Source organism: Dicentrarchus labrax, unplaced genomic scaffold (assembly GCF_905237075.1).
Source record: "Dicentrarchus labrax unplaced genomic scaffold, dlabrax2021, whole genome shotgun sequence".
NCBI classification, from domain to species: domain Eukaryota; kingdom Metazoa; phylum Chordata; class Actinopteri; family Moronidae; genus Dicentrarchus; species Dicentrarchus labrax.
The window spans coordinates 17,967,493-18,089,388 of NW_026136702.1; the positions used below are offsets into that span (position 1 = coordinate 17,967,493).

Below are 121,896 nucleotides of genomic sequence, written 5' to 3' on the forward strand. Positions count from 1 at the left end.
CAAACATGACGGTGTGTTAAAATTCTCTTTACCCTTTTCCCTCCATCTATGGATCCTCTTCTCCAGTCCTTCATACTCCCTCCTCCTCTCCCTGTCGTCTTCCATCACTTCTGTGGAATTAGGGACTCAAAGCATGACGAGGTGTGAAAGGCCACATACACACTACACACACTACACATTACACACACACACACACACACACACACACACACACACACACACACACACACACACACACTGCTTCTTGTCAGCACATATTGTTTCATCAAGACAAATACACACACAGAAAACCTCAATATTTCATCAAAAATGTTTCATGTTTCATTGTGTGCCAAATGAGAACAAGAAGAAAACAAATAATTCCAAGGTATCAGTGAATATGTTACAATTTAACAACACTTTAATTTCATGTCTAAAGCTTTGCCTTTGAGTGTCTTTTGTGTTTCTAATTGTTCAGAACTGCAACTTTTAAATATGGGGAGAATGGCGTACATTTTCAAATGGTCTCTACTGGAAGGCATTTGTTGTGTTGCATTTTTCAAAGAAAATGGCAGAAATAGTTGAGTGAGGAATGAAAATATGGAGTTCAGCTCAAAGGATTATTTCGTTCAAATGGGACAATCCAACAAGAAGTTCTGAGTAAGGCTTCTAAATCACTGACTGTAATCTAATTGTTGTGAGCAGCCACGTTCGTATCTGATATGCATATATATATATATTTATACACACACTTTGTTACAGTTTTCAGCGGCGATCCAGAATTAAAATCTGTGGAATTGAATGTGATAAACCATATTAATTTAAGATAACAAAGATTGATTTTGTGCAAAAAGAAGAACTCATAATTTAATTTACTAAATAGTAAATAAAAATTACCTCAAGCAGGCTGAAAGAAATAGTTGAACATTTGTTTGAAAAGTCAACCAAAATAGCACATAAACACACAAATAAGGTGCTAGACATCAGCTTCACCAAATATCTTTTAGAACGTTGGCAAAGGCGAAAACATCTGCTTACAATGTTCAAGTCTTTGGATTATAGGACAGCAAACTGGAAGAATCACAGCTATATTTTCAGAACTAACTCTCTTTGAAGTAAGAAAGTATTGGTTTGTTGGCACAACTTCATTTTTTTTCTTAAACCACTGATAATTTATTAAGTCCCGATGTGTAATCCTTATTTATACCAAGAAAACAGTGCATGCATGTTGTTATCACACAGTCAGACTGGACAAATATAAAGAAGGAAGGTTAAGAGTGACAAAGTGATCATTAATGTGAATTTAGTGATTTGAAGATTTGCGCCTATCAGGATGAAGACCAAGATATTAGGATATCTAACCAACATATAAAGGTGCTCATGAAGGAAGAATGGACTAAAAAACTAATGAAAAAATTGTATTAATCCTCTCTTGGGGTTGGTGGCAGGCAAGGCAGATTATGAGAAGTGTTCTTAAATTTAGAAAAGAACTAATGGTACTACTAATAGAAGAGAAATTATACCAATACAGACCTTTTTCACAGCAGCCATTTTGAGGGCAATCAAAGGGGTTGATGATTGTTGATAAGGTCCTGTTCCATTTAGTGTAGCAGAGCCTTTCCAGTGAGCCGCACCCTGACTCTGTTTGACCTGAATGGATTATAACTTTCATTAATATCATTGGTAAGACCCATATTTACCCTACTATTTATTTACTAGTCAAAATGGCTGCTGTGAAAAAGGTCTGTTGTCCCCACATGTAATAATTTGTTCGCAGTGAAAATACCAAGGCAGCAGTATTAATCTGACAGCTGTGTTGTCAAGGTTGCTAACTGAATAAGTAATGCGCTCTTTGTTGGCTTGCTCTGGCAGTTCGCCGAAGCTCATTTGAATTGAAACTATATCAGGAAAGAGGGAAAGAAGGAATTAGAGAGGAAGGCAGAGAGAGATGGAGGAATACAAATTGGAGGTTTTAATACTGAGAAGCAGTGACAAAGCGGATGAGAAGACAGAAGGTAGATCAAAAGTAAAATAAAGATTAAAAGAGAAGGAGTAGGGGTTAACAGTTATGTAACAAAGGGACAGATATTTTGGGACAGAAGTAGATTATGTCCTTCCCGCATTTTATGTCCGTCTATTTAAAGATACAGTATCGACTGTTACTAGGAGTAAAAGTAAAAAAAGAACGAAACAGGCCAGATTTGAAAATAAATGTAATTATCCTTTAATGCTGAGTTCCCTGCATATTCAGACATTTCAGCAATATTTCTGTGGATGTTCTCTGGCTGTAAAACACATTCAGTCGTATTTAATTGAATTGAGCTGCAAAGGAGCAGAGAGGACACCAGAGGAGGGGAAAAATCAAAATGATAAATGGTACAGACAGCAAACTTTGACAGGAAGCAGCATCTCACCCTGCAACATTCAACCTCTGTCAGGTCCATTTAAACACACACACACACACACACACACACACACACACACACACACTCAAGGAGAGAGTACAGCTAACAAGGATACTGCCTGGTCATGTTCATCCCACATGAGGCTTAGTGTTGGCTGTTAATTGAGTTCATTAAATCACCATCACATAGTGTGTAATTGTGCATGTGTGTGTGTGTAAATGAATTAATTGTGAATTGAAGAACCACAAAGGGTAGGTGAGCTATAAGTCTGGCAAGCAGTTTAAATGATATTTTAAATGATATTTTTAAAATGAGCAAGAGCAAAAAAATGGTACGATATACAGGCTATTAAACAGCTTTGGATCGTCACTGTATCTAACATGATTATTAGTAAGCTGTGTACGTATACAGTACGCTCCAAAAGCGAGAGACAAATATGTAGCCTGCAAGCCTGTTGTTTATCTGAATCAGTCATTTCAAAACTTAAATGGCTAAACTTGTTGATTTAGACAACAATACAAACATGGTTCAGACTCCATCAGCTCTGCTTTGATTCAGCTTTAATTGATTGTTAGCAGCCAGAACAGGTGCAACTCATCAAGCCAATCAATGCAGCGTCTGTAGAGTCTTCAGCAATGTGCAGCTTTTTTTGTTTTACAATAGAATAAACCAAAGGGATCTACCTTTTACTGAAATATGAATGGTTGCCAGTTTAAAGTCAAACAGAAATCCATATACGTTCCATTATGAAGGAAACTAATAATGCTGTCTCTTGTCTGTAGCAGGCTGCTGTCTGGTACAGTGACATAGCTTCTTTAGGTAAAAATGGCTTAAAATGAGGCCATTGGATTGGCTGTATGGAAACAAGTTATCCATTGACATACCAGCTTTCCGACTGGAAACCAGTTTTAACCATGCATTAAGCCAAAAGTACAAAAATATACATTTGCACAGATGTTTTCTCAAAGGATAGGACATGTGTGCTTGCAGTTGTTTGGTTACTGTTCTTTTTCCCTTCAGCTCTCGTGCTTCATGGACGCCACAATGCCAAACTGCTTCTTGCTTATGACATTGCTTATATAAGTGTTGAAGTTTGACGAAAGTGCTCCTGGCAGAAATTTGCATGTGTGTGAGTGTGTGTGAGTGAGCTATACACTCCATGCTGTAACTCAACTGGGGGGAAAAAATGACCAATCAGCTGATGCAGACCCACAATGCACTGCACTATAATGGAAGGCATGGATAACCATTCCCCGGTGGAAAATTTGATCATGGCCTTTCTCTCTCTTTTGGTCTCTCTGTAGATCTCTCTCTCTTTCTCTCTCTCTTTCTGATCCCAGTAGTGAGTTCAGGCTCTATACTGAATCTCAATTATTGACACACACCATAAAGAAAAGGGGAAAAGATGAAGAAGAAAGGGGGGAAAGGGAGGCAGGTCGTGCATGAGAAACACAGACAGGAATAATGGGATTATAGAGGAACTGGGAGTACATTTTCATTCATGTTTCTGTAATTGATTATATAGGTTGAAACCACAGACACATCTAGATATTAATTTAACAAAAATGTGGATGCCAGAGATGATTTATTTGAATCCTTTATTTCAGTTTAGTTCAGAGATTCACAGTTTTCACTGTCACCAGAAAATAACGTACTGTATATCACAGCTGCGCTAACAATGCTGCTTCACCCAGAACCTAGAATGTTAGATGATAATGGTTTGATTGTGAAGATTTTGAATAAAGAGCTTTATTTATTTCAGCACTGAACTCCAGAGTTTTAAAGAATTGCCAGATGGATGGTGTCATTACACATTAAAATATATGATTCCCACGGTAGTGAATCCATATCAGATGGTACAAATTGACAATTATTTCGGGCTGCTGAAAGGGTTTAAATTTTTAATACAAATGTCTCAAGAGTTTGCTGAAACCTGAGGAGATGACACGTATTATCTGAGTGTCACAAGGAGTTCAGCATCTTTTGTTGAGCTTTTTTTTTTTGATACTGTTCATTTAGAGTTTCTCTTTCTACTCTACTCCTACTCAGCTACTGTCTCTGGTTGGAAACCTTGTAGAGACATTCTGTCTCATTATTACCCAATACCACCACATCAAAATCTCATTGGCCTGCTTTATATGTTTTTAACAGTTTTGGTATTTTATTGTTAGTTATAGATTTATGCACTCTGGACTCCCTCGGAAACTGCATTAATGCTAAAATGAAGTAAAAGTAAGTCTGCAAGGCCTGCTGCCATCTGCTGTTCTAACACTGCTTTTGGTTGTTGTCTTGTGATGTTTTTAGAGGAACAGCAGAAGGAAGAGGAGGAGGAAGAAGAGCCGCTGGCGGGAAAAGATGAAGAGGAGCGGCGTATTGCTGAGATGGGCCGTCCCATGCTGGGAGACCACGTCAAACTGGAGGTCATCATAGAGGAATCATATGAGTTCAAGGTAAGGCATGGGAATGTGTTTCTGTGTGTATGTGGTCAGATAAAAGAAAGTAACAGGTCCGATCGGAGGTTGATCAGTCCAAAGAGGGCAAAAGCGCATCTTATAATGTGAAGTCGTGCTTTGCCTAAGCACTGGCATGTCTGTGTGGGTACTTCTTATTATATTTGAGTCTCCAAAAATATCAGTATTGTAGTGGCACATTTAGTAAATTTACTCCAAAACACTTGGCTCCTTTTTTAACATAGAAAATATTTAAGTGGCAACCTCCGTAACTGGCAAGTGAAGCTAACATTAAAAAAAAAAAAAACTGCAGTTCCTCCAACAGCCACTTGACCCCATTATTACAGCAGAAATAAACATGTTTACAGCCTGGTACAAAATAAATTTTTGGTCTCTACAGCTAAATTCCTCTTTCATGATAACTGAATACATTTTTGTATAATTCACCTGTTTAAATAATAGCAAGGCTCGAAGTTGTTCATAATAAAGGGCACGGCCACTTGGTTGTTTTCAGTAACCTGGCTTCATTCAGCCTGCCTTAGCTCTACGTGCTCTACTTGCCCATTTTTGGATGGAGCCACCACACTGTGAGCTTCACAACTCTACACACATTTTTAGTTAAACAGTCTATGGTTTTATTAAGAAATCCAAAAAATAACCTATTATTAATTAATTAATTAATTAATTAATTAATTAATATTAATTATTTTGCTACACAAAGGTAGTGTGTTTCAATATAGTTGAATCACATCAGTAAACATTATTAATCATTGCTGGGGATGGAAACACTGAGACATCACTAAGATACAGCACACATCAAGGAAGTTCTACAACTGACGAACAGCAATATTGGATTTAATTGCAGTACAATATTAACAATGTATGTTACTAATGAATCAAAAGACACACATACGCAGACACAAACAATGCAAAATCACCTCGCTCACATACTTTACTCACACACTCACAAACCTTTCCAGTACATACAGGAAATAATTCTGAAATCGTGTGTGTGTCCTTCCTCTTCCTCTCCCACACAGACTCTTAAGACAAGCGTGGATGTAATTACCATCCATGTTACATTTTGTATGCTTGTGTGTGTGTGTGTGTGTGTGTGTGTGTGTGTGTGTGTGTGTGTGTGTGTGTGTGCGTGCTAATGCATGTTCCTTGCTGCCACTCCACCTACACACTCACTCTAGATGGACAGTTAATAACACCCAGTAATAGCCTGCCACTTGACAGAATGCTATACTTTGTCAGGTAGTTTTGTACATTAAATTGTGTGTGTGTATGTGTGTGTTTGCAGGCATGGAACAGGATCCTATAGTTATCTGAAGTACTGCCCATCAGCGGATAGTGGAGAGTAACAGTGCGGGAGTGTCTGACATAACAGACTGAAAGAGAAAAAAAAAGTTGCATTAATAGAAAGTTTACTTGGGAGTTCAAAGAGATAAGGGGGAGAAGAGCAGGTATGACATTTTGGGGGGGTTTAATGAAAATATTTTCCCCAATCTTCACTATAGCCAGAACAAAACCCCAAATTGCTGCAATTATTCATTCAATACATGCATTTAACTTTGCAGTATTATTTAAATAAATCCAAAATAAATGCAACAAATGCATTAAAATGTTTATTGAAATGTATTCCTCATCACCATTTTTAAGTTGTTTTTTTTTAAAAGAGAGAGAAAAGACTTGGGAAAAAAATTACAATAATATGAATGAGAAAGAGAGATAGGATGGGGAGAGATGTATCATAGTGCAATGAATTATGGGTCATCTATGGTCATTTGTTGTCCTCAGCTGGGTCATCATTATAGCTCAGCATACTGGTGACATTCACCCACCCTAAAAGTTTCACATGTGTGCGCTTCTGAAAAGACACGTGCACGGAGATACATAAGCACATAATGTATTTCACACTAGTTCAGCTAAAGTCTAAAGTAATGATTTGAGAGAGAACCAAAGCAAAGGAGGTAAAAATAACAGCATTACACAGAATGACAAAGACGGTATTATGAAAACCTAGCTGCGTACGGTTAAATAAACACTCCTCATACAATAGTCAGAGTAACGCTGGTTGTGTGTGTGTGTGCGTGCGTGTCCACAGCAGCAGTGAGGCACTATTTACACCCCTAAGCTCCATTCAACACAATTAGCATCCCAGTTTCCCTCTGAAGTGGAGAGAAAAGCAGAGAGCAATCCCCACCGCTGTGCTAATTAGTGTGTGATGTGTGTGTGCGCATGCATGCATGAGTGTGTTTTCTCAATATGTCATAGTTTCTTCCTTTTGAAGAAAACAACAAAGACATATAAATATCAGGAATGAAGGAGACAAGGAAACAGATGAACAGAACATATAGAAACTGAAGAATGATGGAGGGAGTATGGAAAGAAGTTTGGAATGTGAGAAGGAGAGGAGTGTGCAGAAGCAAAGAAATCTACAGTAGATAGGCAAAAAGTCATTTTAACTGCACAGACCTTAGTAGGGATGTGTGAAAAGTTAAAAGACTGACAAATTAATATTGTGTTCTTAACCTCTAAACATCCTCCTCCGACGAGTATGGCATTACACACTTTGTTCAAACCCACAGAACTGTATTTTCAGTTCTAGTGGAGATCCCAGAGTTTCTAAATAGACCAAATATGAATTTGGAGTAAATGTTATATGAAATGATGCACATGATGTCTAGAATATTTCCAATTGATTGAATGGTTCAGCCATAAACTCATGGAGTCTCGGGTTTAAGCTTCTATGAGGAGCTGGACCAATATTTGGCTCTGAGTGGAATAAGGTGATATTTAGTTTATTTTTTAATATTAATATAACAGCAGGGTAAAGATAATGTCTAATAATGTATCAGTTGTGTAGGTTGTATAAGTAGTGCTAGTTAATATAAAACCATATATTGACCACATATTATCCTGCCCACCTTTCCTAAGCCGTTTGAAAGCAATGTTGCCTCTGACTTCTCCATAAGACTGTCACCCCTTTCAGAAAGAAAAAGAAAGAAAGACAGGACCAGTCTTGATTTTTCTGTACTCAAACATCTGATTTCTTGTGTTGAACAAAGGGTTTGATGCAAATGAATGGTTTGATGAAATTATATGGCATCTTGAACACTCGGCGTCTCCCATCTAACCATCATTATTTCTCTGTCCTTTGGCAGAACACAGTGGACAAGCTGATAAAGAAGACCAACCTGGCTCTGCTGGTAGGAACCAACAGCTGGAGAGACCAGTTCATAGAAGCCATCACTGTGAGCGCAGGTAAGGCCAGTGTGTGTGTGTGTGTGTGTGTGTGTGTGTGTGTGTGTGTGTGTGTGTGTGTGTGTGTGTGTGTGTGTGCTGACTGTGTGTCTGTTATCAATCACTGATGGACTCGGGGGTGAAAAAACACAATGAAAGTGCCCTCTTGGATGCCCCTATGGTAGATCAAACATGATAAAGTACCCTCTAGGGTGCCTTTCCAGTGGAGAAAATGTGATGAAGTGCCCTCAAGGGTTATAATCCAAACCCTGACTAAGCCGTTTCAACATAAATGCATCACAATTTTCTGCGTGCTGGTGCGCTTTTGATCTTTTCCACCCCTGCCCCTAGAACAGCCCACCAGTCTACCCCTGTTATCAATTTGATAATTCAGGCGTTAAACTTTGAATTTTATTGGAGTCAACTGAGGTGGTTTGAAGAAGCACGTGTGTAGCGTATACATTCTTTTTAGTATGAACAGCTGCAGTTTAATATTGTTGAGGTCTATGTGGTCCTCTGCTCTGTGCGCCCAATACGACCAAAAATATCAGAAACCTCTCATGTGAGTGTGTGTGTGTGTTTGATTTTTAATAGTTACTGGAAAGTAGACTGGCCTGGCTTGATGGTTTGGACAAACAAACTCTGACCAGATGGGAGATTATGTTGAGAGAGATTGTGGGAGCGATTGTGTGTGTGTTTCAGCCTCCACAGTGACAGAAGAACATTGACGTGTGTGTGTGTGTGTGTGTGTGTGTGTGTGTGTGTGTGTGTGTGTGTGTGTGTGTGTGTGTGTGTTTATGTAGGATGGAAAGAAAGGAATATTTCACACTAAGATCTTGTCACTGTCGAGATCTGTTGTAAGTCACAATGATGTTGATGTCCCTTGAAGAGAAAGAGAAAGAGAGCACACACTTGAACAGGGAGAGATAAGAGAAGCTGGTGAGAGAGAGAGACAATGTATAATGCAGAGATTGATGTTGAAAGAGAGAGAGAGAACGCATGCAATTTAAAAAAAACATTGAGAAACATACTGTGGGAAAAAGAGAATGCATGCATGAAGAGAAATATAAACCAAGCAATAGAGGTAGACAAAGTAGAAGTAGGAACAGGAGATTGGTTAAAGAGACAGAATAGAGAAAAGGAACAAGATAGAAATGTGAAAGTAGAGAAAAGAGGCAGATTTTTTTTTCTGTTTCACTGCAGAATCTTCACAGTTCATTGTTTAGTAGTGGTAACTTGCCCTCTGGAGGCAGGATTACATCACTGCAGCTCATTAACTGAAAAAGGAGAGAGGAAAGAGTTTATTCCGTACTTTGAATAGCAAGAAGTTGTATTTGCTGTGGTCTTTCTGATTGAGAATTAATCTGTCAATCCATCAGTGATATTTCTTATTTCTGTTGATCTCTCTCCCTCTGAGATTATCTGTTCATCCCATACTCTAACATAACACTTCCTCTGTGGATTTTACCTGCCAAAGAGCTTGACACAAACAGCAAATGTAAGAGTTTGTAACCTTTGCTGTAAAACTCTGTTTAATTTAAAGGAATAGTTATTTTTTGGCTTTCTTGCCATGAGTTAGGTGAGAAGATTAAATAATACCATTTTCATATCTGTATGGTACTAAGGCTACAGCCAGCAGCCGACTGTCCTGTCCTTCTGGGAGAGAACTGGATTCAGTGTTAGAGGCAGGTCTCCATTCTTTCCTATGAATGTTGCTCACTGGCACATGAAGCCCAAACAGCCACTTCCCACTGTAAATAAATTAAATGAATGCATACTGCGGATGCTCTACGGGCCACCAGAGACTTCCGCCAACCGGTCTGACTCCAAGTTTAGCCCTCCACTAAATTAAATGTGGATAAAATGATTTAATCGTGCAGCTCTTATAGACTTTCCAAATGTTATTGATGAATTATTATGTAAGGAAAATAGCTTGTTTATTTCCCACTGCTCAGACTGACTGAGTATATCAAGAATTCAGGATGACACTACAAGGTGATGAACTGCATATACAAGCATAAAAATAAATAGAGTGGAGAAAATCCTGGTTAAAATTAAGCAAAATATTTATTTATTTGACATTTGTTTGGTGTCTATCTTACGTGAAAATAGTGCCGATTATCGTTGTAAATGCATAGTTGGACAAAGAAATCACCCAATTTGCTGCTGCCGTCTTTGAAACTGGATTTCTATTAGAGCATTGTTCGTCCACAGACAGCTCAATCACTTCGTGCCTTCAAATAACTTTATCCTGTGGGTGTGGGTGTATGTGTGTGTGTGTGTGTGTGTGTGTGTGTGTTTGTTTGTGCTTTAGTTAGCCAGCCTGTCAGCCAGCCTTTGTTGGCGAGCTGATGCCATTAATGAAAAGGCCTGTCTTCGCTCTCTTATCTGGGATTAGCTTGTCTAGGCTGACAGTGCTGTGTGTGTGTATTAAGGAAGAGCTGTAAAAAGGCAGTGAGTGCAGTTTCCACTAAAGAACATGCTCTCTCTCTCTCTTACACACACACACCCACACACACACACACACACACACACACACACACACAGACACATAGGGCTTCATTAAATTGTATTTGGACAATGATTGCATATCCAGGCTTTCACCATGATTCAGCATGAATGTGCCTATAAAGTATAACAGGTCAACTGTGGCACACATACAAGCACACACACCCACACACACACACACACACACACACACACACACACACACACACACACACACACACACACAAATGGAGTTGACAAGCAAAACCAGATCAGACTGGAGGCTGATTGGTTTTTCAGTTCCTTTAAAGTTGAAGCTGATTGATATTTGGGGAGTTCAAAGTGTTTGAGAGCTGATTGGATGTTTACAGATAAAACTGGCAGCTGATTGGGTAGACGTCCAGCTGCGAAACAATCGATTAGGGTACAAAGACACTGCTCTTTGTTTATTGAGAATGGGAACAAAAGCGTGGACGGAGAAGGGAGAGAACACAGTAAGATTAAAAAAAAGAAAGATTAGGTGCATGCTGAGAGAGAATGAAAACAAAGGTGGAGAGAGGTGTTGATACAGTCAAGTACATTCATGTTCTTGTATACTCTGAAAATGTGTAGTATTAATATGCAGTACATAACCGGGACTCAACCACAAAGACCCCATGTGGAGAATAGAGTTTGGTTAGGGATATGAGGAGCTGGGATCAGTATGTAATCAATTACATCTGTTATTATTACCACCAGCTCCCATTGTCTGGGTTTTACCACATTGCACCAAGACTCATTCACACCCAGCATGTTTTTAAGTGTTTATTTGAACCCTGCGGTGTTTGCTGTTTTGGCTTAGTTAATTTGGCAAAGTCAGAGCTTAACCAACATGTGTGGCACCAAATAACCTTCTTGCAATGCCTGAAAACACAAGGCAATTTTTTTTCACCCAAAATAAATAATGTCCAAATTAGAAACACTTTAAACAAGCTATATGAATGTTTGAAACTCATATTAAGATGTTTCTTCATGTCTTTTTAATGGTATGTACACCAAACAGGAACTTAAATGATTATTAGACTGCAATCAGCAAAGCTAAAGGTGCATTAAATGGCTTTAGGTGGGTTTATCTTTCACTATAGTCCCAAACTTATTACATTCTATTTCACTTCCTTTTCTCTTTTTCATTTTGCTCCATTTACTGCACTGCCTCTCTTTCCATTACTCCCACACTCTCTCTCTATGCCTCCCCCATAATTCCCAAACATATGAGGAAGGTCAAAGATTAATTATGTCTCCTGTGGAATACAAATGTGTTGAGTCTATGATGGAGGCACTAGGAGAAAATGGGAAGGCCTGGCTATGTGACATGAGGCTAGACCAGGGTCACCTACTCTAGTACTTACCTACTCCCTTCTTCTCTCTCATGGGCAGAGTTCGGAAAGTGACTTCCCATCAATTTCTTTTTTTGATAGATAACTAAACATTGTGCCATAACACAGAAGCAAAATGGGCTAAAATTGTCATGATTACTCTCATTACTAAAGGGGGGATTGACTAAAGGAAAGAAGAAAAGAATGCGATGAAGGACAATTAGTCTCATCACAAAATTGGACAAAAAACTAATAATCTTAGACATCTGTTCAAGGAGACCCTTTGCCATTGTTGTGGACACACCATGTGGACTTGACACACTTTTTTACAAATTGAACACACATAGCCACACAGACAGACACACACACACACTTACACAATAAACCCAAATGGAGACACGCTCTAACTTGGCAGCTAATCCCCTCAAACACACCGTGCTGGTTCAAGGGTTTGAACAAGTCCAGAGCGCCTGTCACTGATACGGTGGTGGATTTAATACACACTGATAAGCTAGCTTTGTCTAATCTCATCTCTCCCTCTCTCTTTCTGGTTCTCATTCTTACTCACTCTCCCTCTAACTCTCTCCTATCTCCCCTCCTAACTCTCTCTCTTATCTCCCTTCAAACGTATTAGATTAAAATCACTTTAAAGGAGCCTAAAATATTCCTTCTTCTTGACCGAAGACATTTAGAGTTTCTTATTGTCTCCATCATCCTTACCCTCCATCTGAAGCGTCAGATTGAGATCTCAATGTTCAGACGCCCCCCAGAAATGATTTGGGCCTCATATAATGGCAGAGAATCTGTTGTTGCTTATCAGTTCAATTAGGAGAAGATTGCAGAATTGGAACAGCTTTCCTGCTAAGATGGCAGCCATGAAATGGCATTAAAATCTGCCAGGGCTTAACCTTCAGGTCACCACATCATAAGACCAAGTTGGCGATTACACTGATGTGCACATATGTACACACACACACACAAAATGCTGCAGAGACCATGACATTCATTCAAAGCAAGAAACCCGCATTTTGCCAGCCATTAAAGCCCTCTGAAATGTCAGTGTGCTTGTGTTGTGTGAGTGTGTGTCTGTGTGTGTCTGACCTGTTTTCCCTTGTGCGTCTTTTGTGTTTGTTGTGTGGCTAATGGAGATTTTCCCCAGATAAGCTAGCACACAGAGACAGGGAAAGATTACGTGTCCGTGTGTGCTGTTGTGCACATACATTATGTGACAAGCCTGCCAAGTTGCCATTTGGTAAACAGCTTGATAGTTTTTGAATCCTTAATGTATTTGTTATCATTTACATGTTCTTCAGGAGTTTATTATATGTTGTGTTTCCTCTTATAATATGTACCTACTGTAGAGTTTTTGGTTGCTGTAATCAGTCCTCCTTCAATCCTTTCTTAAAGTAAATACGCTGTAAGAGACAGGGGAGAAAAAACTCTTTGTTCTGTGCAAGAAATGCGTTCTAAAGTGTTGCTGAAGCTAGTCTAAGTTACCAGTCTGAGTTAGCCAAATCGGGTGGGTCATGTGAATAATGACTGTTGACTGTCAGCAGTGAAGATGGAAGGGGCGTAGCACAAAACATGCCAGGATCAGACTACACAATATACTATAAAGTATTTGTCCTCTGAGAACGTCACTGTGTCACATTAGACGATCATAGTCATAAATTCTTGCCATGACTTGGCAGGGAGACATGGCAGACAACACACTGGACCCTGACCAATCATAGCTTGCTGTCCTTCATGACTTCACTGATGTATGTAGGTGATCATGAAGGAGGTGCAAGGGGCCGACTTCCCGGTACCACTTGACAGCACCAACAAATGTTTACAATCACGGTATATGAATGAAACTTCACCTGAAACCATTCATTGTCACTCAGCCGTGAAGGTGGGCGCTGCATATTTCCTCCCCTGTCGGTAGAAAGAGGGTAAATGTGGGGGCTTACATGTAGTGTGCAGGCGTGATTCATATAGTGTAATGCTCCTGACCAGAGGGTACATGTTTGCAAGTTGAGTGAAATTATTACTAGTGAAAAATCTCCACTGAGCACATCAAGCTGGCCCATTACAAGCTAATATTGTGTGGTCTGATCCTGGCATTAGGGAGGAGGTCCAGGCTGAATGGTTGGGTTAAGAAAGCATGCAACACAGAAGACAGCTGTTCACACTGTTGCTGTTTTAGTTTCTTTAAACCATAACCACAGTTTTTCCCTTATCTTAACCAAGGAGTTTGAGGTGCCTAAACCTAGCTAAACACTGTCAAAGAATGGTTTCCTGCAGTGCCATATCAGAAAACATGCATGAGTTGTTTTAGAGACCAGTGTTAAACAACAATATGGCACCCATAAATGGCATGAAAATTACATTAAGTCTAGTTTTTAGAGTGAGTAACAAGATGCACCAGTTTTCTTTAAAGAACATGTTCGTGTTGGACTTGACTGAGTACAGCCACAAACAAAGGGACAACAAGATGGAGCAAAAATCAATGAGAAGGGAATCAAGGGAGAGAGAGGGAGAAAAGTGAAAGAAAGAGAGAGATTGATGTGCAGCCACTCCACACTCCACTGCCCACTAATTACTAAGTCCACACCAGGCTCTTCATCACCTGCTCCTTTGTGTGTATGTGTTATTTGTGGACACATGTCTGTTTGTGTGTCCACACCCAAGGAAAGTGTAGGTATCCAAGAAAAGAATTTGGAAGAAGTGGAATACAGAGAAAGGGCCTTGTAGCATGGAAGTTATTGTAGTCGTGTTCACTGGAGGATTTCCTGCTACTAAATATCACCTAAATATACTGAAAGACTGAGCATTTTTGCTGTGTGTTCTGTGGACAAGTACAGATCCCTTTAAGCAATAGGGATGGCATTATTATTATTCTTATGCTTATTATTGCAAAGCTTAATTTAACTTTTATAATGAGGTTTTATGTCTCTGGTACTATACACCAGGGAGACCAACAACCTAATTTTGGCCAAATATGACACTGTCTGTCTCACTGCAACAGTTCTGCTATTTGAAATAAAAAATTCAGTTACGTCAGCACCTGTGTGTGCACAAACCGTAATTTGCATCCTTTAGACAGTGAATGACAATGAATGGTTGACTCACTCAGTGACTGTTTATTTAATTGATTTGGTGACTGACTGAATGATTGGCTTGTCAAAAGACAGGCTGACTAGCTCATCCACTGATGGACTGTTTGTGACAAATGCCCTTATAAAACGTCTCACAGAGAAGAGATGAAACAAATTCAGATGTATTTTGTAGGATGTTACATAAGTTTCAGTCCTGGCTAGACAAAATGATGACGCGGTTTTAGACTGGCTCGTCAGCACTTCAGAGGTTTTAATGATAATGATCATGGTGTAGTGTATGTCCTGTCAGGAAGACCGGACCAGTGGAACATGAATATAAATATGTCAGCATGAGTTCTGACAGACAATACACAATATCAGTCACACAGCTGTCACAGTACTGTACAGTTGAAGACAGTTCATTTGGTCAAGGAATGAAGACACATCTTGAGAAAAAATTACATTCAGTGCACAGTGGCGAGAATTACTTTCACACCGACAGGACAGAAAAGATTATTAAGGTTATGAACATAATGCTGGAAGGTTTGTTAAAAATCTGCCGGTTCTCAAAATGTGACTATAGCATCTAATTTATGTGACTGGAATATAATCATCAGCTGTCCTCCCCTGTTGTGTGTGTGATATTTCCCACAATGCACTGGGTGTATGATGTTCCTGCTTCAATTTTGGATTCAGAGTCAGTGTGTATATTGCATTTGTGTGAGTGTGTGTCTTTTTATCTTTATGCATGCCAAGCCTCTGTGCTCATATGGCTACTGTCCTGTTTTCAACAGTGTGCGTAGGTGTGCATGTGTGTGTTTTTGCACAACCCCAGTGGCTAGCTGTGTGAAGCCTGACATGAATTATCCAGTTTCTTTCTCTTCTTCTGTAATAGAAAGTGATTGAAGGGTCTTTTTAGAGTAACTTTGAGGATTTCTGCAAGGGGGCTTGTTTGGCCAGATCAGTTTCAAAATACAGTGTCAAGTCCCCCTAAACTTAGACCATGTCGCTTTAAGAACCTACATACACGCATGTACACACACCTCGCTTGGCTAGCAGCATGTAGAGATGGGATGCAGTCTACATCTGCACTGGCCTGTTTGAAGGCAGCATCTGGGCATGCTCAGTGAGCAGGAAGAGATAACACACATCCAACACTTCTGGAGGGCAGGAGAGAGAGAATGGATGTCTGTGTGTGTGTGTGTGTGTGTGTGTGTGTGTGTGTGTGTGTGTGTGTGTGTGTGTGTGTGTGTGTGTGTGTGTGTGTGTGTGTAGATTAGATATTTCGGGTACATTAGAATGCTAGGAGTGCCTCTCAATAGACAGAGCGAGCAGCCACTAGATTGGAATGATATGCTTACCCATGGTATAGATAGGTATTATCTGTTTGTTCACTGGGACATTATTTCTTCATTTTTGGTTTACCTTTATTGGGCTGTGAATAAATAACACAGATCACTGATCAAATGGAGTGAGGAAGCTGCCAATGGCATTTAGAGAGTTATAGAAGGTTGTAGTGGAATGAGGGAGATTTACAGGGATGAAGCGAGAGAGTGACAGAGAATATTAAATTATATAAGGGCTTAATCAGCAAATGACCAAGGATGAAAATAGTGCGTAAGACGGAGAGGGAGTGACAAAGAAAAATTACTATTGGTTGACCACTTTATAAGTATAATGCCTAACTGAGCATGGAAATAGAGAGACAAGTGTGCAAGTGAGGAATAGAAAGAAATAAAGATGAGAAAAGAAGGAGGGGTGAGGGAATAGAAATATAAGCCAGGAGTGACAGAGAGAGTGTGAGAGAGACGTTCATGTTTCGTGAATATATACGTATCTCAGGCCTACGAAATGCACAAAGATTATTACATCACCTAATAATATTGGGTTGACAAAGAATTACAGTTGACCATAAAGCACATTGGATCCACACTACCAGTGCAGGTTTCTTTCACCACAGGCATCAACTGACTTACGTTGGTGACACTGCAAGTCATTACAGCTTCTACCTGCTGTTTGCGCTTTTTACATTTTATTAAAAATGTATATGTTTTCTATGGTCTGGGGTTGTGCTACTGGTTTAACCATATCTCCTATGAATCATAACATAATACAGATACATTTTTCACTTGTTTTCCCTTGCTAGACTTTCAAAGCACGGTTACAATTAGGGAAAGATTATGGTCTTGCCCATGTGGTCACCCCACATTGAGAATGTATATATATCCCTGTGAGGCTCAATTAAGAGACTAAGACTGTGATACAAGAGCACATATAACATTAGCAGAAAGAGAGAGAAATGGCTCCATTCAGCCATAATAGACTGCGTGGGAGTGAAGGAGAGCTGCTGAAAGTAAAAAGTGACAGGTAGAGAGTCTTGTTTTATAATTCATTACCAAGTGTGTGTGTGTGTGTGTGTGTGTGTGTGTGTGTGTGTGTGTGTGTGTGTGTTCCAAACCATAATAGTGTATGAAGCCATTGCTCTCTGCATTGACCTTCTACTGTTCATTTATAGTTGATGATTTGATTTTGTTCCAAGTGCTAACCCTGAAAAGGAAGCATTTATTTTTAATTAAATTAAGCAAGGTACGTCACCCCTGAGAAAACTATTAGCCCTATCAGAATACATTAATCTCTGTGTTTGGCCATGCTAATGTATAGTGATTGTACAACACACGGGCTAGATCTGGTTCCTGACTTTTGTTTAATGACTTAAATATCAGGCTGTATTGTAATACTATACTTTCAACAGAAGGTCAGGACTTGACAACAGACGCACTACATTTGGGGAAACTGCATGTCTCATTTTGAGATCATCGTGGTTGTAAGTCGAGCTAAAGGCGATTCAAATGGCTTTTTTAGGGGAACACTTAGCTCAGTTTAGAGTTCACACAGTTTTCTTTGGTGTTTTTGAGTATTTGAATGCATCACCAGATCTTAAAAGGTTTATTGTATGCAGTGATTGAATGACGCATGTGAAATCAATAAGAGATCATGGCTTTCACTGGGATTTACCCAGTCAGCGTGTTTCATGGGAACAGCAGGTAATCTCATTTATTCATTCATTTGACTCATTTATAAATGGAGCAGAACAGCCAGCTACAAAGAGAAGTGTGTAGACTGCTAATGGTGTGTGTGTGTGTGTGTGTGTGTGTGTGTGTGTGTGTGTGTGTGTGTATCTCTTTTATCAAGTGAGAAAAGTGATTTAAATGTCATGTTTCAACTATATAGACACACACACACACACACACACACACACACACACACACACACAATGCACAACAAAAGCCTAACAGCAGGTGTAGTTCATATCCTGAGGCAATGATTAGACTTTAATATTGACATCAGACACACACACACCTGCAAGTCAGTGGGTCAGAAATTATGTCTGTTAAATTGAGTCTGTCTTCCGTTTCTGTCACTATAGACTATAGCTTATAATCTTTTTGTCTGTTGGAGTGAAAGAGAGAGACACAGTCCTTTAATCCTTCGGACTTCAGGTGCCTCGAGTCAGTCATGTTGACTCTATATCAGCACTGGTCTTACAAAGTCCAAGTACCTCTTTAATGAGCTTATTTTATGTCCAATCAGTATTTTGCTCAGGAACTCCTTTGCAGGTGAGGACCTTGAGGGAATCAAATCTGGTTCCACAGAACGCCACGCTGCTGCTGCCCTCCTCCGTAACCTCTCTTTCTCTTCCCTCTTTCTCCCTAGGTGAGGATGATGACGATGAGGAGTGCGGTGAGGAAAAGCTGCCTTCATGTTTCGACTACGTAATGCACTTCCTCACTGTCTTCTGGAAGGTTCTGTTCGCCTTCGTCCCACCCACGGATTACTGGAACGGCTGGGCCTGCTTCGTCGTCTCCATCTGTATGATCGGATTGCTCACCGCCGTCATTGGTAACTCACAAGACCAGTTTGAAATGTTAACATAAATGTACATTATCAACGTTTTAAAAGGTTATTAAATGTCTACAACAGGCAAATGATAGCATGTTAAATGACTGGATTCTGGATTGGATTGGATTTTTGTGGTACTGAGTGAACATATTAAAAAATATTATTATAGTGTTACAAACAACCAATATGTTTAGTTTTATCTTCATCAGGTATTTGACCGATGAAGATCAGTATGTAAAGAATATTTAGCATTTTAGTTTTTTTTTTAAGAACGAGTGCTTTAATAGAAGTACTAAATATTATGATGATGATGGTGATGATGATGGGGTTCCTTTCATATTATTACAGGGGACCTGGCTTCTCATTTTGGCTGCACAGTGGGCCTGAAAGACTCAGTCACAGCTGTAGTATTTGTTGCATTGGGAACCTCTGTACCAGGTGAGTGTGTGTATTTGTGTTTATATGTACATATGCATGTACTGTATGTAAGCTCTGTTGTTCCAAAACTGCCGCTGTTTTCATCATCTTAAATACCCTGCAAACTTTAATTAAAGACCTTCCTCCCTCCACATTTGGCATTAAGGCCTTTATTAGCATAAAATACCTCAAGGTCTTCGTTTTAGAAATATATTTGTGTTCATCAATGAGTCCCTTCATGGAGTGTACCTTGACATTTTTAATTCCTTCCTTCAGTTTTTATTACTTGGAGCTTTATAAATCCCATGTATATTCTTTAGTGTGTATACTGCAGAATACAAAAGACAGACCTTTACTGAGTGTTTCCTTGCACTAGTGACTATTCAATAAAATCCTCATTAAGGTTAGTGCTCTTTTAAACAACAATCAAATCAAATCAGCTATAGCTATAATTACCAAGGTAGCTAAGGTTTTTGCACTTGCAGAGAATGGCAGAAATGCACTAAAGATGGGGAGCTTGGAAACTGGAAAGAAGGTTATTTGGTAATAGAAAATGGGTTTTAATTATTATTATTATTCATTAATGGAAAATGATAGTCACAACTATGGCACCATATGCCTTCATATGGAAAAATATGAGAAAAGTTAAAAAGAATGCACAGCTCATGCTTTTCCCTGCTGTCATGCTGAGGGAGTTTTTACTATGAGACCCAGTAGTTCCCAGTCTCTCCAGTGTATCTATATATGTGGGAGTCTGTTAGAGGAAACAGTGCAGTCTGCAGACAGCAGCATTGATCATCCACTAAACGTGAAGAATGACCAACGACTGCAACGGCTCGCTAAATATGTTTTAACCTTGGCCTCAGTCTCCTGCTTCTGCACACACACACACACACACACACACACACACACACACACACACACACACACACACAGATACAGACATGCATGCAGATACACAGCACATGCGTGGACGCTAGATGTATAACATTCAAACACATAAACAGCTGCCCAACTGTACGGTATGTGTGTACACATGCACACATACGGTACACACATACGCACACACCTGTACTGTGACCACCATGTGTTATTAGCATAGGACTATTTGTCATGTCAGGCTCAGGTGGTCTCTGTCCTCCCATTTAGGGAGCTATGGGATAAAAGTGATGTATTACATACTATTTTACACACACATACACACGCACGCACACACACCTAAACATACATATATGTACACATAGAGAAAACATAATATTTGAACATACAAAAAACAGAAATCCATAAACAGTTGCACTTACAGACAAACACATACACACACAGCTGCTTGAAACACAGAAATACACACACACACACACACACACACACACACACACACACACCCAATGGGGAGAGCTGCAGAATGGAAACAAAGTGGTTCAGCCTTTCTGAGGCTCTCAGCCTTATTAACAGTACCTCCCGTGGCCTACACACACACACACACACACACACACAGATACAACCACACACCCACACACTCACAAAGAAACAGACCTCAACTTCTGTGGCTATTACAGTTAATAAAACCCATCCTGTGCTGTGGTTCCATGATGATTAACCTCGTTTATCATAGTTATCCAGGCTAACACACACACACACACACACACACACACACACACACACAAAGACGGAGATAGGAAGAAAACAACAGCAGTGGAGCTTTTGAAAGAGAATCAGAAACGAAATCCAAGAAACTAAAATGTGTTGTTGGTTTGGGGTTCAGGAATGCACTCATCAGTTTACAACTCCAAAGTACATTTAAAGTATACTATGTTTCATTTCATGTCGGCCTCAGAAAGCTAATAAAAGTACTGCAATAAATGTTAGGTCTATAGAGCATTTATTATTATGTTTTATCAGTATGACGGATCAAATAGTAAATCCTTCATTTGTTTGTCTGACTAAGGTAGAAACAGAAGCAAACTGTAGCAGTGTAGATGACATCAGATGAAATCAAATTTGACCTTTTAGAAATTTGTTGTGGCAAAATTGCCCCAAAGCCTTGGGGGCATTGAGGTCATTAAGTGGCATTAAAGTGGCATCAAAGCTTTAAGCTGATCAACAGAGAATTAGAGACCAAGGAAAAGATGACCAGGTTTGAGTCCTGCCCTTTGCTGTGTGTCATCCTTTATTTTTCTCTCTACCCCTGTCCTGTCACTCAGAAATCACATTTTCTGACTTGGGGGGAAAAAACACTGCTGTCAAATTTGGTTTGAGAGAGAAACTTTGTGCGGCAGCATTACAGACTTTTATCCAACTGGTCTCTGGAGGTTGAAGAGAACAATGGTGAGAGGGATATTAGTAAACTTCAGATGGAAGCCAATGGTCATACATTATAATAACCATACCCTATTTAATTTAAGGAAGATATTCAGTTTAAAGGAGGGACTCCCTTTTAGGGACAATTAGTTGATTGAGAAGATTATGTTGACAGATTTTGATCAAACTCTGCTCTGTCAAAAGAAACAAAATCAGAATAAATGTCTTGATTAGTATTTCTCTTCACCAACTCACATAACCAGGAAGAGCCATATCAGTCAGCCAACACTTTGGTCCAGAACAAAATATCTTGCTCAGATTGCCATGAGATTTGTTTTGAATTCTTAAATGTCCAAAGAAAATTATTTGTAACCATTTGTGTGACCCTTTTTGAGACTACTGTCTAGCCTCACTATCTACACAGATTTTCTCCTGTAACAATTTAATCCATGACCAGGTATCACAAGAAAGGGCCAGATTTCCTTGAAATTCCCTGTGGTTATTCATGGTCTTGAAAGGATCGAGTCTAATGTTTTTGATGGCCTCTGATCTTCCCTCTATCACCAGCCCCAGGCAAAAATTTCCACGTGTTGAAAGATTGCCTTGAGCACATCAATGTACCGATGAGTCCTTCCATTTTAAGAGGCAAAATGGGAGCAGAAGAGAAAAAGGAAGGACAGGTGGAGGAGAGGATCTAGAGAGGATGGATGCAGTGGAAAGAGGAGAGTGAGAGAGAGAGAGAGAGAGAGAGAGAGAGTCTGGTTGATTGACAGAGAGGCAAAAGAAAAGGGCAGAACACTCTCCAGGGAGGCATACTCTCACAGAAGGAGCTGCAAAGTGGAACCTGTTTCACACACATACACACACGCCGCTACTGAACATGGAAGCACCCACGCACTCACCCACTCAATCAGCCACACAGGCACTCAAAGACCAATTGATGCACACACAAACACATATACACAGCCCTTTGCCAGCTGGTTGAGGCATGGCATCAGATTGGACCCAGGTGGCATCGTTCACTAACACACAGTGTACATGAATCCAGTGTACACAGAAACACACATACACACACACACATGCAGGCAGATAGGCACACATAAATAAAGTCTTGATATATACACACACACACACAAACACACTTAAGCCCAGCAGGCCTGTCCTTGAAGCTTTAAGGTGTATGGGGAGATTTATGTTTGCTGGACTCTTTCTTTGGCCCATTGCCTCACACTTCCCTGATCCTCTTCCGGTCCTCCCATCATCCTCTTTTCCTTCGCCAGTTTGGCTCTCACTTCAAGAAAGCCCTTCTTCCTCTTTTCCTCCTTCACTTCCTTGATTTTTTCACTCTGTTTTTATCTACTCTCACTATATCTGGCAGAAAAAAGTGACATGATTCACTAACGAAGAGAAGATGGCCAGAAAATTAGCGAGAGAAAAGTGCTAACTGACCATTTGGCTTTTTGCTGAGTCTTTGTGCTCTCAGCGAAGAGCCTATTGTTGTAATTTGGCAAGGTCGCCACTGCTCCTTTTCAGTGCCACAAGGAAGACCATGCCTTCCGAGCTGCTGTAGTTTGGCAAGCATGAAATCAGGGGAAAATTTTGGGACTAAGCAGCACAACGCTGATTAGTTGCCAGTCCAAGATTTGTTTGCCCCTGCAAACTGAGATTTAGCCTTGTAAATTATTGATCTTGGACCAAATCCGGCCTGTGCTGGCTGCCAGCGACAGAACACTATAATAGGATTAAAGATTTGGTTTCTAATTCAAGGTTCCCTGTCTAAATGAGGAGAAAATAATTTGCACAGTGTTCTGTATTAATAATTATAAGTGTTCTGCATTTATCAAGAGTGTCCTTCTCTGTTGTGTAACTGTGTGTAATTCACAAATGGCTGCATGTCGAGGTCGAGTTTAACTCCAAGTTTGTACTGTAGAACATTCAGTCAGTAACAATCAATTTACGCTAAAGAGCACAGCATTTTGTATTATGGAGGGCAGTGCACTGTGACTCTGCCAAGGCCTCATCTCTCTATCACCTTTATTTTCTTAGTCCACACTGTATTGGTTAAATGACAGGACAGTGACCAATGATGGTCAGTTAAGCTGACAGTTAAGCTTGGTCTGATCGTAACAAAAGGTGACTGGCCATGTCCAGAATCAAGTTTTATCCCTCTCTAAGTGGTGAGGAGACATGCACAGTTGTTGGCGTAATGTTGGCTCTACAGAGAAGGTCATAGTTTCACTAAAGTCAATATATTTATTCACATTAGAGGCATTATTGTCCATAGAAATTGCATGCCAACCTGGGCTTTAGTTTTGAAGTTATTCAAAACTGTTCCAACTTAATGTTCCAATAAAAAGGTGTGGTTTCTGACTCCCTTAAAACTAAGAGGAAGTCACTTCCTCCCCCTCAAAGAGCACAGTATTTCTGTGGTTGCTACAGAGTATATGTGTGAGCAGAAACTTAGGGATGGTATATGTGTAAAAGATTCTAAAACATCTTTAAGACCCCATTACAAAACTTTCTACATACATAACATAACATCATTTCTTTTGTAAAATTAAGTTTTACACTACATTATTAAGCAACAGATGTTACTGTATCTTCAACGTTAACGCCCTGATCTATAGACATGTCCTCCAAATTCCTTTCATGCTTTCCAACAAAGCATTTGACTTAATCTACCATAACAGCCTGTTCCTAGAATTAAAAAAAACAGATGTTTAAATATGTTTGTAGTATTAGTCCAACCCCATTTACTCTTCATGTTGAAATACTGCCAAAATCACTAAAACAAGCCCTGTTCTTACAAAGAAGAAATACAAAACAGTGTGAGGGTTGGACAATTTGGTTCCCAGGCCAAAGCACTTTTGATAAGCATCCATTGAGTAAATTGTGTTAATAGAGATGCAAAGCCTAAATTTGATCTGTGTCCTTCCTTTTCTTTCTTTGCACAGATACCTTTGCCAGTAAGGTCGCTGCTATCCAGGATCAGTATGCAGATGCATCCATTGGTAATGTGACAGGATCCAATGCTGTCAATGTTTTCCTGGGCATCGGGGTGAGTTCAGCTCATTTAAAGATTAATTAATTGATTCATAAATTGTGTAAATGCAGTGTTGAGTGTCATACTGCCGAAGTAGTAATTACTTTATTCGGAATAACTGATGTGAGTGCTGTTCTTTCATTCTATTATCTAGTCACGTTATTCAGTTTGATTCTGCTGATGCTTGACAGGTGGCGTGGTCCATCGCTGCCATCTACCACAATAGCAGGGGGGAAGACTTCAAGGTGGATCCAGGCACGCTGGCCTTCTCCGTAACGCTCTTCACCATCTTTGCCTTTATCGCCGTCGGCACACTGATGTACCGACGGCGGCCAGAGATTGGTGGAGAGCTGGGTGGGCCCCGGACTTCGAAGGTCCTGACCACCATGCTGTTCGTCAGCCTGTGGCTCCTCTACATCCTCTTCTCCTCACTGGAGGCCTACTGCCACATCCAGGGCTTCTAAGATAACAGGAGGGAAGGGTGGGACAGAAGGAAAACATGGAGGAAGAAACCAAGGGGAGGTGGATGGATGAATGGATTTGGAAATTAAGGCTGTCTCATTGAGGTATCACTCCCTCCCTTTACGCAATAGATTGAATGACAGATGAATGGATGGATGTACAGATGAAGGAATGGAGGACGCATTAAAAGCATCTAAAAACAGAATGGAATGAAGTATGGATGCATGGAAGGACAACGACAAACAGGAAAATAGGAGCTAGAGAAATGGCTCAGAAGAAAGAAAAATGGCAGAAAAAGGAATAAACTAAGGAATAAATTTTTTGTCTCGACCTATAAATCTAAACCAATCAAGTTGTCTTAAAACCCCCCCCATTTTAAAATTATAAAATTAATCCCCAAATGTGTACCAGCTGGTTCAACCATTCCAAAATAAAATGGACAATGAGTTTTAACAAGACAAGGAGCGAAAGGTTTAAACAGACCATCACACCATCACAGCTCCTAATGTATGTGGCTTCAACAATAGCAATTGCATTAACACCCACCCACTCCCCACCCCACACCCAGTTGGAGCTGTGCTGCTCCCGTGTCAAGCTACAGGCATGAGTGAGACAGAAAAGACAGAATATAACTGTATCAGTGTGTAGATGCATGGCCAAACGATACTGAGAACACAATCAAAAGAAACCGGACATATTGCCACAACTGTTTAATGACAACAAACTGTGTGTGTGCTGGTGTGTGACTGTATGTTTCTGTGCTTGTGTGCTGTGGGAAGATGGTTAAGTACTGTGAAAAAAAAACGCCTCTCGTTTTGCTGTCGCTGCGTGAGACGGAATATGCTTTCGTATTTGAGGTCTTTTTGACTGTCACTCTCCCAGCCTGTAGAAAATATGAGCAAGACTCTTTTTTGGGAGGTCATGTTCAGTGAAGCGAAATGTTTTGAACGGCACTGAGTTTAGAAATGTAAATACAAAGAGCTGAACGTACATTACGGCTCCACTATTTTCCTTCTGAATGTCTTGGTTACGCCATGCGCTCTTGATCGGGCCCTCTCTCTGTTGCTTTATACTGTAGATGTAAATGATTTAAGGTCTAATTTGAATCAAGAAGGGGTTAGTGTGCTTTTACCTTTAATAAGGCCATGTCTGAGAAGACAAAATGGTCACTCTACCGTTTAAAACTGTTAGAGAAACTATTATCATGCATAAATATTTAGGTTAATCTTACCTGTGTTGTTTTTGTTTGTTTGTTTTAACTGTGGAATTCTGTTACCTGGTTTTCCACCAATGAGATTGCCACGATTGCGTGTCAATGGTAACATTGCAATAGACTTTGAAAAAACGTAGATACCGCCCTCTGTGAAACCTCATAGGCTGTCTGTTTCTTAACTGCCTCTGTCATCGTTTTTCTCACTTTGATGCCGCAACAGCTTCGGTCATTATCCCCATGTGTCTTGAGCACCTCCCCCTGGCTGGTCAGTGGACCAATCAAAATCCTCAAGGGCTTTGTAAGAAACAACCACTAATCCCTAACCCTGACGCTTGATTTATAACTTTTCACATAGATTGGTCTTGAGGGGGCTATTTAACAGGGATTTGTATTCCTTAACCTTATACACCAACTTATCAGTTGTTAGGACTTTGCTTCAGTGTGGCTTTAGAAGAAATAAAAACTACATTGCCAGACCAAGTATCCAGAATTACCTAAATATTGGAAAAAGCGTCCAGATGATCCAAAGTTCTCAGTCAGACAAGGCTTCAACCTCTCTTGGAGTCTTTCCCAGCTGATTACAAAGACTGCCTATAAATTGCAGTCCGCCTTATTCCAAATTAAACCATCCATGCAATGTTCACTCCCAGGCCGTCTCCACTCATTATTATGCTTCTTAAATATACTACCCTTCAGGCAGGTGGGTCATGATGGCCTTAACAAAAAGGAAGCGTTGAACGCCGGACGTTATATTGTTTCTTTATTCAAGGGCAAGTGTTTTCCTCGTGAATGAAGAACCATAATGTAATCTGCATGCTTCACCGGTCTCGGAAATCAACTGTTGACCCTTAACTTCAGCAGACAATTTTCAGTCTTAACATAAGAGCCATCAGATGAAATAATAGTTCAACAGTATTTGCAGATGCTAGTGAATACTGTTGTACTACAGTTGCCTTGTAGGGACATGTAGCATAGGATACATCTAATCTCAGACAGCCAAACTAACAAGCTTATAGAGGTTTGGAGACAATTGTTTAACCCCCAGAAACTGCTCCTCTGGGACCTGTATCATAAAGTGAGTTTAGGTTACATTGGTGATTCTGAATAATAATAGTCAGTCTTGGATAACCAAACGACTCTGTTACGGTGGAGTTCATAGGTCAAAACCATAACATGCAACATTAACAGATCAAAAGGAGCATGTTTAATGAGATTATATACTTTATTTGGGATTTTCTATTTACTATTAAATGATTTGAATTAATTCTTTATGCTTCCCTATAGTGGCAGAAATAAAAAGTGTAAAAAAAATAAAAATAATAAATGCATTGGACCACCATTCACTGTTGTGAATCCAACAGTAAACGTTATTTACTATTGAAAGCTATGTGGCACACTAGCTTCCAGCTTTATGTCAAAAAGTCTTGTTATGAAGCCAGAGTAGATGTTTCCTTTCTCTCTGATATGATAATCATAGAAAGCAAAGTGATTCTACTTAACATGTAGCTCTGTGCTCTTAGTAGTCACAAGTGTAAATGACTAAACCACTAATCTCAGTCTATGATACAGGCAAAAATAGATTCTGAAATTAAGTTATCTGTGTTGTTTTTTGAAGTATAGCAACACACATTGCCTCAGCCCTCTTCTAACTGAAGTTGAGCTTGAATTTGACCAAATGTCTGTGTGCGTGAAAGGGCAGGGGTCTGGCTGGACTAGTTTCCATCTAGAAAAGGCAACTGAGGGTTTTGAAAACACTATGTGTGCTGTTTTAGGATACTAGCTACCAAACATGATCTCATGCAAGAGCTAAGCTTCTTTGAAGACCCTTGTCAAGTGCTGGGTGTGAACACTATCACTAGAATACTAAACTTTCAATGAGTAGTCATATGAGCCATGTTAAATTGCAAAAGCAACAGACTGACAAACTGATAACAGACACTAACTGGCTGGGAAGCCTCTTGCATGATTCAGTCATAAACAGATAGAAGAAAATATCCTGAAAACATTTCTATGTGTAATTCTGGCCAAACTAAACACTTAAAACTGGCCCAAAAGTCTGTCCTGAATTATGTGTAGAATATTAATCTTGACTGTCGGAGAGGTTTACACTTCAGACTGTTAACTATTTTACTCGTTCAGCCATATCCACAGAGATCTCAACGTTCACAGGACTTAGTGTATATGTAGGCATTCTAAAAGTCCATAGTTGTTGAATGGCACTATACTATATGCATCTGAATTGGCCAGAATTGTCCTGCTGATGTTGTGTTTTTTTACTTGATGTATAATATAATAAGTGGTATTTTAAATGTCATCTGTAAAGTAAGTAGTCTGGGCTAGATGTAATCCATTTAAAACTTGGCAAAAATCTTGCCACAGACAGCGTTCAACCCCTGTGAGAGAGTAGAGCTGAGCAGAGCCCTAGATTGAATGAGTTTGGCAAATCCACAGTATCTTGAGAATAACCTATATAAATGTTTTCGTTTTTGTAATCTGGGATATATTACTGATTAATCAATGATGCACCTGGAATAGAGAACCCCTCTGACTGAGTCTTCGAGGCCACGCTACATAGAGTTCAAGCAGAAAGGCTTGCGTGCTAAAATCCGTCCAAGCTCGCATCTCTAATAAATTCCCTGTAGCATGCAGACTTTTGTTATTTGCAGCACCAGTGTTGGACACTTTGGGAACAATACACTCCAACTCCAACATCAAATTACCCTTTGACAGCCAAAATTAAGCATAAATAAGATTTTACTTACTTGTATTTGCCAAACTCCGCACCATGCAGCTCTCCATTAGAGTAGCTTCTCTTACGAAGGCCTTGGAGTGGCAGTTTACCCCTGTTTTGCCAAAGGGAAATCTTTCTATCAGAAACTTAATATTTACAGTCCAACCTGTAAAGGGTTTTCTAACCAATGGATCTTTCTTAAAACACCAAATATTATTCATATTTCATTAACACTCTGTAAGGAGACAAAAAAAATGCCTTGATGTTGTTTTAACCTAACCAGAATCTTTCTATTTAAATTTGTATGCATTTGTCTCTTCACTGGCATGGAGCTAAAGGTTTATACACTGTAAAAAGTTATGCTAGCTTGCGCAAAAAAAGAAAAAAAAACATTGTGGGAGCTGTTTGCATCACTTTTTGAGTAACTTCAATAGGGTGTAAATTGTCTTTGATATTTCTAAATCATGTTGAATTTACTTAAAATGTGCCTGCTGCCTAATTTGTCAGAGTGAACTTGTGCAGGAATGAAAAGCTTGCAGTAGTGTAGTTGTTTGCATCAAATTAGTTTGCTGCATAAATTTTCCAAACAAACATATTTCATTGATGAGAAGTTAGTTCTTTTGCTACACTGGCTTTGTTGCACAGCCTCTCTCAGTGTATTTACCTTGACTTTAAAGCTAGTCTGGCGTGACGCTAATGGCAGATTAACAACAGCTGTTCAAGGCCCCACAGGGTTTGGACCAAGGTGGGAAACTAACCGCGGCTAATATGTTAGCCGCTACTTGCAAATTTGCCCGCTTTACCATGATTGTGAGTACCTGACCAAGTTCGAAGGCACTTCTCCAGGCAAAGAATCACAATAACACTTGAATTTAGCTTCCTGCCTTGGTTTGGACTTTTGAGGTTTGAAGGGGTCAAAGGTTAGCCAAGACACCGCTGTAAATAACACTAAGAGCAAGCAGAAAAAGGAGTAGAAAAATGAGCTGTAGACTACAGTAGATTTTTTTTTATTCTTCTGTAGTGGGGATTGAAGAATTGGGCAGGGTTTCAAATGAAGGAAAAGCATTGCACTGGTTCTTGTCGCTTATGTGAAACAGCTACTATGTTGATTCGTTGAAAACATTAACAAAGTTGCTTCTGATGTAAACAACAACAACAGATTTTGTTTTTTTGACTCTGATGTACACAATAATAATGTTGTGACTGATGTAGAAAAAAATACAATGGTGTTGAATCAGTTGTAAACCATTAACGATGTTGCTTCTGATGTAAAGACCGATGATGCGTTTTCTTTGCCACGTTCACTTCTTAACTGACTGTCTGTCTAACAGACTGAGGAATAAATGAACGCAACACCAAGCAGACAGACAAGCAAACGAACGAAAGGAAGGACAAACACCCCTGCTGGTACAAGCTGAGCGATGTCATGCTGAGACGTTGCTACAGCTATTAATGTACTGTTGGAAAAAACATTACCAGAGCTATTCTCTACCCTTAAAGTAACGTTTAACAAGTATGATGTAAGAGGATGATGATAAAGAGAGGAAGGAAGAAGATGAACATTAAAGGAAAAGAAAAAAAAAATATGAAGTTACAGCCATACCTTGATTTCTGGGTCAGTGAGATTAAAATGGACTTCTCCTGCCCAGCATGTGTATTATTATGGTGTCTATCTGTCCCTCTGTGTCTCTTCCCCCTCTTTTTCTCACTTTCTTTCTCAGTCTCTCTGCTGCCAAAGCAACCAAAACAGGCAGCAACCCTTTTGTTCCGTCTTTTCTTCCCTTCTTCCCAAATCCCCTTTTTGCCCTCCGTCTCCCTATGCCATGTTTTCCATATTTTGGAATGTCAATGTGCTACTTGTTGACACTGTGCATGAATGATAACATGTCTGTATATAGTTATAGAGAATCGTATCCCATTCCCCTAGTGTTGACAAAAACTGGTTTGAATGTTGTACAGATTCAGGTTTTCTGTTCATCTTTTATTCTGTTCAGTTACATTTCTTTAAATGTATGTAGAGCTTAAACACAGTATGTTTTTAATTTAAATGAAAACGACAATGTCGTTTGTTTTGGAGTAACTTGCACATTACTGATTAATTAATTAAGGTTTTGTTAAAAAGGCAATATCTGCTGTTATTGAATGAGAGATGAGATCTTAAAAGAGTTATGTATCTTAAATAAATAATCTATACAGGAGTTGCATGGGTTATTTGTACAAAAAAAGACACTGCTTGCTACTTCTTATACCGTGGCTGTATTCTCTGACAGAGGGCGTGGAATACTGTATGTATATCTAAAGGTTATTTTGTCATTAAAGAAATAATAATAATAATAATATTGTGTATATACTGTACAGTGTTATAAGTGAGGTGGACCATATGGCCATCACGCTAACCGTAGAGAATTAATTCTACATATTTATTTAAAGGAAACAAAAACACTCACTACACTCAAGAATGACATATATTGCCTTTTTGGAGAAGTTGTAGTTTGCTTAAAGCTTGTTTCTCTATCTCTGCCTCACTCTTTCTTCTTACTCGTCCTCTTTCTTCTTCTCTGGCTGGTTTATTTTCTCTTTTTTTCCTTCTATCTCTGTCCCTGCTGTCTTTTTCTTTCCTATTGAAGGGGCGTTTCAGATGGGCCTTTGTCAGTATTTCCACTGTTCATTCTGACTCAGACAGTGTCACTTTTGTCTGAGTGGCATATGTCTGGCTGTTTATCCCACTGACTCATGTCTGCTTGTATTTACCTGTTTTCTGTCTGTCTTCTTGTACATTATAGTTATGTCCACATCTGTCTGTCTCTCAAAAGATTATTTGTCTGATACAGAACAGTCATTTTTATTGCTTGCTAAATCCCTCTCTTTTCATCTTTCTTTTTTTAATCCTTCATTTGCTTCAGAGCATCTTTCTCCACCTCCACTCTCTTTCCCTCCCTCCCTCCGTCCATCCTTTATTTCCTTCTCTGTCCTTCTCTTCACTCTCACTGGGTGTAGTTGGGAAATTTGTGTTTGTCAATTTTGATTTGGTGTGTTTTTTTAAAAAATGAAATAATAACCGCAACAGTTATAATGTTGGTAATAATGAAGACAATTTTTTTTCTTTCTTTTTTTGCCGCTGTCCTATGTGTGTGTGTGTGTGTGTGTGTGTATGTGTTAGGTTGTTTTTTGTTGTGTTTTGTTTTGTTTTTTATTAATTTTTGCTGAACACCAACTGATAGGAGGAAAGTTGTTGTATGTGTGTTGCCACTAACTGTGACTGCTCTCCATGGTACTTCTGATTAAACCAATAAAATAAAGTTTGGGATACCCTGTTTCAGAGACCCTGCGAGTCCACTGCCTTTCTAGACTGAGTGTGTTTGTGTGTTACATTCAATTTACAAGGAAAAGCTTTAACATGAAAGCTTAATTAGCATGCAAATGTCCATTCGAGTTTACATTTTAGTGAAAGTAAACTGCATCCAGCTATTGTGTGCGCGTTTCTCGCTCTTTCCCCTCCATCTCGCACTCAACCTCCCGCACAAACAAACATCCATTTTCTTTCATATGTTCAGATCGTCGATGATGAAAATGACATTTGCCTGAATGGCTGACATCTCATTAACTGTCATCTGGCGTGTTCTGTCATTGTTTCGGAGATGGAAGCGATGGCTGCATCACCGCTGAAATAATGAATGTGCATTGTCTGCATTTGCCGGGCTGACGCTCTTCCCTTTAACACACACATTCACCAATATTTCTTTGTCAGAGAAAATTCAGAAGAGGTAAATTATAATTTGAATTAAAAGAACAGCTCCTTTTAACTCACCACAAGACAGAACATTAAGGAGAATCAAATGTTTAACTAATTAATTGTGTTATCTGTATTGGAGCAGATTTTCCATTCATTTTCATAGCGCACAAAGCCAAACAGTTAAGGGATGTAATGACATGTTGTCCTTATGTTATTTTTGTTATTCTGGTTAACTTGGGTGTGTGTGTGTGTGTGTGTGTGTGTGTGTGTGTGACTTGAGGAGGGAAGACAGAAATACTGAAGATTATGTGATTGTATAAGATAAAGCAAGAACATATAATATTAATGGACAGATTTATACATCAGATCTGTACCCAACACACAAAAGTGGGTTCAAACCAGGTCTGATCTCGAGTGCAAAGAGCTCCAGGCCTCCGGTATTTACTCAGATTTCATCCCATTGGTCCTCCAACTCACTCCAACAAAAATGTGTCTTTGGCTTGATGGCTGAATTCCATTTAGCTGCTTTGATTTGAAGGTTCCGTTGTTGTGCAGACTGGCTCACTGTTACACTATCATGGCTTACTGGGACACTTTAATGGAACCAACAACAGAGTAATCATTAATGCTATCCTGTGCTTTTCTTACTAAAACAAGCCAAAATGCCTGCCATGAAAAAGGACAGTAGATGGAAAAGTGTTACTGGCGAACCGAACCAAATGAGTTGAAAGCTGTATAGAACTGTTGTGTGTGTTATTTAGGAAATCGTAGAACACTGAGCTCGTTTTAAGCTACACTGTAAAGATGTGGAAAAAACTTAATAGATATAAAATTATATCCAGCATCCATGGCTGAATGAATGGGGCATAGTTAGATCAGGTAGAGCAGTGAAGTCACACTTGGATTAGCTGATTGGCGATTCACAATCACTGGTGTGTGGCTACCAGCTGTGTAACAACATCCAATCATATTCATACAGGTGTACATCAGGGCTGTTAAAATGTGACAGTCATGTTAAAGCCATTTACTGTCACAGCTCCTTCCACCACTCCAACCTCCATGATTCAATATCCATTTATGTGCTTGAAGGGGGAATTAGTTCTCCAGCAGAATCCTCATTGCTGCAGGGGTTCTTAAATCTAATTGTGAGACCATTCCCTATAAATGGTAAATTCCTTGATGTACAGTAAATGTCAAGATGGGCTAAAAGGGGTCAGTGCAGATGGAAGCAAATTGCCTGTAAACACTGTTATGCTCCTCAATTGGCTAGCCAACTGCACATTGTCTAAAAGAAAAACTGGTCACTGACCTTTCCAAGCATTTGTTGTAAATAAGAGCACAAACTTCCTGGTGAAGTGGAAGTCAAAGTAGAGTTTGGCTGTAAAAATTACAACCTGCAAACCTTTTAAACAAACAGTAAATGGTGTGCGTATGGATAGAAAGTTACACAGCTGGTCAGAAGAAAGCCTTTACCGTCATCTGACGGATGGAAGAGTTGTGTTCAGTTCTTCTCCTTCTCGCAATCCTGTGATGGATTGTGCCCATTCTCTGTGTGCAGAGTGATGGATCCTTCCGCTTTCAATTAAACCCTCTTCCTGTTTGGGGAGTTGTTTTTTTTATGTTATTAGGAAAGTTTGTCAAGTAGTTGTGATTTGAAGTCAAAGACAATTTGGTTAGACATTTTGTCTATGCTAACAGCTTGCAGAATACAGTCTGTATGAGTGAGTCAGCAAAGGAGACTATTTGTTGCAGTGCATTTTATGCTGTTGTTTGTTGTGTACAGGTGTTTACCTTGACACCTTTCATTACCTGCCCCCCGCTGTGTCTGTCTGAAATCTCATTATGCTGTCACATTTGATTTCTAGACAAGTACTTGTCTGGATGGTGCCTGCTTGCTGGTTAGCATGCTGGGGAATAGTGTGAATATAATGTCTGTATGTGTGTGCATGGTCGCTCCTGAACAATGAATAATGCCTAAACTGTCAGAACGTCTGTGCTGGCTGTCAAACTATACACAACCTCTTAGTGAGAGACAACAGGACCCGCCTTGATTTTCTCTCCACTCTTCACTCCTCTTTGTTTTATCTGTCTGTCAGTGCTCAACCAAATCCTATACATTAAATAAAGTTCATTCAAAGGTCTCACTGAATGCTTACCAAACCAAAACATTGTTAAGATTTAATGTTTTTAATGTAAAACAGTTGTTTTGCAGCCCCATATGCAACAAACTGTGATACACTGTATGTTCTGACACCTTTCTATCAGAACCAGCATGAACTTTTTCAGCAGTTTGAGCTACTGTAGCTTGTCTGTTAGATCAGACCACACGGACAGCCTTCACTCCCCACATGCATCACTGAGCTTTGGCCACCCATGACCCTGTCTCTGGTTGACCGCTTTTCCTTCCTTGGACCACTGTTGATAGGTACTGACCACTGCAGACTGGGACCATCCCACAAGAGCTGCAGTTTTAGAGATGCTCTGACCCAGTCGTCTAGCCATCACAATTTGGTCCTTGTCAAAGTTGCTCAAATCCTTATGCTGCCCATTTTCCCTGCTTCTAACACTTAAACTTTGAGGACAAAATGTTAATTTGGTGCCTAATATATATCACCCACTGACAGTTGCTATGATAACCAGATGATCAGTGTTATTTATTTCACCTGTTGGTGGTCCTAATGTTATGGCTGATCAGTGTAAATCTCAATAATTGTGGCATTGGGGGAACATGTACAAGCCTCAGTTTCTTTCCCACAGTCTATAAATGGACGTAGAAACAGCCTTAAACATCTCTTTGCATATTGATTCTTCTGTGCAGGAACGCTGGGGTATTTTTGGAATATGCTGTTTTATGTGGAGTAGAGGATTAACATCAATTTCATTTCAATATGTTCAGCTGAGAGATGGTCCAGGATATGTTTATACTGGAAACATGGTGATGTAACATAGTGATGGAGAGTGCTTGTGTGGGTTGATGTTTTATTTGTCTTTATGTGCATCTTATTTTGTCTATATGCTGCATAAGGTTAATGCCACTCTTCCACTGCTGCCCTTCACAAGCATAACACTTTAAAAAACATTTCCTTTAGAGTGGGTAGGCTGCACAGCATTTTTGTATGTATAGTATAACATGGATAATGCACACTAACTATATATTTCAGTATGTCCGTCTAACATTGTTTCACTGTCTAGACATTTATTTGGTCCTCATACCACCATTCATGCATTTCTTTTTTCTTTATGCCTTATTTCTGTCTCTGAGTCAGACATCATTCTGCCTGTCTCAGAGGTCCAAGATGACAGCTTGGACAATGCTGGAATAACAATAACTGCTAGACTTGTGCACAGACTTCTTAATAGAAATATACTTTCAAAGATTCATGAGAGACCTGCTCCAAATGTAATTTTGTTGGTGAAAAGGTTAATGGCCATAAGTATTATAATATTGAATTATTTGACAAATACACAAAAGTGTTAACCTACAACAAACTTAGCACATCCCTGTGACTTATGTATTGCTTATAAGCCTTAACTTTCCTAGTATGTTTGAAAGATAGTTATCTTACAGATAATAAACATGCTCCTTGGATAACAGGACACAAAGGGTGCCTAGAGATTCAGTATCCATGAATGTTCTTGTATCTTCATATGACCTGTTAATGTGTGGTGTGCCACAGGGTTCTATTCTCGATCCTATCATGTTGTGTGTGCACAAGAACATATATTTTTTTCTTCTGAAATCTATTAGCATTGTTGTGCTGATGATATACAGCTGTATCACTCATTATATCTCAATGATTATATTAAACTAGACACAAAATTTCTCCTCGCAACACTGGAAGGACCCTTAGATCCGCTGCTGTTTTCAGCTACTAAAAAGTGCATATGCTGTTGTTTATCCTCAGTTTTTTACAGCCTCCCTTAAAATCAGAGCAAAGTTTAAAAAAAAACATTTAAGCATATACACTGGCATTTACCGGAATTGATTATTCACCTGTGTTTTGTCATATCTCCTTGATTATCCGTTCTTTTTCTCTCTATAACCAAAGTGGCATTTATGTAGTAATGTCAAGCTTGTTGAAAAGAGAGAGAGCGAGAGAGAGAGAGAGAAGGAGGGCGGTGTCTGTGTAGGCCAGGGGGTTAATTTTTAGTAATAGGACTGTCACTTCTTCCTCCCAGTACTAAAGGTCCAGGCAAAACCAACACATACACATTTGCACACACACGCACATATCATCACACACTAATACTGTGCCTACATGTTTGCTTTTACCTCTGCAAATTACAAGCTATTTGACTGGCTTGAGCATAAAGAGCATAAAGTACTTTTACATACTGTGTGTGTGAATGCATGTGTGTGTGTGTGTGTGTGTGTGTGTGTGTGTGTGTGTGTGTGTGTGTGTGTGTGTGCGTGTGCGTGTGCGTGTGCGTGTGCGTGTGTGTGTGTGCAGCCTTGTTAGAGCAGGTGTTTCACACACATGGAATGGATTGAAATTAAATGTCAGTCAAATACCAGAGCATGAACTCTCCCCCAGATCCGGTGTGTGTGTGGTGTGTATGTGTGTGCATGCATGTGAATCTGGGAAACATCTCGCCCATTGTAACTGCCATTGTTAATGCAGTAGAGGTCGACTATATTCTGGACACTGTTGGTGTAAATGGGCCTGCATGGTGCATTACATTCAGCATGTGTAAAATCCACATCCCTGTTTCAACTCATACTATGAGTTTATTTGTGCTTGTGTGTTTCTTGCATTAGCTCACAACTGTATCTTAAAGCATTTTTTAGAGGTTTATTTAATCACAGCAGATGTTGAGGTGAGGAAGCAGTAGGAGGGGTATTCAATGTGTGGATGTGTGTATGTGAAGCATAAGGAAACAGCCAATTTAAATCAACCATCAATACAGACTTGTATAAATATTTATTTATAGTTTCAGCTGGTTGATATGTAGTTATAGCTAAACCAATTTATAATAAAGTAATTGCAGTTTCCATAATTTCTACAATTTATGTTATTCACATGCATGATACACTGCATATAACAAGCTATTAGCATTTAAAATGACTTCTGTTTTCTAAAAGTGTTTAAACTGATCAAAGTTGCTTTGGGACATAACTCTTTTTAGAACAAAATAACACTGGCATTTATATTCACTAAAATAATGGGTCTAGTCTTAAAAAAATACTATATTATCATTTAAAGCAATCCCCAAAGGAGACAATTTCATCATGAGTAAAGCTGTCTAAATGGGGCATGGAAGACTTTAATGTTAATTGAGAAGAAGGATCATTTTGTCTCTTTGATAGTGCATTTAATATGTTGGTTTCGGCTGCCAAAAGGCATTGCATTTATAAGCGCCATTGTTGTCAAATTAGAGCCAAAAGACTATCACAAAACAAACATGGATGTTGTGAAGAGGATGGTGAGATTTGGAAACATTCACACCAACAGTGGGCTCTCACAACTGACAATAATGGACCTTTGATAAATAAATTGTTCACTGTGATTGATTATATATCTCAAGCAAGTTCCAAGTCAGTGAAAGTTAATTTTCCCTTAGTGAAATGACTTGAGTCCAAAGGCTGCCTTGAAGGTAGGAAATCAATCTAAGACCCTATATGGCTATGGAATCATGTAAAGTGGATACAATTTGGAGTTAATGGGCTAAAACGTGCAAAACCACCCAGTATGGTGCTTTAACACTCAAGTCTTATTCAGCCTTTGAAGCTGCACTAATCAATATTTTCTATAATGATGATGGATCAAATGTGTAATGTGAAAGATGGCGCTTTCTCAACTTTCTCTAAACTTTTCAGTCGTCCTCATCTTTACAGAGCGTTTCAGTCTCTTTTAGATCATCGTTTTTCATTTTCTGCCCTAAACAACATTGTTGTGTTAAAGGGCCAGTGTGTAAGAGTTAGTGACATCTAGCGGTGAGGTTACATATTGCAACCATTTGAATACAGCTCAGCCTTATATATACATATACATATACATATACATATAATGTAGTCAAACTCTTACCAAAGCCATTTGGGAGAAGAATGAAAACACACACATTTCCATCGAGAAAAGCCTTCAGTGCCGTTCGTTGCTCTTCTTTCAATTAGGAAATACTCTCCAGTTCTGATATAACTGATGTCCGCAGCCTCTACACTAACCTCTATAGGAGCTGCCAATGTTGTTTAGCAAACATGCGTCACAGCTGTATCCATAGCTGCCAGTATTTGATGAATGGCCACTGTACCGGTGTTAATCTTTCTATTAAATAATAACTAAGGATGTGTTTTCTTATTTAGTCATGAATAACAGTGCTATAGAGACCTACTGCCAGGTTTTCAGGGCCCTTAAGTTTTCCAGTATCAATCATCCTTCCTACCTTGCATCCTGTTCTTCCCTCATCCTCTCCTTCCCACTGACTGTCTCTCCTCTCTCTTATTCATGTCTCTCACTCCCTTTCCAGATTCACATCTCTTTCAATCTATCTCTCTGCTTCTTGTCTCACTTGCTCGTCTTTCACCCTTTCTCTTGCCAGAAGTTGATGACCAAGTCCTCCTCTCTTTGACTTGCAGACACCCACACAACAACACACACACACACACACACACAGTATCAAAATACAACTAACACGTCTACCAACACAAACACACATACAGTGCACGTACACACACACACACTCTCGACAGTAGGTTACTCTGTGTCAGCGACTGTTCTCTGCTAAGAGGCTGTGGGCGGCGTGATGATGTCGAGTTACTGTGGCGATTTTCTGTTGCTGCGGCGACGCTTTCACGACAACCGACCATGGCATACAAGCCCAGACACACACAGTGGCAACCGCATACACACCTACTCAGGGTTAGAGAGAGGGGAGACGGGAAAAGCAACATGCTCTCGATTACACACACGCACATACACACAAAGAACCAGACACAGCTCTTTACTACACTTGTTTGTACTCCCACATAAACACAGACCATCAGCTAGAGTTACCCTATTTTAATAAGGATACTCTGACCCTCCTTAGGTTTTTTGTAGACGTGGGAGTCACTTTTTGACCTTTTGTCCATACATGTCCCACCAGAGTTAGGAAGGTAGAGAGGATAGGACAAGGGAAAGTGTCCAGGATAGACTGTAGCCTGGACAGGATCCTCCTCTCTGACATGGTCGTCAGGGTATCCAGCGCCCTCTTGATAAGTTTATTTAGTCTGTTAGTGTCTGCGACCTTCAGCCCACTGCCCCAGCATGTGACAGCGAAGAAGATCGCCCTGGTCACAACAGACTCATAGAACATCCTCAGCATCGTCCAGCAGATGTTAAAGGACCTCAGCCTCCTCAAGAAAAAGAGTCGGCTTTGGCCCTTATTGTAGACCGCCTCGGTGTTTCTGGTCCAGTCCAACTTGTTATTAAAGTACACCCCCAGGTACTTATACTCCTCTACAGTGTCCACGGGGACCCCCGGGATGGAAACAGGAGTCACAGGTGTTTTCGCCCTCCTCAGATCCACTATGAGCTCCTTCGTCTTTGTCACATTGAGCTGCAGATGGTTCAGCTCACTCCAAGTGACAGAGTTGCCCACCACAGTCCTATATTCATTCTCATCACCCTTTTCAATACAACCAACTATTGCTGAGTCATCAGAAAACTTCTGAAGGTGGCAGGACTAACATCATACAGAACAATGTAAATGCTTAAAGGTCTAGTGTGTGACATTTAGGAGGCTCTATTGGTACAAATGGAATATAATGTTCATAGGTATGTTTTCAATGGTGTATAATCAATTCAATATAGGAATCGTTGTATTATTGTTACCTTAAAATGAACCTTTTATCTAGATGCTGCAGGTCGTCCTTCATGTTAAACCGCCATTATTCTACAGTAGCATAGAACAGACAACCCAAACACTGACTCTAGATAGGGCCTTTTGCAGCCATTATAGTTTTTGCTACAGGTTTGGAAGGCTGAGCTGTATTCAAATGGTTGCAATCTGTAAATTCACTAGTTGCCACTAAATCCTACACACTGGTCATTTAAATGAAAAATGTGATAAACTGACTTAACATGCAGTTATTACATTATCAATTCCTACAGGAATCATTTGTTTGTCTTCAGTGATGATAATAAAGCTATCAAAGCATGTTTGGAAGTCACTCTGTGTTACTGTGTTTGTTTCCTAGACTGATGCTATTCAGCCTTTTTCAGCTATGTTGAAATGTTCTCTTTCTTGATGTCTTTCTGTATACTTGGCTGTAAAAGTAACATTTTACCATGCCAATAAATCAATCTGAACTAAGCTGAATTGCCAGAAAAAGTCAGTATATGCTTCAGGAACTCAGCCAGAGATTTCCAGGGAAACCATGTTGAAAACAAATAACAACTAGCTGTTTCTAAAGATCAGAGATGAAAAGTATTTTTCAAAAACATAAAATCAGTACAAGAGAAAAATTAACACGAACAGAGAAAGAGAGAATGAGTGCTCTTTAAAAGCACTGCCGTATGGTGTCTTTGAATTACAAGCACTGCTTTGCATTGGTGTGTGTGTGTGTGTGTGTGTGTGTGTGTGTGTGTGTGTGTGTGTGTGTGTGTGTGTGTGTGTGTGTGTGTGTGTGTGTGTGCAAAACCAGTCAGACTTTCATTATACTGTACGATAAAGTCACACTAGCCTCATAGCCAGTGGGAGAAAAGGAAAAAAGAGAGAGGGACGAAGAGAATAAAAGAGCGAGAGAGTAATAACACCAATCAGACAGCATTAGCAGAGCAGAGACCAGTAATTGGAGCTGTGAAGTGTGACTCATTGACAGCTAGTGAGACCTGACACACACACACACACATATATAGAAAAACCATCAACCACTTGTACCACTCTCCTTCCTTTTTTCTGTACTGCCATCACTATTATCCCTCATCCTCTAAGTAACACAAATGCTTTCCTTTTTATGCGTGCACATACTTTTAATTCACGCAAAGACATACAATATTTTGCACATGCCTGGATTTTTTCAACTCTTTCTCTTTCTCACACACTTGCGCCAACACACCCACACACAGAAATCCACACACACACACTCTCCTTCCCGGCTTGACATTCACACAGTGCTGCCAGCTACGCCACATAAGAGCTCCTTCCTGTGCTGCTCGCCCACCTGCTGCATCGCACACCAAAATACTGCAAGAGAAAGCATCTTTTCAACCTTTCGGAGTGAGAAACACTTAACAAAAAATGCCAATTCTCCTGCGAACGTCACTCAAAATGTCCTCCTTTCCATCACGCATCTTCTTTCTCATACATAGGAGAGGTGACAGACAGATTGTGACCTTTTGGCAGGAGTGTGGTACCATAAGAAAGTCACAGACATGTGATTTGAGTCCATCTTTCAACCAAAGAAAGTTCTTTGATGGTGTCCAAAGATATAAAAAAAAAATTCTAAAATCAGAAAACCTTTGAAAGGGCAGCTCAATATGGTACTATGTATTGCACATAATATTAACATAAATATGTTTATTGCAAGCTCAAGTTTACATTTACAAGCTACACTGATACACAGGCCCAAAACATTACAGTAGCAGTAACCATAGAAACATGGTTTTCCATCACAGACCTCAGAATCGGCATGATCAAATATGATGCCAGCCAGGTTCAAACATGCGTTTAAAGAGACTCTCTCTGGGGGAAATGAATTTAATTTGCACAATATCATCTTTGTCGCAGGCTGTGTTGTGTATATTTATCTCTACCTGGAAATGGGGACATTAATTTTAAGACAAGGCACAAATAACGTGTGATTTATCGACATTATACTACTAGCTTTGATTATATAGCTAAACTTCTGGTGAATGCACCAAGGTCCCAGAAGTTCACTTCCCCTTGATTAAGTAAACTTCACAGTGGAGTTTTTTTTCATAATTCTTATTTATTTATTTGTTTGTTTTCTTTGTATTTTAGTATTCAGCAAATACACAAACAGGGAAAAGGGAAATAGGTGACACACATGCTGCGTGCCCAAGTATTTAGCTTTGCAGGTAACACTTTTCTTGCAGCTTGTAAACATGAAATTGACTAACGATTATGTGTCAGTAAAATGTGTGAAACAGATTAGAAATGACATATAAAGCCATAATTCATATTTGGCAAAGGCTAGTGTCACTTTGTCGTATATAGCATTGCAGACAAATCAGTAAAACTACCATTCTGTTTTTCTTCAGTATATGACTGACATCTTATGATTGCTGCTGTCAAGTCATGGCTTTCATGCACTTGTCGCACTGTGAAGACTGTGATCGAGTCTCTATTCCGCCTGTGTTTCAACAATACTCAGTTTCAAACTTTCATCTCTCCGCTCGCGTTCCTCCACCTCTTCTCGTCTCCCTTCCATTTCGTCCTGTTTATCAGCTTTTCCCCTGTCCACTCTTAGCTCTCCATTGACGCCCTCTGCCCGGTCTTTTAGATGCACTCCAACACTTTGTTCTTTCCCATTTCTCACCCATGTCTTGTTTTTGTATCCTGGTTGAGTTCTTAGACTTCTCAGATTGTCACTAGCCCTGTTAAAGTAGTTCTCCAGCTCTGCCACAGGTCCCTTGTCAGAGAACAAATGGTCTAGGTATGCCTGGGCGTACTGATCTGAGGTGATTAGGTCCAGGTTAATGGAGCAGGACACAGTTGCAGAGGTGGTATCAGGCCCAGAGACTCTCCTTCTTCTCCCTGTTAAGAAGATCAGCCTCAGTTAAATGCAACTTGACTGAGAAAGGCATGAGCAGTTTTCTTGGTTACTTCAAGAAAGTCTACCTGTCTCTGCCTCCATGGTAGTTAGAGGGATGGTCACACTCATTCCTGTTTCTCTGTCTGTCACAGTGAGTCCCGTCATGGATCCTTCCTCTGACACCTCACTGGAGGGGTCGCATGAAGCCTGAAGACCCCCGCGACATTTCACCACACACACTGTATTAGACTTATAACGCCTGTAGTGGAGAGATTGGGGTAGAATTGGGGGAAAGAACAGAAAATTTCAATCAAGTAATTATTTTAACCCTTTTTTAAAAATTGACTCATTAGTGGATGTGTCACCTTGTGAAACACTTTTGTGCTGATATTCTAAAGTCCTTTATGAATGCATATTCATTAACTTACTTACTAGTGATTACATGTTGCAAGCTTAATGGGTGAGGGGCTGTCTAGTGGTTTGGTTTTCATGTTTTGTTTCCCCATTTTACTCACATATGCCACGATTCGCAACTACTGCCTGTCAGACTGAATATTTTTACTGTAAGCAGCAAGTCTAAATGTACGCTGAAAGTCTAGGGCTAGACTTTTCTGACAGTCTGATGAGCTTTTTTGTGTTTTTGCTGTCAGATTTGGAGCAGGTTGGAGAGCTTGTCTCATAGTAGACAGCAGGGCCCTGTGTAGCTGTGGTTTCCCCTGTCAGTGTGTGCTTTATTAGGCTCCTGCATCCACTGAAGTGCTGTGTGTTTGCTGTCTGACAACATGCTCTCAAAAAATCTTTAGTGTTTGTAGTTGGACTCTATGCTATGTAGTATACTTCATGCACAGGTAGTCCACCTACAGACTCCATCTTGACAAAACAGATCATCAGTAAAATGTACGGCACTGTGAATGACTCATGCAGCTTTATTTTATCTGACCGTACAGATTACCATACAAAAAGGGTAAAAATAACATAACATTTTTATTTAAAAATTTGTCAAACTAATCATGTCTAACCCCACATGGGGGTTACAGATACCAAGTTGTAGCCCACTTTGGTCCCATTACTGACCCGAATACACATGTGTCATATAGAGCCAGTACCCTACAAACCCATGCACCACAAAAACATGTTGGCTGGGAAGCTACTGCTGCCAGAGTGATGAGAAAATAATAAATATTACCTGTAAGCAGGTATGATCTGTGCCAGGTCTTCCTTGTATTGCTCCAGTGCTGCCCTTGCAGCCAGGGGCTCAGCCTTACCCTCAAGAGCAGCCAGGTGAACCAACATCTGGGTGTTAAACGCTGCCCCGCTCGCCCAGTGCCTTAGAGACCTGGAGAACCAGACAGTATAGAACAAAACAAACTCCTCATGATCTCTGCTGTTTAACCACTACACTGTGTTCTACTGCATTCGACTGCATAGCGCTCTCCTCTCCTCCATGCAACTATTTTGCGTTCTGCTCTGCTCCATTCTTCCACCTGCCCATATGCTGCATGACACCATCCTTTTCTCCACTCTGCTCAACTCTACTGTATTTTCTCACCTGGAGTCACAGCCTCCCCCCAGCAGACAGGTCTTTAGCTGGGTGAGGGTGAGACTGAGCTGGGCCTCAAGTCTGACAGAGTCCTGGATCAGCTTGTTTTTGTCGTTCAGGTTGATCCTACAGCGCTTCAGATACTCCTCCATCACTTCCTGGAGCTCCCAGACTCTCTGCTGGAGGTATACATTCATCCATGGGTATTGTAGTATAGTAATGTTTTTGCAACAATTTTTAAACTTCATACCATTTTCATTCATTAAAAGGCTTGTGAACAGTTAGGTGAAATGTTTCAGGAAATATATACAGGATATTCTATTTTATTCTATTTTAATTCAAATCATCATTTAATAGGCTTTACCTGGCATGATGATGACCCAGCTGACTTCCCTTTCGCACCTGATGACCGCTTTGAGGATGTGTAGGCCATATCCATCACCATAGTAACCACTAATCCCACCAGCCCAGCCAGGCGGGGCTCATCTGAGAAGGTCGACAACCGGCCAATCAGATCCCTCAGGTATGTGGGTGCCTTGTTCCCAATGTCGGCCTGCAGCTGGGTGAGAAGAAATGAAGAGAACGGTTCATTGCGTGTTTACATGGTGACTGCGATCCTTTCGTTTTAAGAACAACTGTGAAGAGCGTTTTGTCATCATCATATGGCTGCTTGTTGGCCACTGTATTGATTTGTAAACTCTTTACAATCCCCACCAGGACCCCATTTCTAATACTGAGTGGTGCTTCATTTTGCAAAATCGCTCTTTCTTAACTGTCTCAACATTATCTTTCTTTCCTCTCCTGGTCATCTCCGTCTCCACTTCACGGCTGAATGGATTTAAGGGGGAAATCAATGAGCAGTTCACCCAGTCTGTCTATTTGAGAAGGAGCAGATCACCTATGTTCTACAGTCAGTCTGTACAGCGGCAGCATCATCCCTCATATATACTGTCACACTTTCTTTTAAATCTCAATAACCTGTTTCAGTTGTTCCTGGAGGCCGGCGCAGGAGTCGAAGCTCTCGCCGTGATTGGCCAGGAGGAGAGGGTGGACGACTCCAAGGTCAGGTACGGCGCCGCCTTCCAACATGGTATCGTAGAGGAGAGAACCAATTGCATCCTTCACTTGAGGAAGCTCTTCTTCTGATGAGAGCAGCTGGCCCATAATGAGATTTGCATGTGTGTAGTGACAAACCAGTAAATAATTTATGCAGATCTGAGGAAGAACAGAAAAGAGGGGGAATACTAAACTGCAAGTTAAACAGCACAGAAACAAACCCTCAGCATTGAATAACTAGAGCCAAAAGTGAACCACATACTCAGATAACATAACAGTATAAATGTATCTATGAAAACTTATTTTCTTATTTTCATCTTTACATGATAATAGACATCATATAGGCCTAATATACTATGACCTTAGAGGTTTCAACACAAGAATGTCTTTAGAGTATACACAATTAAATATATATATATATATTTAACTCCTCATATCAGTAGGACGTAACATTTCCTCCAAAAATAGCACCCTTACATTTCACATTAACATTTCAGCAGCATTTCAGTCACATCCAATCTTACTGTTATGCCCAGCCGGCCTCTTTATTTTTCACTTCCCTGCTTCCTTCCTCCTCCTGCTGCAGTGAAGAGATTAACCAAGACAACACAGCAGCAGAATGTAGCTCAGCCATAAACCTACACCTCCCCCTAGCTGCAGTGACCAGGAAAGGCAATTACTGTGAAACTGTGAGTCTGTCATGTCATCGAGGCCAAGGATGCCAGCCTGTTAGGGTTTTGTCTGAGTAACCTCTACATGAGAAGTTTCTTTTTTCCTGTCTGCTGCTAGTGCACAGAGAATTAAAACCGTTGAGAATAGTTATTTCACACTCTTTCATACAGTGCTATCTTTAAGTGAATGCATGATAGTGAAATTAAACTAATCCTCCTTGTGTCTGGGGGACTCCCTGGAAGAAGCCAGAGGTCCTTGGGAATGAAAGTAATAGCTACACACTCTCTATAGCTGTGTTAAACATTGAAAATGTAGGCCAAGGGCTTTCAGCTTTTTTATTTAGCTAAGTGGAACAGTGGCCTTGGTGGTGGTGTGATGTTGACTTTTTTTTACTTAATAAAATATGGGGCAAGGGGATTTGGGATTTTATGTAGTGTGAGAGATGTTCTTTGTTAACTGGGACAAGGGCTTGTGCACTGTCAGGCCTCAGAGTTTTGTGTGTACCTAAATGAAATGCCCCACACTGTGTTGAAGACTGTAACTCAGGTTAATGTGGATGTCATGTCTTACAATCATTCAGATTAAACTTGCCTGACCTTACTCCTTATGTTGTAACCTGTTTTTCACAATCTGTATTTCTGTTATCAAAAGGATTTTCAACAATTATTTTATTTTCTTTGTAACTAGTGTGTTCAGTTATTTGATATCATGTTGCAAAGGCACTATATGCCCTATGTAGTGCAAGGATTTAAAAAAAAAAGCCAAAGACAAAACAAACTCAGCCATACCGGTATGTCTCTGTCATGATCTTAAGTAGTAACATTTGAAAATACTCAATAAAGAATTGGAAAATTCAACTATAACTCTTGAAAGGTGCTTGAATCAATGTGTTATATAGGCATTGAATCAAATTACTGTGTGTGACAGGGGTAGCTCATTGTGACAAACCCACAGAGAATTATCACCTGACTTTTCAGTTCCCCCAAAATCTATTGCATTTTAGCATCTTTCAGCTCATTGTTTTGGTTCACTCTCACTGTTCCCATCAACCTAATTTCCAGGCGCAGCAGGCAGCTGTTTTTGGTTGAAAAAAAATTCTCATAAACCCACACTACTACAGACAGCCAGTTGAACTAGCTAATAATCAAAGTGAAGCAATTAGTTAAGTTATCCTTTATTTAACCCTGTAGGGAAATGTGTTCTCAGACTTAACCTCCAGGTGTTCGGAGCAGTGGGCAGCCACTGGGCAGCACCCAGGGACCAACTCCAGCCAGCGCTTTGGTCAAGGGCACTGAGTTAACATACATGTTTTGCATCTATTTTTGCAGACGGGGGAAACTGGAGCCCCTGGAAAAAACTTTGCAAACATGGGGAGGACATGGAAACTCCACACGGAATTTAAATCCACAACCTTCTTATTGTGAGGTGACAGTGCCTCAAGAGCTGTTGGAGGCCAAACCAGACAAAGGAGAGCGAATATTGGACTTACATCCATTCGTGCACCAGAAACACAACTCCAAATGAATGCTAATGTTGCTCTGTAACTGCTGGATGCGTAAATAAGCAACTGTTTGCTAATATTAGCCTTGACAACTTTATAAGATCATAGCAATATTGTGTTTACAACTTGAAGCGCTGCCCCCAAGTGGCCAGCAAATTAATAAGTGATAATTAGATTCAACAGTGTGTTGTTGGCAAAAGTGTGTGATTTTCCCACCAGTTTTACAACAACAACTATGTAAGCTAAAATAAGCTAAATGATACATATTATATTTCAATGCACACTCTCTCTGGGGCCTGAGCATTTATTCCTGATCACCAATCTAGTCCAAGTCCTACTAGAATAGTAAGAGAAGCAGCACATAAGCAGATAACCTTGCCTGAAACCAGCTGCACCCCAAATAAGAAAATTGGCCTTTTTTATAAGCGATATTGTGTCATATCAGTAAAAAACACACCGGTGTGAATCATAAAATGATTGATGGCTAAATTCCATTTAGCTGCTTCAATTTTATGGTCCTTGTGTTGTGCATGCTGACTCACCCTGTCAGTACTGCATGTGTAGTAATGTGAAGACAAATAGCTAAATGAGGATATTCAGTCAGTAAACACACACTGTATACACTTATAAACCATTGCCAGGCATAAGTGGACTGTGTGAACAGTCACTGGACCAGACCAAACACCTGTGCTCTTCCTGCTAAGACAAGACAAGTCAATAAGATATTATACACTGAGGAAAAAACAACACTGCTTGCGTGAGATCGAGGCAACTTAGCGTGCTGACTTTTTTGCGGCAAGTGCACCAAGGCGTCACAGTGAATTTGACAATGATATGTTGATGTTTAAAACACTGAAGACAGTGAACCTTTGAGTTAAACACTGCAGGCAGGAAACAAACCACACATGGGCCCAACACACACACTTTCCCCTAATTTCCTTCTCCTTCTCCCCTCCATACATTTTTTCTCTCCCTCCAGTCTGCTTCCCACCCTCCTGCTCTTCCCTATTTCTCCGGTTATTGTTGATTTTGATAGCTTCTGTCAGTTTGATGCTGTGTTTACTGGCTGAGCTCTGCCCCTAGGACTCTCTCTCTCTCTCTCTCTCTCTCTCTCTCTCTCTCTCTCTCTCTCTCTCTCTCTCTCTCTCTCCCTCCTCTCTCTCTCTCTCTCTCCATGGATGCTTGGCCCTGTTGACACACTTCACACTCCTCTGAGAGCAGTAAATATTTAAATGTGCTCACGTCACACACATATACACACACATCAGCAAGCGGAAATGGGCATGGCTGCACACATATGTGGTTATGTGGCGAGAATTCAGTGCTCTCTCCTTCTCTCTTTCTGTCTGTCTCTTTTTAAAGGTCTCATTTCCATCTGAGAGTGAAGTTAAGATGAAAGGAAAGAAAGTAGAAGAGGACAGGAAAGCTATGATGAGAGAAGAAGAAAAGGAAGTCAGAAGAAAGGAACTAAAATACAAAGTAAAGGTGATGTTGATGGCTCAACCTCCTTTAAACACAAACACACACGCACACACATATAGTGTGGCCTTTTAAATGACAGCCCTCTTAAAACCTCACTGAATATTAATCATCACACACAGAATGTGTAATATTACTTGATAATGCCACTTGGAACTCAAGTTTAATTTTCCATTAAAAAACAGATGATTCAGGGAGTGGATGTATGACATTTACATTTGTGTGAGTGTGGGTTTTAGTGTCCTTGTGTACGTGTAGAACTAGAATGTGTGTGTCCGTAGGTCACAAATCCTCAAATCCACTGACAAAAGACCCTATATTGTCATGTTTGGACTCAATGGGCAACTGTACCAAACATGGTTGTGTACTATGTAATTTTTTTTTATTATTGTGTGACCAAACGTCCTTCTTTGCCATGAACAATCACAAGTTAGCCGGTGTTAACACATTAACGTTGTTAAGCTCCACTTTCATATTATTTATGAAGCTTTCAGTTACATCTCTTGGCCATCCTCGACAGATGGGGGTTGCCCAAATGTCATGGAGATGGTTATGTTTATTACAACACGATAACAAATAACTTGGTCTCACCCCACCCATCTGTTTTCATACATTTTGCAGGAGACATTTATTATATAAAAAGGAGAGAAAGGAAATATGGGGAGACACTAGGCCACTGGGATGCTCCCTCCCTGACTCATGTAAAATAAATTTCTGGCTATAGGCTAGAGCTGCTGTGACTCAGCCCAAAAATGTGTGTAATAACTTAAGCACCACTTCATTTTCATACAGTTTCTTCCCCAAAACAGGAACAATTTGTTCTGTCATTCTACAAATGGATTTTTGTCAAGTTAAGGTCAAATGTGTGCTTGTGAGTCTGCTTGTGTGCCGAATTTTACATCTGCACTTTTATCCCGCATTGTTTGCAATTTTGCCATCTCTTCTTCTTCTTCTTGCATTATTGTCCCTTTCAGAACTCATCAGGCTTGAGCTTACAATAACAAAGTCAAGGCAACAATAATTAGTCCAACATGACTGATGAACAAGCCACTATTTATCCTTTTCCCTCTGTTTCTTTTCCTCTGTTCTGTTCCTCCTTCCCCATCATCATTTCTCCTCTTCCCTTCTCTCTTCCTCCATCCTCCGTTTTCCATCTGCTTTATCCCCCTCCCTCTGATCATTTAAGGGGTGTGGAGGAGAATATAAACAAATTTAATGTACAGTAATACATCAAGCCATGGCTGGTGTGTCATGCGGCATCCATTTTGTGGAGCTGTTGTGTTCACTTAGCAGCAGTGGGGCTAATTATTGCAAATGGCAGCTGTTGAAAGGAGTATTAATGTCTCCTTTCTACGTGGATACTTCCAATATTATGGGCTGATGAAAGTAGTCACAGGCTGAACTTGAAAGAAAATGAGAGTGACGAAGAAAAGGGGGGACCTGAATCGTATCTTTCGGGGTAAAAGCCCCATAAATCCAACTTTATCCATTTTAATTAAAGCTGTCACTGACTAAAGGTACTGTAATCATCATCCATCTTGCAGCGCACAGTAAAGTTTATATCTGTAGCATTTGTAATTATGTGACGCACAATGTGTCCCACATTTTTAACAGTAGAGGAAGCTGGATGCAAACTGTTATGAAACCTATTTGATATTGCAAAGAAGAAGAAAAAATCACTTTGGGTGTTTTTCCTAGATAAATACATTATGTGCTAAATAACTGAATGATATAAGACATTTGTCATATAAATGTAATGTAGCAAAAAAGTAAACTTCCAATCCACTGTCAAAGTGAGGATTCAAATGACACAGTCTCTGAAATATTGCCCACACTAGTTGAGTGAAAAAACAAAAATCACTAAAAACTGAAAACACTTCTTGAGCCTCTCTTTCTAGCCATGTTAGTAGGTATGCCTTAAAGGATGGAAATGTCAGTCTGTCTGGTCCACTGGCCCAGACTGAAATATCTCAACAACCACTGACCATTTGATGAATTACTTAGAAATGTTCTTTTCATTTCCCCTCTCTGATTACTTCCCTCTTCCCCTCAGTAATGTGCAATCTGTGAATTAGAGTGATTGTCTGATGAGGTCTTGTAGACATTCAGTGGACTGACTTTGGTGATCCTGTGACTTTTCATCTTGTGCCGTTATATTTTTCAGTCATTGCGTAAAATATCAATATCAAATCAACTTCCACAAGATGGACTGGCACAGTTTTGTACACACATACCTGGATGGTGAATCCTAATGTCTTTGGTGACTTTTTTATCTTGCGCCACCAGGAGGTTGACATTTATGGTTTTTACAGTGAAATATGTTATAGATACGATAGATTCGATGGCTTGCCATTAAACTAATATGATGACCATGGGAGACACTATACTTGGTAACATTAGCATGTTAGAATTAGCTCCTTGTTCACAGAGCTGCTAGCGTGTCTGCAGTCGCTTAGTCTCCAAGTGAAATTAATATCAGAATAGGTGATTGTGATGTCGTCATAAATTCCTGCTATGAGAGAAACATTGCAGAGAAACATTGCTGACTACACATTGAATTCAATACAGCTATCAGGCTGTCATGAAGGTGATCAGGCATGTGTTGCCAGAGACAAACTTCAGGAGTCAGGGCATCCAAATGCATGGAGCAAATTTGGGATGAAAATGACAAAGTGTTGAGCTCATTTGAGAATGCACATTTCCATTCCTGACGCTCCAAGTCTCTTGGATCAGGACCATATCAGAATAATAGTCTGCAGTTCACCTTTTTATGCCCTGGAACAACAAAAAAATTCATCTGTTTGACAAATTATGATTTATGGTGGATTTAAAGCCTAAATAAATTTTAGAGGGATACATGGTAATCAGTTGTCAAATGTCAATTAATCATTTGGAAATTGAACGTTTGCCCCCAAATCTTCCTATAAATTTGATGTGTTTTTTGTTTGGATATTCATATAAACAAAATTTTTAAAAAATGCAGAGAAATTACACCTATTGATTTAGTGGGAATCCAATCCCATGCAAACCTCATTGGAGCAATATTACATCAATCTAAAGTAATACTCATGTCCCCTGTTATATTATACATAACATAAATTATGATATATTTACTCATCATAATTTTTCACATTGTTACGAGCATGCTCTACACTGTGGCAGGTTGCAGCAGCCCGTCAGCTTTTGAGGGGTTTATGGCCCAAGGCAACAAGCAGAGCGCTGTTTATCAAATAAAGTAAGGGGATTAAATATGTTTGGGGTCATTAAAATGTCAGAGAGAGAAAGAGGGAGATTAAAAAGTGCTAGAGAGAACGTGACAGGGCAGGAGGAGAAACAGAGATAAGACAGGGATTTAGAGAGTGAAGTGTTGAAACACAGATAGAAGGAAGATCTCTCTCTCTGGATTCAGTAGATAGAGAGAAAAGGGAGAATTGTGTGAAATTTCATTTGAGTGTATGTGCATGTACACGTGCGTGTGTGTGTGTGTGTGTGTGTGTGTGTGTGTGTGTGTGTGATGAGCGCTCCACTCACTTCAGTCCATGTAATTAAATCTATCACAAAATGAAGGCTTGTTGTCATGGCTTCTGTATCACATTAACATGTCATTATTACAAGGAAAATGTATATGAAGAAGTCTGAGCACCGTTGGTGCATTATTACATTCGTATTGTGATAAATGTTACAATTAAAGATCGTTCCTGTTTATAAAACCACGTTCCCAGTTTGTTCAATTAGTGTCTTCTTCAGCTGTGTAAGAGAGACCCCTGCTGGCCAAGACTAGTCACTGCAGCCTGGTGACGCAGTTCCGATTCCGGTGTAAACAAGAAAGCAAATATGGCGACTTTAATATTCAAATAGAAGTTACGGCAAACTTCTGCTAGCAGATAGGAGCTTTTGTTGACAGGAAACACATTATTACAACATAATGACTGAACCGAGAGGTGAGGCGGCTTTAGTTCGCTACTACTGCACCGCCGGTAACGGGATGGATCAGTTGTTAACGGACGAGGTGAAGAGGAAGCTGGCAGCTGAAGATGTGAGTGTTTGTGGACAGCGCCAGTGAAGAGAACCACACGCCATTCATTAGTTGTAGAGATGATAGACAGAGAGATATTAGCATTAGCACACAGCCGTTTTATAATGTAGTTACTTTTGTTGTGTAACTTATAAATGTGTTGTCGGAAGTTAGCAAAAACTCCACAATGAACTAACTGTTAGCTTTTATAATGCCCACATTTTGTAGTTGTGTAGACGAATATGAGCTCGAGTTGAGGAGCTCCAGTGTTGTATTATTATCAACATGGTAACCGTTAATATTTATAATATATTTATAAATGTAATGTAGTAAAAGTTGATAAAGATTTACTTCACAACAAGCTTACTTTTTCAAATTGTACTCTTACTCTTAATAACACTATATAATTGTCGGTTAATGAATCACATAGGAGGAATTTGCCCTGGTAAAGTATGTTACTGTAATCTGACATTAAACTGTACAATATAATAGATAGTTAGCTTTATATCCTGTGTCAGTGTGTAGGTAGAATCCTTACCATCGTCCTGTGAGTATTGGATGTAGTTAGTTAGTTAGTGGTTGATGGCCTCAGCAATAGCCCCACTCATTAAACACACTGGGATTTGTGATGTGAAATATCCCCTCTGCTCTTTTCTTTGAAGAATCATTTTTGCTTTAAAAACACTGCAGGAAACCCTGATGTATTGATTCATTATTGTCAAATATTGATATCAGTGTCCACCTCAACAATCCAGTCATCTCAAGATCAGTTATCAGTGTTTTAATTAAGGATCCTCCAACGAGACACTCGCAGACAAGTCTGTTGTCTCAGTCGGCGGTTCTCAAACTGGGGTCCGCGAAATAATTTGCAATAAATTATTGAAGTTATGCCGTATCATTAAAAATTGCGTAAGTACATATGGGAACCACTGCGCCAATGAAATACAAATACTGATCCAATTACTCCCGCTTACGTTAGCTTTGGGCCAATCAAAGCTCTCAGAGGATTGTAACGTTATCACGTAACGTAAATCTGACACACATCACTCACTCGCATCAAGTTGCTCAGGACGCACTTAGCGTACAGCTCCTGCTGATGTTATTTAAGACCGTCCACTTCATCAGGCGATGCTAAGCCTAAACCAGCTAAACTGAGAAGATATGTCGACAGTTATCTCGAGCTTGGTTTTATTCAGAACAGCGACCGTAAGAGCACCAGCGGATCTAAAGGTGGTCATAAACAGTGTATCTTTATGTTGACATTCCCTTTTCAGTGTTTTACATTGTCTTGTGATAGATGGACAGAAGCTACCTCATAAACTGTTGATTTGTTGTTGATTGTTTGTAATGTCCATATTTGTCTGAATGGCCCTACCATGTAAATATTTGTTCCTTTCCTCGAGAATGTGTTGATTTTTCAATTGTTGGTTTTATATAATCCCTCAAAGCGCTTTAGCCATGAAACTTGAAAAATTGACTGTGTTCATTAGGACTTTGCCAGTCTTGTTACAGTTCATTTTCTGAGAGCTTTAAGATCTGTTATTTGAAAATTAGAAATGCTGTGAGCTCAAAATGTAATGTGAATAAAAATGACCCTGTGTTTAAAAGTAATAACTAAATAAACATAAGTTTAATCGGCATGAGGATTATAAGGGGGTCCTTGGAAAATGTTCTCCCCTGTAAGGGGTCCTTGGCCCCAAAAAGTTTGAGAACCCCTGGTCTAAGTGATATTAAATATGGGATTCAATTATTGCCCTTTAAGCTGCAGAGTAAAGTTTTTAAACACTGACCTGCTCTTTTTGTTGTTGTGTGTGTCCAGGTGTGTCAGATGCAAGGTAGAGTGTTGTTCAGCTCCTCTGCGGGGATCGACAGAGTCAGCGAGCTGAAGGCTGCGGAGAGACTGTTCCTCCTGTTGAAAAAAGACGTGCCTGTGCGGCTCTCTGCCCACACCAGCCCAGGTACCAGCCCGACACATCAAATACACAAATACGTGTAATACAAAAACATGAGGAATACCTTGGCAGACGTTAAATTGTATGCCTGACTTTTAGTTCTTGTGTGTCTTAAAAGTGTATTTATTCATATCCCTATGAATTTAATTCCTCAGCTCTTCCCCTTCATGGGAAATACAGATGCTCAAATCCCCTTGGTTGACCTGCTTTACTCAATACAATTGAATTTATGTGATTTTAATGAGATGAACCTTCCACGTCACCAAAAGAATAATCCCAAAGGGAAACAAAACCACCATGAAGCTCAGTGCCCAGTTGCCATTTTTGTACTGACTGTTGTGTTCTCTGTGATATCTCTGTAGCAAAGGCGGCCAATGTGCTGCAGTCCAGACTGCTAGGTGACAGGAATCAGTGGACCAGTGCTGTAATGACATGGAGCCGCCTGCAGGGGGAGCTGGCAGGCAGGAGGAGTACTGTCGACGCAGAAAGCACTGCTGTGGGAGTGACAAGGAAGAGGGAGGAGGGGAGAAGGAGTGAAGAACAGAAGGAAGAGGAAGAGAAGTGCGATTTGGAGTGTAGAAAAAGTGCAGGAGAGAAGAGGGAGGAGAGTGGGAACGGGAGGCTAAGAAGTGGTGAACAAAATGAAGCACAGACACTGGAAAAGAAGAGAAAGAGGGATGATGGTGATGAAGAAGAGGAGGAAAGGAGGGGTGCACCTTGGAACTTTAGTAGTGAGAAGAATGAAGAGAAAGAGAAGACATCTGAGAGACAAAGGGGGAGAGAGGGAGAAGAGGAGAGGGTAATGTTGGAGTTAAGCAGCTGTGGAAAAAATGGTAAACACAGAGATTTTAATGGCCGAGACCGCTGTGTGGAAAGTAGCAGCCGGGGGATGGATGACACGGCAAAGGATGTTGCTGTAGAAAGGGTTGAAAATGGTAATAAGATCATTTTTGTTTTTTTCTGTTTTTATTTCAAGTTGTATAACATGAACTTTTAAGCTTAACATATTTCCATCTCTGTTTTTATTGCGTCTTTATTTCCTTCCATCTTCTCATGTTTTCCTGTCCTGTAAATAAAGTGAAGACTACTGGAAAAAGAGATGAGACTCTACTGCAACCCAGCAGGATCAATTCAGAGCCGCCTTCTGTCCCAGTCTCTTTCAGGATCAGCTGCAAGTGTACTGGATCTCTGTCCCGATACTTCAGCCCACAGGTAGTGGAAGTTAAAATGCGCACGGCAAAGCAACGTAAAAGTATAGGTTAGGAATTAAGAAAAGACAAAACACAAGTCGTTTGATCTTCTTCTGATAATCTTGGTAATGCTACACATTATTAGACTTTATGCAAAAATACATCCATCTCATCAATTTGTGGACACTGTATCTCTTTATTGTTATTGTTTTTTATATTGTGTGTTTGCATGTTGTATCTGATATAGGAGGTGAGCAAAGTGATTGGAGTAGGTCTGAGCAGACTGCTGGGCTGGAAGGCCGACCTCAAGAATCCACAGCTGGAAGTAAATCTTTTTACTGTGTTAAATATGTTGATTTACTCCCAGACAGTTTCATCTTTATGGGCATGACTGCTCATATCATAAGTAAATACTCCCACCTTGGATAATGATGTTGCCTGTCCTTTCAAATTGAACATCATTATTTATTTGCTCTTTTCTGCAGGTAAATGTTTATTTGAGTGATGATCACTGCCTGCTGGGGATTCCACTAACCAGGTTACTGACAGAGACACTTTCTCTGCATTTAACACTTATTAATAATGACTTTATACTTTATACTATCTCCTTGAAGGGTCCACCAAAAGCCCTTAAAGGAGCTGACTTTGAACAGAACTGTTTTAATGTGTTTTCTTTGTGGAGGAGATTTGAAGATTAGCTTTGTGATATTTGTTTCTTATAGCGCTGTGGCTACTAGCCTCAATGGGTGGCAGGAATGAAGAGTCAGTGCTGCTGTATGAACCTCAAATAGTCCCAAAGATGACTTAACTAAAGTTAGCTTTAGTCAACTTCATAAACAGTAAGTTATTGGTCTCCTGTCTGTTTCCTTCAGGTTACCTCTGGCTAACCGCAGCTACATTAAAACCACAGGACTGAGGTCTACTGTAGCCTGGGCTTTGGCCTCATTGGCTCAGATACAGGTATGAACAAACACAGGTGCTGGCTGGTGGCTGCTGTAATCTTTATCTTATGCGGAAACTACTTTATTACATGTACTCTTTTGTTTATGTATGCAAATCAGAAGGCAAGCAAGGTGCTTTGTTTTGTATTTGTTTTATAGAGGCGTTCTGCCATTTAGAGTGTATGTTTATTTCACCAGTCCCCTAAAAAAACCTAAGGCAGGTTTAGACTTGCTAATTTAAAGCTGTCCTCCTTTTAAAACTTTCAGCATGTTTGTTGTCTGTGCTAAAGCATTTGAATGCACTCCGGTCAGTCTGTGATGTTAATATTGCCCTTCAGTGACCGCATGTGGTTGACCAACTGTATGTACTGTATGTTATCTCCTGTTTCCCAGCCAGGCTTCTGTGTGGTTGACCCAATGTGTGGGGTGGGAACCATCTTAATAGAGGCAGCACAGGAACACAAGGTCAGGACAGAAAGAGTCTGAAAGAAGTCTGAGAAGCAAACTTTTGCAAAGTTTTGGGAATTGGACAAAACATTTGGTTCGGTCCTGGTACACATGAATACACATTTTACACACCTTCATATTAATGTAAAGAATATTGTTCAGGTATGCACTAGTACAGTCGTGTTGTAATACATTCTAGTCACATTTAATGCATTTTTAATTTGATTTCATTAGTTTTGTTCATAATTATATAATATATAATAATAGTATATACTGTAGTGCAATTGGAACACTATAATCTTATATATCACTCTCTGTGGGGTCTTCAGGCTGCCTGTTTCCTGGGTATGGACATTAATGATGGACAACTGCAAAAGGCCAATGAGAATGTAGAGTTTGCAGAGCTGGGAAACAGGATACACCTGCTGAAAGCTTCATCTATGGGTAGGAAACATGCACAAAATCATTACTGGAATAATGTTAAATATATGTCATTAAACCTTTTACATTTTAGGCATTAAGCTAACAACAGTGGGCGCCTCAGTAAAATTCATTTCTGGGTTGTGTTGTAAAGTTGCACTATAGTAAATGGTCAAAAGGTCAAAGGCCAGTGTTTTAAAAATAGATTGCTGTGTCATTTACAGATATTTTGATAAATGTACACTTTTGAAAGATGAAATACAGTCGCTTAGAAAAATGTGTCATTACTGTCATGGAGAAAGTAATCATGATTCTCAGGTGCCTACTACTGAATTAATATCAAGGTTTTAGAAATGTAACCTTTATTTAGTTCACTGGGGATCCAACGCTGCATGTCTTGGATGGGAATCAGTGAGTGGGAGGTGAGTGTGGAGCCTGCCGTCATGTATTAAATTACCTCTTGGCTCGTCTGTCCCTCTCTGTGTGTGCAGTGCTGCCTCTGCCCAGCGCCAGTGTAGATGCTGTAGTCTGTGACCTGCCATTTGGCAGGAAGTTTGGCACCAAAACAAACATGGCTGCCAACCTGCCACTCATTCTCACTGAGATGGAGAGGTTTGTTCCTCTGTGTTCCTTTCCATTGTTACTTTGAGAATTGTTCGGTGAAAATGTTTCTAGTGTTTCTCTTTGTGTTATTTTGTGGGTGTTCATGTAGCATGCAGAGTTCTGAGCCTTTGAGACAAGTTGCACATCAGAATAGATCATAAACTGTATAAAATGTGGATATTATATTTTGTCCTGTTATTTTGAAAGTGAAACTCCTTTTAATCTTTTTTTAAATTTCAGCGCAGAACTGTAATTAATTTAAATGTGTGTCTAGGGTCCTCTGTATTGGTGGCACCCTGGTTCTCCTTCTGAGTCCTCAGTTATCCTGTCTGCTGAAAAAACTCCTGGCACAGAAAGACTCTGGACCAGCGTCTAACCTGGAAACAAAGCCTCAAACTGGGACACAAGACTGCCCCTCTCCTTCTCCATCTTCCACAAAGCAGCAGACATTCCAGATCAACCAGGGAGTCGATTCCCCACCTACCCAGAAAACAGACCCTCAGTCTGGGCTCCAACGCAGTCTGCCTCCTCTTCTCTCCTCCCTGAAGCACCAGAGAACTCTTAGAGTCAGCCTAGGTTTGATAGATGGACTTATGCATAAATATGTAAAGATGGACACTTAATCCGTGTTGGTGGAAGTTACATTTCAAAGTAATTAGCTACTTTTATTGGTTACTTGTAATGTTGAAATGCCACACTTAAATAAAACAACTTTTTTTCTTTATCTGTTTGCTTCTCTGCTGTTTTTAATTGCACACAATATATATTTATTATAATTCTGAGTTGTGTGCACTTTGAAAGTCATGTGAACTGTGGATTGTAAATGTTGCCATTCCAGGGTTAAATCCTTTATCCATCTTCTTATCCTACATTTACTTTACATTGAAACTACTTAACTGTAATTTAAAGAACCTGACTTGTGGTGTTGGTCTCATATTGGGCTTTTAAATAATTAGCCTGGACTTATTCTTATGGAGTTATGTTCTTCATAGTTCTCAAAACTGTGCAAACTCCCTACCATGACTGAAGATGTAAATCTTTTAAAACGGCTGACAAATATATAGTTTCAGTAAATGGGCTTAGCTTGGCACTGTAGTTTTAAGTAAATGTTACTCAAACAGGAGAAAATAGTGTGTTTTCAGCTTCTAATATATGTTTGGCGCTCTTGACAGTCTATGTGAGACTCAAAATAAACTACAGTTCCCATGTTCTTGCTAAAGAAGGAATATGTCCCCCAGTTCAACTGTGTGGCTCTTAGACCTTTTTCACAGCAGCCAGATACTAATTACATTTCTGTTGCATTCAGGTCAAACACAGTCAGGGTGCTGCTATTGTACATGTTGGCTCACTGAAAAGGCTCTGCTACAATACACTGAACAGAACCTTAATTACTCGCATTGGTAGCACCTGTGTTTAACCTACTATCTCATGTCAAACGGACTGCTGTGAAAAAGGTCTGTGGCACAGATGAATAAGCTCTATCGGGACTTTGCCTAACAGACGATACTTAGTGAATGAATGGCTGGATGAATGACACTAAGAAACATGTGGAATGAAACTAACCTTATCCTATGAGTGGACTGAGATGTAAACTATAAAGTTGTCTGTAATGGGACTTTTGTTCCGCCTGGAACACATAGACCCCATAGGCTGAATCACAATGTTGCCATCTGCCACAGTTTAGCCCTGCTTAGCCCAGTTTTACTCTGAGAGGCCAGACAAGGCCACACAGGGCTTAGTTTTTTAATTCATTTCCCGTTAGATATAAACTTCCTGTGTTTTTGCTGCCTTTGCAGATTTGAAAAATGGCTTCATCTCCAGCGTATGGATCCAATAGTGCTGGAAGTCAAATCAGTATGGCTTCAGATGAGGTGTACAGTGCTTTTCTTTGGCCTATATTAAATTGTACCTGCACAAACATTAATCATGTGACTAATTTGCCCTTTTTTTCCAGTTTACTGTAGTGTTATAACCACACTAATCTCTAGAAACGAGTCGCAGTCGCATTAAATTCAACTGCTCCATCTCCCTGATCAGACTCTATGGAGAGGGTACGCCATGATGTCCATTGCGCATGCCCATTGCGCAGTGGAAGCCATGTTGGAGCTACATTGGATTCGGGCTGGGATTTTTTGACGCCGTATGTTTTTCTTAAAATATCTGTTTTCATACATTGTTGGGGTTCGTCAACCGTGCGCGATCGGCGCCGTAATCGGCAGTGGAAATGATGAACTCCAGTGTCGACCTGTCCCGGCGGAATCCGCAGGAGGATTTCGAGCTGATCCAGAGGATAGGAAGCGGCACATACGGAGATGTGTACAAGGTAAAACTGCAGTGAGGGAAGCAAATTACAGAGTTCCATTATCGGACAGACATTGGTTACACGTTCGTATTTTTCATGTTGTCATAACAGCAGAAAACCCACCATGTAGCCACCACTAGCTCCTTTTATGAAATGCGTATCTGTTTTCGTGCTAATGTTTACTGATGCAGCACTTAATCTGCTACTCATGCACCCAATTCCATTGTCGGACACACAGCCAAAGGCTGGTCTTCGCTTATGTCTTTTGGCTGTTTTTGTTTTGGCCTTTCTCCGCCACTTTATGGACATCCGGGTTAACGTTAAAGAAATGGCTTTTTTAGTCGTTACAATGCTCGGATGCCGAGAAAACATCAATGAGCTCAGCTACCGTCAACGCTGACCGTAAACCTCCGGTCGGAGCTCGGACGCTGAAATATCATTTAGACGAGCTCAGAAATCAAATTTACTTCGTACTTAAGTGTGAGTCGTTACAAAGACTTAAAATATGTGACCTGCTTGTTTACACACCGTAGACAGTGGTCTTAGTGTAAAATATTGCGGTGAGCAGCTACCGTGAATAAGAAAGGACGAATGATTGAGTTGTGTCCGATAATAGACGTTTAGCCGCTAGCTGTCCGAGAACAAACGCAGTCAACCCGATAGCATGTAGAAGCTAACCAGGCTTTTAGCTGTTTCGTGGGAACAATGTGACAAAATAACAACAAGTAGTTCTTTACTAGCTGCTCAGGAACACGAACTGAATCAGTGGCGAGCTAAGAGGTTCACCGTGAGCGGGAATATTACACAGCTTTCACTGAATCTGTTAAAACTGTCTCCGTTTCTCCGTGACAGAGACTGACAGCTGGAGGTCCGGTTGGGCTAAAGCGCTCAGGACTGAGCAAGCTACAACAACAACAACAACAACCATAATATCAGCAGCCCTTGTCCTTTTATTATTCACTTTTTAACACCAGTAAGAACTAGCCACTGTTATTGAGGAACTGGGGTGTTTATTTCTATGCAGACTGTGTGGTTTTCCGCGTTATAGCTGTTTATCTGTGCTCCTACTCTTCACCAAGGGCCTGTGCTGGGAGCAGACAGCCCGCATCCATAAGGAAAAGAAGTTCCTGAATTACAACCCAACTCCACCACAACACAACACCGTGTTTATTATTATGCTACACAGAGCAAGTGCAGTCATAATCATGTAACACAATGTGGTGGAATACAACGTAGAAACACAGACCAGGATGCCACATGTCATGCAGAATTTATGCCTTTTTCCCCCAGTAATGCTGCAGAACATAAAAATACCACCCTGTATAATGGGGTTACTGTAAAGAGCACAGACAGGAGTAAAGTCCCTCTAGAATACTGTATTCACACCATATATGAGATTACGAGTACCGTAAAGTTCAAGACAAGCACACTTATATAAAAAACAAGATCAGAGCTCTTACTGATGTCTCATTCTGGATGGTTTTGGAGACATTTTGATGTACCAGCCTCACCTTTTTTTTTTTTTATTTGCACATCAGCTCTTATGTCAGTTAAGTTCTACAAGTTTACCATCCACACTGTTTACCTCTAGTTGTTTGTGTTGCAGTCACTCTGTTGAGGAATTTAATTTCACCGCTGTGTGAGGGAGAGGCTTTTGCCAGACTGGAAATTAATTAAGCACTTTAATAGGACTAGATGATGTTTGGTTAACCTCTAGGCTCTTTGCGGTAATTACAGGAATATTAATGTATCCTAAAAAGAGACAAGAGACATTTCCAGTCTTTCTGGATGCATAGTTGCCATTAAGTACATCCACAAACCTATTGTCATCATTTCTTCCCTTTTTTGTGTGTTTTTCGTATTGTATCTGCAGCATAACTGCAGCTAATCTTGTTTCTAATTTAGGTTTGGTATCTTGCCTTGTTGCGGACACACAGAGCAGGTCCGACACGATCTCTTCAGCAGGTCAGAGCTAACTCGTCTGCTATAGACCTGTTACAGACTGTGTACAGCTGATTATTGTGCACTAATGTAGAAACAATTGTAAGGAGCAAAAACCCTTTCATCCATTTCACATAGTCACAGCAGGATCGTAAGAACTCTTCAATTTCGCTGACAGTGCATCTTTTCGCAGAGCTTATAGACAATACAGTTATTATGTAGCCGGCGCTCTAATTCATTGGAACTACAGGGATTTTGCTGAGAGACACTTGGGGGGGCTCAAACCTGGAACCTCTGGATTAAAGGATGTGCTTCTAAGCGGCAGGGCAACTTGGTAAACCTCATTGGTGCCTATATTTGGTTCTACCGCTGTGTGAAAATCTGTGGCTTGGATAGGAATGTTTGAGCAGGAAACAAAGTGTGAACTCAGCTAGCTTGTTTTCGCCTCTGTTTGTAGTCCTGCCTCTTCGTCTGTATCAGTTCGAGACTGAAGAAGGATTGGCTGATAGGGAGACAGGCCTCCTGACCACGAGATCACAGGTTCGATCCTGTTTGTACATAGTACATATATAAAGTAAAGTAAATTCTAACTATAAATTATGGCCAAGCATCAGGGAGAAGGAAACGCATCATTTGTCAAAGAAGAAGCCTAAAACAATTTTATTTTTTACAATCATGCATACCTAATGTAGATTATTATTTAAACAAAACTACATAATACATACTTGCATAACAAGACAGAAAGTTTCCCAAATAGGAAATAATCCTATATAAAATTCATTCAAATCACTTGTTTTTCACTATTTGGATTCACTGTACAGTTTGCATTATATTATGAAATATCCATAAAATATGTCTCTTAGTCGGGGGTCGTTAGTTTACTAAATGATAGAAAAGGGGTCCCTTAAGGAAAAAGGTTGGGAACCACTGATTTAGATCATTCAGTAGCACCAAAACACTTCATTTAAAGTCAGAGTAATGAAATTATTTTGTCTCTCCTGTAAGGCAGGGTGAGGCAAAGTTGACTTTTACAGACAAAAAGGATATACAGCATTTACATAGCTAATGTAAACCACAATTTTCAGTTTCTTATTGAGATAATACCGTCTGAGCAGTTTCACTTCTCATCGTACGGTAAATAACACCTGCTAAGCATGTTTACACGTTTTCTTTTCCTAAACACAAATCATTAGCTATGTGTCAATACTGGAAGAAAGCCACCCTACTCCCCTTGTATTGGAGGTGACAGCACTGAGTGATTTCCAATTTTTAAACTTGCATTAGGCTGCTTCTCACTTTTGTAGCTTGAAATGCCCGTGCAAGTCAAAACTTTGATTCATTTAAACTTCCACACCAGAATTCATGTAAGAAGGTGGTTGTAAACTGCATCTGACTGGTGTGTGACACTTTAAAAGTCCAGTTTGTAACATTTAGGAGGACCTATTGGCAGAAATGGAATATAATATACATAAATAGGTTTTCATTAGTGTATAATCACTGGAAAATAAGTTTTGTTGTGTTTTTGTTTGTTTGAGGGTGAAGCGAGGGGGTTACAATCTGCAACTGAACCACTAGATGTCACTAAATCCTACAAACTGGTTCTTTTAAACCAAAGGAAACAGTCTGATGTTCGTAAGGCCGGCTCGCTCACTGATGTTACAGATGCAGTTTGTATTGATTTGTCACTTTATGTGGGTGGAGTGGAGGAGCGACAATGCTTTTCTTCTGCCGTGCCACTTTGTTATTAAGACTGCTTCAAAAAGAGCTCCAATAAATGCCAGTATCAGCTTAATACGTTGCTCTATAGCCACAAGATCTTGCTCTGGGGGTACTGCTGTAGTAGCTGCCCTCACTCTCTGCCCCTCAGAAGGCCGCAGAAGTATTTACTAATAAACAGGATCTGATGTAACTTCTGTTGTTCAAATAGGATGACTCGCTCGTTTTCTCAAGGTGACAGTGCTTGTGCCTTCGGATTGAGGAAGTAGAGACAGATAACGGCCTTGGGTGGGGATAGAGCTCAGTTAATGACAAATCAATTTCAGTAGCAGTGTGTGCTCTAGAAACATCCCAACCGTCTGAGTATTTTTGGACTTTTACGTAAGGGGAAAGCAATGCTACCAGTCTTCCTGTATGCCTGTTCACTTTTTTGCCTTTTTTTTTTTTTTTTTTACCAGCACAGTCAGCCAAATACAAAGCTGACAATAATCAATATAAATGAAAATAACATGATAAAACAGTACATTTGGCCTTATTGTGGGCAGGATTTCCTCTTCGAATCCCCTAAAACCAAACTGTAATCATACCTATTCCAGATTCAAACAAAGATACTTGCCCAGTAGACTGGGTTTGACTTTAACTCCTTCATAAAAGTAACACAAGCGTGAGGGCCCTCATCGTGATTTAAGCCATATCATATGTCTGTGTCTGTGTCTTTATCACGCTCTTCTGATGTATTTAATATACGACTGATCTACTTAACAGTGATAAATGTGGCGACTTCCTCTGTCCGACCTCTGTGTGTGTGTGTGTGTGTGTGTGTGTGTGTGTGTGTGTGTGTGTGTGTGTGTGTGTGTGTGTGTGTGTGTGTGTGTGTGTGTGTGTGTGTGTGTGTGTGTGTGTGTGTGTGTGGGGTACAGCTGGGCAGCCGTGGTCCACAAGAATGCAGGAATCTTCACTTCCTCCGTATGTGTGTGTGTGTTCATGTCCTATTGTTTGACACTACTCCCGCAGCCACACATACAAACACACACACAAACTCACAAAACCAGATGATTGTATTGTCACATGCATAGGCACACATGCACAGATGGCTGTAGAGTCACAATTAAAGCTGCTGGCCCAGAACCATCCTGTTATTTTTTCACTGTTCCTCCAGTTGTTTTGCTCTCTGAGGTGGATATACAGACCTCAGCCCGCATTCACAACAGCCCTCGGTTCCTGAAATCCTCTTTGGCTTCAGATCCAGATCGGAAATTTTGTCCCCATCCTGGCACTCAGCTTTCTGTTCCCCAAGTACAGTTAATGTACTGTGCGGGAATTTGTCTCTGGGCCACTGGTGCAGTGACTTATTGATAATATGCATAGTTACACAGCAGCAGTTAATGACACAGTGTAGTGGCAGGGGACCAAACCAGATGTACCAGTAATAGTCTCTTCTCAAGTAATTTTACATTCAGGCAGCGTGGTTTTAAGTTTGGGTTCTGTGTTGATGTCGTAAAAGAATTCTTGAACAGATCAAGTGTGTGATCAAAGGTGTTCAGTGTAGACTTTCTTTAAGTATTATTTTAATGGTTAAGTCTCTACATTTTAAAAAATGCACCCTTCTCTTTAGGAAGTGCAGAATATGTATCTTTTGTCTAAAATGTCTGTCTAATATTCTTTACAGAGCTTAATGTGGAATATTTTATAATCATTCCTGTGCATAGACTGTCCCAATTGACCTGTCTACCTCCTGCTCAAAGCACTTAGTGTACTGTATTTTAACTATGTAAACAAGTGGCCAGGCCAATGTGGTTCACATTATCTTGAGCCAAGGCATAACCAGCTATTTAAAGTACAGTTAAACCATGCTAATAAAGTTGAATACAAGATCCTGTGGCTTGTATTTGCTCCTCGTTTAAACGATATACAAAATGTCTGCAATGATTAGTTGTTGGTTTGTAAAATGTCCACAGTGCAGGCAGTGAATGGTGTGACACGTCTCTTGCAGGGTGGGTCAACACAAAAGAAAAAAATGGCGCGACAGGTGTCTGTGGGCCTTCCCCCACTAACACAAGTGTTCACGGCACTTTTCCCACTCAGCAGGTTTTACTGAATTAGTGGAGCTGCTACTGTCACTCACCAGGGTCTGATTTATTACATCTAACATATTCATTCTTCTTTTAATAGACTGCATTTAATTTACGTATTTTAGTATTCATTTTAGTATGAATGGCCTCTGTGAAAACAAAGTGACTGCTACTAATTAATAGGGCCACATCGATTCGGGTTGTCAGTGTCGACACTTAGTTGTGCTGAGCCGCACCCCGTATGGACCATCTCCGGAGGTGGGCCAAAGCGCCCCTGACTACCTCCAACCAGGTTGTGGTGACATCTCGCCGACTGCGACCAACCCTGGCCGACCCCCCTTCTGTCCTTCAAACAAGCATGAGTTCCTACAACTCATGTCTGTATAGGAGACCAGAGAGACAGATGTTTCTTGAGGTGTTGCTCTCAGTACTTTTGTAGCTTCTAACTGAATCTCTCTAGTTTCCCTCCTGCGACCCTGTCTATATGTTAAGATGTCTGCTTTATCTTTTATTTTTCAGCCGTATAAAAGTCGAATGTGATTCGCTGCTTTGTTCCTGCTAACGTCCTTCTCTTCATTCAGTCTTGAGCTCTCTCAACCAGCGCTGCTCTCTGCCTTTTTAAAGACACACCTTCAAGCGGGTAGCCCTGCTGTAATGATGCAGATCCCTGCCGTGGTGGGCTGATACGCATAAGTCAAGCCAAGTCAGCACATGTGTGGAAAATGGAAATTTTTGATTCTTTTCCATTACCCTGACAAACAGGAGGAAACATAACCCAGCATGTCACCGTCCTTCAGCTAGCTCTAAAGCATTTTTGCTCTGGGTTTTTGATCACGGTTGGATGTCTTTCTGATGGCTTGTTGAGCGATATAGATTTGGATTTCTGGCAACAACTTTAGGCTGATGAGTGTTACTGAACTGTGACATTGATGAGTTTTTGAGCTGTTTAACTCTCAGCACCAGGGTGAAGCTCTTTCTCCATTTTCATTCTTAAAAATGAATGGCTGAGGAAATATCTATGTCGGTGCGGCTGCCCTCTGTGAATATATCACAAAAAGGCGCCTCAACGCTGAGTAACCGAGAAGGGAAATAAGGCTTGGTGGAGCGCCTCTGCTGAACCGGTTCAGTAAAACTTGGCACCATGTTAGCACAAGTGTCAAATCCTATATTGAGATTGTGTGCTCATGTGATACAGCTGGACTAAGTAATTGTTTTAATACAGGCTGAATGCTTCTTAGGAAACCATTAATGCGAACAATCAGTGGTGGCAGGAATGTTTATGACTGTTGTTTGTGATGTGAAAAATGTTTTCTCTGACTCTAAAACTGCCAATTCATACATATACTGTACACACACACACACACACACACACACACACACAGGGTTTAGGCGGGTCAGTGTCGCGGTAGTGTGTGAAGTGTGTGGTATGTGACTTCACAGGCTGGCACCAAATGTGGATGCCACTGGTTACATAAAATGTAATGTCGTCAAACATAATGTGCTTTGTAACTTTAGTTTACTTTTGAGATACCGCCCTCAGTCTTGTTTCAAGAATGTTCGGTAATGATGTGATATAGTTTGGTCAAGATAAATTCTCAAACTCAGTAAAACCTAAGTGGGTAGCAGTGTGGTGATTTTGTGCCTCTGGCATCAGTTTCCCAGTTTGCAGTAGAGTGCCTTCCTTTCAGCCCAGTTGAGTTGTATTGGAAACAAATACTGTAGTATTGTTATTGGCAGAGCCCATCACTTGCTTTAAGAAAGAAGGATTTCAATAATAAATGCTGGATTTAATGGCTCCTCTGGGCGGGGGGGATTCGCAGTGTATGGAAGATGGCTTTGCATGCTGCTCTGCTAAATTGAAGTCGTCCTGAGAGGTTTTGGATTATTCTGTTGTGTGTGTGTGTGTGTGTGTATGTGTGTGCGCATACATTGGTGTTTTGCTTGAGTGAGTAGCTATTTTGCTGAAAGACAGGTGTTTTAATTAAAAATACTTTATTGCATTCAGCTTTTCACCTCACCTGTTTCTCTCCTGGGGCCATGTGTTTGTAACAGCTGCAGAGTGGCACCTTCACCACTTTGACAAAAAAAACCTCAAACCTAATGAATCATGCTCTTTTTAAACTAAATGCTCATTCTAATTAAATTATGTTGTTTGTGTGATAGCCATGTATTGTTGACCCCCTCGGTTTTCAGGAGTGAATGACGAATGATGTTTCAGAACTGACAGAAACTGTTTTGTCTTGAGCTTTGTCTTAATGTATTTTTATATTTTCCAATGGATTTTGAAAGTTGATTAACCAACAGAGGAAGCCGAGGTTTTTCACATGACAGTAGTAATATGAAAATTGAGAAATTAAATGGTGAGTTGAAAACAAGGAAAAAGCCATTGATGCATGGCCTAAATGTTGGCTATCTTAAAGGTCAGAGAAGCATGGTTGTGATTGGAAGTTCACCTGTTTGAAACCTCATATCTGTCGGAAAAATCTTGTTTGAGGAACTCAATGACCAAATACTGTTGTAGCTATTGCTCCAGGCCAGCCCTGAGTTACCTGCAGTGGGGCAGTGCAGTTAAGGGTAGCAACCCCCCGCAGCTGTTTGGAAAAAAACATCTATTAGTGAGCTTGTGTGTTCTAATAGGGTTTCGAAAATGTCAAGGGACAGATAGATGATGAGATGTAAGTGAGCATGAGATTGTAATCACAATGGAAAGTTCAGTAGGCAAGTTTTCCAAGTTGTCCTGCGTAGTGTTCAACTCCATGAAAGGAGAAGAGGTGATCAAGCGGAGAGAGCCACTAATGTCCATTTTAAGATTTCTTATAGATTTAGATTTCTTGTTTTCTTTCTTTTGTTTCCTTTATTTTTATTTAACAAACTTTAATACACCTCTAAAGGATAACACACACACACACACACACACACACACACACACACACACACACACACACAAAACCACTAAAGTATATAAAGCAGCCTGCTATATAAACCTTTTTCAATTTAGCATCCTTTGCTTTCTGTACCATTGCACTGTTGTCTCATGCAGCTAGTTGCCCTTGTTTATGTTGCTGTATATAAGCCTATTTCTATGTATGTACATTGAGAGCAACGTTAAACTGGAGTCAAATTCCTTGTATGTGGACACATACCTGGCCAATAAAAGTGATTCTGATTCTTAAAAGAAATCTGAAAAGTCCTTGGACATGAACCTGTGACCTAAGGTGACTTGTCTCCGCTATGAGGACCACTACCCTGGCATGTCCTCTGACCTTTTGTAAGTCAGACAAATGAGCAGCCAGGAGTTAACCTCACCAGACTACTCTCACACAGGATTGATTGTAAATGGTACAAGCCTGCACAGATCTGTAGGGAATAAACATTAATTCAGTTTACACAAACTGGAAAGCAATATTCGCAAGCAACCTTAGAATAAAATCAAATTGTGCACACTTGTTTTGTTTTTTTCTTGCAATAGGTGCAGGATTACAGCTCACGCTGAGCGGGATGATTAGCATGGTGAGCTGCTGGTGCTTAGGTTGGTGCTCTTGTTTGTTTTTAATGGGGTCAGAGAGAGGAGAGAGTGAAATGCCACACTGATCCTCCACTGAGCTGGCCATATGCTGAGTGTATGACACACACACACACACACACACACACACACACAGAGCCTGATTTAGGTGTTAATGATAGATGTGAGCTAAATTTCTCCATTACTGTGTAGGAGAAGCTCACATAAATTCACTGCTGATCTGGCAATAAAATACATGGGAACCGCTCCCTTATACAACCGTCTTTTTAGGTCCCTTTTTTAAGTAAATTTTCATTAGGAACCTGAATAGTTTTTGGCACCGAACAAAAATGTGTCCATAACGCTGGCGATCAAATACTGTCAAGTACCTAGTAAGTTAAATGTTTGCTCACTCACACTTTATTTCTTCTCAGATGTGACTAAATAAATAAAAAATGTCATGTTTATATTGCTCAATACCGAAACTGAGTTATATTGGCACAAGCCCAGCCCAAATACATACGGGGCATCATTGCCTTCATCACTTTTCCTCTTGCTCTGTGTCACCATCAGCAAGCGTCCAGTCATCTGTGCCTCAACATGTAACAGTGAGGCACCAAAGCTGTGTTACTGTATCGGTGGTGTCATCAGTCATTCATTTAGCTGTTAGGCTTGGAGTTCTCCCCTAAAATAACTTTAAAATGAGCTTAAATTAAATGTAACTAAATAAAAAAAGCTTTATTCACTGGCTTCGATGTTTGATGTTGTGTTTTGTGTTCAGTCATTGCTCCATCATTGAATGGATTTTTCTGAAATGTCAGGGAATGATGGATTGTACTGCGGTGTTGTGGCATTTACAGTATTACACTGAGAAGCCCAAAGAGGTTGTCAGTCATTCATTCATTCATTCATTCATTCATTCGTCCATATATCATACGAGAAACCTAATTGGAGTTGATGCTGATTTGTTTGATTGCATTTTCGGAATCACACTGGTTTCGAAGCTGTTTCTGAGTTGCCCAGTTGAGTGCTGTATGATTTGTTTATTTGTGCTTTTGGCTCGCTTAGACATTGAGGTGACATTTAACGACACTTCAGCACAGCCAACATTTTAGGTAACTAGTGATCCAACCTACAGCCCCTTGCTTACACCAGACGGCATGCTTCAGCCAGCCAGCCAGTCAAGTCGAGTCTGGCTGCGTGTTGTTGCCACTAAGAGTGGCACTGAGCGCTATGAGTCATCTCTGTTCTGTCTGCTGACTGAAGACACACTGTCTCTGCTCTCCACTCTGTTTCCCTCTCCTTCTTTGCATCTCTTTGTGTCTCCTCCGTCCCACCACAGCTTTGTTTTGGTGTGGGTTGGCCTCTGTTCTTCTTCTTCACTTGATCTTCCTCTTGAACTGAGGAAACAGTCTTTACCTTCCCGTTAGACAAAACTAAAAATCTGTTTTCGTCTTTAATAATACTGAATCATTTTGATAGTGCAGCTGTTTTTCTTGTGCTTGTCCTTGAGTTCTTTCTTTTATTTTGTCTTCTCATCGCTATTGTGTATCTGCGGTCAACACTTGCGCTCTAAAGCCTTGTTGGTGAAGTTTGAGTTTCTGTTGGTGCCACTTTGCTCTTTTTTCCTTAAACCACTGTGGCTATCACTGCTCGTGCTGACTGGGCACTTCACTTTGCACATTATGTATCACAGAACTGGATTTTGCAGCGGTACAAGCCATCCTTTAATAATAGCTAAACTTTTTCCTTTTGTTGTACAGCACTTTTAACGTTTGTTTAAGTATTTTTCTGGCATTTTTGCCTTATTAGACAGTAGAGTGCTTACGGGAAATGTGGGGCGAGAGAGATGCGGGATGCCATGCAATAAAGGCTTGTGGTTGGAGACATTGCATATACATAGTGAGCGTCTCACACCCCCAAGCCACTGGGACAAGAACCCCCAGCACTTTATATGCAATCATTATGACAGTAAACTGAATGTCTTTGGGTTGTGGACAGAGTATTTGTGAAAGCCCCATTGGTCTTTGTGAAACAGTGAATTTTTCACCATTTTCTGACATGTTATGGACCAATAACTGATCAACAGATAAATCCACAATGAAAATAATCTTTAGTTGCAGCATTAGTTTAGTCTTCATGGATATTTGTAACTGATCAGAGATTAAAATACCCCTTTTTATTTGGGAGAGAATCTCTCATTCTCACCATGTGCAAATGTTCTTTATAAAACAGAAAGTCCAATACGTGATAACTTCCCAATAAAGTGAGCAGACTAGAATGTTAAATGTCATGTGTTTTTCTCTCTAATGTTGGATAAACATGCCTGTGAGGCTACAGCCAGGATGAGGGTAGATAGGGGTGTTTCTGAAGTGAAACCAGAGAATTAGACAACATAGCAGGAGCTGCTGTGAAAGAGATGCATTACTCCCAGGCTTTTCACGGTGTTGAGGCTCTTGTTTTGTCTCTTGTGCTGAAAGTCACTTGGTGGTAAACGTCTCTTTCTCTCACGTGCACACACACACACACACATGCCCTCTCATTCTCTCACACATACTTCTGTGATGTCACACACACACAGTCATATTTGCACATTCTTGGCCTGAGAGAAGCAAGCAATTCATGTCTCCTCTGAAAGACCATCTTTTATTCATGTATATATCGTATGGAATTCTCTCCCGCCCCACCAGCACTGCTGCTAAATGTAAACACAGCTCGCTATTTATAGAAAATAAGCCCCTTTAGTATCCTGTGAAACCCCCGCGTTTTGACAAATGTCAGCTTTTCAAGAATACCAGAAAAAACTGTCTGGATTTCCTGTTAAATCTATGTCTGACTGAACTGATTTTGAATGTTATGGATGAATTGTGGTATTTTGAATTTGCAAAACTGGCTGCAAACAACATATTGAATGCTTGTGTGTCCTCTCTGGTTGCGTTAAGAACACAACATAAAAAAAAAAAACAGAGATTCTGTATTTAAAAGCAACAGAAAAGCATTAGGTGATGAGATGGAAGACAAAGGATTGTGTGTCTTACAAATGGATTAAAGGTAATTGTATAACAGTTCCAAAAGGGATTAGCCTTTTTGAAATGTCTTTAAAGTATTAGTTACACCTTTCCCATCATGCCTACTGTTTCTCCAATGCACATCATATCTCCATCATAGCTGTATATGACCTTAACCGCAGTGGGCTATGTTGGGCAGAGATGTTGCTTCAGGTATTGGGAGAGGACGTGATGTGATATGGGAAGGCTAATTTGATTAACAGACCCATGACTTTTAAGGCTTATATGAAGACAAAATACTAGTTTATACTACTAGTTTAAAACTAGTTTGTAGTACAGTGAAATAAGACTAACTAACTCCAACCCCAACCATTTTATCCACTGTATCAGCCATGCAGTAAACAGAAACATACTGTTTCATGTTACAAAGTAATCTAACAGGAATATGGGCACGTATAAGATTAATCAGCGCAGTGCGTTCCGCTGTGTCACCCTTTTTTTTGTCAGATTTTCTGATGTTTCTGATTTCTGATTTGTTAAATGTCATTTAAAGGATAAACCTGGTTCCTGTCATTGGGGTAACCTCCTGGAGAATGCCCATTTTTTTTCTGTCATGCATATGTGTAACCACGTTTCTAATAAGCTTTCTACAAGTATGGATATGTGTGACAAAAGACTACACACAGTGGGAAAGTACTAAACTGATTTTATAAATTCAGTTACATTTTTGTTTTAAATAAAAAACACCTCTGTCCTCTCACTGTCAGTTTGTTCTGATGCAGAGACGCTCCAAAAACTCAGGAAGCAGCATCTTCTGTCAATAATACTACTGAAATAAGAAAGCCATGCTTCCTAAAAAAAAAAAAAAAAAAAAGTTTTACAACCTGGTTACATCATAGTGCTGTGTATTGGCATGAATCTGGCGATACGTGTTACAATACAGGGTTACAATTCCTACCATTCCTAATTTTAGGAAAACTGTCAGTATAAAGACCTCAGTAAAAAAAAAAAGGTTCACTTTTATGCAATAAGGGTTTAACTTTCTCTCCTTTTTCCTCCGTTAGGCTCGTAATGTAAACACAGGAGAGCTGGCTGCTATCAAAGTCATCAAACTGGAACCGGGTGAGTTATCGTGACTTTCATTTCTTGTCTTTTTTTTCTCCTTTATCTCCATTTGTGCAGCCACATCCTCTCTTTCTCTACATCAGCCTGTCTCTCAATCACCCTCATCCTTCTCTTTTTCTCAATGCGCTCCCCTCGCCATCTTTTTCCTTTTTAGCTTTTTCCCATTCTGTCACTGTCCTTAACCTTGTCTCTCTTCCCATGCGTTGTTCGCCCTTTTTCCTTCCCTCCTGCTGGTTTTCCATCTTCCGCCCCTCCACTAAAGAAAGGAAAGCATAAAAAACTTCAGATGTTACGGAAAGTGTGGAAATTCATCATCACACTGTTTCTAATTAATTAAGGTCTTCAAGTGTGGAATTTTAAAAGAGGAAAATATGTTGTAACCTGCTCTGCTGCTCTTCATCCTTTTGCCCTGGCTTCCATGAGTTTGCCCTCACACTCCAACATAAACACAAATGCATGAACAACAACTGTTTTCTGTTGTTTTATAAATAAAAAGAAGCAAATACTATATTATCACCATAGGAATAGGAATAAGAATTATAATGTGTGCTTACATGTGTGTTCACTCCAGGTGAGGACTTTGCTGTCGTCCAGCAGGAGATTATAATGATGAAGGACTGTAAACACTCCAACATCGTAGCCTATTTTGGCAGCTATCTCCGGTAAGAGTGTGTGTGTATGTGGGCCCGAGTGTTCGATACCACTACAGTGATTTACCTATGATTGCTATTAAGGTGCATGATATCAATGAGTTTTACTAGAGTGTGTGTGTGTGTGTGTGTGTGTCTTTTGTCAGAGAGAAAAACAGTGATGAGCTGGTGTGTGTGTGTGAGGAAGTAGAAGACCGTTGGAATTGCTTTTGTGAGTTTTGTATGAAGGTGTATTGACAAAGTATTCTCTTTGCAGGAGAGATAAGTTATGGATCAGTATGGAATACTGTGGAGGAGGTTCCCTGCAAGATATCTATCACAGTGAGAACAACATGAGCACACACACACACTCACACTCACACACACACATTTTGATCTTAACTGTGCTGTTGTTTTTGTTTGTTCTCTTTCTCACTCTGTGATATCCATTCATCTCTGTCTCTTTTCTCTCTATGTGTGTTATGTTTGTCTCTGTCTTCCTTGTTTACTCCTCCAGTAACCGGGCCTTTGTCAGAGTCACAGATAGCCTACATGTCACGGGAGACCCTGCAGGTAGAGTATGCAGTGTATTTATTGTCCGTGTAGGAGAAGGAGATTAGATTGGTTGTCTGCTGAGCTGCTTGACTCTGTAAAATGATCAAAACATAGACATCAAAATCATTAATGATCTTCATTGGCTCTTTTGCTTCACACTGACACGTAGCATTGGCTCTGTTGAGTGAGAGTCAGGAAAGAAAAGTCTACTTTTCTGCCTTGAGCTATTTAAGAAATTTGATTTCAATGTTGTATGGTCCAGGACATTTTTGCTCTGCAGATGCATTTTATAACTGGAATATTATCAATTCAAATTGAAACATAAATTACAAATATTGGGAAAAAAAGCGCCACAGCTGCATACAATGACAGAGGAAATACTGTAAAGTGTTAGCGTTGCACACTGCAGCCAGGCATCTAGCAGACACAGATGATGCGTCAGTGCTGCCAACTGTAAATCCCCCAAACATTTGATTTTCATTTAACCAACAGATGTTTCTAGTGAAATATATCAGGATATCTCCTTTAACAAATATTTTTAAATGGAGTTCTGCTCGGTTTTTTTGTGTAATAACAACCAATGACACTAGTTGCTGTGTGACTCTGTTTACAGGGTTTATACTACCTACACAATAAAGGCAAAATGCACAGAGACATCAAGGTGAGTTTGGAGAAAACTATATGGAATATGCTTTAATGTTTAAAGCCTTTCCAAGTCACATGTCGATTGCAAAGTGAAATATTCTGTATGTTACTTCCTGTTTTTCAGTTTTTTCGGTATAGTGTAATTCAGTACAATGGCAACACTACAGCCTCAGACACACTCAGAAATTGCCACACAATTGAATCCACACCTTTTCAATGATAGGTAAAATAATGATAAATGAATGATAACTAATCAAATCCAGGAATAGAGTAGAAGCACATGCATTTAGCAATGTTGAAAACAAAAATGTACCCCCAGATTATTGCTGTTGATGGTGTTTGTGACAGGGAAAATGACCATTGATTCATCGCTGCAGGCTGCACTGATCAATGACAAACCACTTTGCAACAAACTTGCGCTGCTGAATGCGCTTTCTCAGGTTAATTTGAATTGACCTGAAATGTGATTTTCTTGTGTTCGATCCTGATGCGTGGCGTGTTTGTCTCTGACAGGGAGCCAACATTCTCCTGACAGACAACGGCTATATTAAACTAGGTGAGAGGAACACGCAAGGTTTCTGCAATTACCTTCTGCTTCAAAAGACTGAATCTTAATGGCCTCATTTACTGACTTTGTCTCTCTCCTGTTCCTCATTTAATCATTTCTGTTCTTACTCTCCCACCTTTTGAAAATGTATTTCTCTTTCCCCCTTTCAATTCTTTCACTCCCTCCTCTCTATTATTCTTATTCTGAATGTTCTCTTTTTTTCCCCTCTCCTGTTCTTTTTCTCTCCGTAGCTGACTTTGGCGTATCGGCCCAGATCACAGCAACTCTAGCCAAGAGGAAGTCGTTCATTGGGACTCCGTACTGGTTAGTTGTGCTTGTTTTTCTCCATCAGTTCCCTATATACTGCCTATGTATATATGCATGCAGGTAGAGCACATGTATCAAATCCAACTTCCTACAACATGCAAAAGGCCAGTTTAATGCATTTGTTTTGTAAGCTGGTGGTTTCCAGTGCAGCTGTAGTAGAATCAGACTATTCACCACTTTTAAGGCATTTTGGGGTCCTAGAGGTGCTCCTACAGAAGCCAACTCATAGAAAAGACATAGAGTTTAACATGAGGGTTGTGGTGGGGCCCCTGTGTGTCGCTGCTGTTGTGCAGTTGCTGCAAACCAGAGAAAAAGGGAGACTTACTGTAGAAAATTCAAATGATATTCTTTGTGTGGATGCTTAACCAACCTAATTTAAAAGGGAATAAAGTGAGAACACATTTTACTTACTGTCTGTCTATCTCGCTCTCTCTCTCTCTCTCTCCATAGGATGGCTCCAGAAGTAGCAGCAGTAGAGAGGAAAGGAGGTTACAACCAGCTGTGTGATATCTGGGCTGTGGGCATTACTGCAATAGAGCTGGCTGAACTACAGCCACCCATGTTTGACCTGCACCCCATGAGGTAGAAGAGAGAGAGATGTTGTATAAAGTGCCATAGAATACAGAGACCTAGACGCAAGAGTTGTGTTTTGATTTTGTCATTATAACTGCATGGTTTGAGGCTCTTTCAGAACACAGCAGTGCTCCGCTGGAAAAACTTGGTTTAATCTTTGTCTCTCTTTTTCCGCAGGGCTCTCTTCTTAATGACCAAGAGTAATTTCCAGCCTCCTAAGTTGAAAGATAAACTCAAGTGGTAAGAGACCCCCCATGTATTTGTCTTCCTCACGTCTGTCTTGACTATTTTCAGCCACTGAGATACATTTACTATAGATTAAACGCCCTACCATTGAGATCACCCAGTTTTATTAGATCTGTGCCTCGCTTGTTACAAGGCTAAAAGATTAAGCTTCTATTCTTTTTCTCTGTCTTTCTCTCTCTGCTGGATGACAGGACGAACAACTTCCACCATTTTGTCAAACTGGCCCTGACCAAGAACCCAAAGAAGAGGCCCACAGCTGAGAAACTGCTGCAGGTGAGCAACAAAACAACATATTTACACTTTGAAACGAACACATTGGATGGTTTTACTTTAAGTATGGTTACTCATCGTAGCTATACTCTAATTTGTGAATACATACTGCACAAGAGACCAATTCCACAATAAAGGTTAAAGTGCTGGTTGTTTATTTTAATGTGCAAAAGCATTCTTTGCTGCAGTGGCCCTTTTTAGATATAAAAAAACAACAGTGCTGTATATTGCATAAACTGGACTAACCAGGCACAAAATCCCTGTGTAATCAAACTTAATCACAAGGTGTCGGCTGTTACATTCATTCTTACTAGTACCACAGCAATTAGTCATTGATTAATGGGCTAGTCAGTAAATAGAAAACAATCAACGGTTTGACGGCTCTGATAAGCAGACATTTTAGTTATTTGTCAAGCAAAACTCCTGTCACCGCCTCTATTTGAATACCTGTGGGTTATTAAAGTCCTGGACAGACAGACAGACAAAATGAGTCATTTTAACACTTATTGGCTCCCTCTCTTTGCTGCTGTCTTCCAGCACCCTTTTGTGTCCCAGCCTCTCAGCAGGACGCTGGCAATAGAGCTGCTGGACAAAGCCAACAACCCCGACCACAGCACCTACAATGACTTCGATGACGACGATCCTGAACCAGAGGTAACCTTTGACCCTTCTCAGGCTTTGCTTACAAAACAAAAGTGTCAAGAAGCTCGCAGATAGGACAACGGAGTAGTGACTATGTTTTGCTGGATCTCGCTTCTTTTCCTTCCCTTTAAATTGTGCCCTCCTTTTTCCTCATTTGTTCATGAATTCCTTCTTCACCAACCACCGTTCACCCTCTTTTATACTTTATACTAATATTTTTTTTCCCAGCATGTGACTCATCTTTCTGCTCTTTATCCTTCCCCTTCTCCCTCCTTCCTTTCCTTGCCTTCTCTTTCCTCTTCTTCTTTCACCTCTTTTCTCCTCTTTATTTCTCACTTCACTCTTCTCTGCTTTTGTCTCCTCTTCTGCTCACTGTCTTCCTCTTTCCTCTTCTCTTCCTCCTTGTAGCACTTCTCCTTTCTCTTCTTCTTCTTCTTCTTCTTCTTCTTTCTCCCTCCCCTTTTTTCTCCTGTCTTCTTGTCTCCATCCCCCATCCTCTACCTCCTTCTCAGTTTAAGTATAGGGGTCATTTCCTACCCGTAAGCCCCGGTGCTCGACGTGCACCCCGTTTTGCGGCCCGTATAAAGGTACCGATGTGGGCTGCGGTGTCTGCAGTGATGTCATTCTAACACAAACGATACTGTCAGTTGTTTCTTCACTTGGGGGAGGGCCACAGAACTGAATGAATAGAAGCTGGATTTCCATTCAATTAAGTGTCTACTGGTGTTGTCGTGGAAACCGGCATTGGCATGTGACTTTCAGACGGTTTGATGGATTGCCATGGCAGTTGTAGAAATACTTTAACATGCCGGTGAGCACTCGTGTTTAACGTTCATGCTTTTATGTTGACATGCACATCAGCTCGTGTGGTTATTTGTATTAGCGTTATGGAATACGGCCGATTTCATTGACCTACACAGAAATACGTTTTTGGCCTGATGAAGAACACACTGCCAGTGACTTCAGTAGTGTTTTTCTGTTTGGGAAATATACTTAGTCGATAGTTACATGAGAAGATTAATACCTCTCTCATGTCTGTACGCTAAATATGAAGCCACAGTCAACAGCTTAGATTAGCATGAATTACTAGAAATGCAGAAAAACAGCCTGGCTCTGTCCAAAGGTAACAAAACCGGGCTGCCAGCACCTCTAAATTGTTATTCCAGGAGGGGTTACATGCTGATTTTGTTATCAGTGACAGAGCCAGGCTAGCTTTTCCTGTCTTTATCCTATGCTAAGCCAACCACCTGCTGGCTGTAGCTTCGTATTTATCGTGCACGTGAGATGGGTATCAGTCTTCTCTTATGACTCACAGCAAGAAAGCAAATAAATTTTTATTTATATTTCCCAATATGTCAAATTATTCCATTAATTTCTATGTAGCTGCAACAAATATTCTAACTTTACTGACTGTGCTCACTTCCACGACAACATTATTGACATCTTGGCTAAACCACAGCAGATTGCTCAGTGTTCAATAAGGATCAGCTCTTTTCATTCTAGTTCTGTGGCGGCGGCTGGCCGATTTAAGAAATGGCTCAATTCATGAAGATGGTAACCAAAGTTGACATCATCTCACTCCTTTTTTTTAAAATAATGCATCTAAACCACATCCAGGTCAAACTGTGTTGATATTGTGGTTTGTCTTTGTCCACTTGTGTGCTAGAGAGGTGGAGTTTCTCACTTTAAATAAAAGCCTGACTTCAAATTCAGGAATGTTTAGGTTAGGGAAGCTATTTGAACATCAGTGATACAATAAAGGATGACCATATGTTACTCCAAGCAGCTTAAAATAGACAGTAAGGATTGTTTTACCCATCTCTGATTCAAATATCACTACTTAAATATGTCAGTTATGGAAGCCATCTTCATCTACCTTTGCCATGACCGTTACTAACCATGAGTTGTGTGTTAAGATAATGAACTTTATTCCCCCTATATGAAGTGGTTTGAAATTGAACAATCTCTTAGTGGATCTGTGCAACAAATGTGCTTTTCATGGATGCATCGTTCGTTGTGGTTTGCCTTTTTCCAGTGCTGTACAAGCATGGTTTGAGATTGCTGTGTTTTTAGCTTCTCTACAAGGACGAGTTTACATCTTAAGATTAAACATTGAAGATGTGAAGTCAAGTAGGGTTTGAATTCAATGGAAGTGCCGTTTAATGAATGTTTGTGAATGTCCAGTTGTACTGTATAAACATAAACAAAGGAAACCAGCAACTAGCATCACATACAATAGTTGATCCAGTGTTTTAATGGATAACAGATTAACACAGCCTGGGTTGCCAAGTCTGCTGGGCTCAGCTGTGAATATCCTCCATCATATTTTATCAAAAGTAGAGAGGATATGTTACCTTGGTGCTGCTTCAACACCGAGGAGAAACCTTGATATTGTTTCCAGGGAAGGTTTGTGTTTTCCGTCCACACCGTTGCTATGTTTTGGTTGTCTGGTTGCAGAGTGCGGCTGGCTGTTTTGCTGTGTCATCATATCCCACCCACAGGAAATAGCAGAGGGATTCTAGTTTTTGAAAAACCTATTGGAATCTTCTCAAGAACAATGTAAACTATTACACTGGGTCTATACTTTGAACAGATATTTGACTGTGTGTGTTTGTGTGTATGTGTCTTTCTCTTTCCTGACAGTCACCGGTCTCTGTTCCTCATCGTATTCGTTCCACCAGCCGGAGCGCCAGGGAGGGAAAGACGCTGTCGGAGATAAACTGTGAGTTCATACACAAGAACATGAACAAATGCATTTTCAGTCTCCACAGAAGTAACCAGAAATTAAGTCTTTTTAACTCCGAATTTCTCTGTATATTCCTGATTCTATTTTTTTCCTTTATCTTCACTCGTTTCTTCGTCTCTGCCTTTATCTGTCTCAGTTGGTCAGGTGAAGTTTGATCCTCCATTGAGAAAGGAGACAGAACCTCATCACGAACCGGTGAGTTAATTGATGTGGCATATGGTTTGTATGAGAGAATGCGCGAGTGCGCGACTGTTTGTTTGTGTGGTTGTCACTTCACAAGTACCAGCATGGCTGATCCTCACTTAACCATAGGAAGCACCCCGACCAGTCCATGGTGTTGTCAATCTATGTTGAACCTAACATGAAGCCCATCCACATAGTTCACTCTGGTAGTTTTAAAATTGAGGCAGTTTTAAGTAAGGATATCCCAGTCTATGCCAGCCAAGAAATGAGATTAATGACTATTCAAACATGGACAAGCAGGTTACTGCAGTGTATGCTAATTTATTCTTTAATTTCTTAGCCATAATGTTTTTTGTTTTTTTCCCCTGTAAATCCTAGTTTGTTGCTTGAATGTAAGCTTGAGATTGTGGATACAAGCAGCCAAAATAAGTGCTCCTTTAGGGACAGGGTGAGGAGCTTAGGTGCCCAGAAGGAGCTCAAGAGTAGGACCACTGCTCCTTGGCTTTGACAGGCTGAAGATGAGGATGAGGATGCCTCCTCGACACCTTCCTGTGGAGGAATTCTGGATGTGTCAAAATCGAAAGAGGCCTTTAGATAGACCCAGAACATGCTGGAGGGATAATAATATCCACCTGGCCACAATTTCATTCTACAACCTTGCGTTGTAAATGACAATAAAGTAACCTTGAATGCCTCAGTATCCCCCCTCTAAATGCTGGATGACGTGGCTTGGGAGAACAACGTCTGACCTGTATTGCTTGGCCCGCTGCCACCAAACACAGACCTGGATAAAGAGCAGAAAGTGGATGTATTTGCGTAAAGAAATAACATTCTTCCTTCTTTCTTCGGCATGGTGTTGACGCTGACTGACAACCAGACAGCAGCCTTTGACGCATCTGTGAAGCACTGCAAATATTAGCTTTCTTTCTCTAGCGTGAATGGACCCATATCCAGGGCAGATGTTGTACCCTTGCTTTAATTTATATATGCTGGATTTTGGCATAAAACAGTGGTCATCATCAGTTTTGGTAAAAGAACTGGCCTTAAAAAACGGTTGAGCCGTAGCAGCTTAAGCTGATTCTCTAGGAACTAAAGTTGATCGTGTTATCAGCCCTTACTTAACTACTGAAATAAGTTTTACTCGTGAACAAATGGGATGGTGCAGGGTTCATGCACAACCACAGCATCCTGTCAAAGCCCTCTGCTCCCTCCCTCCTACCTTTTCTCTCCTTCCTTTGCACTTGCACTCTTTCCACAAACTCCCTTCTGTGTTCCTCCTCCCTTTTTTTAAGTCTGCTTAGAAAATCCATCCTAAAATGTCTCCTTCTCTCCTCTCTCCCTCCTTAAAACCCTGGAATAACATTATGATACATAGTCACCAGTGTAGGTCTTTCATGCAGATCATCCATCCACATTCAACCCTTTTTGTCCTTCAGTTTCTGTCCTCTTTGAAAGTCCTATAATAACACGCGGCCTCTCTCTGTCTTGCTGACCTGTGTTGTTCTTGGCTCTCCGACATTCGTCACTCCAGGATTACGATGCTATGTGTGGCATTTTGAAATCAATAAATCATAACCACATTAATATTTTATTGATAACATAATAACTGTCGCCAGAAGGAGAAAGTTGTGCCATCTTTGCTCAAAAAAGACTGGCAGATGATGCAAGGAATTAGCAGCTGGAGAAACTTTCAGCACGTTTAACTAATATTGAAGTAAAAACATAGCGACACTGGAACCTGGATTAAGGTAACATCTGGTCTTAATTCTGAAAAAATACTGCCAAGAACACCACTGGAATAAGACAGAGGCTGCTCATTTGTTCACTGAAGAAGGCTATACATAAATATCTATATTCATTTTATATTATTTTAAGCTAATGTAAGTTATTAATGTCTCCTCAGTTTTGCTGAGTTTTACTCCATCCCCCTTTTCTCCCTCCCTCAGTCTATACTCTCATTCATCCCCTCTTCTCTTCAGATTAATATTCCACTATCTCCCTCCTTCTCTGTCTTGCTGATCCACGGACTTCAGAGCCCATATTGGCCTTAATCCATTTTTCATCTATCATCCTCTTTCTTGCATCAGTGTCCTCCCCGTTTCCTCCATCAGTCCAGGTTAATGTATTAACTGAGGTCTCTCTCGCTCTGTCTTGCTGACCAGTGTGAATCTGAGCCCTATCTGGACTGTGTTGAGGAGCTCTACTATACCGCAAGATCTAATCTGGTAGTACTCTTCTATCTGTCTCTCTCTCTCTTTCGGCCTCTCCCTCTGTCCAGCTACGTTGAGCTTTTTTTTTTTTCCTTTTTATTTTGGATTTGTCTTTATTTCTCTAACCGTATGCCTTCTTTTCCGTCCTACTCTATCCATATTTATCTTTCATTCTTAATCTGTTTAAGAAGAACAAGTCCTTGTCCTTCTTTTGGCTCTCTTGCTTCCTGAGCCCTTGCTGTCTTTTTATATATTTTTTTTTCCAGAGTGCTAATTGTTTTGGCTGCTCTATGTCCAACATGTATTTCTGTTCATTTTCACAGTTTTGTTCCATCTATTCTGGTCCATCCATCTGTTTCTGTTCATGTTGTTCATCTTTTTCCAACTTTGGCTTTTGCCTCTCTAACTGGTGTTGTAGTTGTCATGGTGATAAGAGTCCTTAGTGGTGGTGGTGGTGTTCTTTTTGCTGTTTCGGATTTACATGCAATACACACACTCACACAAACATCACAATCAGTCAAATCAAGTTGCAAATCTTTTTTTTTTGTGCTTTGTGTGTGTTAAATATACACAGACGAAGGTCGGAGGTCAGATTCTGTTGTAGTGCTGCACCTCTAAAGGCTGTTAGTGCTCGAGTGCCTTGCTTGAGGACACTTGGGTTTGAACACGGGCATTACTACTCCCAAAACTTAATACTCTTTATATCAATATTTACACACACATACACACTCGACCTTTTGTATTGTACCTGGTATTTGTTGTGACGTATATTTCTTGAAATTTCTCTCTACAGAATGTGTCTCTCTTCCGTACACTACTGCTTATATGTCCTCTAACCTCTTACGTCCTGTAGTTGACCAGAGCTATGAAGCCTTTCTGTGTGTGTGTGAGTGTGTGTATGTTAGTGTGTGTGTGTTTGTCTGTTTGTTTGCAGTATGTCTTTTCCTCTGCATGCGTGTTGCATTCTGTCATTATCTTTAAAAAAATGTTTTTGTGACACGATGCTGCCTTCACATTGTGGCTTTATTTAATAGATGTCAAACCAGGTTTTCATTCATTTCAGGCACAACGGTGCTAAACCCAGCTAATGCTGCTTATTGGACGGCACCTGTGCGTCACTGCTGCTTATTGTCAGGCTGCACTTTAATCAGCTTGCACCTGGTTTCAAAGGTGCTGCGGGAATGTAAAACTATGAGTGATGAATCATAATTATCCAGCACACATTCAGAAAGCTTTTCTTGAGTTATATTTTTATATTTAATGTGTTCAGGACAAACCTGACTTCACATAGACTATTCATTGCAGTGGTTCCCAACCCGGGGGGGTCAGGGTCCCCCTAGGGCACCCAAAATGTGTACGAGGGGTCCACCGAACAATAACTAGACACAGAAGGCCCGTCAAGTTATGGATTTTTCCACACATCAAAGTGGTGCACATAGGGCTGTAGTAAGAGAGATACTCTGTATTAAAGAGTTTGTTATTTTATTTTTTTTTATTGTTGTTTTTCCAAAACCCAGAAACACAAACTGTGTTTTTCTCTGCTCTAAGCCACGATTGTTAGCATGTTTGGCAAACTAGCTTACTACTCGCAGTACTAACTGTGTTACTTTCAAAACATGAGGAGCATATTTACTAACTACATTAGTTAAACTAAAGTTAAATTAAACTAGCACATCCACTGTGTAGTATTTCCTCTTTAGATTAAGGTAGCTTAATGAGCTAGCTACAGCTGATAGACTGTGCAAGCTATGGTTGACATTTTAGCTGGAAAAAAATGTTTAAATATTTATGTTTTTTTTCTCTTGCTTTTCTGTAATTTTTCTTTTTCTCTTGGAATACTGGGTACTTTCACCTCTTTGGGGCCTAAAATTAAACTCTTTGACGTTGAGCTTGCCTCAGTTCATGTTCACACAGAGGCCATAACTTGCATGACAGGTCACAAGCCAAAAAGGCTGGGAAGAACTGGTTTAAAACTTTTGTGTTATAACAATTAATCACATATTGAGAAAAACAAACAGGATGACTGCAGGTATCTACATGTGTCAACCTGCGATTCTTGCTACAACGTCTAATGATGATAAACTAGGTATTCAGCAATTGCTTTACTCTTTCCAGAATATCTTACTGTGAGAAAGACTACCTATCTTCCAACTAAAATTTCATTTAATAGGTACAGTTTTTATTTTATCAGCAAACCTCTAATTGTCAAACATGCTCTTGAAGACGCGAGGGAATTGCTGTTGTGTCAAACCACCTCTTATTAATGTATTTTTTTAGGCCACAATGTGAAATCAGCTAGAGTCAGATCTGTACATATAGTTAGCCATAAACTCTCTGTGTACATCTGTGTACATCTGTGGTTATGAATTACACTTTTTTGTGTAAACAATAAACAGTTTTATTGGGGGTATTTTTATTTCTGTAAGGCTGCTACAACTATCACCACGGCAGCTACACTTGCAGCCCCTGCAGTCATTTGGCATTTGAACAGGGTATCAGTTGTAGTCACTATGTGTATGTGGTTTATTCTGGAACTTGGCCAAGATCTTCGGCCCTGTTTATGTCCCCGGAGAAATCAAATACATAGCACATTTTAAAATGAGCCAGTTCTGAATTATTATGTCACAGTTGTAATGTAATTCGTTTGTCTTGTAGGACTTGCAGTTGGAGTATGGGCACGATTCACCAAGTCTACTGGGAGGAAACAAGTAAGTCTACTTGTTCACTTTTCTTTCTTTCCCCTTTTTAAACCTTCATCTCTTTATTTCTCCAATACATTCTTTCATTTCCAGTTGCAGTTAGACTAGCAAAATGTAAGCTAAGTGTGTTTGTATGCTATAGGTTTGATGATTTATTCATAATTGCAGCGTGAGGAAGTTCTGTGAGCTGTGTGTTTGTGTGAGCTTTCTGCTTTCAAGCATGCGTTGTAAGCAGAAGGCTCAGGTTCAGATCAGGGGAGCAGAATATCCTGACAGGGACTAAAAAGCATGTCGATTTTCAGTCTTAGTGAATACATTCAGTCATCAGATGTATATATTTTTCTTTCTCTCATTGATCTTCTATTATATTCTGCCATTTATACTTTTCTCTTCACTTGTCCGACAAACAGAAGTCTTCTGAAATCTGTGGAGGAGGAGTTACAGCAGAGGTAAGTCAGACCCGTCTCTCATCCTGATTCACCCAGGACTTCTTGATTTGCTGGTGTTCTAACCGTGCCCACACATCAACCAATCGTTGTTAATGGCAGGACTAATATTGGCCAATCACACGCAACTAACGCTGTTGTAATGACTTCAGGCTGTCACAAACTCTCAGCATTTTGGATTCTTGTGGGTTGAATTTTCCCTCTGCGGCTTGCTTCACGCTTTGATGTCATCAGGAAAAAGGCTGTGCTTCATAGGGGCTTCCTGCAGGGCATGGCTTACACACAAACACACACACTCTCATGTGTGCGTTCAAACACACACACACATGCACGTGTAATATAGTTTTTTTAGCCAAAGCTGCAGTGGGTGCCTTTAGCAATTTTAGTGGCAAGTCTGTGGAGAAATAATTTTTACTCGCCCCAAAGATAATGATGATCTTGTGCTTTGCTCTTTTCTATGAGACAATCTGATACGACGAATGTGTTTTCCTGAATTCTTTGGTCTACATGATAACAAAGATACAGAGAGTTTTCACATCTGTAGACAGAGGGTACACATCTGTGCAAATGTTTCCTTTTAGGGAGAGGTTATTACTGAGAATTGGTGTTTTACATTAATGATCTCTAGATAATGCTAAATGAAAAGTATTAGACTCTGTAAGGCTGTTTAGCTACACAGTTCAAATGTATTTGTTTTCTTTTAAGCCGCTCCCAGTTTTTATCCTTTTTTGTCTCCTTTGGTGGACACAGGTAGTAGTACTAGTAGAATAAATAACAGCGATCTTGTTTCAGTCGTTGAGGTTTTATCATTATATTTCGTATTTCAGAATATGTGCGACTATCAGTCGGTAGTTTGCAGACCTGGGTAAAATGCAGTTCTTGCAGTCCCCTGAAATATAGATGAAAGTGGCTTTTTCTTACATGTTAGATAGGTGTTATTTATTCTGATGTGGCAAACACAACCATTCCCAAGAATTTTAGACCCAGGTCTGGTACTTAACTGTCTGACCTGTTCTAGTTTCTTGTTTTGTCACAGCAGGAGAAAAAAAGATTAATAAAATGTGGCATGGACTTGAAGGTTTAAGTATAAAGGCATAAATGTCCAGTTTATTCACTTTAAATGGAGGTTTTTTAAAAATGTCCCAATCTTGAAAATTTGTCTATTAGGAAAAACATGCAAGATAGTATTGTATTGCAAGATAGACATGCTTTGTTATTACTGTAAATTCTCAAATAATTGTTATGTAATGGCTCCCACTCTCCAATGTCTCTTTTTTTTTTTTATAGATATTTGAGAATTTACAGGATATAAACTGCAGTTAAGATGCTATGAATGTAGTGATTAGAGGTTAAGTCTGTTGTTGAGGGGTGTGTAGATCTGTAAGGACTGTATAGGTTTAAACAGTTTAGGAGTGTCTCTGGCTGTTGCCTGTTTTTTCGGGTCTGTAGGAATTATTGGACATCTAACGATTGATTTTGTTGGAGGATCGGGATTCTTCTTTTGTTTGAATGTGTCCAGTCCTTTCAGATCTACCCTGGGTTCAAGGGTTAGAGGTAGTTTGTGGACCAGCTTCACTCAGATCTCCCTCCCCTTTCCCTCCTTCCTCTATCCTCTTCTTCCTCCTCCTCCTCCTCCTTCTCCTGTTGTCACCTTTGCCTGCTCCTTTTCTCCCTTGACCTCCTCCCCCTCTTATGTTCTCCTTACCTCAACCCGCTATTTCTATTTTCTTCCTCCCCCTCCTCTCCTTTCCTCCTCCACCCCTCCTATCTTCACCTCCTCTCTCCCAGGGGCCATGTGGCACACTTAGGGGATGATGAGGATGAGGATGATGATGGTGCAGATGATGATGAAACTCACACTCAGTAAGTTATCTCCCAGTCCTAGAACCGGAAGCCTCTCCCTCCTCGTCTGCTCCTCCCTCCACCCATTCCTCCCCTTGCTTCAGGGGGGGAAAGGATGAGGATGAGGAGTAAGACAAGGTGGAAGGCTTCCTGTCTTTGCCACAGTTTCATCCACGCATCTCTGTGCAGCACACCCCACCATCACGCCACATATGCCACCTGTGTTAGTGTGTGTTTATAGCCTGTGTGTTTTCTATGCCATTACTACTGTCTTGTGTGAAGTCTAATAGCTACTAACATTAACCCTAACCCTAAAAACTCACCAGGAGGCTATTAATACAGAAAGCTTTTTGGTTTGTTCTTTAGTCATTTTTCCATTTTACCTCCATGAATACATAGGGGCAGGGAATAACTTGAGCCATGGGTAGGGCCACACCTTTTTAAAGAGTGCATTATAGCTACATTTAGACCCAGCTACATATCGTATCATTTAATTTTCACTGGATTCTTGAAATATTAGGTCTGGGTGTAGTTTCAGTGCTTGGATAACTGATCTTCATGACCTTGACTTCCTATTTGCTGTTGTCTTGTTTTGTTCTTCACTTGCATCGCCATCTGTGTGCCTCCTCGCTGTGGGTGTGTGAGTGTGTGCGCAGTCACGCTGCCTTCTGTCTTCTCCTGCCTCTATAAAACTGTTTATTTGGCGTCCAGCCTCATCCCTCATTGTGTAAAAGCCAAATGTCTGCGGCGGACCAGAGTGTTCTTTCTTCTTCTTAGAGATATATTTTCCACTGCAGTCAGAAAGGCCTTAGTACTTAGCACACACACACACACACACACACACACACACACACACACACACACACACAGTACAAGGATTACAAAAATAGAAAGAACCTGAATGTCTTAGTTGATTGCGACCAATAGTCATGTAAAGTGGAATCCTGGCTACAAACACGTTGAATGAGCTAAAGTTTTGGGGGCTAAATCTTGTAGGTGCAAACTTGCACGTAAAAAAAAATTGTCAAAGAGGAATTACAGTCAATTACAAGCTACTTGTAGCTGCTAAGTAGCGTGTTAACGAAAATAGAACTTAATTCTGTTTCTGTTCTCCGTGCTTTCCTTTTGATAAAGCCTAAACCTGTATTGATCCAGCTCCAGAAAATGGGTCTTGGACAAGTTTCTTTTTCTATTATCAATGTCTAACCTTGTAGGTGTAGGATCAGTACATTATCTTACGAATCATCCTGCTTTCTTTTTTATATGTTTTTAGCCAGCTTTGCTAATTTATATACCAATAGGCGGTTTCTTAGCACCCTTATATGCTCACCTGAAGGAGGTTCTTTCCATTGGCCACCATCATGCCACATTTTACAATCCAATCTCAGAGGTGTAAACCGTGTCAGTTACTGATCAGTTTTTACCAAGAAAGTTTACATTAATGGAGTGAGCCATACATCTGTTGACCGCCATTCAACTGAATCACTGTGACTCATTTTTTTTATTGGTGTCTCAGTATTTGTGTTCACTGTGATTGGCTGTCAGCCTCTGTCTGTTTTGATTTGTGTGCTCCTATTGGTTCTTCGTCTGTCGGTCATTAACAAGTTGCACAAAAAATCTGTGGTCTGTAAGGCAAAATGGATAAAATCTCTGCAAGATAGTGCTGCTGTCAATTTAAAAATGTTTTTAAGTTTCTAAATTTAAATGAGAAGCAAATATAATTCAAATACTGAAAATATTTTATACTTGTTAAAATATTAACAAGTATAAATTAGCATAATTTAAGAGCTGTTGAATTTGAAGTATTGGAACTTTCCAACAGAAATGTTTGCAGTATTTCAGACAACATTCGCTGTAATCGTATCATCAGTTTTTCAGCACTGCTACTCTCAGAGACTTTACACATGTTCTATCTATAGTATTTCTTAATGATCTGTAGTGTGGCAGTCTCACTTTGTATGTAGTGATTAACCCTGTAAAGCAGTTATCTTGTGTCCGTCTCACTGTCAAATAGTGTAAGGCTATGGTTATACTAGTCATTTTCAAGGTTTCTTGTAACATCTGATCACTCAACATGACATTTTTAAGACTAGATTTTTGATTGTATTTATTTGTAACTACCAGTTAGGCTTTTAGGTATAAGTATGAATACTTAAAGATGTGATCTTATGAAATCCGTCTTTTATGATCTATGCAAAAACTGCTTTAAAATGAGAAGTTAAACCATAGCCTCAGTGGTAGAATGTTGACAGTGTGTTTTCAGTCCCACTCTTGTTTGTAATAAATATCAGTTGTTAGTCTGTTTTTTATGAGTCTTTTGTCTTCTCATTCTTCAGTAAATCAAGCACTATCATGAGGCCAAAGGTCCCACCTCCTCTTCCTCCCAAGGTATGAAAAACTGCATGCATCAATCAGCCACAGTCCAGTTTTTTTTATCATTTGAGGATTCATTTAAAAGCTCAGTTGTTATTTTATAACACGGTTTTCTTGAATTTAGTTTAATCTCACACAGAATATGAGAAATGAGCTGACTCTTTGTCCTTCTCTACATTTCCCTCCAGCCCAAGTCCATCTGCGCGTCCCAGCAGCAGCAGCAACAAAAACACGACGATAGCCAATCACACAGCGAGGATGACGGCGGAGGGGGAGGGACCATCAAACGCTGTCCAGTGCCAGAGACGCCGAGCCCGGCCAAGCCCGCCTCCAACGTCCCCCCGCGGCCCCCGCCCCCGAAGCTGCCGCCCCACCGCCGCAGTAGCCTAGGTAACGAGAGCCCCAAGCGCACGGACGTCGAAAACTCTGCCGCAGAGGATGATGGGAGTTTTAGGCATTTCTGGGAATGGCTCCACACGCCTCACACAGAGGAGGAGCTGGAGGAGGCATGGGAGGTGCTGAAGGAGGTGAAAGAGGAGCAGGAAAAAGAGGAGATAAAGGAAGAGAGTAAGAGCAGCCACTTAATAGATTGGTAGTGTCCGCAGACCCTGTCGTCCCCTCCGATTGGTTGTGTGGTCTCCCATTAGTCAGTCCTCGTAGTCTGATTTCTTTGTTCCATGAGTCCATTAATAACAGTCCTTTTTAAATCTTTTGTTTGTAGTTCCTTCCGTCCATCAGCTCCTGCTCAATATAAGTGTTTGTCATTTGTTTTGCAAAGTGTGATTGGTTGTTTAATCCAATCAATCAAAAGCTAGTAGTCTGCTTCCACTCCCCTTCGCTTCCTAGGAGGAAGAAGGAAGAGGAGAAAACATTGTCCTGTCTGATCAGAACTCAATAACAACACATGACAACACAAGACATGATAGTGATGTTATGGTCTGTTTTCATTCAGTTTGAATGCTAGTATGCACATACATAATGCATAAACGTACTATTGATTCAGTCTTATTTCTCTGTTTTTGATTAGTTGTCACTTTGATTAAAATTTGGTCTTTCCTGTTCCTGCTAGCAGCTTTATAAATGTAAATTCTAAAAAGTAACTTTAGAGTTTCATTGAACAGTCATCAGACATAAGAAAACCTTACACTAAGGCACTAATTCAAACAATTACAATTATTTCTGAGGCAATTTTTTTTTTTGTCTCTGACAATAAGAGACCAGTACATGAGAGATGGAAGCTGCGCAAGTACTGAAACACCAAAACAGAAACAAACCAATTTTAATTCCTTTCTGCAACAATTCTGCAAAAACGTTTTATTTCCATGTAAGCTTGGAACTAAATAATTAGCAGAAATTAGTTTGTGCGTGTTACCTCTTTGCTCAGTAGATTGAGAGTAAGCAGGTCCTATTATAACAACCACACATTGGTTGCACTGTGTGTGTACATTGTGTGGGAGTGTTGTTCCCCGATCATGATGGGAAATGTTTTTGTCCACAGACCCAGAGGTTAGGTATCGCAATAAAGACTTATTATTTTACTATTTTATCAGCCAGCTCAAACCTTAGAGCAGGGCGTGCAGACTAATGACCACCATCGAGCAGGTTGGATGTGTGCATTAACACCTTCCTGTGCTCATGACTATATTTGATCCTCTGTATTCTTCCTGCTAGCCTGCTCCCTCCTTCCCTCCCTCTCTGCTCCCAGTAGTTTGTTTGTTACTGTTTTAGTTTTACTCTTATATGTCTTGAGTCCTGTAGATTAGATTGTATTCATTGAAACCAACTATAAGTGTCAGTGTGCAGCTAAGTCTATTTCTGTTTTGTCACTCATTTTTTTTTCTTTAAATGGCTACATATTCTCATTCACGCTCTCACTCAGTAGGCTCTACCGGAATGACATTTGACATGTGTCGCCAAAGCACAATTACAATAATGTTAAAGAATGTTATTATTAGTAACACTCATACTATCTTAGTTCCTCTGTCACACACTGAGTTGTGTTTCTTTCGTTGTAGGTAATGGGTTGAACTCTCCACACAGTGGAGACAGAGACAGTCCAGCAGACAGACAGTCCACTATGCCCCCTTGTGTCCCCATACGGAAAGACAAGAAGGATGTTCCGGTAAGCACACTTGGCAATACAGCAGTGGGGTCAGGGGCCCCTCCAGAGATCTTTGAGGAAGCTCCAGTGTGGATGTTTTTGCTTCCAGTGAACGCCTTACTTAAATTATTAATAATAGACATAATGCTGAGGCACAGAGAAACAAAGTCAGGCACTAAAGCGGTGGGTCAGGGTGCCTGTTGTAAGAAAGGTTGGGATATAGGCAACAGCAAATAACAACGTCTACAGTGCATAGTGAAATAGTTTTTCCAGTTTTCTTACTGCAGCCAACAGTGCCCCCATATTCCAAAATATCCACCCACTGTGTTGTTCTGAAACTCAAAATTTGTCAAGTTTCAGAAAAGTTGGAAGGAAATTTTGCCATATGCAGGAATTGTCGTTGCTGTAACAGAAACTAAGGGATGCATATTTATGTTTACCTTTAGCTTCATTATTCCCTCCTTGTCAAATCGTGTCTCCCTAGGTAGTTTTCCCTTACAGTGTTACCAGAATCATTCATAATTCAGTGCTAACCGATTATATGTGTGTCTGTGCGTGTGTTTATCTGTCTGTCCTAGAAGCCAATCAGTAATGGCCTCCCTCCTACACCCAAAGTCCATGTAAGTAACAGTCTCTTTCTGCTCTCCTTTAGAAAACTGTTGTTGTGAGTTGTGTTGTGCCGAGAAACAACAATTGTATCACCTGCCTCGCTCAGTTGGTTTTCTCTATAGCAAGCCAGTGCAGCATTTAAACCAACCATTTGCATTGCATTTATTCGTCTCCTCCCATTCGCAGATGGGTGCGTGTTTCTCTAAGGTGTTCAATGGCTGTCCTTTGAAGATCCACTGTGCCACTTCCTGGATCAACCCTGACACCAGAGGTAACCAATAGGAAACCAGATACAGTGTTGAACATCTGTTTACAGGGTGATGAATGTGGCATTAGTTATCTTTAATCAAACCACCCTGATTCTTGAAGAAACGTTTCGGTGTTGTCTAATGTGAGCTGCTGCTTTGCTCTAAGAAGTGGTCAAATGTTTGTTTTTGTGTGCGTTTCAGACCAGTATTTGATATTCGGAGCTGAAGAGGGAATCTACACGTTAAACCTCAATGAACTGCATGAGACCTCGATGGAACAGGTGAGACAGAAGATTATGCTTTTTAAAATGTTTGAAAATGTGGTTTCAACCTTCTTTACACTTTGGTTTATACTTTCTTGCTGTTATGATGCCTTCCAGTGGTAGTCATATACTATATTGTATGATGTATTTATCTTTTTTCTTTCTTCAAATAGAAAACCCAAATTAAAAAAACTCAAAACATTCTTTGATGTGTGAAACTGTGACCAGTTATTTTAGCTAGTTGTGTAATGGTGCTGATTTGCTGCATGTCTCTCTACCTTTTATCTGCAGCTCTTTCCCCGGAGGTGTACCTGGCTATATGTCATGAACAATTGTCTTCTTTCCATATCTGGTGAGCTTTATACATGTCTGTGTGATGGAATTGTGTGATAAAAGTTGACTATGTAAATTGTTTTTTTCCTGTAACAGGTTTATACATCTAGTATCCAAAGTCAACATTATTCATTCTTTTCTTTTGGTCTTCTCTTTTCTTTTCTGTTCTCTTCTGTTTTATTCCCTTCCAGGAAAAGCCTCGCAGCTGTACTCCCATAGTCTGAGCGGTCTGTTCGAACAGGCCAGACAGTTACAGAAGTTACCAGTAGCCATTCCCACACACAAACTGCCTGATAAGATGATTCCCAGGTAACTCTGCAAACAGGATGTCAAACTTATTGGACATGAAATGATAAAGTTCTATTTCTTTTTGATCAACTGAATTGCAATCCTCCATTCCTGTTTACGCATCTGTCTTTAGTCATAGAAGATTTAAATAACTTTCAGTGAAAACGGAGCAATATGAAGAATCTGTGCAACGTGTTCTCACCAAAAAAAAAGCCTTTTTTATGTGACACTGATTTCCTTGTTTGTCTGTTTACAGGAAGTTTGCGGTGTCCAATAAAATTCCAGACACTAAAGGGTGCCAAAAGTGCTGCGTAGGTGAGTTTTAGAGAAGGAGGATTTTATATTTGTTGTGACTGGTAGTACTGCTTGTTTCATGGCTCTGCAATACTGCATGTTCAGGACTGACTTCTGTCACAATTAACTACATAAAAAAACTATTCTTTTCAAAACATGTAGAATATCACTGTTTGCACTTCATGTAAGTCTCATAAATAATTAAACTTCGGTAAGAACAGAACACTGTAAAATCACAAAATGTACTTATTTTTAAAAGATAAAAACATCTCACAGGGAATTACGAGTTTAATTCACACAAACAAAGCCATTACTATGTCTTACCAAGCTACAAAGTGACTGAAAACTGTTGTTTCCATGCAGTTCGTAACCCGTACACAGGCCATAAGTACCTGTGTGGAGCCTTTCAGTCTAGCGTCATGCTGTTGGAGTGGGTGGAGTCCATGCAGAAGTTTATGCTCATCAAGGTCAGTTTTTGCCCTTTAAAACGTCTCCTACGGACAGGACATGACACAAGACTCCGATGTTGGTCTAAAGTCTGTTTTCTAATGTTAAAAATTTTTTAAATGTTTAAATTTAAGCTCTAAAATTATTAAGATATCTTTAAATATAGTATTAAGCTATACTGTCAGTACTACTACCTCCTCCAAACTCAAGTACTACAGCCCTGATATGATGTGTTTTTCGGAGATCTAGATGCAGATGAACTTGGATGTTTTAATATATAACACCATTGCATTATCTCTTAAGCACTACACCCACTGCTGACTTCCTTTTTTGTGAGATATCAGCAGCGCCTTATCCTCTGAGATAACAGACAATACCAGGGCAACTTCCCTTTCTTTACCTACTGTTTCAACATCTACTCCACAGAACATCGACTTCCCGTTGCCGTGTCCATTGGAGGTCTTTGAGATGTTGGTGGTCCCGGAGCAGACCTACCCTCTGATCTGTGTAGCAGTCAGTAAAGGCACCGAACTCAACCAGGTGGTCCGGTTCGGCACCGTCAACCCCAACTCTACCTCCTCTTGGTTCACGGAAGCAGGTGAGAACAGTGTGACCAACTCTGTTATGGTAAAATAACACTGATGTAGTTGTGTACAGCATGGAGGCCAAACTAATGCTCTGCCCTGATCTTTGTCGGTGCAGACACACCCCAGACGTGTGTGATCCACGTCACTCAGCTAGAGAGAGACACTATCCTAGTCTGCCTCGACAGTGAGTAACACAGACTAATTTTTACACTGTGCAGCTTCAGCTACTTCATGTCAGAATAAAAACCAGAATTTCACTGACCTGCTTCCACTCTCTCCCCCATCTCTCCCTGTCTCTGTCTCTCTCTCTCTCTCTACAGGGTGTATAAAGATCGTGAACCTCCAGGGAAGGTTGAAATCCAGCAGGAAGTTGTCAGCCGAGCTCACCTTCAATTTCCAGATCGAATCCACAGGTAAAGTGAAAAAAACAGCCATATTTGCATATTTTAAGTCACAAAAGCATAACTCATGTCATGAATATGGAGAAGACTCAGGGACATGAAGAGAAACAATGAGGGGTAGTATTTCTTATAATTAAATGAATAAATGGATTGACATGCACGTCTTCTAGTGGATTTATACTATGTAAGCTTATCTGTCATTCATCGCGATAATACTTGTTCTTTTTTATCCTTGTTTCTTTGCAGTTTGTCTCCAAGACAGTGTTCTGGCCTTCTGGAGGCACGGCATGCAGGGACGGAGTTTCAAGACCAATGAGGTGAGATTGTGTGTGTGTGTGTGTGTTTGTGTGTGTGTGTGTGCGTGCGTGCGCGTGTGCGTGTGCACCAGTTTAGGAAGAAAATGCACAGTAGAGATGACCTTTGGAACATGTCACGAGGTTCACTTCCAGGCACCATGGCAGGATGTTATTTAATCTAAGACTATAATATGATTTTTGCTGCTGATTTCCAAAAATGCAAGTGGATTAATGGAGCATGGTATTAGATTAACAACGTAGGTAGATGTTGTAATATCACATGACATAGGGCAGCATTTTGATGACGCCATTGATCACCTATTTAATGTGATTTTCATGGTAGCAAACCTGAAATGAAAAGTCTTGCAGCTTGCCTAAATGATCTATTTTTACCATGATACATATACTGTATGTAGCGGTTTGTTAACAAGTGAAACCACATGCAAACAAGCATACAAATCTTGAATTTCCTGAATCAATTGTATTCGTGTTGACATTTAATGTAACTGTCAGTAATGGTCGTTTTGCTACAGGTTTGCACAAGTTTGTAGGTCTTTTTACATTGGGCTGCCTGTAATTATTGCCTGTATGACATGAACGTGCCACTTGGACCTAGACAGACTGGCTGAACTGGCCTAAACACTTTAGCACAGCTGTTTCAGCCACATTCACTTATTTGCCTCACTTATTTTTAAAGACCATGATCCACACATTTTGTTATGAACTTCAGACTTAATTGGATCAGTACCCCATCAATCAGAGCATCCATATTTTACCTGACCATGACACTTGAAATCACAGCATTTGGACTGGTGTCTCCTGGCGAGCCCTGACCTTGACTTTGTGCTTCTTTGTCCATTTTTCTCTCTTCCTCATGCGTTCATCAGATCACCCAGGAGATCTCTGACAGCACACGCATCTTCAGACTACTGGGATCAGACAGGTGAGATGGCACATACACACGCACACCCCAACACATACACACCTCCCCCTCACTTCATATACATTACACACACACACACACACACACACACACACACACACAAACTTAGAATGCTGTTAACATCCTCTCTGATATCTTCTCACTGAAGACGTGCCGACTGTAGAGATCCAGAGGCTGAGGACAGAGGCCTCGCTCTGCGCAGGTACACTTACTGCTCACTGGCAGCTGAAAACACTACCTCTTTCTGTCGGGACTCTCGAGGTCTGCTTTACGCCGGATGTCATAGATCAGGATCTTTAGGACTGTCTGAGAAATGGAGAGAGAGAGAGAGTGTGTGTGTGTGGAAATTTTGTGTAGAGCAAAGATTTGGGGAAATTTTACCTGTTAAGTCATGACAGCATAGACGCCAAAATCATCTTTGTCTGATTTGATGTTGCACGCTAACACTATGTGTAACTGAAGGTGGGAAAATTGCAATATCTAAACACTCAAATGAGAAGTTGTAGCAGCTTTTAATTCAAATACAGTCAGTTTTGTCAGGGATCAGTAAAACCTGCACAACATATATATTTTCTGAACTACAAAGAGTTACTTTTATATGGACTGGGTAATTTTGGCGTCTATTGTCCCATTACTGAGCAGTTGAGTCCCTTTTGAGTTATGATGTGTGAATGTGTGAGCCTTTGGGTCAAAATGGTATTAACAGCTTTCTCCCAGTTTTCCTCAGGGTAAACAGAGTGTACCTTGTTAAGAGCTTAGTGTCAGAGCAAGTCATCTCCCTCTGCTGCCTTTTTCCAAATAACAGGGCTTTTACAGGTTTGGACCATATCCTGTGTGGGTTGCAGGCTGTCTGCACATATTGCTATAATAAATCCTGGGTCTTTTACTGTGTTTTCACACTTTATATTCCTCAGTGTTGTATTTATTTTTGTCAGAAAAACTAATAACATGCTGAAGCAGGCTGGGCTGTTCTTTTATCTGGGATTTAAAGGTGAAATAAAGACTGAATCATGTATTGTTACCTTCCCTTGTAACTAACCTGGATTTTGTGTGTGTGTCTGTCTGTCTGTCTGTCTGTCTGTGTATGTGTGTGTGTGTGTGTCTGTGTGTGTGTGTCTTGCAGGGTGGTGGTGCTGGAAAGCAGGCCTACTGACAACCCTACAGCCCACAGCAATCTCTACATCCTGGCAGGCCATGAAAACAGCTACTGAGAGACATACACACACACACACACACACACACACACACACACACACAAACATATTCACACATAAACACACTCTCTGAACAGCCTACCACTAATGCAAACAAGGGAGTGAGCAGCCTGGAGACACACTCAGCCCAACCCTACTGCTAACCCACCCAACCTCCTGTCGGCCGTGTAACTGGGAGATGAGCCGTTTGTGGGTGCAGGTGTGGATTCCCAGTCGCAGACAATAAAAATGCACCGCAGTGTTACATGTGTATTAGTTTAGCGTGTTGTAGTAGGGCAGCGGGTTGCGGACCGAGGGGTTTAAAGTGCTGGTCTGAGGCCAGTTTGGGTTGAGATAGTCGGGGAATCGCGCGACTTGTACCTTCAGAACCCTTCCTAATTACCATTCCCCCCCCCCGCATACTGGGAAAACAATATCCAGCACAGAAGTCTGACTTCAACACTACTTCTACTACTAGTTCTACACATACTACTACTGCTACTGCTACTTGCGCTAAAGCTTCACAGAAGAGCCATCTTGCACAGAAAACCTTTCTCTCTTTCATCATCCTTTCCTCTTTCCTTTTCTCCCCCCCCCTTTTTTTTTTAACTACACCTTTATTTATTGTGGCATGATGTAACTTTAACAACCAGGATGGCTTTCCTATTTTATTTGTTTATTTTTTTTAAAGGATTTAAAAAAAAAAATAGAAAACAGACTAAAAAGCTTCGCCACCTCTGCTAGCATTGAATTCCTATACCTGTCACCACACCACACAAGTGCTTAATTGACCTCTATTTAATTGTTGTAAATATAAATGTAGTATTTTTTTGACAGAGACGAACACTAAAAGACTGGTCATGTAGATAGGCGTGTGTATAGTTGCTCTGTACAACTGTGGAGACGAACAGAGAGACGGACAGGCATGTAGGAGCAACGGGGCAGTAAACTCACCTACTAGTTCCCTGATTGTGTGACGAGGGTCAGGAAACAAAGACTCCTGCAGTCTCCTCAGGTGGACAGCTTTAGTAATCAGATATTACTCTAATAACAATCTGGAGCTCAGGATTGGACTGAGCAAACACAGGAAGCAGCACTGATTGGTAATTTAATTTTGCATGCATCACCATCAAAACTTCCTGCCTGTTTGCACCATAGCAACTGTCGTCAGGGCAGCAGACCTTACAAGTTCTGACATCATCATTTTAATTTTTTTTAACGCTATTTTAATCAGAAAGCTTCTTTTTTTTTTTGAACCACTGGTGTTAAAAATTTGCACAGAGAAAAAGGTATTTGACAAACAAATGTGATGTCATTATAATATATGACCTTGTGTGTATGCACAGTGTGTGTATGTGTATGTGTGTGTGTGTGTGTGTGTGTGTGTGTGTGTGTGTGTATGTATGTGTGTGCGTAGACATAGATTATGCATATACAAGTGCGTCATGTACAGATCTGGTCTTTAACAAGTGACGGTTGTGATTCAGCCCGAGGCCACTTTAAAAGGGCACCGACAGATATAAAAAAAAAAACAAGACAAAAGCTGGATTTACACAGAAGGAAAAATCAATTTATTTATGCAGTAGACATGGTATATTAGCCGTTAGCCATCATTTCTAGCGTTATATTGAACTTCTATGGAATTGCACATGTGTGAAGTTCAAAGAGTTTGTTAAAACCGTTAAAAACATAAAATTACTGAAATGGTTTGATACATTTTAATATGAATGATCTGGAACAATTTGAATCACAAGTGGTAGAAAACCCCTCCCGTATGGTACTCAAAACAAACACAAAAGAATTGTTTTAAAGTGCAGCTTGAAAAGTATCTATCAAGCTAGTACACGATCACAATAAAACTTATTCACTGTGTGGAATAAAATTAAGAGCTAAAGGTCCGACTCCCATTCTTAGCTAGCTTCTGTTCTACTGGCCTCTAAAACAAAATGGATAAAACAAGATGCTGGGTTGATAGGTGCATACTATTACTATGCTGGACACACTGAACACATTTCTAATGTTCTGTATGTATTGAATACATAAAATAACCCAAAGGTTTTGTTAACATTAAGCATACCTCGAGTGAAAAGTGCTGTCACAGTTGTTCAACACTAACAAAATAACCTGTTTTATCTTTAAAATAATGAGGTGCTCAAGTTTTGTTATCTAGATCATAAACCTAATTATGTGTTTCAGCTTTTTTTTTTAATGAATGCTACTAGAACAGAAGCTAGACCAGTAGTGGGGCGGGAAATTACATTTCTGTGTAAGTCCAAATGTCATTTAAGTCATATTTGGAGAACATCAGCCTTCATTGCTGTGACTTTTTTTAAAGGCCGACATCTGTACGAGAGATCACACTACATGCGTGTAGATTGTACACTGTGTGATGTGTTGGAGAGTCAACATGTGGCAGTACACTACCAGTCTTTACAAGCTGTGACACTAGAGGTTGCTTCAGAAAACGTGAACACTAGTTTAGCTGAACCTTACTGAGACACTATCACTAAGCCAGAGTTGTTACAGAGCTGAAACGTTTGGGGTTTCCTTTTCAAGGGGACCGGTTTCCAGAAGTCCGTTTCTTATTTTCTCCCCAGAAAGACACATATACATTTATGACTGAACCAACCAGCTACGAGAGTAACACAACGATAAAGTTAATGAACTGCTCTTTCCATGCAGCATTGGGTGACTTCATAAGATCAGTAATTTAACCTAAATATCATTAATATGAAAGAGAAGTGATTATCAATATTGTAACAGTAATGTGGTGTTTTATAAGAATTTGGTAACAACCTGATTTATGATGGACAAAAACTGCTGCCATCTAGTGACCCCTACCCCTAACCCAAAGTGATCCAACACTGGACTATAATGCAGTGTTATGTATACATACTGAAGATCATACTAATGCATCATCAGCCTGTAACAATAAAGCTGAGGTCCAAATGACACAATAGGAACAGGAACCATTACACTATTGTCCTTTTTACAATGTTAAGTCTAGCTAAATGGAACAATTATTATTGGATGACAACATTTCAGCTCTGTATATAGGCACTGTCACTGAAAATGTGGTTGCAAAAGGGACGTCGCCCTGTTAGGGGACAATTTAAGCAAAGAATGTAACGGCTTTCTGTTCCTCCTTGATCTCTTATCACCCCTTTGATTACCCATCCACTTCCACCTTCAACAGAAAGTCGATTTGTCATAAACTCAACATTTTTTTTGTCACTGTACCATCATGGCAGCATGTCCCTCCTCCAAACATTCAGCGGTCGGAGTCACACCAATGCCCCTGTACACTATTTCACAATATTTTAATGCATTATTCGTGGACGAACAGACATAAACTTTTACTTGATTCCAGCTCCTGATGCTTTATTGCGCTGTTGTGGTGAAATATCTAAATTTAGCATAGTCTAGTTAAGTGTAGAGAGCTTGAATCCACTTTGAGGATATAAATTATTCATCTACTTCTTTCGCCTGTGCACACTTGTATAAAATGCCCACAAAGTGTTGCTTTGCACCTGGAATACAAATGGCAGAAATATGAAATATTTCAAGACTTAACAACTACACTTAATTGCCATGTAGTAAGTTTGGTGTGTCCCTGATGCGGTGCCCTTCGTAGGGCTCTAATGTCTGTAATTTAACCACAAATCAGCCATAAAAGAAATAAATATCATATCAGTTTAACTCTGCTCTCAACAGATGGGTTTGATCCACTTTCAGGGCCAGACATTTGCTCAAACCAGAAATGAAACTGCTTAAAACTGCAATTTGTGACCTTTTACCGTTTCACAGTTTATATGTTTGAACCAGGAACTTTTCTCTCAAAAAGCTTTTACAATCAAAAGCATTAAAATGCATTAGCACTGTTTGGAATTGCCTTGGAAGTGAATCAATACCCCAGATGAGCTCTTTAGCCACGATCATACTAATACATGCGCTTCTAGCCAACACCTATTAATCAAGACGTGTCATAGTTTCAGGGCTGCAACCAAGTTTTATTCACACAGGTTATTTAGCAAAAATATTTTCCTTTTATTCAGTGTTGTTAAATGTGAGTTCTCGGAGTGTACTAAATAGCCTCACACTGACATCATCAGCCATTAAAGCTAATTAATCACTTCATATTTAGGCTCATTTCATTCGATTTGATTGATTCCTTACTATTCGATTTAAAATATCATTGAATGTCAGCAGCCCTGCGTAACATCATATATTTGGAAAAAATGTATCACCTATTCCTTCACATAAGGGTTCGGTTGATGTCAAAAAACATATATTTTACATTTTTATTAAAATGCCAAAATATGTTTCAGTTTTTATGGCCAAATTTAGTCTACCTCGTGGTATGTCCTACATGACAAAAACAATATGTCTGATTCAAAAGACAGCCATCAACAGCATATAAGGTTAGTGTTCAAACAAAACGTGTTCTCTCTGAGTCTCTAAAATGTCTTTGTCTTCTCAGTGGACGTATGTAAATGAACAAAAGTTGAGAAATAGAAGTTACTAAAAAGCTGACAAAGTGAATGAGAGATTCCAATGAAGATCTTTTTTTTTTTTTTTAAGGTTTTCTTTGTTTCCTAAAATCCCCAATTTCTTTGAATTTATTTAGAATTTTGAGATCTCAAGCCTAAGAAGAAAAGAAAAAAAACTCATCCTGTATCATAGCCGCACATCTAAAGTCTTGGCATTCATTTAGTCGAAACAGACCAGTCCTAAAATCTCATACCATTTTTTTTCTGTGGGGTTCATAACTTTTAATTTTGGTGAAACTGTCCCTTTTTCCGAACAATAACACAAGTTTCTGTGTGGTTGAATGATGCTTTGATGATAAATTCTGCTGTCATAGATACAAGCTTGATCTATAATCCCCTAAAGCTGGTGCCAACAAGGCCTTCCGTTGTGGGTTTTTGCTGAAATGTTTGTGTTTTATAACGTCAACTACTCATGGGTCAAATCACGTGTGAAAATAATTATTTTTAAATGATGTGAGCACCAGATATGTGGATTATCTGAATAAGACAGTCACAGAAAATAATACTCAATTGGCATTAAGATCATTTTCCTGGGATTGCCTGTTCTTTTTGGCATCATGTGGTAATCCCCATCTATCTGGTGCTCCAAGCTAATTAAAGTAGATACAGATGAGTTACTGTTTGATCCCAGGACTCTTCCCAATATAAAACAAAACACAATAAGTCTCCTCTGTTCTGTCATTATTACATCACCTTTGTCTTTTGTTTTCATAATGCAATGCACACGTTATGAAATGTATATAGTGTAAAATAAAAATGGGTTTGTTTTACATACTGTATAATTGCCTATATTTTGGTTCAGAAGTGTAACAGATTTATGAGATGACAGGTTAACACATTAAAAAGAAGGAACTGAGCCATTTGGTGTCTTGTGGTGGTCATTTCTGATAAGACTTTGTCATGGAAGACATTTTAAAATGTCACATTGAAAGTAAGGGAAGTAGGAAGGAAGTATAAATTATAAAATTGATGATGGCTGAATTACAGTTAGGCACTTTGGTTTCAGGGTCCTGCTGCTGTGCACAGTGGCTCACTGTCACTGCACTGGAAAACCTGAGTCGAACAGAGCCTTCGTTAATATTATCACAACCTATGTGCCTCTAACTACAGAATCCGTAATTATTACTAAAGAAGGCAATATCTGAAGAAATTGTGGGTATGAATGCTGGTTGTTGGAAAGCAGATGCTGAACTGCATTGCTGGCTTTAAAAATAAATGAAATTGTGGAATATTTTTGAACTGAATTGTCAGCTTTAGTTTGTATGGAGAAGCGGCAAGGAGTATAAATAATGAACGGCAACTGAACCGCATTGCTTTAATAAGGGCTGGGTAGAAGTAGCTAGTAGCCAACATCAGCCAAGAGGGCACGTATAGAGTCTGGGGCAAAAGAGCAGGGGCCAAAACCCCCTTTAGGGTCTACAAGTACGTGCCAGCCCTGATGCTCTTGATGATCATTCTTCTTCCTCTAAAAGCAAAAGAAGCTCTCACATTGAAAAGTCGCACCTGCTCGTCTGCACTCTGCCTTCTCTTCCTTTGTCTTTGGAAGAACAGTTTTCCCTGAAATCGTTTAACCAAATATATAAGGGCAAGGACCCCTGCCATTATGAATATTATTCAGACTTCCCTAAACTAAAGATTTAACCTATGGTGTTGTTAGGCACCAAGCAGCAAAGGCAGGGACACAAGGTTAATTTTGGAGAAGTTAAGGCTTTATTTAGCCAAATCAAACATTCAGTCAGTACAGCATAAAAAAAGAATGAGCAGCCTGATAAATGTGAGTGAGTTACAATGCAGTTTCATGAGTCTTATTTACTGATGGATGGGATGGGAGACTGGAACCTTGAAACAATTAATCTGATTCATTTTTGATTTATCTGGAATGATAACAACTTATTTGTAACATACTTGGATAACATATATCCAATATCCAAGAGAAGTCATTTTTCATTTATATATAGCCCAAAAATACAAAAGTATCCCAAAGGGGAGTCTTTTTTTATTTTAATCTTGTCCTATTTTAATAACCCAGTAATTCAGGAAAAAGGACACCATCTGACCAACATAACACATTTTCAGTGTTAACCTTTTATTTAACATTATTGTCTGATTGTCACATTCATCTCTTAACAACAGTTCTGTTGAATGCATAGAAATAATTGTCAAACATGTACTGTTTTGCCTTTAAACAAAAACAAATTCAAACAAAAAAAAAAAAAACAGTTTGTTTCTTCTCCTGAGTAAATGCACAATATAATAATTTCTGCGTATGGCTTAAGAGTGAGTGTCAGAGCCTGTTGAATTGGTGGAAGAGTTAAATCTAGGAACAGTACTCAGTCAGTTGTTGTTTCCCATACTGAAAAACAAACAGGGGACCACCTGCCAATATCAAACTATAAACAATTAAAAAAAGGTTTGCACAGATTGGGGTGCAATCAAAACCCCTTTAAAAAGGACAAAAGGAAAAGTAAAGGAGTTAGTTATCTGAATAACATTTAGAAACTGGAGGTAGAGGAGAGCTATTTACAGTCTGGGGATAATAGTGTCAAACTATGTCTACTAGTGGTGAAGTTTGTAACCACATCTTCATTGGCAAAAAGTTCAATTTGGTCCATAACTGCAGTCACATTTAATTGAAAAAACAATAATTAATTAACTTAACTGCCACTATAGCCACATTGCTACCTTTATCTCCTGTGCCATTTTGGTTTGAGCAAGTGATGCAAGTAAGACTGACAAAATAACAGAACATGAGCAAGAATTCAACAAACAAAACAAACAAAAGGCATACACCTATGCCAAGTGCTTTCCCTCAGTATGAAGGCCAGGGGCAGGAATTTGTCTTTCAAATAAAAATAGCTTTTAAACTTAACTTTAAAATTATTAGAGGAATCGTTGCTTAGCTAAATAGCTTATACCTATACAGCATTTATATAGCAGTTGTAAATGTAAAAAAACAACCTCATATTGTACTTCTTCACTTTGTATGTGTGTTTAAACATGCACGTATTACATTTTATATTTGATCAGTGTGTGACTGTTGTGACTGGTGTGTGTGATAAAGAGGAGTTCATACAGCTGTGCCGCGGTTTATCTCCACATGTACCAATTTGGGATTTTTCCCCGACGTCTCCTGTTCGCCATTTTGGTTTTCTGCTGTTTTCTCACCTCCCTTTTCTTTCTTCTCATCACCACTCCTGTTAAAAAGAAAGAGCAGGGGTACATTTATTAGAGTAGTAGTATTTTTAGTAGGTTTTTCAAAAAATTGAGGCATTTTCCATAACCTTTGATGCAAAAAGTTGCTGCTTTTGAAGGGAGGACATTGCTTTGTGGCTTTATCGACATGTAAGTGGTGTGTTTCTTTCATTCCTGTCTTCTTTGTATCATCTCCCAAGAATCCTTGAGGCAACTAATTTGCTTTCTTTCGGTTAAATCAGCTCTAATATGCATATTAATGTGCATATTTTTATGTTACATTATCATTCTTACTTCTTCTTGAAGAGTTTCTTGAATGAGCTCCTGAAGCCTCCTTTGTCTTGCTTCCGACTCCTCTCGCTGAAGGGTGTGTGGTTATTCTCCTCTGTCCCGCCCCTCCACTTTGACTCGTCTCCCCATGATTGGAACCCGGAGTCCTGGTGGGGTTGAACACAATAATACATTTACTTGCTAATAGTGTTTCTGTCTCCAGATGACCATGATGGCCATGTATACAACAGAGAAATGGATCAAAAGAACTGTTCGATTTTAAATGTTGCTGTTTGGTTTAAACAGAAATTAGGGAAAAGGATCTGTCTGTGTCTAACGTGAAATTCTTATTTTCTTGTTGTGACAATCAGCCGAATTTGTGGTACGCCAAGGTGTCTCTGAACAAGAAAGTGATTCCTTACCAGTCTGGGTAAGAGTGTCAGAACCTGATAAAAATGTTGATTGGTACCGACAGATTTCATGTAGACATTTTCATTTGTTTACATCTTTGCTGAAACCCACAATGCTGAGTAGCCCGTGAAGATCATCGCTCTGTTTGTCAGTATCCACTCTGTTCCCCAGGGGGCTGTGGACCTTACGGGATGGGGTGGGACACCCTTTGCTGCCCTTACTGCCCTGGCGCTCAAGCTTGGCATGGCTGCCCAGTCCCACCCTATGGAGGTGGTCTGATAGAGGACCATCGTTCAGACCACTCACTGTGTTGTCCATCTGCAGGCCATTCAGGGACTAGACAGTAGAGAAGACAAACATGATGTTGATTTGTTTGACAGCTGTAAAATTTATTAAATAATTTTTATGCATACATAAGCATAAAACAAGCTCACCTTGCTCTTGCGCTGGCTAGCCTGAAGGGGGCGATGCTGATTGCGGCGCATCATTACAGCTTCATCCGGAGACACGCACCCTCGGTTGGGCAGTTTGCTGTAACCATTTCCATGGCTTCCACCATTGCCGAAGACATCACGGGTTGTTGACACATTTGCTGCCACTGCATGATGTGATGCTGAGGGCGCTTTGGGGCACTTCACGAAGGCAATGTCAATGGAGGAATCTGAGGAAGCAGAGGAGCAGCGGTCGAACATGGAGACATCATGAAACGAGCCTCCGTCCTCTTCATAGAGACTCTCCATCCCTGGGGGGTCTGGAGGGAGAAGGAACTCTCCGAGGGCATCAGCCAGAGCAGAGCCCGGTTGAACCTGACGGAACTCTGCAGGTCTGGAGGGCAGATGATGCTGGCACGAGATGGACCTATCAGATGCCTCACTCTCTGGGATACTGCCGAGACCTAAAAGCCAAAGGTTGGATTGACTGGTTAACTGATGGGGGCAATTGTCCCAAAAGAATTTAAGTGACATGGGATGCACGCCTGTGTCTGCCAAGAGACGACGATCATACCAGCTCTGGGTGTGCTAGGGTTCAGTATGCTTCAAACCAAGTAGTTTAAATCAAGTGTCCTCCTAAGAGGTCTAAAGGTACAAGTGTTCCAAATGGCCACACTCAAATGCTGGGCGAAAAGCTTGCTTTCAAAAAGAAGTTTCGATGCCCAAAGTATAATGTCTAATCAATAAACCACACAAACATCATCCATTACAATAATCAGAAGATTCTGTGACCACAAACCTGCTGGCTTGTGGTTCCGTGGGTCCAGTTCGGGGCTGAAGAATGGGAGCTGGGTGGGCCACTCTGTGTCGTAACAATGAGTTTCTGGTTCTTGGTCCCGATCCCAATCCTGCAAACGATGAGACTGGATCTGCTCCAGTAGACGCTGCTTGCTCCGCTTCACCTGGTTAGCATGCTCTCTGTGAGGGAAGGATCATTCATTCATCAACCCTGTTCCCAGCAGCAGCAGGCAGCTTTGTACAAGGTCTCATAAACCCAATGTGTGTTAAGTGTTAAGAATGTAAAAATACTCACAGCATAGCACTGCTGTAAGGGTATGGTGAACCAATGTTGTTAGCTTGAATCCCGCTCTCCACTGTCTTTAACAGCTGTTTCATGGTAGATCTGCAACAGAGAACACTGCTTTACCGCACTCTGTCAGGTTGCGACTGTAAGAAAATGTCTTGATTGAACTCTTAAACATGCGTTTAATGTTGTTTTTTGTAGTTTGGTAATCCTAACCTTTTCACCTCCTTGCGGTTGTGCAGCAGTAGCTCCTGGTTGTGCTGGAGGAGGTGGTGGTATTGAGCCATGAAGGACCTGAACTGCTGGATGCACACCAGCAGTAGGTAGTAGTCTGGGTGTTCTGCCTCTGTCTGCCTCAGCAGCCCCTGCACACACACAGAGATAAATATCTTATTTATGTTCACACATCTTTGAGCAGACGCTGTCTTCAGAGTGATTAGCATTAATGAGATAATAAACAGATTTTTGTTTCTGCTCTATAATGATGTTTCTTTCTTTATGTATCATCTAAATTTGTAATATTTGGTTGTTGATTTTTTTTATTCTATTATTTTCTACTGTATGGCATTTCAAAGTTATGCCAGTGTGTAACATTTGGGAGGCTCTATTAGCAGAAATGGAATCTAATATAAATATGTATGTTAGTGGCAATAAGAATCATTGCTTTTTCATTGCCTTAGAATGGGCCGTTTTTATCCAATGACACATGGCTCTAGAGAGGGCCGTGCTAGAGGTGGGCATTTCACAGCCACCGTAGTTTCTCCCTCTGGCTTGGAAGAGGATCTACAACTACACCACTAGATGCCACTAAATCCCCCACACTGGTCCTTTAAATGGATATCATTATGTATATTGCTTAAAGTGTGTGTTAATCTAACCTGTAGCAGCAACAGGTACTCAGGGATCCTCTGAACCGGCTGAAGGAGCAGAGTGTGGAGGGAAGGTTTGGATTCGTCACCTGTTATGTCACTCTGATAGAAGCACCATGTGGCCAGTCAGAGCAAAAGGGCAGTAAAGATAATCCAATCAGGATGGAAGGACAAAACCAGTTAGTACAACAGGTTTAAGTAATGTGACTTTATTAAGCTGTGTCTGTAGCTATTGTACACAAACAGGGCTTGAAATTCACTTGCCAAAAGTGGCAACTATATTTAAGAGTCCAACCACGAGGTTCATCAGCTTTGTCTTAGAATGACAGGTATGCTGATGTAGCAGTTTTAACAAATTATCGTATCATGCTTTTAGAAATCTTCTTGTCATTGCCTTTACTCAGTATCACATCCCCCCTGTCTGCCCTGTAGTGTAACATTCTCTAATGCTATACATTATCAGCATTATCATTATCCCATGTTAGCCTTATCCTTTCATGTCACATCATAGCAGTCGGTGACATCACTTCTGTTTGTGTTACCTCCAGGAAGGCAGAAGATTTCATGGAGCTGGAGGCAAGCATGGTGATGACTGACAGACAGTCTGGAAGCTCCTTCAGGTACGACACATAAAAGTCCAAGAAATCGCTCTGTAGGGAGAAAGAGAGGGATGCTGTCTGGATGTGCATGTGTTCACCCTTTCACTGTCAGTCTGTTGTCAGTAATAAGACCTTAGCAGGTCATGTGCAGGTGTGAGGATAAACCTGCCTTTATTTTTCTAAATAGGTAGCTGTTCCTACCAATTACTGCATTTCCTCCTATTCACTCAGAACCAATCAGCCACATATTGACTTTAATAGAATAGACTCATTAGCTTCAGTGTATTGTGTCTGCTTTTGGCTTTCAGTTTTGCACAGTCCTAACGTTACAAAACGTGATAGACAATTTAAAGACTTTAAATTGTGGCCAATTGAATTCCTAATTTAGTCTGACAGGAAGTCGCATCAAAGTCCTGAAGTGCACTTCAGGCTTTTATAGAAATTACCTTTTTTTATTTTGTACATAATAAAAATGCATATTTATATATTAAAAAAAATTACATTTGCATCATCTATAGAATACCTGTGTGTGAGGGGGGGTTGGGGAATCACTGTTGTCTTTGTACTACATCTGTATTCCAGCTCCCAACATGGCTTCGCTGGAATTTGACATTTCATTTAATTTCCGTCATGGCTGCCAAAGTGATTCAGATTCATTATAAATGGCCAGTCACAAGACCAAACCTTTTGACCCCTCCACATTAACTAGCCTGGAACAGCACTGTGCATTGTGAATGTCAAGCTTGTGATTTACAAGTGAGTAAACTGGCGGTACGCATCTTTTGTACACTATCCACAGGAGTACCAGATATATCCAGATATATTTGGTGCTGATTTAACTCTATGCTCTTTTTTGTTACATTGAATTAAATTATACTAAAATATTCTTTAAATATTTTGTCCACAGTGACCTAAATATTACCCAAAAAAGTGAGAAATTTAGTTTACTGGTTAAATTGACACCTTCCTTTAAAAACAAATGCTACTGTAACACTAATTTCCAGCAGGTGGCACAGGTGTCAAGGTTATAGACGTATTTACTTTACTTGCCAGTAGATGGCGCATATCGACGCATCTACATTTACAGAAATATCGGGGGTCTGGTGAAGTGCTTCCACATTATGTGGCATTAGTGAACACTTAACACCTAAAAATGAGTGCTAATTATTGTTGGATGAATCCATTGTCAGGTAGAAAAGGAAAATAAGTATCACAGAGTAGTTTAAATTTGCCAGAAACCCAAGCTAGCACAAGCATCTTTATGGGCTACAGTCTTTACAATTAAGTGAAAGACATGCAGTAAAATGCGCAGTAGTTTATACAAATTACTCTGTGGATTACAGTTCTGTGTTTGTGGGTTACCTCTTTGCTGGTGAGCCTCATAAACACATCTCCCATGAGGCCTTGCCACTGGGACTTGAGCACACGTTCCTGGAGCGTATGGAGAAGCTCAAGGTGCTGCTGGATCAGGAACCTCAGAGAGCTGGGAAATGGACTAAAGACAGAGAGAAAGAGAAGCTGAGAGGGTGCAGACTGATTACTTTGTTGTATTAATATGGAACAATTGAAGACATAACAGTATTAAAAACAGAATGAAACATGTTCTTCTCTTACAGATCAATCATATAAATCATATATAATCATACAAAGCACATGTTAATGGAGACACGTTGTTTTGTAAACATCCTTCATTTGTTGTAATATACTAAATATTCTGACAGTCTTATGTGACAGACATCTGGCAGCAGGTAAATCAGGTTAAAACAAATGCAATCATTTACAAATACCATTTATCCCAGTCCACCATTTGCACCTTTCCATTACTGCTGTTGGTCATTGGGAACACATGTGATGAAGCAAAGCAGTGATTCCATTAGCAGGCTGTGGAGAGTCTTTTTAAAAGAGTATCCTCTCTGTCTCACTGGTGTTTATAACCTGCTTTTATTTGATTAGTTTATTTCCTGTTCTCCCCACACTGTGAGCTCTCAAATTAGATCAGTAGCCACTCCTGGAATAAAATCTGGATGTTGGTCTGTGTGTGTGTGTGTGTGTGTGTGTGTGGATAAGAGTGAGAGGTAAAGAGACAAAATTACTGCAGTCTGTGATATTTATTGAGCTCATGTCTCGTAATATATCAGAGTGCTCTTTTCCACATCAGATAAAGTTGGGGATGTCTGGGTCATTCTGCGTTTACATAGGTTGTGTGTGTGTACTTAAATGTATATGTGGTTTAAGTAAGTCATTTTTTGCAGAGACTCCTCTTCATTAAATTACCTTCAATTTCCATAATGGCTTTTAATGTTTTTGATGCCCATGTAAGATTTCGGGGGAGAAACTGACTCTTTGAAACTCAGTTGTCTCTCTGCGTGTCCACAGACTTACCGTTTGTCCTTGGAAGTAAGAGCTTCTGACCCATTAAAGGAGATGTTGGCTTTCAGTAACAGAGACAGGTGGGACACATAAACTCTCTCTGACTCCAGAAGCTCCAGAGCCACTCTCTGTCTCTTATCTGCACACACAGAGAAACACATACATTTCAACTATTTTGAATTATATATGTCATATTCTCTTCCTCTTTCTTGCCTTCTGGCCCGACATCAAGTGTTGCTCAGCAGTGAACTGAACTTGCCCCCTTCTGCTATTGGCTGGTCTGGGGAGCCTGGTGGGGATGCTAACTATAAAGTGGCATCACCTGGTATCAGAGACCAGCCAACAGCAGATGCCAAGTTCAGTTTTACTTCTACGGGTCTTGTGATATAGCCTGTGGACTGTGCCCCTCTGTATTGACCAAAACTATTTATTTGCCAGATACAGGAATTGATTCATTCACTCATTCATTCATTCAGTAGTCTTATATATCGGTTCAAATTAAAGGAAAAGTTTGACCAGCTCTGACATTGTGTGTTTAGTCTGTACAAAAAAAGTTTGTGGTTTTATATTTTTTTTCTTGGCAGGTGTAGTGACAAACACTCCAAGAGCAAGATATAATGTGTTTATTTGTGAGCTTTACATGAGGTAGTGGATAGATATTGCTACCTTTGCACAGAGCCAGGCTTGCTACTTCCCCCTGTTTCTAGTCTTTATGCTAAGCTAAGACAAATTATGACTTGTTCTCAGACAGAAATCTACAAAATGGATTTTATTCTTTATCAAATTATAAATTATATATATCCAATATCTTTCATCTTGCCAATTTTAATCTTCACATAGGCCAATATGTACATGATTCAACTGTCTCACAATATATATTTTTACATTCCTGGTAATAGAAGTGCAGCAGTCGTGTTATTAACACATATACTGTATCTCTTACTGTTCTCAGTTGGACTGTTGGGTGTCTCTGTGTCGTCTCTGCTGTTCTTCCTATCTCCCCACCCTGGAGATTTGGATGGACAACCTCTCTGCTGCTGCTGAGCCTCCTGCTCAGAGGTAGAGTCTGCGACATACACACACACACACACACACACACACACACACACACACACACACACACACACACAAATGTGAGTAAATGGCTCTCGTAGGCCTGTCAGTTTTCTTTTAGTTTAGCGGGTAGATGTGATAGACTCACTCTGTGTCGACGTGTTGCTCCTCTGTGGTGACCCGCTATGTGGCAGACTGGAAAAGAAGTGTTGAATAACACTAAGGTCTGACTGGCTGGGCACACAGATGTGTTCATCCCCTGATGCCGATAGCACATCTGCCTTGGAGCTCTTTCTGCTTTTGGACCAATCAGCAAGATAAGAACAACTTATTTGCCAAGTTACACAACACAGCCTATCTTTGTGCAGCCCTGCCAATAAGCAATTGTTTAGGGAAATCAAAAGCAACTTTGTAATCTGTGGCTTGCTCAGTGGTGCTTTAATGGCATTAGTAGGCATTCTAGAGGTGAGATTAAACTGTAATGATCTGTCTCTACAGATATAGATACTCAATAAACAGCAAGTAAATGAAGAGAGTGCAAAAGGGACACATTCAATATAATTCAAATGTATCTTGTTGGATGAAACTGCATCTACAGTATCTTTATTACGTATTTTCAACCCTACCTGTGTGGAACAGAGATGATGTCTTTGGTGTTTTCTGACTGCAACAGTTCTGCCCTCTTCTGCACCTCTCTCTGTCTGTGGGACACATCCTTTATGTGAAACAACGCCACATTCAGCTCCTCCTGCAAGCAGATAATAACAAGGAACTGCATTAATGTCACTGCTATAAACTGACAGTGTCTGTGCTGCACTGTGAGCCGCCAGATCAGATTTGGAGGGAAAAACCTGCAAAGTTTGCTTTGGGGCACTAGAGCTAAAGCTTTTATAGTTTTGTGATGTCAGATGGTGGAATAAATATTGGGGAAAATGATAAAAAATGACTAGATTCATAGAAATGTATCGTAAATGTAATGTAAGAAAATCGATTTGGACATATTTTAAGCAACTTTTACAACAACATTTAATTTGTTACAGCCAGAAAGTGAGGAACATCTGATGGAAATAAAAGTCATTGTTAGACCTGTAATGGTATTTTTTAAACATTCATAGTGGTACTCGGTACACAAATGTAAGTACTTGTATTTGGTCCTATACAAAAGAGTGTGTGCAGATCCAGCATCTGAAAGTAAAAACCTCATGACAGCACATTATGTTATGAGTAAAAAAAAACCTTTAACAGCTTGATAAAGTTGATGCATTTGTGTCTGTGCAGATAAATGTAATAAACACCAAGATCTTACAACATGTGCTGCATACAAGATGTATTGATGTCAGTATATCGTCTACTGTTGCAGGGTGAGTGTTTGAAGGAGTTGCCTTCCTATCTAATAAATGAAATTAGTTTACAGTTTCGAGTTCCAGTCAGATGTTCTAAATTATGTTACAGAGGCCTCTCCACCTCACCAAGAATAGACTCTGTGTATGTATGCGTGTGTGTGTGTGTGTGTGTGTGTGTGTGTGTGTGTGTGTGTGTGTGTGTGTGTGTGTGTGTGTTTTTCACTGCATAGCGTCTCCAGCACCTTGAAAGTGTTGAGGGAGTTCTTGAGGCCCATTATCTTATCATCCACGTCAGTCTGATGGGCCTGGAGTTTCTCCTCCAGGCCGTGGTCCCTTTGACGCAGCTCACACAGCTCCGTCAGGGCAGTATGAAGCCCCTCGCGCAGCTCAGCCACCAGGCCCTGCAGCTGCATCACGAGAAGCGATGGGAATACATTATGTTTTCAGTAGGGTGTTTCGGGGGTGTTCAGTGCTCAAGATGTTCTGATGTTTCTTCTTTGATGTTTTTCAGTTCATTTACTGTAGCGAGTAGATTTAATTATTTACCCCTCGTTTTCTTTATTGCCGTGAGTCGTTTTCTGTCACGTTTCATGTTTTTTTCTAAAACTTTTTGGTGTTTTGGTGGTCTTCATTTGGGTCTTCTATATCTGAGAATATTTACTTTCAACAGCCCATCCTCATCTAATTTTACTCTCCTCTCTTTGCCCCCTCAGCATCCTTATTTCTTACATACAGTCCTTTTTTTTTAACAAAAGTAATTTTCTCATTTTTTCCTTAAAAATATCCTATAAGTTAGTTTATGTGCCTTCCTTCTTCTCTGCAGTTAGCCTTAGTTTTCATTCATAGCTGATTGAATTTATTCAGCAGGGATAACTGAATCAGCTGATGGGAACATAACATGGGTCGAAGCAGCTCTCACTCGTCCAATCTTTCCATCTATCTCTTGCTCTCTTTCTCTCAGTCATGTGAAAGGCATCAGACAGCAGACTGAATAGAGCATCTGTCCTATTTGCCTTCACCCCTTCTTCCCTTCTGATGCTATCAGCGGTTAGCAGTGCTGTACTGTACCTCTTCACACATGGGTGTTTAAAGATGCACTACAGTATGAATTCCTCATAAATCTCATTATTTAATTATATCAATAGCAAGTTTAGCCCATTTTTGCTATTGTAAGTATATAACAGTGTAACGTAACGTGAGTAGTATGGGAACTTGGTGAGACCCATTCAGAAACTCAGTTTGAAAAGAATAATATTTTAGTTTTGTGAGTTGGAAGCAACCCTTCGGGACAGCTAATGTGTTCAACATAAGCCTAGCCTCCAGGCTAAAAGGCCAATATTTACTATGCTAATTTACATCAGGTCAAGTGAGTAGGAATGCACTCACACAGTGCTTTTGCCTGAAAAAGTCATGTAAACATCTTGACTAAAATAATTTGTTAGTACACAGTTAATCTAGTACATGCAGTTCTGCTCCTCTGTGTTCTGCCATGAACAGATATGGACTCTTCAAAGGTCATGAGACCTAGTGCAAATTTAAATTCAAGTGACACGAAACAATTCTTCATGCACAATATCGCACACACTATAACACATGCATTATGGTTAGAGGAGCTTGGACACTGCGTCATGTTACTCTCAAGCTGAGCAAGGACTGTGTGGCTTTGCTTTATAGTATATAATAATAATAATAAAACACACTTGCAACACCTTTCGAAGCTCAATACTGATTTATAACAGAAACTGTCAATATGAGCACAGAAGGAAGAGGCCAATTATTTTTATCAAATATAAATAAAGAAACCTGACGCACAGTGTGTCTAAATATAAAAAAATATAGGTAGTGAATACTGAACTGCAGGATAGCATTTCTACTCTCCCGTTCAAAAACAGAACTGTTTGACATCTGACCTTTCTGTGACTTATGACCCTAAAGTTTTCTTGAGATCTTGAGAAGATTACATATTATATGGTCAAGACATAAAGGTTTTCCATGAAGAATTGAAGAGTAAATGTCATTGGACTGGCTAGCAGCAGGTTAAGAGCACAGTGGGTTCAGTAAGAGCAGCTGACACAAAAACAAATATAGACATAACACATAAAGGTTTATCCCTCTGCTACTGACAGATGGATTGTTACTCAAACATATTATGAACCTCCAGTTAGTTTGCAAACTCTGTCAGCTGTATCCAAACTGGTTGATTAAATAATGACAGTCAATGGCAATATGTTTTTTAAATTCACCCTCTTATGAGGTGTAAGCCAAAATGTTACTCCAGTTGTGTGGAAGAGTTCTTGTTTACCTGAGCAATCTCTAGGCTAGCCTCCTCCACATTTTCTTCTTTATCTGAAAGGAAAATAAAACAAAACAATAAACCTCAGTTAGCCACCCACACAGGCAACACTTCACTTTTGTGAAAATTGTTGATTCCACTGATGACTTCACTAACAGTCATGGAAAAACATGAATGGATGACCTATTCATACCTTGGATAATAATGTGTTCAAACATAGAAGTGGAAAAAATGTCACTTGACATTTCATTGGCTTGAATGTCATCAGAGGTGGAAAACTTTATTCAATTTCAGTCAACCACCACATACACTCTAGTTTTAATAAAAAACTGCAGGTTCCACACATAATTCATAGACTCTTTTGTTTGCAGTGAATACATTTATGTAAAACTAACAGTTAAATTGTGAAAAAGTTTTTCACACACAGGATAGCTTTCACAAACTCTTGGTTGATAAACCTTCTCAATTCAAGGAACACATATTTCAAATTCAACCAAAAACATTATGAATCATATGAGTCATTTGGCACAAATTTAAACATTTTCTTTTTCGAGTTACCAACATCAAAGAAAGGTATTTATAAGCACCTTCATGAGACAGCACTAAGCTGAACTACAACGTTGTCCAAGACCAAAATATGTTTCCATCTATTCCAAACATTCCCATACAGTATTACCATCCCTGCAATACATTATATTCATGGTGTTAAAGGTAACATTCATGGTTTAGATTTTTTTCAAAACTGAATAATTTATTTGTGAATAAGTCTTTGTGATGGAGGGTGTGTGTGTCTGTGTTTGATGTATTAGAGGTAAAAGCACTTGCACTATAGAAATCAGTGTTTTATGTTTAAGAGTGCTTCAGCAGTCATGTGAAAGTGCTACACATGCCAGTCTTTCTCAGAAGAGAGATTCATTTAACTGCACGTAAATACAAGCATCATTTTTATGTCAATCTTCCTGTGACTTGTGGTAATGAGTCTCTTTAGTGTCAGCTTTAGTATCTCCTGATAGAATCACATTCAGTTCTACTGATTGTGGAGGAAAGTGCTGCACAAGGAAATTCTGATTTATGATGATTTCTTTTTAAATGCAGTGCAGTTTGAGACAAGCAACTGGTTGTATAAAAGCATAATGCTTCTATTTGTTGTGGAAATGTCACAGCTCGAGGCTGCTGTCAACATTGCCGAGAGTCATCTGAATTACGTACTTAACATATATTATCATACATAATCAACAAGGCCCACTGGCACAATGTACTACATCTGTTCTGCCTAATACTTCTTAACTGTGAAAGAGCAAAAGAAGGAATATTATATGCAACAATGGAGTATTTCTCTCTGCAGAATATACGGCATGGCAAATCTCCTCTGACAGCTTGGCTTTGGGGTATTGGCCACAGTTGTTACAGACCACAAAAAGTTAGCTTCACGATGTCAACATTAAGCTATATTGCCCCAGGGTGACCTAAAGCTTGAACACAAAAATGATTACCAATGGTAAACCAAAAGGATGGGATTCTGTGATTGAATGACTGATAGGAAAACACATGATGGCCCTCGCCATTCCAATGTTAACTTAAATGAATTTACATTACAATTAATTATAAATAAGTAAAGTAATACTAAGGCACACTGTCTGTGGAATCCAGTAACCACTAATGTGTGACAGGGTTCTGCATGACTCATTTTCTGTACAGTCTGTTCAGCATTTTTAAACCACCGCTTGTGGTTTTCTCCTGGAGTGAGCTAGACATTATTATTGACGATATTGTTGGTCAACCTGAGATTATTGCAGAATAAAGATGTATGTGTATCAGCATGTAAACAGTGTCTCAGTTAAATGGTTTGTCCACTGACAAGAGTAAATGTCCCTCTTATTAGAAAGAAAAAAATACTTAAGGGATATAAAAGATGCTTGTGTGTTTATTGTGTGTTTAAAAATAATATCAAGTGATGTACTGTTGTTGATTTTTGCAACTCTCAACTATTAATATTGGTATCGGCCCCCAGAATTCAGTACCAGTCGGGGTCTATTGCAGCTCTGCTCGTGCTCTTCTCCATACCTGAAAGTGATGATCAGCATCATTTGAACCAATTAAACTTTATTGGGATTGCATTTCAAATAATCTGCAGCCATCCAAAAAGAGAAAACTGGATTGAACATTGTACATGCGATCCCTACAAAGACTGCTCTTTGGTACCTTTATGTTTAAGAAAAGGTGGACTTTTCTTTTGAGAAAACTATTTGATTATTAAAGCAGTTCTTTTTTCCCCACTCTGAATGGTAACAAACTGGCTGAATGTGAACATCAGAAGAAGATTAGTTTTTTTTATCTGTTTAATATGATTGGAAATGGAATACATTTTGTCCTTGGGCTGTTTGACAGACAAAACAAACAGAGAGACATTAATATGGGATCTGGGCACATTTTACAAATCAAACAATTCATCTATTACTGTACGAATGATTAATAAATTAATCCATAATTACCATAACCGTTAGTTTCAGCCCTATTACAAACCAGAACCACTGTTTCCAAGAACATCTGCTCAAAAGTTACAGCTTAAGGTTTTTGACACCTGTTTTACCTTTTGATACGCCCTCTGTCTTGTCCTCTGTTTCTGTTTTGCCATTCTCCATGTTTAGGTATCCTGTCCCGTCTGGTCCAATGTAGTTCACAGCTGTCCTGAAGTCCTTGTAAAGCTCAAAATGACTTCATTCCACTCTTCTGCCTCGTTCTTTTCCTCTGAACAACCCTATCCTTTGCTGTGATCGCTCACTTTCTCTCCTCCAAAGCATGTGAGTCCTATGATTTCCTTTTTGTACAATGAGGCCCTTGTCTTCGGAGAGTACAGGGACAGAAGGGAAGGATCAGGAGGAGAGAGACACACACATTTGTTCATCATACAGCCACTTACTGTAGCTAACTCATTCGATTTAAGGAGGCGTGACTGGCAGTTAATGAGGACGATTTACACAACAGCACTGATCAGAGTAAGCTTGGAATGGAAAAGCCAGTTATTGCAGTGGATAAAAGTGATACTGGCTGATTATAGTCATCTGCACGCAGTGGAGGATTTCACAGTGGGCCAGTCCCGGTACAGCCTGTTTGTAGCTGCAGTATCAAGTCTATATGGATTAGTTAGCTTGTGTTGGTGGATGTGTCTCAATGAGGACATGTGAACTTTAATTGTGTTTATATTGTGTTTTTTAATCTTCCGCTCCTTTAACAGATTCTTGGGGGAAGTGCAACAAGCTGTACACACAACACTGGGATATTATCACCTTAAAATGTTGTTGGGAGGAACATGTTAAAGGACAGTTGCAGTTTCATTTACACATCCAGCGACATTATCATTCATTCTGAGTTGTGTTTACGACAACTTGATTGATGTCAGTTCAATAATCCCTCTCTTTTTATCTTTGTTTTGTTCTCTACCAACTCCTGAGAAAATAATATCTGGGTCTTCAGCTGCTAAATGCACAGTTTCTTTCTGCTGGGCAGGTGGTGTA

At 40.0% G+C, this 121,896-nt stretch overlaps 5 protein-coding genes across 18 annotated transcripts in view; 3 read left to right on the forward strand and 2 right to left on the reverse strand.

Annotated features, from left to right (window-relative positions):
• Window positions 1-32,405, forward strand: part of slc8a1b (solute carrier family 8 member 1b) — a 134,765-nt gene extending 102,360 nt beyond the window's left edge. For both annotated transcript variants that reach the window (XM_051425471.1, XM_051425460.1), the window contains exons 6-11: window positions 4,689-4,834; window positions 8,005-8,104; window positions 18,720-18,905; window positions 19,254-19,343; window positions 24,575-24,678; window positions 24,855-32,405. In XM_051425471.1, coding sequence (XP_051281431.1) covers window positions 4,689-4,834; window positions 8,005-8,104; window positions 18,720-18,905; window positions 19,254-19,343; window positions 24,575-24,678; window positions 24,855-25,127 — 899 coding nt within the window. In that variant the 3' untranslated portion in view covers window positions 25,128-32,405. The remainder of the gene's footprint in view (window positions 1-4,688; window positions 4,835-8,004; window positions 8,105-18,719; window positions 18,906-19,253; window positions 19,344-24,574; window positions 24,679-24,854) is intronic.
• A 9,880-nt stretch (window positions 32,406-42,285) lies between these two features.
• LOC127377555 (uncharacterized) lies at window positions 42,286-46,694 on the reverse strand. 3 transcript variants are annotated; one of them, XM_051425574.1, is made up of 7 exons: window positions 46,619-46,694; window positions 46,017-46,253; window positions 45,403-45,597; window positions 45,048-45,217; window positions 44,685-44,834; window positions 43,585-43,757; window positions 42,286-43,500 (listed from the first exon to the last, which is right to left on the reverse strand). In XM_051425574.1, the coding sequence occupies exons 2-7, from the start codon at window positions 46,200-46,202 to the stop codon at window positions 43,088-43,090; spliced, it is 1,287 nt and encodes a 428-aa protein (XP_051281534.1). In that variant the 5' UTR covers window positions 46,203-46,253; window positions 46,619-46,694; the 3' UTR covers window positions 42,286-43,087. The 3 variants fall into 3 exon arrangements, with proteins under 3 accessions (XP_051281534.1, XP_051281541.1, XP_051281526.1); XM_051425581.1 differs by having other exon boundaries at window positions 45,048-45,214; window positions 46,572-46,666; XM_051425566.1 differs by having other exon boundaries at window positions 46,572-46,666.
• A 6,856-nt stretch (window positions 46,695-53,550) lies between these two features.
• thumpd2 (THUMP domain containing 2) lies at window positions 53,551-60,038 on the forward strand. The gene is made up of 11 exons (XM_051377665.1): window positions 53,551-53,782; window positions 55,581-55,719; window positions 56,076-56,648; window positions 56,792-56,925; window positions 57,151-57,228; window positions 57,389-57,441; window positions 57,776-57,863; window positions 58,238-58,309; window positions 58,621-58,735; window positions 59,203-59,323; window positions 59,589-60,038. The coding sequence occupies exons 1-11, from the start codon at window positions 53,672-53,674 to the stop codon at window positions 59,935-59,937; spliced, it is 1,833 nt and encodes a 610-aa protein (XP_051233625.1). The 5' UTR covers window positions 53,551-53,671; the 3' UTR covers window positions 59,938-60,038.
• Window positions 60,039-61,390: 1,352 nt separating this feature from the next.
• On the forward strand, window positions 61,391-105,322 carry LOC127374133 (mitogen-activated protein kinase kinase kinase kinase 3). 10 transcript variants are annotated; one of them, XM_051419131.1, is made up of 35 exons: window positions 61,391-61,637; window positions 74,920-74,977; window positions 75,552-75,642; window positions 75,887-75,951; window positions 76,127-76,182; window positions 76,778-76,825; window positions 77,323-77,365; window positions 77,608-77,680; window positions 78,134-78,265; window positions 78,434-78,496; window positions 78,694-78,775; window positions 79,310-79,426; window positions 82,058-82,136; window positions 82,297-82,355; window positions 84,506-84,568; window positions 87,209-87,261; window positions 87,663-87,701; window positions 89,487-89,561; window positions 91,877-91,928; window positions 92,102-92,480; window positions 93,929-94,035; window positions 94,593-94,634; window positions 94,810-94,894; window positions 95,073-95,152; window positions 95,426-95,486; window positions 95,659-95,776; window positions 96,012-96,070; window positions 96,413-96,516; window positions 96,923-97,094; window positions 97,199-97,267; window positions 97,404-97,496; window positions 97,731-97,801; window positions 98,668-98,723; window positions 98,872-98,925; window positions 99,847-105,322. In XM_051419131.1, exons 1-35 carry the CDS (start codon window positions 61,539-61,541, stop codon window positions 99,932-99,934), a joined length of 2,985 nt encoding a protein of 994 aa, XP_051275091.1. In that variant the 5' UTR covers window positions 61,391-61,538; the 3' UTR covers window positions 99,935-105,322. The 10 variants fall into 10 exon arrangements, with proteins under 10 accessions (XP_051275091.1, XP_051275100.1, XP_051275148.1 ...); XM_051419140.1 differs by having other exon boundaries at window positions 94,596-94,634; XM_051419188.1 differs by having other exon boundaries at window positions 92,102-92,303.
• A 1,197-nt stretch (window positions 105,323-106,519) lies between these two features.
• On the reverse strand, window positions 106,520-121,332 carry arhgef33 (Rho guanine nucleotide exchange factor (GEF) 33). 2 transcript variants are annotated; one of them, XM_051419663.1, is made up of 17 exons: window positions 120,972-121,332; window positions 118,391-118,434; window positions 116,331-116,495; window positions 115,372-115,493; window positions 114,894-115,039; window positions 114,636-114,758; window positions 113,705-113,831; window positions 112,685-112,817; window positions 111,266-111,373; window positions 110,733-110,825; window positions 110,071-110,219; window positions 109,864-109,953; window positions 109,570-109,748; window positions 108,774-109,234; window positions 108,451-108,675; window positions 107,953-108,095; window positions 106,520-107,660 (listed from the first exon to the last, which is right to left on the reverse strand). In XM_051419663.1, exons 1-17 carry the CDS (start codon window positions 121,021-121,023, stop codon window positions 107,534-107,536), a joined length of 2,487 nt encoding a protein of 828 aa, XP_051275623.1. In that variant the 5' UTR covers window positions 121,024-121,332; the 3' UTR covers window positions 106,520-107,533. The 2 variants fall into 2 exon arrangements, with proteins under 2 accessions (XP_051275623.1, XP_051275615.1); XM_051419655.1 differs by having other exon boundaries at window positions 114,894-115,042; window positions 120,972-121,331.
• Window positions 121,333-121,896: the final 564 nt, after the last annotated feature.

Coding starts and splice junctions, on each gene's coding strand:
- LOC127377555 (XM_051425574.1), bottom strand. CDS start 46,202: ATGGGCCAGCTGCTCTCATCAGAAGAAGAGCTTCCTCAAGTGAAGGAT. Junction 45,218..45,402: donor CTGGGTCATCATCATGCCAG/GTAAAGCCTATT, acceptor GTATACCTCCAG/CAGAGAGTCTGGGAGCTCCA. Junction 43,501..43,584: donor TACCATGGAGGCAGAGACAG/GTAGACTTTCTT, acceptor TCTTCTTAACAG/GGAGAAGAAGGAGAGTCTCT.
- thumpd2 (XM_051377665.1), top strand. CDS start 53,672: ATGACTGAACCGAGAGGTGAGGCGGCTTTAGTTCGCTACTACTGCACC. Junction 56,649..56,791: donor TGTAGAAAGGGTTGAAAATG/GTAATAAGATCA, acceptor CTGTAAATAAAG/TGAAGACTACTGGAAAAAGA. Junction 58,310..58,620: donor AGGCAGCACAGGAACACAAG/GTCAGGACAGAA, acceptor TGGGGTCTTCAG/GCTGCCTGTTTCCTGGGTAT.
- LOC127374133 (XM_051419131.1), top strand. CDS start 61,539: ATGATGAACTCCAGTGTCGACCTGTCCCGGCGGAATCCGCAGGAGGAT. Junction 77,366..77,607: donor CAACGGCTATATTAAACTAG/GTGAGAGGAACA, acceptor TTCTCTCCGTAG/CTGACTTTGGCGTATCGGCC. Junction 84,569..87,208: donor ATACCGCAAGATCTAATCTG/GTAGTACTCTTC, acceptor TTTGTCTTGTAG/GACTTGCAGTTGGAGTATGG.
- arhgef33 (XM_051419655.1), bottom strand. CDS start 121,023: ATGGAGAATGGCAAAACAGAAACAGAGGACAAGACAGAGGGCGTATCA. Junction 118,435..120,971: donor GACAGAGGGCGTATCAAAAG/GTAAAACAGGTG, acceptor TTTTCCTTTCAG/ATAAAGAAGAAAATGTGGAG. Junction 115,494..116,330: donor ACTCCCTCAACACTTTCAAG/GTGCTGGAGACG, acceptor ATCTGCTTGCAG/GAGGAGCTGAATGTGGCGTT.